This window comes from Oncorhynchus nerka, linkage group LG7 (genome assembly GCF_034236695.1).
Source record: "Oncorhynchus nerka isolate Pitt River linkage group LG7, Oner_Uvic_2.0, whole genome shotgun sequence".
Lineage (NCBI taxonomy): Eukaryota > Metazoa > Chordata > Actinopteri > Salmoniformes > Salmonidae > Oncorhynchus > Oncorhynchus nerka.
In genome coordinates this window covers 93,210,747-93,340,569 of record NC_088402.1, presented here as the reverse complement: position 1 = coordinate 93,340,569, position 129,823 = coordinate 93,210,747, and the positions used below count along the sequence as shown (strand labels likewise).

General features: G+C 45.0%; 3 protein-coding genes and 1 long non-coding RNA gene across 9 annotated transcripts in view; all 4 read left to right on the top strand.

Moving 5' to 3' along the window:
- Nucleotides 1-26,161: 26,161 nt before the first annotated feature.
- On the top strand, nt 26,162-28,005 carry LOC135572365 (uncharacterized). Its single transcript, XR_010464246.1, has 2 exons — nt 26,162-26,231; nt 27,235-28,005. It is a non-coding gene; the product is annotated as an uncharacterized LOC135572365 (long non-coding RNA).
- Nucleotides 28,006-31,679: 3,674 nt separating this feature from the next.
- On the top strand, nt 31,680-113,279 carry hcfc1b (host cell factor C1b). The gene is made up of 28 exons (XM_065020991.1): nt 31,680-32,478; nt 34,268-34,416; nt 34,693-34,853; nt 43,065-43,273; nt 49,996-50,080; nt 50,799-50,905; nt 54,269-54,448; nt 54,751-55,065; nt 55,342-55,493; nt 61,547-61,723; nt 62,893-63,117; nt 63,551-63,610; nt 64,497-64,607; nt 66,792-66,993; nt 67,434-67,567; nt 75,688-75,826; nt 76,155-76,285; nt 76,818-77,910; nt 78,807-78,958; nt 79,130-79,315; nt 82,092-82,287; nt 84,311-84,471; nt 86,945-87,406; nt 88,851-88,988; nt 102,423-102,608; nt 105,770-106,079; nt 110,520-110,583; nt 111,186-113,279. Exons 1-28 carry the CDS (start codon nt 32,301-32,303, stop codon nt 111,223-111,225), a joined length of 5,703 nt encoding a protein of 1,900 aa, XP_064877063.1. The 5' UTR covers nt 31,680-32,300; the 3' UTR covers nt 111,226-113,279.
- Nucleotides 111,254-113,279, top strand: LOC135572609 (sporozoite surface protein 2-like). 3 transcript variants are annotated; one of them, XM_065020990.1, is made up of 2 exons: nt 111,254-111,406; nt 111,467-113,279. In XM_065020990.1, the coding sequence occupies exons 1-2, from the start codon at nt 111,254-111,256 to the stop codon at nt 111,875-111,877; spliced, it is 564 nt and encodes a 187-aa protein (XP_064877062.1). In that variant the 3' UTR covers nt 111,878-113,279. The 3 variants fall into 3 exon arrangements, with proteins under 3 accessions (XP_064877062.1, XP_064877060.1, XP_064877061.1); XM_065020988.1 differs by having other exon boundaries at nt 111,443-113,279; XM_065020989.1 differs by having other exon boundaries at nt 111,254-111,634; nt 111,671-113,279.
- Nucleotides 113,280-129,748: 16,469 nt separating this feature from the next.
- Nucleotides 129,749-129,823, top strand: part of cdk20 (cyclin dependent kinase 20) — an 18,751-nt gene continuing 18,676 nt past the window's right edge. For 2 of the 4 annotated variants that reach the window (XM_065020985.1, XM_065020984.1), the window contains exon 1: nt 129,749-129,823. This exon is cut by the window's right edge and continues 219 nt beyond it. The gene's annotated coding sequence lies outside the window, so the exon portion shown is untranslated. The other 2 variants (XM_065020987.1, XM_065020986.1) reach the window with 1 other exon arrangement.

Here is a 129,823-nt window from a genome sequence, read left to right as displayed (position 1 = left end):
TGGAATTCTCTCAACCAGCTTCACCTGGAATGCATTTCACTGTCTTGAAGGAGTTCCCACATTATGATGAGCACTTGCTGGCTGCTTTTCCTTCACTCTGCGGTCTAACTCATCTCAAACCTGATGCAGCACTCCATCACTCTCCTTCTTTGTCAAATAGCCCTCACACAGCCTGGAGGTGTGTTCGGTCATTGTGCTGATGAAAAACAAAATGATAGTCCCACTAAGAGCCAACCAGATGGGATGGCATATCGCTACAGAATGCTGTGGTAGCCATGCTGGTTGTGTGCCTTGAATTCTAAATAAATCACAGACATTGTCACCAGCAAAGCACCATCACACCACCTCCTCCATGCTTCACGGTGGGAAATACACATGTGGGGATCATCTGTTCACTTACTCTGCGTTTCACAAAGACATGGCGGTTGGAACCAAAAATCTCAAATTTGGACTCATTAGAACAAAGGACAGATTTCCACCGGTCTAATGTCCATTGCTCGTGTTTCTTTGCAGCAATTCGACCATGAAGGCCTGATTTACACAGTCTCTTCTGAACAGTTGATGTGATGTGCCTGTTACTTGAACTCTGTGAAGCATTTATTTGGGCTGCAATTTCAGAGTCTAGTAACTCTAATGAACTTATCCTCTGCAGCAGAGGTAACTCTGGGTCTTCCTTTCCTGTGGCGGTCCTCATGAGAGCAAGTTTAATCATAGCGCTTGATGGTTTTTGCGACTGCATTTGAAGAAACTTTCAAAGTTCTTGAAATGTTCCAAATTGACTGACCTTCATGTCTTAAAGTAATGATGGACTGTCGTTTCTCTTGCTTATTTGAGCTGTTCTTGCCATAATATGGACTTTCACCAAATAGGGCTTCTTCTGTATACCACTCCTACCTTGTCACAACACAACTGATTGGCTCAAATGCATTAAGAAGGAAAGGAATTCCACAAGTTTACTTTTGACAAGGCACACCTGTTAATTGAAATGCATTCCAGGTGACTACCTCCATGAAGCTGGTTGAGAGAATGCCACGATTGTGCAAAGCTGTCACTGCAAAGGGTGGCTACTTTGAAGAATCTCAAATATAAAATATGTTTTCATTTGTTTAACACTTTTTTGGTTACTACATGATTCCATATGTGTTATTTCATAGTTTGGATATCTTCACTCTTATTATACAATGTCAAAATTGAGTAGCTGTGTCCAACCTTTTGACTGGTACTGTATGTCCTGAAATCCTCTAATTTGTGATAAGTGTGGACTTGAGGAAAGTGAATGAATCTCTGTCTCCGTAGGAACAACATTGATGGCCTGGGATAGTGCCTTGCTTTGGTGGTGGATTTACATGACATGCATGTACAGTATATTTTGTGGCCTTTGATTAACATAACGATATTTTATCCCAATAAAACTAAACTAAAGGTCAAAGGGAAGCAGTGGATGACTTGGACAATTCACTAGCCTGGTCCCAGATCTGTTTGTCTTGCCAACTTTAACCACCATTGGACTTGGCAACATGGCCCAACCGGATCTGGGACCCGGCTACAATTTCACAACGAGGATCTAGCATTTCCTTAAATCAGTTGAAGTTAATACCAGGTCATAGCATGTGAATAACAGGTCATAACATGTGAATAAAAGGTAATCACACGTTAACAGGTTAAAACATGTGAATAACGTGAATAGCAGGTCATAACATGGTAAAACAGGTCATAACATGTTAATAACATGTTAATAACAGATGGTTATTACACTTTAATCAGATTGTCTGTTTTGACTCCTAAACCTGTAGTTGATTGTGATGTTTGCTTTGTGTCTTGTTCAATGAACTTTTACATCCCAATAATAAATCCCTTCATTTATTTCTATTTAATTTAATGATTTTAATTAAAGAAATATCCATCGATGTAGAATGTAATTTCATGGACACAGCTAGACAGGTGTTTGATGTGTTAGCATGTGGTTAAGAAGAACTAAATAACTATTTCAGTTTTTATATTGATGAAGAGGGGGGGGAGATTGTACCAGCTCACAAGGGACTTTGTGTTTCTTTCAGTGCTGGGAGATGTGTATTTACGTATCTCTGCTCCAGATGTTCGATTGAACTATTTCCGACATGGTAGCTTTGACAATGCTGTTTAAAACTCTCTTGTCTCTTCCACCCAAATCACTGCTTTTTAAAAAGCAATAGCCTAGCGCATTAAGAAAACAGTGAATTTACATTTGACTTCATTATTCAACTTATTAACTGCTTACCATTTCTCCCCACACTTTGAAGGTGTACTAGGTAACATTTGTAAGACTGCATGATGTATAGCATTAAGCTCAACTACACCCAAGTTATTTATTGAATGACAATTCAGGTCAAAAAAAAAACAGACTTTTTCAAAAATTCAAAATCCACTGTTGGAGAAGTTAACTGTCTATTTAACATAGTCTTGTGCCTTGAAGTTGAAGTACTAGAATTTATACTGTGGTCAATGTGTTTTTTATTCCTTATTTTTATTTAAGTCCTGTATGCGCCTCTTGTTACTCTTGTTACTGTTCTGCGCTTTCAGTGTATAGATATATAAAATATTTTATTAGTTTGATAATTTGCCTGCTTTTTTTATTTTTCATTTAAACAAATTGTGTATAGAGGAACTGAGGACTATAACAGGCAATAACGAATATGTCATAAGACCTTGTGACAATTTTTAGAGGTTTTGTTTTTTCGTATGTTGTTTTAGCACTTTTTTTGGGGGGGGGGTTTAACATTTATTTTTATTATTATTATTATTATTATTATTCACAAGTAATTGGTGATCATTAGCCTGCCTTATTCCTTCCAACCATGTCTTTTTATGAAATAATATTTCAATCATGGCCAGTGTATGAAATACAAAAATTTAATATCTGCACTTTATGAAGTATGTTGCCTGAAAGGACACTCATCACCCTTTTCTATGGATTTTTTTTTACCTTTGTCTGAATTAGTCATTTTATTTTTGATATTTTGTCCATTTAGTTTCAACTAGTAAAGGGATGGGTAGTCCTAAACGTTAACAAAACTGTTTTAATGAAGCAATCCCACGTTCATGGTGTCAAGGGTTATACTGCATTATTGTTATGCCTTTTCCAGACCATGTCTCTGCCTTCCTGAAACTGAAAAAGCATAGTTTGTGTCAACTTTTGTAGTAATGTATCTGTTTGTTTGATTTTGCTCCTATGTAACAAACATACTAGTAAACAACATATATCTACGGCGTCTTGTGTGTAAACATTCTTTGTTTGTTCATTCATTTTGGGAGACATTCATTTGAGAACCTCAAAGATTAGAGGCAAAGGTTTGTATCCAAATACCCATACTACATACACATACCTGCATCCTAAATAGCAGGTCGTTTGAGCATGTGAAAAAAAGACACTTTAATATTATGTGTCATTTCGGAAATGGTATATACTTTAAATGGCCGGATGTCATACTCATTTGGGTATTGATACTTTAAATGGCCGGATGTCATACTCATTTGGGTATTGATACTTTAAATGACCGGATGTCATACTCATTTGGGTATTGATACTTTAAATGACCGGATGTCATACTCATTTGGGTATTGATACTTTAAATGACCGGATGTCATACTCATTTGGGTATTGACACTTTAAATGACCGGATGTCATACTCATTTGGGTATTGATACTTTAAATGACCGGATGTCATACTCATTTGGGTTTTGACACTTTAAATGACCGGATGTCATACTCATTTGGGTATTGATACTTTAAATGACCGGATGTCATACTCATTTGGGTATTGACACTTTAAATGACCGGATGTCATACTCATTTGGGTATTGACACTTTAAATGACCGGATGTCATACTCATTTGGGTTTTGACACTTTAAATGACCGGATGTCATACTCATTTGGGTATTGACACTTTAAATGGCCGGATGTCATACTCATTTGGGTATTGACACTTTAAATGGCCGGATGTCATACTCATTTGGGTTTTGACACTTTAAATGACCGGATGTCATACTCATTTGGGTTTTGACACTTTAAATGACCGGATGTCATACTCATTTGGGTATTGATACTTTAAATGGCCGGATGTCATACTCATTTGGGTATTGACACTTTAAATGACCGGATGTCATACTCATTTGGGTATTGACACTTTAAATGGCCGGATGTCATACTCATTTGGGTATTGACACTTTAAATGACCGGATGTCATACTCATTTGGGTATTGACACTTTAAATGACCGGAAGTCATACTCATTTGGGTTTTGACACTTTAAATGACCGGATGTCATACTCATTTGGGTTTTGATACTTTAAATGACCGGATGTCATACTCATTTGGGTTTTGACACTTTAAATGGCCGGATGTCATACTCATTTGGGTATTGACACTTTAAATGACCGGATGTCATACTCATTTGGGTTTTGACACTTTAAATGGCCGGATGTCATACTCATTTGGGTATTGACACTTTAAATGACCGGATGTCATACTCATTTGGGTATTGACACTTTAAATGACCGGATGTCATACTCATTTGGGTATTGACACTTTAAATGACCGGATGTCATACTCATTTGGGTATTGACACTTTAAATGACCGGATGTCATACTCATTTGGGTATTGACACTTTAAATGGCCGGATGTCATACTCATTTGGGTTTTGACACTGACATACTCATTTGGGTATTGACACTTTAAATGACCGGATGTCATACTCATTTGGGTATTGACACTTTAAATGGCCGGATGTCATACTCATTTGGGTATTGACACTTTAAATGGCCGGATGTCATACTCATTTGGGTTTTGACACTTTAAATGACCGGATGTCATACTCATTTGAGTTTTGACACTTTAAATGACCGGATGTCATACTCATTTGGGTATTGATACTTTAAATGGCCGGATGTCATACTCATTTGGGTATTGACACTTTAAATGACCGGATGTCATACTCATTTGGGTATTGACACTTTAAATCATTTGGGTATTGACACTTTAAATGACCGGATGTCATACTCATTTGGGACACTATTGACACTTTAAATGACCGGATGTCATACTCATTTGGGTATTGACACTTTAAATGACCGGATGTCATACTCATTTGGGTATTGACACTTTAAATGACCGGATGTCATACTCATTTGGGTATTGACACTTTAAATGACCGGATGTCATACTCATTTGGGTTTTGACACTTTAAATGACCGGATGTCATACTCATTTGGGTTTTGACACTTTAAATGACCGGATGTCATACTCATTTGGGTTTTGACACTTTAAATGACCGGATGTCATACTCATTTGGGTATTGACACTTTAAATGACCGGATGTCATACTCATTTGGGTTTTGACACTTTAAATGGTCGGATGTCATACTCATTTGGGTATTGACACTTTAAATGACCGGATGTCATACTCATTTGGGTATTGACACTTTAAATGACCGGATGTCATACTCATTTGGGTTTTGACACTTTAAATGACACGGATGTCATACTTTGGGTTTTGACACTTTAAATTGGGTATTGACACTTTAAATGACCGGATGTCATACTCATTTGGGTTTTGACACTTTAAATGACCGGATGTCATACTCATTTGGGTATTGACACTTTAAATGACCGGATGTCATACTCATTTGGGTTTTGACACTTTAAATGACCGGATGTCATACTCATTTGGGTATTGACACTTTAAATGACCGGATGTCATACTCATTTGATTTTGATACTTTAAATGATATGTCATACTCATTTGGGTTTGACACTTTAAATGGCCGGATGTCATACTCATTTGGGTATTGATACTTTAAATGACCGGATGTCATACTCATTTGGGTATTGATACTTTAAATGACCGGATGTCATACTCATTTGGGTTTTGACACTTTAAATGGCCGGATGTCATACTCATTTGGGTTTTGACACTTTAAATGACCGGATGTCATACTCATTTGGGTATTGATACTTTAAATGACCGGATGTCATACTCATTTGGGTATTGATACTTTAAATGACCGGATGTCATACTCATTTGGGTTTTGATGTCACTTTAAAAATGACCGGATGTCATACTCATTTGGGTTTTGATACTTTAAATGACCGGATGTCATACTCATTTGGGTATTGATACTTTAAATGATGTCATACTCATTTGGATGTCATACTGTCATTTGGGTTTTGACACTTTAAATGATGTCATACTCATTTGGATGTCATACTCATTTGGGTATTGACACTTTAAATGACCGGATGTCATACTCATTTGGGTTTTGACACTTTAAATGGCCGGATGTCATACTCATTTGGGTTTTGACACTTTAAATGACCGGATGTCATACTCATTTGGGTATTGACACTTTAAATGACCGGATGTCATAGTCATTTGGATTTTGACAGCAGCTGATCATTAGATAAGGGGAGGACCTACTGAAATCAACGAATACCGGGAAACAGCGCGATCGCGAATGATGCATTCTCGTATGCCAACATTGAATGTTTTATAGTATGTGCATTTTTGTTGTTGATCGAGTAGGATTTAAATGTCAGGATGTTATAGACCTACTCTTGTCGGCATTTCATCTAGTAGAATTCGCTGCACACTTCGGGGATTTCATAGCCAAAATGCATGTATGCATCATTAGAAGAGAGAGGGCTGCTAGTTTTGATAGCTAACGTTAGATATCTTCACGTAAACAACCAAAACAACTTGGAAGATGGCGAATAGCGAAGCTTCTGCGGTGGTGATCAAATATAAGTCGTTTTTTTGTTCTACTTAAAACGATCACTACTATTTCATGGTAACGTTACATCATCCTTTAGCTACTATTTCATGTAACGTTGAAATATGGTGCCTTTTACTAGGTCCTTTGGTAGGACTATGGTTGTAACAGTAACGTTAGCTACATGGTGCCTTTTAGCTAGCTAGGTCCTTTGGTAGGACTAGAAGTTAGAACAGTTGTAACAGTAACGTTAGCTACATGGTGCCTTTTAGCTAGCTAGGTCCTTTGGTAGGACTAGAAGTTAGAACAGTTGTAACAGTAACGTTAGCTACATGGTGCCTTTTAGCTAGCTAGGTCCTTTGGTAGGACTCCTTTAGCTACATGGTGCCTTTTAGGAGGACTAGAAGTTAGAACAGTTGTAACAGTAACGTTAGCTACATGGTGCCTTTTAGCTAGCTAGGTCCTTTGGTAGTACTAGAAGTTAGAACAGTTGTAACAGTAACGTTAGCTACATGGTGACTTGCTTGCTGTTGAGCTATGCCTTTATATTGAACTAGTTAGTTAGCTACTTGTACACAACAGGTATTGGTGTTCAAACTGTTACGCCTCGATCACACCGACAGTGTTATTGCGTTTTGGGTACACCAGAAGTACATTAATTTCCAATGGAACGCTGCGTTTGCGTTGTAGTACGTTCTGTGTGGTGCACACGTTGGATTTGTCAACCTGTATGTGCAGACGGCTTGACAGAAATGGTAGCAGAAGGGGGAATGTTGAACTTTTGTTGCACACGTATCTAGATGATGCCGCGTACCATTACGCGCAATGACAACGCAATGGGTGATCGAGGCGTTATAAGGTCTGATGACCAGGGCCGTGCACAGACCTTAAAATGTTTTATTTTCATAATTCACAGCTCGAAATTCATAACATACAAAATGCCTCTATTTTACACTTTGAGCATAAACACTGGATGGGCAAAGGGGGCATGTGCTCTGTACGGGTAGAGCCCTATTTGTGCAGATGACAGTACCAGGCATTTATGTCAGTGGCGAACAAGGCAGGAGATATGCCACAAGCAAAAGGGTTTGACTAACGTTCATTCAACTGGCCATAGTTGGCCCTCTTGCCTCTGCACTGCCACTAGCCATAGCTAACGTTAGTAACACTGTAGCCTACATTCCTATTTTCCACTGCGCATTTCTCTCCTTCTAGTTCTTCTGATTTGTCACGTCTTGTTTGTTTTATCTGTGTTAAACTGATTTGAATATTCATGCTATGCAACACGAGTTTCTACCTGAATGTTTACAGCCTGAATGGGTCTAGCTAGTTTCATGACACATAGCCTGTTTATGGTGAAAGGACTGGTAAACTGAACTTGTTACTGTTTAACCTTGGCACGCCAATTTGAATAAGTATGTGGCAGTCTAGCTAGCTACAGAATGTTCACACAACTCTACTTTGCTCATGTTTTGGTAAATGTTGTACTTTTTATTGAGTATTTTTCAGGATTTATGAGTGTGAACTGGGTGGGTCAGCATGGGTGAACTGGGTGGGTGAACTGGATGGGTCAGCATGGGTGAACTGGGTGGGTGAACTGGATGGGTCAGCATGGGTGAACTGGGTGGGTGAACTGGATGGGTCAGCATGGGTGAACTGGATGGGTCAGCATGGGTGAACTGGATGGGTCAGCATGGGTGAACTGGGTGGGTCAGCATGGGTGAACTGGGTGGGTCAGCATGGGTGAACTGGATGGGTCAGCATGGGTGAACTGGGTGGGTCAGCATGGGTGAACTGGATGGGTCAGCATGGGTGAACTGGATGGGTCAGCATGGGTGAACTGGATGGGTCAGCATGGGTGAACTGGATGGGTCAGCATGGGTGAACTGGATGGGTCAGCATGGGTGAACTGGGTGGGTCAGCATGGGTGAACTGGATGGGTCAGCATGGGTGAACTGGGTGGGTCAGCATGGGTGAACTGGATGGGTCAGCATGGGTGAACTGGGTGGGTCAGCATGGGTGAACTGGATGGGTCAGCATGGGTGAACTGGATGGGTCAGCATGGGTGAACTGGGTGGGTCAGCATGGGTGAACTGGGTGGGTCAGCATGGGTGAACTGGATGGGTCAGCATGGGTGAACTGGATGGGTCAGCATGGGTGAACTGGGTGGGTGAACTGGATGGGACTGGATGGGTCAGCATGGGTGAACTGGATGGGTCAGCATGGGTGAACTGGATGGGTCAGCATGGGTGAACTGGATGGGTCAGCATGGGTGAACTGGATGGGTCAGCATGGGTGAACTGGATGGGTCAGCATGGGTGAACTGGGTGGGTCAGCATGGGTGAACTGGATGGGTCAGCATGGGTGAACTGGGTGGGTCAGCATGGGTGAACTGGGTGGGTCAGCATGGGTGAACTGGATGGGTCAGCATGGGTGAACTGGATGGGTCAGCATGGGTGAACTGGATGGGTCAGCATGGGTGAACTGGGTGGGTCAGCATGGGTGAACTGTCCTTTTCATTTGATATATTTATTTATTTATTTTTAAACCCAAAGTGGATTTCTGTTTTCTCTTTGGGAAGTGTTTTCTTGTTTTGTAATAAACATTTTAAGTTGATACCGGTACATCTACTGTTGGGGTGTTTTTTTTTTGTTGCTTTCAATATTTCAATATTAAACATCTGAGCTGTCTGGTTACAGGTGTGTGGTAACTATGGTAACTATTAGACACAGCTGTCTGGTTACAGGTGTGTGGTAACTATGGTAACTATTAGACACAGGTGTCTGGTTACAGGTGTGTGGTAACTATGGTAACTATTAGACACAGCTGTCTGGTTACAGGTGTGTGGTAACAATTAGACACAGCTGTCTGGTTACAAGTGTGTGGTAACTATGGTAACAATTAGACACAGCTGTCTGGTTACAGGTGTGTGGTAACAATTAGACAGCTGTCTGGTTACAGGTGTGTGGTAACTATTAGACACAGCTGTCTGGTTACAGGTGTGTGGTAACAATTAGACACAGCTGTCTGGTTACAGGTGTGTGGTAACAATTAGACACAGCTGTCTGGTTACAGGTGTGTGGTAACAATTAGACACAGCTGTCTGGTTACAGGTGTGTGGTAACAATTAGACAGCTGTCTGGTTACAGGTGTGTGGTAACTATTAGACAGCTGTCTGGTTACAGGTGTGTGGTAACTATTAGACACAGCTGTCTGGTTACAGGTGTGTGGTAACAATTAGACAGCTGTCTGGTTACAGGTGTGTGGTAACTATTAGACACAGCTGTCTGGTTACAGGTGTGTGGTAACAATTAGACAGCTGTCTGGTTACAGGTGTGTGGTAACTATTAGACACAGCTGTCTGGTTACAGGTGTGTGGTAACAATTAGACACAGCTGTCTGGTTACAGGTGTGTGGTAACAATTAGACACAGGTGTCTGGTTACAGGTGTGTGGTAACTATTAGACAGCTGTCTGGTTACAGGTGTGTGGTAACTATTAGACACAGCTGTCTGGTTACAGGTGTGTGGTAACTATTAGACACAGCTGTCTGGTTACAGGTGTGTGGTAACTATTAGACACAGCTGTCTGGTTACAGGTGTGTGGTAACTATTAGACAGCTATCTGGTTACAGGTGTGTGGTAACTATTAGACAGCTATCTGGTTACAGGTGTGTGGTAACTATTAGACACAGCTGTCTGGTTACAGGTGTGTGGTAACTATTAGACACAGCTATCTGGTTACAGGTGTGTGGTAACTATTAGACACAGCTGTCTGGTTACAGGTGTGTGGTAACTATTAGACACAGCTGTCTGGTTACAGGTGTGTGGTAACTATTAGACACAGCTGTCTGGTTACAGGTGTGTGGTAACTATTAGACACAGCTGTCTGGTTACAGGTGTGTGGTAACAATTAGACAGCTGTCTGGTTACAGGTGTGTGGTAACTATTAGACACAGCTGTCTGGTTACAGGTGTGTGGTAACTATTAGACACAGCTGTCTGGTTACAGGTGTGTGGTAACAATTAGACAGCTATCTGGTTACAGGTGTGTGGTAACTATTAGACACAGCTGTCTGGTTACAGGTGTGTGGTAACTATGTCTGGACACAGCTGTCTGGTTACAGGTGTGTGGTAACTATTAGACACAGCTGTCTGGTTACAGGTGTGTGGTAACTATTAGACACAGCTGTCTGGTTACAGGTGTGTGGTAACTATTAGACAGCTATCTGGTTACAGGTGTGTGGTAACTATTAGACACAGCTGTCTGGTTACAGGTGTGTGGTAACTATTAGACACAGCTGTCTGGTTACAGGTGTGTGGTAACACAGCTATCTGGTTACAGGTGTGTGGTAACACAGCTATCTGGTTACAGGTGTGTGGTAACTATTAGACACAGCTGTCTGGTTACAGGTGTGTGGTAACTATTAGACACAGCTGTCTGGTTACAGGTGTGTGGTAACTATTAGACAGCTATCTGGTTACAGGTGTGTGGTAACTATTAGACAGCTATCTGGTTACAGGTGTGTGGTAACTATTAGACACAGCTGTCTGGTTACAGGTGTGTGGTAACTATTAGACACAGCTGTCTGGTTACAGGTGTGTGGTAACTATTAGACACAGCTGTCTGGTTACAGGTGTGTGGTAACTATTAGACACAGCTGTCTGGTTACAGGTGTGTGGTAACTATTAGACACAGCTGTCTGGTTACAGGTGTGTGGTAACTATTAGACACAGCTGTCTGGTTACAGGTGTGTGGTAACAATTAGACTGCTATCTGGTTACAGGTGTGTGGTAACTATTAGACACAGCTGTCTGGTTACAGGTGTGTGGTAACAATTAGACACAGCTATCTGGTTACAGGTGTGTGGTAACTTAGACGGAGCTGTCTGGTTACAGGTGTGTGGTAACTATTAGACGGAGGTGTCTGGTTACAGGTGTGTGGTAACTATTAGACACAGCTATCTGGTTACAGGTGTGTGGTAACTATTAGACACAGCTGTCTGGTTACAGGTGTGTGGTAACTATTAGACACAGCTGTCTGGTTACAGGTGTGTGGTAACTATTAGACACAGCTATCTGGTTACAGGTGTGTGGTAACAATTAGACAGCTATCTGGTTACAGGTGTGTGGTAACTATTAGACACAGCTGTCTGGTTACAGGTGTGTGGTAACAGCTGTCTGGTTACAGGTGTGTGGTAACTATTAGACACAGCTGTCTGGTTACAGGTGTGTGGTAACAATTAGACACAGCTGTCTGGTTACAGGTGTGTGGTAACTGACACAGCTGTCTGGTTACAGGTGTGTGGTAACAATTAGACACAGCTGTCTGGTTACAGGTGTGTGGTAACTATTAGACACAGCTGTCTGGTTACAGGTGTGTGGTAACTATTAGACACAGCTGTCTGGTTACAGGTGTAACAGACACAGCTGTCTGGTTACAGGTGTGTGGTAACTATTAGACGGAGGTGTCTGGTTACAGGTGTGTGGTAACTATTAGACGGAGGTGTCTGGTTACAGGTGTGTGGTAACTATTAGACGGAGCTGTCTGGTTACAGGTGTGTGGTAACTATTAGACGGAGGTGTCTGGTTACAGGTGTGTGGTAACTATTAGACGGAGCTGTCTGGTTACAGGTGTGTGGTAACTATTAGACGGAGCTGTCTGGTTACAGGTGAAATAGTCACGCCCTGACCCTCTCACAAAGAAAAGGATGAAAGCATGTGGCAATGCTAAGTACACAAACCACCAAAACGCAGTTCTTGAGGGCTTAGCTGAGACGGTACAACGTTAAATACGTTAAATAAGTTAAGAAAAAAATGTTTTTAGTTGTGAGGTACTATTACAACGGGGCCCATCCACAAAATCTTTTTACACTTTCAGTCAGCTGAAAGCTTAAATGCAGCAGGGTCTCGCAAAAAAATGATAATTGATTGCCTTGGAAAAACATGGTCTGGACTACAGAAATAAATCGGTACACCCGTCATGAGCAGAAAGCATTCTGGGATGTCTGCACGAATTGTGGTTCTTGTCGATGCTGTACAATCCGTGCCAGAGGCAGTTCACCTTTTTTCTTTTGTTGTTGCTCTCCGGCAGAAACTTTATAACTCTGATTTGTGATTTCTGATTTGTACGTTCATCTCAAGTGTCTTGCGGTTCAGAAAAGAGCTGTATCCACCGGGGAACTACGGAGACTTACGGATGGAAGGTGGGCCTGCAGATACATGGCATGCCGTGATCTGAGGGACAGGCTTCCTGCAGTTCTGAGAGTGCTACAGGATACCACACTTAGTGAATAGTGGTGACAGATCAGTGGAGGCAAGTGGCCTTCTTTCTCAGATATATTTACATTTCATAAGGCTTTTGGTTACCTTCTGTAAAGTGCTTGGTGATGCCAAATGTCTTTCTGACATGCTCCAATCAAGCTCTCTTGACCTAGCAAGGGCTGTGGATCTAGTAGGTGCCCTTAGACACATTATAGGAAGGACTTTCTTCTAGTAGGTGCTCTCCGGCAGAAACATTATAGGAAGGACTGTGGATCTAGTAGGTGTCCTTAGAAACTGTATCAGGAAGGGCTGTGGATCTAGTGGAGGTGGGCCTGCAGAGACATGGCATTATCTGAGGAAGGGCTTCCTGGAGTTCTGAGTAGGTGCCCTACAGACACATTACAGAATAGTGGTGTGGATCAGTGGAGGCAAGTGGCCTTCTTTCTCAGACACATTACAGGAAAGGCTTTTGGACCTTCTGTAAAGTGCTTGGTGATGCAAATGTCTTTCTGACATGCATTAATCAGGAAGCAAGGGCTGTGGATCTAGTAGGTGCCCTTAGACACATTACAGGAAGGGCTGTGGATCTAGTAGGTGCCCTTAGACACATTATAGGAAGGACTGTGGATCTAGTAGGTGTCCTTAGACACATTACAGGAAGGGCTGTGGATCTAGTAGGTGCCCTTACAGACACATTACAGGAAGGGCTGTGGATCTAGTAGGTGCCCTTACAGACACATTACAGGAAGGGCTGTGGATCTAGTAGGTGCCCTTACAGACACATTACAGGAAGGGCTGTGGATCTAGTAGGTGCCCTTACAGACACATTACAGGAAGGGCTGTGGATCTAGTAGGTGCCCTTACAGACACATTACAGGAAGGGCTGTGGATCTAGTAGGTGCCCTTAGACACATTACAGGAAGGGCTGTGGATCTAGTAGGTGCCCTTACAGACACATTAGAGGAAGGGCTGTGGATCTAGTAGGTGCCCTTAGACACATTACAGGAAGGGCTGTGGATCTAGTAGGTGCCCTTAGACACATTACAGGAAGGGCTGTGGTTCTAGTAGGTGCCCTTAGACACATTACAGGAAGGGCTGTGGATCTAGTAGGTGCCCTTACAGACACATTACAGGAAGGGCTGTGGATCTAGTAGGTGCCCTTAGACACATTACAGGAAGGGCTGTGGATCTAGTAGGTGCCCTTACAGACACATTACAGGAAGGGCTGTGGATCTAGTAGGTGCCCTTACAGACACATTACAGGAAGGGCTGTGGATCTAGTAGGTGCCCTTACAGACACATTACAGGAAGGGCTGTGGATCTAGTAGGTGCCCTTACAGACACATTACAGGAAGGGCTGTGGATCTAGTAGGTGCCCTTACAGACACATTACAGGAAGGACTGTGGATCTAGTAGGTGCCTTTACAGACACATTACAGTACTACAGAAGTGAGGGTTACTATGGAAAGAGGTTGAAGAGATTTCAGAGCTCTGTGAAATAAGTGTACAAACTGTCTTTAACACACTGTCTAAAACAAGCTTAAGATTTCACGACTCATTTATGATGAGCACCGTAGGACAGAAAGATAGTGCCCAAAGGGATGGCGAGAGCTTCCAAATAGCTTTTATCTTTTATCAGATGCTTGACAGTCTCACAGCTGAGCTGCAGAAGCGTTTTTCAAATAAGAATTGCGAGATAATGCAAAGGGGTCCAGTCTCTCAACCCAAAGAGGACAACAGTCTTGAATGAGGAGCCTCTGTTTGCCTTCGCTCAGACCTTTGAGTCAGATTTAGAGGACCTCAAAAATGAGGTTCATCAAACTCTGGGTCTTCCTTTCCTGTGGTGGTGTCACGTATACTCCCTCTCTGACCTCCAGGTCATCAGGCTGCTGATTATACTCCCTCTCAGGCCTCTAGGTCATCAGGCTGCTGATTATACTCCCTCTCAGGCCTCTAGGTCATCAGGCTGCTGATTATACTCCCTCTCCAGCCTCTAGGTCATCAGGCTGCTGATTATACTCCCTCTCTGGCCTCTAGGTCATCAGGCTGCTGATTATACTCCCTCTCCGGCCTCTAGGTCATCAGGCTGCTGATTATACTCCCTCTCAGGCCTCTAGGTCACCAGGCTGCTGATTATACTCCCTCTCTGGCCTCTAGGTCACCAGGCTGCTGATTATACTTCCTCTCTGGCCTCTAGGTCATCAGGCTGCTGATTATACTCCCTCTCTGACCTCTAGGTCGTCAGGCTGCTGATTATACTCCCTCTCTGACCTCTAGGTCACCAGGCTGTTGATTATACTCCCTCTCTGACCTCTAGGTCACCAGGCTGTTGATTATACTCCCTCTCCTGCCTCTAGGTCACCAGGCTGCTGATTATACTCCCTCTCTGGCCTCTAGGTCACCAGGCTGCTGATTATACTCCCTCTCCGACCTCTAGGTCATCAGTCTGCTGATTATACTCCCTCTCTGGCCTCTAGGTCACCAGGCTGCTGATTATCCCGCACACCTGTCACCATCGTTTTGTGCACCAGCGCCTCATGACACTCACCTGGACTCCATCACCTCCTTGATTATCTTCCCAATATCTGTCACTCACCTGGACTCCATCACCTCCTTGATTATCTTCCCTATATCTGTCACTCACCTGGACTCCATCACCTCCTTGATTATCTTCCCTATATCTGTCACTCACCTGGACTCCATCACCTCCTTGATTATCTTCCCTATATCTGTCACTCACCTGGACTCCATCACTTCCTTGATTATCTTCCCAATATCTGTCACTCACCTGGACTCCATCACTTCCTTGTTTATCTTCCCTATATCTGTCACTCACCTGGACTCCATCACTTCCTTGATTATCTTCCCAATATCTGTCACTCACCTGGACTCCATCACTTCCTTGATTATCTTCCCAATATCTGTCACTCACCTGGACTCCATCACTTCCTTGTTTATCTTCCCTATATCTGTCACTCACCTGGACTCCATCACTTCCTTGATTATCTTCCCAATATCTGTCACTCACCTGGACTCCATCACTTCCTTGTTTATCTTCTCTATATCTGTCACTCACCTGGACTCCATCACCTCCTTGATTATCTTCCCTATATCTGTCACTCACCTGGACTCCATCACCTCCTTGATTATCTTCCCTCTATCTGTCACTCACCTGGACTCCATCACCTCCTTGATTATCTTCCCTCTATCTGTCACTCACCTGGACTCCATCACCTCCTTGATTATCTTCCCTCTATCTGTCACTCACCTGGACTCCATCACCTCCTTGATTATCTTCCCTCTATCTGTCTCTCCCCTTGGCTCTTTCCTCAGGTGTTATTGACTCTGTATTGGGGTCGTTGTGTTGTTTTGTGGTTCATGTTTATTGTTTTGTTTATTTATTAAAACACTCACTCCCTGAACTTGTTTCCTGACTCTCAGCGCACTCGTTACAGGCGGTCCTCACGAGAGACAGTTTCATCATAGCGCTTGATGGTTTTTTGCGACTGCACTTGAAGAAACTTTAAAAGTTCCTGACCTTCAAGTCTTAAAGTAATGATGGACTGTCGTTTCTCTTTGCTTATTTGAGCTCTTCTTGTACAAGGAACTTGACCAAAGGATCCGGAGGACTGTCAATACTGTGTGGACAGAGAACAATTTGAGCAATGTAGCTTAAACAGCCTCTTTCCAAATTAACCCCACAGAAAAATGGTGTCACTGTAGATCAGTGGCGGCTGGTGACTTTAATAATTGAGGAGGATAATACGCGGAATGCACAGAGAAAACAAAGTGTTTTTTTTTTTTAATCGTCAAAGACTAATTACTTTAACCTAAAGCATTTAATAAAGACATTTATAGTACAATAGAATGGGAATGAGAGGGGCTACTTACAGTGTGGGAAAGGGCTCACAGCAGTGACGAGTTGAGGTGTTCAGAGGCTTGACCAGTGCAGGACAGGATATACTGTACTCATTTACATTACATTTACATTTAAGTCATTTAGCAGACGCTCTTATCCAGAGCGACTTACAAATTGGACTCGATACCATCTACTGCATCTTGCCCATGCCGTTCTGTACCATCACTCATTCATATATCTTTATGTACATATTCTTTATCCCTTTACACTTGTGTGTGTATAAGGTAGTAGTTGTGGAATTGTTAGGTTAGATTACTCGTTGGTTATTACTGCATTGTCGGAACTAGAAGCACAAGCATTTCGCTACACTCGCATTAACATCTGCTAACCATGTGTAATGTGACCAATAAAATTAGATTTGATTTAACTGATTAGACAAAAGACAATAAAAACAACACACTTCACAGTGAGACAAAAGAGATCAGAATGAGTTAGTCCAAGCAAGGAGTAAACTCACTGAATGTGTAATAATGTGATTGTGTTTGTGATTGACTCTACATGCAGTAGTGAGAGAACATTGATAGTGGTACTCACAGTGATTGGTAGAGGTAACGTTCAACGTGCAAGCGGATGAGAGGGCACATGAGACATGGTTTCAGTTCATGTCAGGGGATTGAGTTGACAATGGCATTAGAGTGGAGTATTCATCACCTCTTAATCACTGAACAGGTGTGGGGGGACTCAGCTGTAAATACTAACAGCAGAGACATTCCGTGACAGCTGCGCCATCGTAGGTTTGGACAACGAGTTTCTCTACGAAGTTAAACTCAAGACGTCTCAAAATTGTTAAAGTTAAAAACACAGACTGCGCATCTCGCCCACTTGACACATCAAAAGTATCCCAAGAAACGTTCCTGAGTAAAAACACAGATCGTCCCACATACCTGAGGGTGACTGACAACAGCAAGCAGACCGATTGAAACGCTATTTAGCGCGCACCGCTAACTAAGCTAGCCGTTTCACTCACCCCCCCTTTTGACCTCCTCCTTTTCCGCAGCAACCAGTGATCCGGGTCACGGCACCAATGTAACAGTATAACTTTAGACCGTCCCCTCGCGCGAACCAGGGACCCTCTGCACACATCAACAACAGTCACCCACGAAGCATCGTTACCCATCGCTCCACAAAAGCCGCGGCCCTTGCAGAGCAAAGGGGAACCACTACTTCAAGGTCTCAGAGCAAGTGACGTCACCGATTGAAACGCTATTTAGCGCGCACCGCTAACTAAGCTAGCCGTTTCACATCCGTTACACATAGGTCCCAGAGTGGTGGGGCAATATTTACCCCCTGGGGCCTGGAGTTTTTCCTTATATGTTAACCTAACTAGGAAAACTCTGGGCCTTATGTATGACAGTGATTAATCAGTTGTAAAAAGGTTTGATATGGACTATGATGCGACCAGTTTTTCCTAATTAGGTCACATGGTGTAAAAAGAACTCCTGGCCCTGCGAAGATGAAAACCCTGTCAAACTGCAGCTACCTTATATTGGTTCATATAAATTATATTTAGACGAGATGAGGAGGGGGATTTCCTCTACCCAGGACACAGAGACAACAACTGATAGACAATAGAACTCACAGGGCTGAACTTGATTCATGCATGCCTTTGCAACTGTAGGCCTTATATCAAATATACTCATATTATCACTATTATGTTGATTGATTAATTCCAGTTAATCATTTTTGATTCAAAATGTATAGAATTGTAAATCCGGCCTTTTTCTCTTTGTTTGATGACAAAAAATTTGCTGTGCCACCTTCCTGTTCAAGTGAGAACATCACAACAAGGTGAGTCCAAAAACAGCATCTTTTCCAAAAGTAAAAAGTTTAAGAGAATGACATCATCCCGCAAACCGCACTGTAAAATGATTGAATACAATATGTTGTTCTAAATGAAATCAACCTCTTCACCCGCCTCATCATTCATATAGGGCCTCATTTACATGTTATTGTGAAGTAGCGTGCACAATTAATCGCCCATTCATCCATTTGTCATTCAGTGAGAAGAGACACATTATAGCCTGGCTGGGTACCAACGTCCTACACTTAGCGACTTAGTCGCTATATTTAGCGAGTATTCAGACCCCTCCAGCGACACATTTTCAAAAAAGAGACTAGCGACAAATCTAGCGACTTTTTCTAGTGTTATTGGAGACTTTTGTTGACTCTGACGTGAAAGCACATATCGTTCTTACTCTTCTCAACGAGACAGCGGGTGCTGCCGTTGGTCCCCACCACCGTCCCAATGCACTCACAGGCGGCCCAGTCCTCGCACAGCAGTCCCTCCCAGCTGCAGTCAGAGCAGGAGATGTTCACCCCACCGCGTCCAGACTGCAAATGAATCGCAAATGCGGGAAACCGCCACTGGCAGATCCCGCCCTGGCTTACATTCAGGGCGGGATGTAAATGTAAAAAACTAAACTAAAAAACTAAAATCAAAACAAACATATATTTTTTTTAAACTTAGTAACTCCGCCAGAGTGTCTCTTTTGGGTCACTTTTGCCGGTCCCAAGCCAGAGTCAGAACCTTGGGAGGAGGGTTGGAATTGTGACATTTAAAAAAAAAAAGAAAAAAAAGAATCGACAGAAGAAAGTTCATATTTAGGGTGTTTTTTACTCACTTTTTGTCTCTCCCGCCAACGTTATTCCTCTCTCCCACAGCATCCATCACAATTACATGCACATGGCCAATTATGCAAATTGGGCGATGATGTCATTTAGCGACTTTTAGGACAATCAATAGCTACTTTCCTTACTGAGGAGTTGGCAACAGCACATTCATTGTCTTTGCCGGTTAAGTTGTGAATAGGTAAAAGGCTCTAAATACTTTACTGTTTGTGATTTCAAAATTCTGACACATAAACAATGTAAAATACAAACATTTGGGAAAAGTCTGGGAAGGACATTGCTTTTTTGGTGGTAGGAATCGTCTGCTAGGTATTTTTGGAATGGAGGAGGAGAGTGATTAGTTGCAGTATACTTCCGACAAAAAACAAACCATCATAGCGAGCTAGCAAGAGACAGAGAGAGAGGAGAGGGGTATTGAATAGGCAGATCGGCAAACAGGCAGGCAGAGTCAGAACTGTGCACTAGGCCTATTCCTCAGCAATCTAAAGCTGTATCTCACAATGGAATTCTGTATTTTGCAATATCTTGCCTTGAAATGTCTCGGAACTTCAGTAAAGGCTTATCATCAATGAATAGGCTATGATATTCTACAAGCAAAAGAATGACAAAACACACGCTTGCATCATTATTTTTAATTTGTAAAAATAATGCATAGGTAACAAACAAACAGCGAGTAGCAGCAGTGTGGGGGGGGGTCAATGTAAATTGTCCGGTGGCAATTTTTATGAATTGTTCAGCAGTCTAATGGCTTGGGGGGTAGAAGCTGTTAAGTAGCATTTTGGTCCTAGACTTGGCGCTCTGGTACCGCTTGCTGTGCGGTAGCAGAGAAAACAGTCTATAACTTGGGTGACTGGAGTCTCTGACAATTTTATGGGCTTTCCTCTGACACCGCCTATTATATAGGTCCTGGATGGAAGGAAGCTTGGCCCCAGTGATGTATTGGGCCGTTCACACTACCCTTTGTAACGGCTTACGGTCAGATGCCGAGCAGTTGCCGTACCAGGCAGTGATGCAACCGGTCAGGATGCTCTCGATGCTCTCGGTGCAGCTGTAGAACCTTTTGAGGATCTGGGGACCATTGCTAAATCTGTCTCCTGAAAGGGAAATGGTTTTTGTCGTGCCCTCTTCACGACTGACTTGGTATGTTTGGACCAAGATAGTTTGTTTGTGATGTGGACACCAAGGAACTTGAAACTCTCGAACCGCTCCACTACAGCCCTGTTGATGTTAATGGGGGCCTGTTCGGCCCGCCTTCTGTAGTCCACGATCAGCTCCTTTGTCTTGCTCACATTGAGGGAGAGGTTGTTGTCCTGGCACCACACTGCCAGGTCTCTAACCTCCTCCCTATAGGCTGTCTCATTGTTGTCGGTGATTAGGCCTACCACTGTTGTGTCATCAGCAAACTTAATGATGGTATTGGAGTTGTGTTTGGCCACACAGTCGTGGATGAAGAGGGAATACAGGAGGAGACTGAGGGTCACCAGTGTTAAGGATCAGTGTGGCAGACGTGTTGTTGCCTACTCTTACCACCTGGGGACGGCCCGTCAGGAAGTCCAGGATCCAGTTGCAGAGGGGGGTGTTTAGTCCCAGAGTCCTTAGCTCAGTGACGAGCTTCGTGGCCACTATGGTGTTGAATGCTGAGCTGTAGTCGATGAACAGCATTCTCACATAGGTGTTCCTTTTGTCCAGGTGAGAAAAGGCGGTGTGGAGTGCGATTACATCCTGGTAATCCGTCTGGCCCAGCGACTTTGTGAATGTTGACCTGTTTAAAGGTCTTGCTCACATCGGCTACCGAGAGTGTTATCACACAGTCATCCAGAACAGCTGGTGATCTCGTGCATGCTTCAGTGTTGCTTGCCTCGGAGCGAGCATAAAAGGCATTTAGCTCGTCTGGTAGGCTTGCTTCACTGGGCAGCTTGTGTCTAGGTTTCCCTTTGTAGTCTGTAATAGTTTTCAAGCCCTGCCACATCCGACGAGCGTCAGAGCCGGTGTAGTAGGATTCAATCTTAATCCTGTATTGACGCTTTGCTTGTTTGATGGTTTATCTGAGGGTATAGCGGGATTTCTTACAAGCGTTTGGATTAGTCTCCCGCTCCTTGAAAGCGGCAGCTCGATCCTTTAGCTCAATGCAGATGTGTAATCCATGGCTTCTGGTTGGGATATGTACGTACAGTAACTGTAGGGACGACGTCACCAATACACTTATTGATGAAGCCGATGACTGAGGTGGTGTATTCCTCAATGCCATTGGATGAATCCCGGAACATATTCCAGTCTGTGCTGCAAAACAATCCTGTAGTGTAGCATCTGCTTCATCTGACCAATTCCTTATTGAGCGAGTCACTGGTACTTCCTGCTTTAGTTTTTGCTTGTAAGGAGGAATCAGGAGGATAGAATTATGGTCAGATTTGCCAAATGGAGGGTGAGGGAGAGCTTTGTATGCTATCTCTGTGTGTGGAGTAAAGGTGGTCTTGGATTTTTTTTCCCTGGTTGCACATGTGACATGCTGGTAAAAATTTGGTAAAACTGATTTAAGTTTGTCTACATTAAAGTCCCCGGCCACTAGGAGCGCCACTTCTGGATGAGCATTTTCTTGTTTGCTTATGGCCTTATAGAGTTGGTTTGAGAGGTGTCTTTGTGCCAGCTTCGCTCTGTGGTGGTAAATAGACGGCTACGGATAATATAGATAGTGTGGTCTACAGCTTATCATAAGGTACTCTACCTCAGGCGAGCAATACCTCAAGACTTCTTTAATATTAGACATCGCCCACCAGCTGTTATTGACAAAAAGACACACCCCCACCCCTCGTCTTACCAGAGGTAGCGTCTCTGTTCTTCCGGTGCTTGGAAAATCCCGCCAGTTCAATATCTTCGTTCAGTCACGTCTCGGTGAAACAAAAGATGTTACGGTTTTTAATGTCCCGTTGGTAGTATAATCATAATAGTTGGTCATCAATTCTTTATTTCTAACAATTGCACGTTAGCAAGAAGAAATTGAAGGCTCGCCTACGGATTCTCAGAAGGATCCAGCGTTGTTAGGGGTTTTTCATAATGCCAAGATCCCGATTTAATTTTAACATTTTAACATTCACACCTCTCATTGTGATCAATTCCATTCCAATTCCAGTCAATTCAAAAAAGTAAACCAAATTCCAATTGGTATTTCAGTGTACTTCCTAAATTGAAATGGAATTGATCCCAACTCTGGTTTGCATTACATGTCCCACTGTGTCACATCCATGACTCCAAGGTGGTCCAGGTGCTTCAAGACATCCATACCAGTCTGAAAGCCTCATCAACCCTTCCACAAACCTCCTCAATAATCCATAGACTCGTCAAATCAAATGTATTTATATAGCCCTTCGTACATCAGCTGATATCTCAAAGTGCTGTACAGAAACCCAGCCTAAAACCCCAAACAGCAAGCAATGCAGGTGTAGAAGCACGGTGGCTAGGAAAAACTCCCTAGAAAGGCCAAAACCTAGGAAGAAAACTAGAGAGGAACCAGGCTATGTGGGGTGGCCAGTCCTATTCTGGCTGTGCCAGGTGGAGATTATAACAGAACATGGCCAATATGTTCAAATGTTCATAAATGACCAGCATGGTCAAATAATAATAATCACAGGCAGAACAGTTGAAACTGGAGCAGCAGCACGGCCAGGTGGACTGGGGACAGCAAGGAGTCATCATGTCAGGTAGTCCTGAGGCATGGTCCTAGGGCTCAGGTCCTCCGAGAGAGAGAAAGAAAGAGAGAAAGAGAAAATTAGAGAGAGCATACTTAAATTCACACAGGACACCGGATAGGACAGGAGAAGTACTCCAGATATAACAAACTGACCCTAGCCCCCCGACACATAAACTACTGCAGCATAAATACTGGAGGCTGAGACAGGAGGGGTCAGGAGACACTGTGGCCCCATCCGAGGACACCCCCGGACAGGGCCAAACAGGAAGGATATAACCCTACCCACTTTGCCAAAGCACAGCCCCCACACCACTAGAGGGATATCTTCAACCACCAACTTACCATCCTGAGACAAGGCCGTAGACTCCTTATCAGACATTCTGTCAAAGATGTGTCGGCCCACTGTAGGAAACATACATACCACTGCCCTCCTCACCCCTACTCTGTCCTCCTTCCCATCTCCCCCATAGTGACACGAGAGCAGACCCCCAGACCTCCTTTCCATGGGGTGGAGCCTCTGGGACAAGGGGAACAGTTATGGTTGGTCTTAAGACTAGCCAGTTGGCTACGCTTTTAGTTTTACATCTTGGTTCGTACTCATCATCAGATATCTCATAACCCAGGGTCAGGGTTCACAGCTCATCTCCTTGAGGATGATTTTAGTTTTAATTCGTTCAGTGCCCCCAGAGAGGACCAAACATCTTGGTTCGTACTCATCATCAGATATCTCATAACCCAGGGTCAGGGTTCACAGCTCATCTCCATCTTAAGATTTAATTCGTTCAGTGCCCCCAGAGAGGACCAAACATCTTGGTTGTGTTCATTTGCCACAAAAAATAGAAGAAAGTGGACTGAAACAGAGACTGGACACATGTCCAAGAAACACACATTTTACATCAGTTTCAAAACATTTTGTTGTGATGTGCCCTTCAGAGGTAACCCTGCTTTCCCCGGTATAAACCAATCACTGAAAACTAAAAACAACTGAGGTAACCCTGCTTTCCCAGGTATAAACCAATCACTGAAAACTAAAAACAACTGAGGTAACCCTGCTTTCCCAGGTATAAACCAGTCACTGAAAACTAAAAACAACATAACCTGACTGCATTCCTCAAAACCTAAGAGTTGTGTACCTCTCTGCTCTAAATCCAACCGTGTTGCCACTGGTTAACAGATGTCCTACCTTACCAGTTACCAAACATAGTCCCTCTCTCTAGAATAACCCTGCCAGGCTTGTCCTCTCTAGAATAACCCTGCCAGGCTTGTCCTCTCTAGAATAACCCTGCCAGGCTTGCCCTCTCTAGAATAACCCTGCCAGGCTTGCCCTCTCTATGGAATAACCCTGCCAGGCTTGTCCTCTCTAGAATAACCCTGCCAGGCTTGCCCTCTCTAGAATAACCCTGCCAGGCTTGCCCTCTCTAGAATAACCCTGCCAGGCTTGCTCTCTATGGAATAACCCTGCCAGGCTTGCCCTCTATGGAATAACCCTGCCAGGCGTGCCCTCTCTAGAATAACCCTAAAAAAAAATAGTTGTTAATGCATGCAAAGAGCTTTTCCTCCACAAGATGGCGCTCTGTGAGGAAGGCAGAATACAGACCTGCGAGCTGCTTTCCTCTTCAAGATGGCGCTCTGTGAGGAAGGCAGAATACAGACCTGCGAGCTGCTTTCCTCTTCAAGATGGCGCTCTGTGAGGAAGGCAGAATACAGAGCTGCTTTCCTCTTCAAGATGGCGATCTGTGAGGAAGGCAGAATACAGAGCTGCTTTCCTCTTCAAGATGGCGCTCTGTGAGGAAGGCAGAATACAGAGCTGCTTTCCTCTTCAAGATGGCGCTCTGTGAGGAAGGCAGAATACAGACCTGCGAGCTGCTTTCCTCTTCAAGATGGCGCTTTGTGAGGAAGGCAGAATACAGAGCTGCTTTCCTCTTCAAGATGGCGATCTGTGAGGAAGGCAGAATACAGAGCTGCTTTCCTCTTCAAGATGGCGCTCTGTGAGGAAGGCAGAATACAGACCTGCGAGCTGCTTTCCTCTTCAAGATGGCGCTCTGTGAGGAAGGCAGAATACAGAGCTGCTTTCCTCTTCAAGATGGCGATCTGTGAGGAAGGCAGAATACAGAGCTGCTTTCCTCTTCAAGATGGCGCTCTGTGAGGAAGGCAGAATACAGAGCTGCTTTCCTCTTCAAGATGGCGATCTGTGAGGAAGGCAGAATACAGACCTGCGAGCTGCTTTCCTCTTCAAGATGGCGCTCTGTGAGGAAGGCAGAATACAGAGCTGCTTTCCTCTTCAAGATGGCGCTCTGTGAGGAAGGCAGAATACAGAGCTGCTTTCCTCTTCAAGATGGCGCTCTGTGAGGAAGGCAGAATACAGAGCTGCTTTCCTCTTCAAGATGGCGCTCTGTGAGGAAGGCAGAATACAGACCTGCGAGCTGCTTTCCTCTTCAAGATGGCGCTCTGTGAGGAAGGCAGAATACAGACCTGCGAGCTGCTTTCCTCTTCAAGATGGCGATCTGTGAGGAAGGCAGAATACAGACCTGCGAGCTGCTTTCCTCTTCAAGATGGCGCTCTGTGAGGAAGGCAGAATACAGACCTGCGAGCTGCTTTCCTCTTCAAGATGGCGCTCTGTGAGGAAGGCAGAATACAGACCTGTGAGCTGCTTTCCTCTTCAAGATGGCGATCTGTGAGGAAGGCAGAATACAGACCTGCGAGCTGCTTTCCTCTTCAAGATGGCGAACTGTGAGGAAGGCAGAATACAGACCTGCGAGCTGCTTTCCTCTTCAAGATGGCGCTCTGTGAGGAAGGCAGAATACAGACCTGCGAGCTGCTTTCCTCTTCAAGATGGCGCTCTGTGAGGAAGGCAGAATACAGACCTGCGAGCTGCTTTCCTCTTCAAGATGGCTTCAGGAAGGCAGAATACAGCGCTTTCTGATGAGAGGAAGGCAGAATACAGACCTGCGAGCTGCTTTCCTCTTCAAGATGGCGCTCTGTGAGGAAGGCAGGTAATAACGGTATTATTGTTTAATGGCATGATGACATTTTTTTTTTTTAAATATGCATTTACAGTGCCTTCGTAAAGTATTAAGACCCCTTGACTTTTTCCACATTTTGTTGCGTTACAGCCTTATTCTAAAATTGATCAAATATTTTTTTTCCCTCATCAATCTACACACCATGCCCCATAATGAGAAGCAAAAACATTTTTAGCAAATTTAGCAAAAAAAGTTAACAGAAATACCTTATTTACATAAGTATTCAGAAATTGAGCTCAGGTGCATCCTGTTTCCATGGATCATCCATGAAACGTTTCTCCAACTTGATTGGAGTCCACCTGTGGTAAATTCAACTGATTGTACATGATTTGGAAAGGCACACACCTGTCTATATAAGGTCTCACAGTTCAAAGTGCATGTCAGAGCAAAAACCAAGCCATGAAGTAAAAGGAATTGTCCGTAGAGCTCCGAGACAGGATTGTGTCGAGGCGCAGATTTGGGGAAGGGTACCAAAAAATGTCTGCAGCATTGAAGGTCCCCAAGAACACAGTGGCCTCCATCATTCTTGAATGGAAGAAGATTGGAACTCTAGAGCTGGCCACCCGACCAAACTGAGCAATCGGTTATTATATAATAAGGCTCTAGAACATAACAAAATGTATTTAATCCATTATAGAATAAGGCTCTAGAACACAACAAAATGTATTTAATCCATTATAGAATAAGGCTCTAGAACATAACAAAATATATTGAATCCATTATATAATAAGGCATTATTGAGAATAAGGCTCTAGAACATAACAAAATGTATTGAATCCATTATAGAATAAGGCTCTAGAACATAACAAAATGTATTTAATCCATTATAGAATAAGGCTCTAGAACATAACAAAATGTATTGAATCCATTATAGAATAAGGCTCTAGAACACAACAAAATGTGGAAAAAGAAGGGATCTGAATACTTTCTGAAGGCACTTGTAAGTAGTTTTTGGTTTTCATTGATCTTTCAGATGCTGAGATGAAACCACCAAGTGGAGGACTACCTCCAGGAGAGGCCATATAGTCAAGCCAACACATCCAGACCAACCTAAACCCACAGCTAACATCCTAGCCTTCGGGGATTTGACAGAAATCATAATAATAATTGTTCTATTGTTTTATGTGTTGAAATTGTCACAAAAAAAGTATAATAATTTAAAAATAAAACTAGCTTACCGGCCCAGAACACAGAACACACAGAGTTGTCTGTGTGTCATACACTGGCCGACATTTGGGCTTTTATCTAAGTCAGTTCTGGAAGAGCAAAGCAAATGTTTAGTAGCAAACAGTATAGGAGTGTTTTCCATTAAATTAAAAAATACTGAAGCACACAGTTGGGAATCAGTGAAACTACACTCATCGTCAAGCTTTAATTACTTGAATCAGCTGTGTAGTTCTAGGAACAAAAAACCCCCAAATGGTTTGGTAAACCCTGCCCTAGGCCACAACACATCACTAGTTCTCAACACCAAATCATTGTTCGCAATTTGTATAAAATCCTTTTTTATAGTATTCACAATGTATCTTTTAGATAATAAAAAAAAAATGTATGATTTGTATTTGTACGATGTATGTCAAGGTTTTCATGAAATATGCCAGTTACAAATAGCCTAAGAGTTTGATTTTTTTTTTTAACTATAATATATGAATAGAAAGTCTACTGTATTTCAAAAAAAAAGTATTTATATACTTATTTTCCACCATAATTTGCAAATAAATTCATTAAAAATCCTACAATGTGATTTTCTGGATTTGTTTTCCTCATTTTGTCTGTCATAGTTGAAGTGTACCTATGATGATAATTACAGGCCTCTCTCATCTTTTTAAGTGGGAGAACTTGCACAGTTGGTGGCTGACTAAATGCTTTTTGCCCCACTGTATTTATGAGCAGTTGGAGGCCAAGGAAGGAGAGTTGTATGGCATGGAAGCTCATCTAGAGGGTTGTTAACACAGTGTCCAAAGAAGGGTCAGAAGTATACAGAATGGTGTCGTCTGCGTAGAGGTGGATCAGAGACTCATCAGCAGCAAGAGTGACATCATTGATGTATACAGAGAAGAGAGTCGGCCCAAGATTGAACCCTGTGGTACCCCCATAAAGACTGCCAGAGGCTCGGACAACAGGCCCTCCGATTTGACACACTGAACTCTATCAGAGAAGTAGTCGGTGAACCAGGCGAGGCAATCATTTGAGAAAACAAAGCTATCGAGTCTTCGATGAGGATGTGGTGATTGACAGAGTTGAAAGCCTTGGCCAGGTCAATGAATACGGCTGCACAGTATTGTTTCTTATCGATGGCGGTTATGATATCGTTTAGGACCTTGAGCGTGGCTGAGGTGCACCCCATGACCAGCTCTGAAACCAGATTGCAAAGCGAGAAGGTGCGATGGGATTTGAAATGGTCGGTAATCTGTTTGTTGACTTTGCTTTCGAAGACCTTACAAAGGCAGGGTAGGATAGATTTAGGTCTGTAGCAGTTTGGGTCTAGAGTGTCCCCCCCTTTGAAGAGGGGGATGACCGCAGCTGCTTTTCAATTTTTGGGAAAAAAGAGAGGTTGAACAGGCTAGTAATAGGGGTTGCAACAATTTTGGCAGATAGTTTAAGACAGGGTCCAGATTGTCTAGCCCGGCTGATTTGTAGGGGTCCAGATTTTGCAGCTCTTTCAGAACATCAGCTGACTGGATTTGGGAGAAATGGTGAAGGCTTGGGCGAGTTGCTGTGGGGTGCAGTGCTGTTGACTGGGGTAGGGGTGGCCAGGTGGAAAGCATGGCCAGCCGTAGAAAAATGCTTATTGAAATGGTCAATTATAGTGGATTTATCGGTGGTGACAGAGTTTCCTATCCTCAGTGCAGCTGGGAGGAGGTGTTCTTATTCTCCATGGATTTTACAGTGTCCCAGAACTTTTTTGAGTTTGTGTTGCAGGAAGCAAATTTCTGCTTGAAAAAGCTAGCCTTGGCTTTTCTAACTGCCTGTGTATAACGGTTTCTAGCTTCCCTGAACAGCTGCATATCACGGGGGCTGTTCGATGCTAATGCAGAACGCCATAGGATGTTTTTGTGTTGATTAAGGGCAGTCAGGTCTGGGGAGAACCAAGGGCTATATCTGTTCCTGGTTCTACATTTCTTGAATGGGGCATGCTTATTTAAGATGGTGAGGAAGACACCTTCAGACATCCTCTACTGACGGGATGAGGTCAATATCCTTCCAGGATACCCGGGCCAGGTCGATTAGAAAGGCCTGCTCGCTGATGTGTTTCAGGGAGTGTTTGACAGTGATGAGGGGAGGTCGTTTGACCGCTGACCCATTACGGATGCAGGCAAGGAGGCAGTGATCGCTGAGATCTTGGTTGAAGACAGCAGAGGTGTATTTAGAGGGCAAGTTGGTTAGGATGATACCTATGAGGGTGCCCGTGTTTACGGCTTTGGGGAGGTACCTGGTAGGTTCATTGATCATTTGTGTGAGATTGAGGGCATCAAGCTTAGATTGTAGGATGGCTGGGGTGTTAAGCATGTTTCAGTTTAGTTCACCTAGCAGCACGAGCTCTGAAGATAGATGGGGGCCAATCAGTTCACATATGGTGTCCAGAGCACAGCTGGGGGCAGAGGGTGGTCTATAGCAGGTGGCAACGGTGAGAGATTTGTTTTTAGAGAGGTGGATTTTTAAAAGTATAAGTTCAAATTGTTTGGGTACAGACCTGGATAGTAGGACAGAACTCTGCAGACTATCTTTGCAGTAGATTGCAACTCACTGCTCGAATTAACAAAGTAGAGTTATTTAGCTATTAATGTGAATTATTTGTCTGATGTCATGATTTTGTTATCAAGAGTAATTGTTATACTTTATTTTAAAACATGGCCCACAATGTACTTGATCATGTTTGGGGAACAGGCCTTCAACTGTCCTAGGGCACATTTATTTTTACTATCAAACTAGGGCAGTAGTCACCTAATGATATAAGTCTTGAGTGACACTTGGCTCATGCAATGTAGTGTCCTGTCAACCTTTGCCACCTGTTGTCGTGGGAGCCAGCTGTATTAATATTTTCCCTCAATTTGCTGCATTGGTGTCAGCAGTGGGATGATGGCTGTGTCACAGTTGCATTGTATTTTTTTTCTTCACACAATAATATGGCTACATAGCCTACTCTACAGTAGCATGCAGTTTGCCAGAATGACAATCGTTTCTCCAGGTTCAGTGGTCTTATCAAACTTGACTTTGAATGAGCAATATATATGATTTTTAAATTTAGATGTTGACCACCAACCATTCTGTAGCAGGTAATCAGTGAGAATTTGTGACAGTGGCCACACCGTGCTCGACATCTCTCCACTGTCGGTTTATGGAAAGTGGTGTTTGAGGCGGATGAGAAAATGGCGGCTTCCTGGGCGGCATGAGAACATGTAGCTTTTTCTCATTTTTATATAGAATTATCCCGGGTTCAAATTATTAAATTGAGTCCCGCTCTCGAGACTTTTTTTTGGATTAAAGTTACAATTTACGAGTAAGTATAATGTGCTAACGATAACGCGACTAACTTTTTTTTCGCGTTTTATTGTGACGGCTAACGTTATCTCCGCCATTTTTCTTGAGGGAAGCTAGCTAGCTTGCTAGCAAGGCTAATACAAAAAAATAACTTATTGCTATGAATGCATCAATGAAAGAGACGTTTAATAAAGAAGTAAAACTTAATTTCGTTAAATGATTCTATCATGTTAGGATTTATTAAGGTTGTTCTTCATTTTATAACCAACTTCTGTTTTTAATTGGTCAAGAAGGATATTAGCAAGCTAGCGTTAGCTGTAGCCTCCAAGCTGAAAGTTAACATTTTAGCAAGCTAAGAAATTAGCTGTTAGCTTATTTGCTATTTAGCTTAGCAATTTAGCTATCTGGTTTGTATTGGAATGTCTTGTATAATCGGTCAGTAACGTTATTTTTAATGTTCATTTGCAGCATCCGCTAACGTTAGCTAGCTCACTAGCAAAGATGCTTCACCAAGCTACTAGTGTAGCTTTTTCACTGCTGTAGCTTTTTAATTATGTCAAAATGGCGACACCCAGAACAGAAAGGCATGACTTTTTTTTTTGTTGGTCTGGAAAGCTAGCTTGTTACCATCACAGTGCAACAAAACTAAACACCAATAAACATTGGCTGTAAAATTACAATTACACTTGAAGTTTTACAGATTGAAACAAGTTGAGAAATAATTTCTGCTCATGAAGAAGCATGAAAATTCAACTGCATTAGTATTTCTCCCGGGATAATAATGTTCAATCATAATGTGTCTTGCACATATATTACTCTAAATGTATCTGAAACGATTAAACTAGCAAACCAGGTTCAGGAGCCAGCTGAATTAATATTTGTATTATTAGTCAGGCTGTTTTCTGGATGGTTTGTTTAGTTTTGTTAGCTACAAGATGGCGGCACCCATCGAATCGCACCGCTTTGCTTCCTTGGAAATATAACTCCACAACACAGAAAATTAAAGCGTACATTTTTGAAGAGATAAGCACAACAATAAAAAATAATAATAATTTTGTGCCAAGAGTTCCACAATTTTGATGGCTGTACATTTTCATGTTGTTTCCGGATCTACGTTTCATAATTTTCTTCTCGGCGTCTTGTTTGCTAAAATGGCGGCTCCCATAGATGGTTTTTTTGTGCTTCTTCTTGGCTAAATAAACTTGCGAGCTAGCAACCACAACCTGGACATATTTATATTCTCTACAATTATATACCAGTGGTCTTGAACTGGGAACAACGTATACAAAATCTCGATACTATATTTTGTGTTTGAGTGCAGTATTTTAGTAGGACGCGAGGTTTTAAAAATCCTGTTTAACGTTTAAACGTTACCGTAGCCAGCTACTGTTAGCTTGTTGTCAGTTAACGTTAGCTGGCTAGTCCTAACGGATGCTAGCTAACTCGTTAGCTTAGCATTATTATACATTTAGACATTTTAGCTATATTGGAAAGCTTTTCAAGTTGGACATTTTTTTCTAACTTCCTTCTCAAAGAGAAACTGAATCTACCGGCACCATGACATCTGGGACCTCTGGCTCAGTTCTGCAGCCACGGTGGAAGCGGGTGTTGGGTTGGTCCGGCCCTGTCCCTCGGCCCCGACACGGACATCGTGCAGTTGCAATTAAAGAATTGATGGTCGTTTTCGGGGGTGGCAATGAAGGAATTGTAGATGAACTGCATGTGTATAACACAGGTAAGATGATGCTTTGTGTATACATTCGGTATGGTTCGTAAATTATTTGCTATGCTACCTAGCTAACATTTTTCTTTTTAGCAATTGGATACGAACTTGCCCATCGGATAATTTGTGCTAGTTAGCCATTTCATGGGCTGTAGCGCTAACTAGCACAAATATTTTCAACAAGTAGTTATTGCTTTTATCCTCTTAGGCAATGGTCGTTCAACATAGTCAATTACCAATGACCCTCTGTGGTTGTGACAGTGAATAAGTAGGTGGTTTAAAGTGTTTGACTCCTGTTTTGCTCATATATTGTTGCAAGGCAATCATGCGCCAGTGTTCACGTGCCGTGAAATTTAATGGGACCAGAAGCTAGCTAGCTAGTTATATGGCTAATGGTACCCAGTTGAGCTGCGAAGCCTTTGGCAAAACCGAAGTCGCCCAGTGGAGATTGGAGGGAAACTGCAAAGAGAAATGGCGGGTTAAATTAAAACAAACACGTCATATCATCAACAAAACCTCTGTAACTGCACAATAGATTAAATCGTCAGTTTATATTTTATATTTATGTTCTGCATTTTAAATAAGCATGCATTTGTGAAAATCCACAGTAATGGGCATTTCAACAGGTGTACACTACAACAAAAAATGTAAACAACGCATCCCTTTCACTGGCATCAATTTATTTCTATGGTCTGCCAGTGGTGCAGTATCAGGAATTACTTTCCATATTGGCATATTTGATAGAATTCCAGTCATTTCAATGAATGAAATAGACTAACAGGCTGTGGCTTTTGACAGTCGTTAGTTAAGCAGGTTATTGTCAGTGATCGACATGGACTGAAATAGGTGCTGTGCTGGTACTATTTATATTTAGGTGCAAGAACACTTTTGAGCTAATATTCTATAAAGTACAGTACTCAAGAAGTAGAATAGTGTTGTCACGATACCAACATTTTTACTAATAAGATACTGGACCAAGTATCAGGTTACCACAGTGAAAATTCAGTGGCCTAGCGTCCTGTTCGACCCGTCCCTGATTCCTGTTTTCTAAACATTATGCGCATGCGTTACACAACCTGTCACTGATATTCACACTTGCTCATCCAGTATTGGAAAGGCCTACCAGTGTTTTGGATGGAGGAATGAATAAACATGCATAATGATGCAGAGGGAGAGAAGCAGGTGAGTGATGGCTGTAGGGGATGCACTAGCATATTTACAGCTGTCACATGAGCATGAAAGTGAAGTTGACATTATTGGACCAGCACATACAAGAGACCAGCGACCGTTGCTTAGATTCAACAGAATTGGTCAAAATGGCCGACTTTAATAAACATTTTATAACAAGAGCCAGCGGGTTCTTTAGATCAGTAGGACTGAACAATTTGGTAGTATCATATGAAACGGTACTGTGGTATTCTAAAATGTTGGTATCATGACATTTTTGGTACCGTGGTACTACTGTGGTACCTGTGTTTTATTTATTTTTATTTGACCTTTATTTAACCAGGCAAGTCAGTTAAGAACAAATTCTTATTTTCAATGACGGCCTAGGAACAGTGGGTTAACTGCCTGTTCAGGGGGCAGAACGACAGATTTGTACCTTGTCAGCTCGGGGGATTTGAACTTGCAACCTTCCGGTTACTAGTCCAAAAGCTCTAACCACTAGGCTACCCTGCCGCCCGATACCGTGCAACACTATGTAGATTTGATTAGCCGGCCTGCCCAAGTCAAGCACTGGTTATTACTACAGTAACTTCAGTTACATGGTTTTATAATCCATAAATTCAATGTGTTTCAGCCACCAATCAGTGGTTCATTCCTGCTGTCCGTGGCGACATCCCGCCTGGCTGTGCTGCGTATGGGTTCGTGTGCGACGGCACCAGGCTGCTGGTGTTCGGAGGGATGGTGGAATATGGCAAATACAGCAATGATCTGTATGAACTGCAGGTACGTGTTCAGCCCACAGAATTAAGCTCTGACAGTTATTTAGTGGGATTTGGGGTGTAAACTAAACACTAAATAGTTTGCATAAATTCCTGTATACTAATTTCCATCCTCCATTTTAAACCATAGTTAACACACATTCCTTGTAATTTCTATGTTTTGCGTAAGATGTGCTTGAATGGGTATAGCCTAATTAGAGATCTTAGCTCTGTAGGCACAACTGAGCTTGTTAGTGAGTCACTGCATTCATGTTGTTGTTTACTGCGGATCTCTCCTCAGGCCAGTCGCTGGGAGTGGAAGCGTCTGAAGCCCAAGTCTCCTAAGAACGGCCCTCCTCCCTGTCCCCGCCTGGGACACAGCTTCTCCCTGGTAGGGAACAAATGCTTCCTGTTCGGAGGACTGGCTAACGACAGTGAGGACCCCAAGAACAACATCCCCAGGTATATATTATCCACCAGGAACCCCCCCCAAGTATGTGTGTACTGTGTAGCCCACAGTGCATTTGGAGAGTGTTCAGGCCCCTCAACTTTTTCCACATTTTGTTACTGAAGAGCCCTTTTTCTAAAATGTATTAAATTGTTTCCCCCCCCTCTCTTCAATCTACACTCAATACTCCAAAATGACAAAGTAAAAACAGGGTTTTTTAGAAATGTTTGAGTATTCACACCCTTTACTCAGTACTTTGTTGAAGCACCTTCGGTAGCGATTACAGCCTCGGGCCTTCTTGGGTATGACACTACAAGCTTGGCACACCTGTATTTGTGTCGTTTCTCCCATTCAAGGACATTAAGCTTTTCCTGAAGCCACTCCTGCATTGTCTTGGCTGTGTGCTTAGGGTCATTGTCCTGTTGGAAGGTGAACCTTTGCCCCAGTCTGATGTCCTGAGTGCTCTGGAGCAGGTTTTCATCAAGGATCTCGCTGTACTTTGCTCCGTTCAATATTTGCCTTGATCCTGACTAGTCTCCCAGTCCCTGCCTCTGAAAAACATCCCCACAGCATGATGATGCTGCCACCACCACCATGCTTCACCACCGTAGGGATGGTGCCAGGTTTCCTCCAGATGTGATGCTTGGCATTCAGGCCAAAGAGTTCTATCTTGGTTTCATCAGATCAGAGAATCTTGTTAATCATGGTCTGAGAGTCCTTTAGGTTCCTTTTGGCAAACTGAGTGGTGGTGGCTTCCGTCTGTTAACTGTACCATAAAGGCCTGCTTGTTTGAGTGCTGCAGAGATGGATGTCTTTCTGGAAGGTTCTCCCATCTCCACAGAGGAACTCTAGAGCTCTGTCAATGTGACCATTGGGTTCTTGGTCACCTCCCTGCCCTTCTCCACTGATTGCTCAGTTTGGAATCTTGGTGGTTCCAAACTTTTTCCACTTAAGATTAGTGGAGGTCGCTGTGTTCTTGGGGACCTTCAATGCTGCAGAAATGTTTTGGTATCCTTGCCCAGATCTACGGACAATTCCTTCAACCTCGTGACTTGGTTTTTCTCTGACATGCACTGTTAACCGTGGGGCCTTTATATAGACAGGTGTGTGCCTTTCCAAATCATGTCCAATCAATTCAATTTACCACAGGTGAACTCCGTTCAAATTGTAAAAACAAGGACGATCAATGGAAACAGGTTGCACCCGAGTTTAATTTTGAGTCTCATAGCAAAAGATCTGAGTACTTACCGGTACAGTACCAATCAAACGTTTGGACACCTATTCTTTCAAGATTTTTTCTTTATTTTTACTGTTTTCTACATTGTAGAATAATAGTGAAGACATCAAAACTATGAATTAACACATGGAATCGTGTAGTAACCTAAAGTGTTTAAAAAATAATCTATTTTTAGATTCTTCAAAGTAGCCACCCTTTGCCCTGATGACAGTTTTGCACACGCTTGGCATTCTCTCAACCAGCTTTTCCAACATTCTTGAGAGTTTCCACATATACTGAGCACTTGTGTGCTGCTTTTCCTTCACTCTGTGGTTCAACACATCCCAAACCGTTTCAATTGGGTTGAGGTCAGGTGATTATGGAGGCCAGGTCATCTGATGCTCTCCTTCTTGGTCAAATAGTCCTTACACAGCCTGGAGGTGTGTTGGGTCATTGTCCTGTTGAAAAACAATTAATAGTCCCACTAAGATTCAAACCAAATGGGATGGTGCGGTAGCCATGCTGGTTAAGTGTGCCTTAAATTCTAAATCAATCGGTGTCATCAGCAAAGCACCATCACACCTCCTCCTCCATGCTTCACGGTGGGAACCACACATGCGAAGATCATCTGTTCACCTACTCTGCGTCTCACAAAGACTTTTGCGGTTGGAACCAAAACTCAAATTTGGACTCATCAGACCAAAGGACAGATCTCCACTGGTCTAATGTCCATTGCTCATGTTTCTTGGCCCAAGCAAGTCTCTTCTTATTATTGGTGTCCTTTAGTAGTGGCGGTCCTCATGAGAGTTTAATCATATTGCTTGATGGGTTTTTGCAACTGCACTTGAAGAAACCTTAAATTCTTTACATTGACCTTCATGTCTTAAAGTAATGACGGACTGTCATTTCTCTTTTGCTCATTTTAACAAGGCACACCTGTCAATTGAAAGGCATTCCAGGTGACTACCTCATGAAGCTGGTTGAGAGAATTTCCAAGAGTGATTTTTGATCCGTTTAACACATTTTTGGTTACCACATGATGCAATATGTGTTATTTCACCATTTTCATGTTTCTGTCTCTTATGACCGAAAAATAGCTTCTGGACATCAGAAGAGTGATTACTCACCTCGGATTGGATGAAGATTTTATTTATTAATTCAATCGGAGACGAAAGATGTACGGCCCCTCCCTGTCCTCTCCTAAATCGCCATCATTCGCATGAAAAGGATACTCCGATACAAGGGCTGCAGAACCGGGTGTTTGGTGAGAGTTCGTCAGTGAGTGGATAATCTGCATGTCCTGCTGGCAAAACATGCAATTACTGGAGAATAAACTGGATGAGCTCCGTTCGAGACTATCCTACCAACGGGACATTTAAAAATTGTAATCGCTTATCTTTCACCGAGTCGTGGCTGAACAAGGACATGGATAACATATAGTTGGCTGGGTTATCTGTGCATCAGCAAGACAACCGCAATCTCTGATAAGACGAAGGGATGGGTGATCTGTGTCTCTTTGTCAACAACAGCTGGTGTGCCATCTCTAATATTAAGGGAGTCTCTTTAAGGTTTGCTCACCTGAGGAGTAACTCATAACCTGTACACTATTTATTTACCAAGAGTTTTCATCAAAACATTTTTTTCATAGCTGTCTATTTACCACCACAAACCGACGCAGGATCGCAGACCGCACTCAACAAGCAGTATAAGGACATAAGCAAACAAGAGGATGCTCACCCGGAAGTGTCTGGGGACTTTAATGCAGGAAAACTCAAATGTGTTTTTCCCCATTTCTACAAGCATGTTGCATGTGTAATCAAAGGGAGAGAAAAGAAGAAGAAAAAGAGATGCATACAAAGCTCTACCTCACCCTTCATTTGGAAAGTCTGACCATAATTCTATCCTCCTGATTCTGGCTTACAAGCAAATACTCAAGCTGGAAGTATTTGGGAGGCAGGGTAGCCTAGTGGTTAGAGTGTAGAGGCGGCAGGGTAGCCTAGTGGTTAGAGTGTAGAGGCGGCAGGGTAGCCTAGTGGTTAGAGTGTAGAGGCGGCAGGGTAGCCTAGTGGTTAGAGTGTAGAGGCGGCAGGGTAGCCTAGTGGTTAGAGTGTAGAGGCGGCAGGGTAGCCTAGTGGTTAGAGTGTAGAGGCGGCAGGGTAGCCTAGTGGTTAGAGTGTAGAGGCGGCAGGGTAGCCTAGTGGTTAGAGTGTAGAGGCGGCAGGGTAGCCTAGTGGTTAGAGTGTAGAGGCGGCAGGGTAGCCTAGTGGTTAGAGTGTAGAGGCGGCAGGGTAGCCTAGTGGTTAGAGTGTAGAGGCGGCAGGGTAGCCTAGTGGTTAGAGTGTAGAGGCGGCAGGGTAGCCTAGTGGTTAGAGTGTAGAGGCGGCAGGGTAGCCTAGTGGTTAGAGTGTAGAGGCGGCAGGGTAGCCTAGTGGTTAGAGTGTAGAGGCGGCAGGGTAGCCTAGTGGTTAGAGTGTATGGGAGGCAGGGTAGCCTAGTGGTTAGAGTATTGGACTAGTAACCGGAAGGTTGCAAGTTCGAACCCCCTAGCTGACAAGGTACAAATCTGTCGTTCTGCCCCTGAACAGGCAGTTAAACCCACTGTTCCTAGGCAGTCATTGAAAATAATAATTTGTTCATAACTGACTTGCCTGGTTAAATAAAGGTAAAATATAAATATACATACATACACAACTATATAAATATATACATAAAGGTCAAATAAAATCCCAGCGACTCGCTAAATGCCAAAGTGGTCTGATGCGCTACAAGACTGTTTTGTTAGCACAGACTGGAATATATTCCCGGGGTTCATCCCATGGCATTGAGGAATATACCACACTAGTCACCGGCTTCATCAATATCGCCTATGTTGTCCCCACATTTGGCCCCCAAACCAGGGGCCAAAAGTCAGTTCTTAATTACAGACAATTTGGTTGAACATTTTAAACGTGTATTTTTCCATATACACCCACCTTACGCGTTTTTAATAAAAATCAACTATATGCATTGATCTTGTCTGATGCTTTATGCGGTTTGATTAAATAAGACCCAAATGACTCGAGTGAGCCCAAGATCTAGATATCCAGAGAGAGAAGAAAAGAAAAAAAACGTAATCTGACCCTCTCCTTCCTGCTGGCTTTCACAGATTCTGGCATTACTCTCCAGAAGTTGCCTGTAATGGGCTATATAAAGAGTAGTAGTGCAGTCTGGGACAGTAGTGGTGCAGTCTGGGACAGTAGTAGTGCAGTCTGGGACAGTAGTGGTGCAGTCTGGGACAGTAGTAGTGCAGTCTGGGACAGTAGTAGTGCAGTCTGGGACAGTAGTGGTGCAGTCTGGGACAGTAGTGGTGCAGTCTGGGACAGTAGTGGTGCAGTCTGGGACAGTAGTGGTGCAGTCTGGGACAGTAGTGGTGCAGACAGTAGTGGTGCAGACAGTAGTGGTGCAGACAGTAGTGGTGCAGTCTGGGACAGTAGTGGTGCAGTCTGGGACAGTAGTGGTGCAGTCTGGGACAGTAATGGTGCAAAGAGTATAAAGGGCTGGCAACCTTTCTGATGTTTAATGCCAATTTCTTACAATTACGACCGATCTGTTTTTGTCAGTTATGGATTTCATATGTGGAACGGTTTCATTTCATTTATAATAATGTCTTAAACTCATTGTCACGTGGTTAAAGCAAAAGTCTTATCGAAATGGAAATGATACACACCTAAAAATGTGTGGGCAAAATTCTATTGCCAACTATGTAAAAAATCGCCTACATAAAGCCAACAAATATAAACATTGTAGCCTGCAGGTAGAAAATACACGGATCAAAGTAAATATCCTATAAATGACATGGCCTGTCTGTAACGAACTTGAAACGGTTAAACTATTTCTCTTGGGTCCGGCCTGATGCACCTAAATATAAACCGTACCAGCACCTATTTCAGTCCAAGTCTAGCACCGATAAGAATTAATCGGGCCTATTTTTATCATGTTTTCCACTAGATCAGTGCGTGACATTTTTTTCCTTTTCACGTCGCCGAGTGGTTATCGCAAAGGGAGAGAGCTGGGAAGATTTTTTACAAATATATTAAGGAATAGTCACTTTGTTTTTTTTTGCTGTTTTGAGGTGAAGAAAATATGAAGCTCCACAGATTTAAAATTTTTTATTTGACCTTTTATTTAACTAGGCAAGTCAGTTAAGAACAAATTGTTATTTCCCAATGACTGCCTAGGAACAGTGGGTAAACTGCCTTGTTCAGGGGCAGAACGACAGATTTGTACCTTGTCATCTCGGGGATTTGAACTTGCAACCTTCCGGTTACTAGTCCAACGCTCTAACCACTAGGCTACCCTGCCGCCCCAGATCATTAGTTGTGGTGCGTTCAACCAATCATAAATACAATCGGAGCCACAAATGCAGCATTATTATGCCTACATTTGTGCGCAGGGCAGGAAGCCCTATAGGCCTACTTCTGAGCGTAATCAGCGTCCTCAATCAACATTGACAGGAGCCCAAACAGGAGCCCAAACAAATGACAATGACTAAATTACATTTAAAAACCTCGGAAATGAAATTAGACACAACTCGTTTCTCTCACGTGTGTTGCGTAAATGTTGTGCTCTCTGCAAAACAACGTGTCCATTCTGACTCTTGACATTGACAACGGTAAAATGTAATAATCATATATTGAAATGACTGTAACCAAACAAACATCATAGATTAGAAATTATAGGAGTTAATGCTAAATATACTACTGGTGATTATATGTAGTGGGGAATTCATGCCACAGTGGCGTTATGAAACAATGAATGTGCACAAATATTGGCAGGAGAGCGGAGAGCACATTCTTATAGAGAGGAGTGCGTTATGCATCTGGGCGCTGCATGTTCTATTCGACGTCTGCCATGCAGAAGTCGTAATACACAGCAGTGTAGAGCTGTTGTCAAGGGAGTGAGTTTGTTTATACAGAATGTATCACCCCCCACCACCTGCCATCAAAGCCAATCAAAGCTATACAGAGGGAGGCGCATGACGATGGGGTAATGAGCTTCATTTGACCTCTCTCTGCATGCCTCCGAAGGCGCCACACATTTTAATTTTTAATTTTATTTTTAATTTCACCTTTATTTAACCAGGTAGGCTAGTTGAGAACAAGTTCTCATTTACAACTGCGACCTGGCCAAGATAAAGCATAGCGGTGTGAACAGACAACACAGAGTTACACATGGAGTAAACAATAAACAAGTCAATAACACAGTAGAAAAAAGAAAAAAAAATGTCTATATATATTGTGTGCAAAAGGCATGAGGAGGTAGGCGAATAATCACAATTTAGCAGATTAACACTGGAGTGATAAATGATCAGATGGTCATGTGCAGGTAGAGATATTGGTGTGCAAAAGAGCAGAAAAGTAAATAAATATAAACAGTATGGGGATGAGATGGGTGAAATGGGTGGGCTATTTACCGATGGACTATGTACAGCTGCAGCGATCGGTTAGCTGCACAGATAGCAGATGTTTAAAGTTGGTGAGGGAGATAAAAGTCTCCATATGGAGCCACCGAGGTCATTGGGGCCAGCCCTAATTGCAGACAACATCCGCACTGAGCTAAAGGCTAGAGCTGCAGCTTTCAAGGAGCGGGACACTAATCTGGATGCTTTTGAAACATCTCGCTAGGCCCTCAGATGAACCATCAAACAGTCAATACCGGACGAAGGTTGAATCATACTACACCGGCTCTAACGCTCATTGGATGTGACAGGGTTTGAAAACTATTACAGATTACGAAGGGAAACCCAGCTGCGAGCGTTCCAGACGAACTGAATGCATTCTATGCTTTCTTTGAGGCAACAACACTGAACCATGCATGAGACCACCTGCTCTTCCGGACGACTGTGATCACGCTCTACGTAGCCGATGTGAGTAAGACCTTTAAACAGGTCAACATTCACAAGGCCGCAGGGCAAGACGGATTACCAGGACACATAGTCAGAGCATGCGCTGACCAGCTGACAAGTCTCTTCACTGACCTCTCCCTGACCCAGTCTGTAATACCTACATGTTTCAAACAGTCCACCATAGTCCCTGTGCCCAAGAACGCCAAGGTAACTTGTCTAAATGACTACCGACCCGTAGCACTCATGTCTGTAACCATGAAGGGCTTTGAAAGGCTGGTCATAGTTCACATCAACACCATCATCCCAGAAACTCTAGACCCACTACAATTCGCATACCGCCCCAACAAATCCACAGATGAGGGAAATCTCTATTTCACTCCACGCTGCCCTTTCCCACCTGGACAAAAGGAATACCTATGTGGGAATGCTTTTCGTTGACCACAGCTCAGCGTTCAACACCGTAGTGATCCCCGAGCTCATCACTGAAACCCTCCCTTTGCAACTAGATCCTGGACTTCCTGACGGGCCGCCCTCAAGTTGTGAGGGTAGGCAACAACACATCGGCCTCACTGATCCTCAACACGGGGGCCCATCAGGGGTGCGTGCTTAGTCCCCTCCCTGTGCTCCCTGTTCACCCATGACTGCGTGTCTACGCACGACTCCAACACCATTAACTTTGCCGACGGCACCTTAACAGCTTCTACCTCCGAACCATAAGACTGCAAAACAGTTAATGAAATGGCTACCCGGACAATTTACCTTGAACCCCCCCCTGCTGCTACTTGCTGTTCGTTATCAATGCATAGTCACTTTACCCCTATCATGTACATATTACCTCAATTAACCTGTACCCCCACACATTGACTTGGTACTGGTACCCCATGTATATAGCCTTGTTATTTTGCTGTTTTTTCTTTCTTAATTTGGTTAGTTATTTTGTTAATTTACATTTTTTTTTTGTGTGCAATTTTCTTGCTTTAAAAAAATAATAATTCTGCATGGTTGATAAAGGGATTGTAAGTAAAGCATTTTCACAGTTAGGTTGAGCTCTCCTCCTGTTGTATTCCGCACAATATAAGGCACAGATGAAGACCTAAACGTTATGTTTCCCCTCCTCCACCCCAGATACCTGAACGATCTGTATACGCTGGAGCTGCGTGCCGGCTCCAGTGTGGTGGGCTGGGACATCCCCATCACCTACGGGGTGTTGCCCCCGCCCAGAGAGAGCCACACCGCCGTCGTCTACACAGAGAAGACCTCTAGCAAGTCCCGTCTGGTCATCTATGGGGGTATGAGCGGCTGTCGACTGGGGGATTTGTGGACACTAGATATAGGTGAGTGATTGGTCAAATTCCTGACGATTTATTTTTTTTGTTGGGGAAATCAAATCAAGTTCATTTTTCATATGCACAGGATACACGTGGTGTACACGGTGCAATAACATGCATTGTTAATGAATTAAACTTGCAGGCCGCATTCTGGGTTTTTTCCTGTATCAAAGGGGAGCTCAGGTGGCAGAGGGTGTGGCAATGGGGCACAGCTGGGTTTTAGATGCCCCCATCTTGTCGGTGTAGAGAACGTTTTGAATATTCAAGCTAATTTCCTGCAATTATACATATTTCTCCATTGAGCTGAGAGAGTGTTTCTGTTTTAAATGTAATTTCCTGCCATTTAAAAAAAAAAAACATTTTAATGTAATTTTTTTTTTACAGTGCCTTCAGAAATTATTCATACCCCTTGATTTATTCCACATTTTGTTGTTAACTTCTGAATTCAAAATGAGTTAAATTGACATTTTTCTCACCCATACACACAGAATACCCCATAGTGACATCACAATACATCACAATACATCACAATACCCCATAATGACATCACAATACCCCATAATGACAAAGTGAAAACAACATGTTTTTAGACATGTTTGCTAATAATAATAAAAAAAATGATAGAAAATGAAATACAGAAACATTACATTTACATAAAGTATTGAGTAATGGGTGTGAATACGTGTAGATGCACCTTTTGGCGGCGATTACAGCTTTGATTGTCTTGTCTGCATCTGGATTTGGGGAAATTCTTCCAGATTGATGAAGTGCTCCAGAGACTGTTCTGGAAGGTTCTGTCTGGCCACTCTCCCATAAAGCCCAGATTGATGAAGTGCTCTAGAGACTGTTCTGGAACGTTCTGTCTGGCCACTCTCTCACAAAGCCCAGATTGATGAAGTGCTCCAGAGACTGTTCTGGAAGGTTCTGTCTGGCCACTCTCACAAAGCCCAGATTGATGAAGTGCTCTAGAGACTGTTCTGTCTGGCCACTCTCCCATAACACCCAGATTGATGAAGTGCTCTGGAAGGTTCTGTCTGGCCACTCACCCATAAAGCCCAGATTGATGAAGTGCTCTAGAGACTGCTCAGGAAGGTTCTGTCTGGCCACTCTCCCATAAAGCCCAGATTGATGAAGTGCTCTAGAGACTGCTCAGGAAGGTTCTGTCTGGCCACTCTCCCATAAAGCCCAGATTGATGAAGTGCTCTAGGGACTGTTCTGTCTGGCCACTCTCCCATAACACCCAGATTGATGAAGTGCTCTGGAAGGTTCTGTCTGGCCACTCTCACAAAGCCCAGATTGATGAAGTGCTCTAGAGACTGTTCTGTCTGGCCACTCTCCCATAAAGCCCAGATTGATGAAGTGCTCTAGGGACTGTTCTGGAAGGTTCTCCCATCTCAGCCAAGGAACTCTGTAGTTCAGTCAGTGGTCATTTTGGTTCTTGGTAGTGATGTGACAAATGGACATTTATTTTATTTTATTGGTTTTCTGTTAAAACGATAAGAAAAAGAGAAATTCCACAGCAATTAACAAAGTAGAATTAATAGTCTTATTACGCATGTATGACCACTAGGGCGATAAAGGTATCTACTGAAACCCTCTACAGACTCGGAACTCAGTTATACTGTATCTACTGAAACCCTCTACAGACTCGGAACTCAGTTATACTGTATCTACTGAAACCCTCTACAGACTCGGAACTCAGTTATACTGTATCTACTGAAACCCTCTACAGACTCGGAACTCAGTTATACTGTATCTACTGAAACCCTCTACAGACTCGGAACTCAGTTATACTGTATCTACTAAAACCCTTTAGATGTTGATTCTTCAAAGTAGCCACCCTTTAGCCTTGATGACATCTTTGCACACTCTTGGCATTCTCTCAACCAGCTTCACCTGGAATGCTTTTCCGAGTCTTCAAGGAGTTCCCGCATGTGCTGAGCACTTGTTGGATGCCTTTCGTTCTTGTGATGCAGCACTCCCATCACTCTCCTCCTTGTTCAAATAGGCCTTACACATACACATACAGCCTGGAGGTGTGTTGGGTCATTGTTCTGTTGAAAAAAAAAGCAAATGAGCGCAAACCAGATGGGATGGCGTATTTGCTGCAGAATGCTGTGGTGTAGTCATGCTGGTTAAGTGTGCCTTGAATTCTAAATAAATCACTGACAGTGTCACCAGCAAAGCATCCCCACACCATAACACCTCCTCCTCCATGCTTCACGGTGGGAACCACACATGCAGAGATCATCCGTTCATCCACTATGCGTCCCATAAAGACACAGTGGTTGGAACCAAAACCCACCAAAAATGTGGACTCATCAGACCAAAGGACAGTTTTCCACCGGTCTAATGTCCATTGCTTGTGTTTCTTGGTCCAAGAAAGTCTCTTATTATTGGTGTATTTTAGTAGTGGTTTCTTTGCAGCAATTCGACCATGAAGGCCTGATTCACACAGTCTCCACTGAACACAAGCATTTCGCTACACTCGCATTAACATCAGCTAACCATGTGTATGTGACCAATAAAATTAGATTTTATTAGTTGATGTTGAGATGTGTCTGTTACTTGAACTCTGAAGCATTTATTTGGGCTGCAATCTGAGGCTGGTAACTCTAATGAACTTATCCTCTGCAGCAGAGGTAACTCTGGGTCTTCCATTCCTCTGGCGGTCCTCATGAGAGACAATTTCATCATAGCGCTTGATGGGTTTTTGCGACCGCACTTCAAGAAACGTTCAAAGTTCTTTACATTTTCCGGATTGACTGACCTTCATGTCTTAAAGGAATGATGGACTGGCATTTCTCTTGGTTTATTTATTATTATTATTATTTCAGCCGTTCTTGCTGTAGTATGGGCTTTGTCTTTTACCAAATAGGGCTATCTTCTGTATACTGCCCCTAACATGCGCATTAAGAAGGAAAGAAATTCCACAACTTTTTTTTACCAAGGCACAATTGTTAATCGAAATGCATTCCAGGTGACTACCTCATGAAGCTGGTTGAGAGAATGCCTAGAGTGTGCAAAGCTGTCATCAAGGCAAAGTGTGGCTACTTTGAAGAATCTGAAATCTAAAATATATTTTGATTTGTTAAACAGTTTTTTGGTTACTACATGATTCCATATGTGTTCATTTCATAGTTTTGATGTCTTGTAGAAAATTGTAGCCATCGATGAGCTTGCCCTCAGAAGCAAATTGCTCTTATTCTTCAGTGTTTGTTGGGTGCCCTCAACCAATTGATGTTTTCAGTTGTCATTATAGGTTATGGGATGAGATTGAGATCTGGACTTCTCATTGGCTACTCCAGAACAGTCCAATGTTTAAATGATTATTTTGAACCATTCCAGGGTGCTTTTTATGTGTGTTTTGGGGTTTGTTGTCCTACTGGAAGACCCACAACCTTCAACAGACAGTTTTTGGACACTGGGTTGAACATTGCACTCCAAAACACCTTGATTTTTTAAAAAACTATATTTTTTCCCCACCTTTTATTTGACCAGGTAGGTCAGTTGAGATCAAGTTCTCATTTACAACTGCGACCTGGTCAAGATAAAGCAAAGCAGTGCGACACAAACAACAACACAGAGTTACACATGGAATAAACAAGCGTACAGTCAACAACACAATAGAAAAAAAAGAAAGTCTATATACAGTGTGTGCAAATGGTGTGTAAGTAGTGATACTGGTGTGCAAAAGAGCAGCAAAGTAAATAAAAACACTATGGGGATGAGGTAGGTAGATTGGGTGGGCTATTTACAGATGGACTATGTACAGCTGCAGCGATCGGTTAGCTGCTCAGATAGCTGATGCTTAAAGTTAGAGAGGGAGATATAAGTCTCCAGCTTCAGCAATTTTTGCAATTCGTTCCAGTCATTGGCTGCAGAGAACTGGAAGGAAAGGTGGCCAAGGAGGTGTTTGCTTTGGGGATGACCAGTGAAATATACCTGCTGGAGTGCGTGCTATGGGTGGGTGTTGATATCGTGACCAGTGAGCTGAGGACTTTACCTAGCATCGACTAAAAGATGACCTGGAGCCAGTGAGTCTGGTGACGACTATGTAGTGAGGTCCAGCCGACTAGAGCATACAGGTCGCAGTGGTGGGTCGTATAAGGTGATTTGGTAACAAAATGGATGGCACTGTGATAGACTACATCCAGTTTGCTGAGTAGTGGTTGGAGGCTATTTTGTAAATGACATTGTCGAGGATCGGTAGGATAGTCAGTTTTACGAGGGTATGTTTGGCGGCGTGAGTGAAGCAGGCTTTGTTTGCGAAACAGGAAGCCGATTCTAGATTTAATTCGGGATTGGAGATGTTTTAATATGAGTCTGGAAGGAGAGTTTACAGTCTAACCAGACACCCAGGTATTTGTAGTTGTCCACATATTCTAAGTCAGAGTAGTGATGCTAGACGGGCGGTCGGGTGTGGGCAGGGAACGGTTAAAAGGCATGTAATTTTTGTTTTTACTAGCGTTTTAAGAGCAGCTGGAGGCCACGGACGGAGAGTTGTAATGGCATTGATAATCTGATTTCATGATGTCTTGCACTCATAAAAGGCCCATGGTACCAGAGGCAGCCACACATTATTATTCAACTTCCCAATAAACCCACCTAAATCCTGGGGGGGAAACAAACCCACCTAAATCCTGGGGGGGAAACAAACCCACCTAAATCCTGGGGGAAACAAACCCAAATCCTAAATCCTGGGGGAAACAAACCCACCTAAATCCTGGGGGAAACAAACCCACCTAAATCCTGGGGGGGAAACAAACCCACCTAAATCCTGGGGGGAAACAAACCCACCTAAATCCTGGGGGGGAAACAAACCCACCTAAATCCTGGGGGGGAAACAAACCCACCTAAATCCTGGGGGAAACATTCTGTGGACCAAATGAAACAAAATTAGAGCTCTTTGGCAATACATGTCAGCGCTGTGTTCACTGACGACCAGATGAAGCAATCCATGGAAAAGAGCACTCTCAAAGATGGGGGGAGGTTCGGTCAAGCTGTGGGGTTGCGTTTATACTTTTGGGTGGGGGGGGCTTTGAACAAGGCATCATAAAATCAGCAGATTATCAGGTGTTTTTTGCAGTCCGATGTTCTTCCCAGTTTACAAAAAAACTGGGTCTCCAATTCAAGGTTGTGGGTCTTCCAGCTGGACAACGACACCAAACACACACACACAAAAAAAGCACACAGGAATGGTTAAGAAGAGATGCTGGACTGTTCTGGAATGGCCAGCAAGAAGTCCAGCTTTGAATCCCATCCAATGGTGAGATCTGAAAACAAGTTGGAGGGCACCTTTCGAAATATTGAAGAATGCGATCAGTTTGCTGCTGAACAGTATAGTGAATATATATATACTAGTATGTGTGTGTGTGTGTGTGTATATATATATATATATATATATATATATACTATTCACTATACTGAATAGTGAGACAAATTGCCAGTAGAAAGGTGAGCAGCTTTTGGGGGTTTTAGGCCGGGTTTCTGTGAAAGCCTTTTGACATCTACTGATGTAAAAGGGGGGGGGGGGGGGGGGGGGCTTTTGTAAAAAAAAAAGATTGCAAAAGTCCCAAGATGCATTTGTCTGCCGTTATCTTCGCCAAAGGCAGTGCAACCATGTACTAGCTCTGGGGTGCCAATCATTTGGTCCGTGCCAAAATAAAAAAAAATCCAATGTGTGGTGATCAAAATTGGTCAAATTTCTATTTATTTTAGAAGAAATCAGTACTTTTTTTTTTTTTTAATGCGAAAAGTGCAAGAGAGACATGGCACGGACAAAGATATGGGCACCCCAGAGCTAGTTCATGGTTGCACAGCCTTTGGCCAAGTTAACTGCAGACAAATGCTTCTTGGGGCTTACGCAAACATTTAAAAGAAAATAAAATGATTAAGCCCTTTTTGCATCAGCAGATGTATGTGAGGGACATTACATTACATTTAAGTCATTTAGCAGACGCTCTTAGGGACTGTATGTGCCAGTTCATTCTGGCTGCATCCTCTCTCCTTCTCACTGGCTTGCCTGCTCTTTTTGTTTTCAGGTCTGTTGCGTGTAGAATATCATAGCCTATCTCATTGAATAGGCCCTGCTTTACTGCTTTACTGATGTTGCGGGACATTTCAAGCCAAGAAATTGCGAGATAGACGGGCCTAGCGCGCGGTCCTGACCGGCCTATACTGCCCCACTGTTCTCTGAAGTACGGCTACTAATTAGTCCCCTCCATTACAAAAAAAACAAACAATTAATCTTAGCAGTTGGCAGACTCGACACTAAAATGGCAGTCGATATGCATGCAAGGAGTTGACGAAATCGATTATTTCGGAGTCGTCTCTACCGCTAAGAAAGACCATTGTCCGTAAGTTGGAACAGAGAAAGGCAAGTGACAGCGGTGAAGTCCTGTATGGCAATAATTTGAGGAAGGAAATGCGATCTTTGTGAGGTGGAGAGTCAATGTAATGGTGGTGCTGGTGCAATTCTAAAGGGACACGCTGCGCCGTAAAACCCAAAATGGTTCCCGGTAGCAGCACAGCTGCAATGTGAATTCATCATGGATTTTAAATGGATTTTCGTAAAAAAAAATATATATAGTTTTAACCGACCCAATTAAAAATAAATATAAAAATAAATATTTTTCCCCCCTCCCTCTATTTGTCACATCTCTACTACTTGGTAGCGCGGCCGTTTTAACGCAGGAACTTGATAAGTCCTTGTCTTTCCTCTGCAGACACCCTGACATGGAATAAGCCGTCCATCAACGGGACAGCTCCTCTTCCCCGCAGTCTCCACTCTGCCACAACCATCACCAACAAGTGAGTTAACAAATTTGTCTTTTCAGGGAGAGGGACTTTATTTTTTATTTTTCTGTCGGCAAGTAACTGGATGTGTGTACATTTTTACTTCTGAGCTGGTCTGGTGTATGGTTGGTCTATCAGGAGCTCACCCGTCTCCCTCCTCACCCGGTCTCCCTCCTCACCCGGTCTCCCTCCTCACCCCGTCTCCCTCCTCACCCCGTCTCCCTCCTCACCCCGTCTCCCTCCTCACCCGGTCTCCCTCCTCACCGGTCTCCCTCCTCACCGGTCTCCCTCCTCACCCTGTCTCCCTCCTCACCTGTCTCCCTCCTCACCGGTCTCCCTCCTCACCCTGTCTCCCTCCTCACCCGGTCTCCCTCCTCACCCCGTCTCCCTCCTCTGTCTCCCTCCTCACCCCGTCTCCCTCCTCACCCCGTCTCCCTCCTCTGTCTCCCTCCTCACCCCGTCTCCCTCCTCTGTCTCCCTCCTCACCCGCCTCCCTCCTCACCCGTCTTCCTCCTCACCCTCCTCACCCTGTCTCCCTCCTCACCCGCCTCCCTCCTCACCCCGTCTCCCTCCTCACCCGTCTCCCTCCTCACCCTCCTCTGTCTCCCGTCTCACCCGCCTCCCTCCTCACCCCGTCTCCCTCCTCACCCGTCTCCCTCCTCACCCTCCTCTGTCTCCCTCCTCTGTCTCCCGTCTCACCCGCCTCCCTCCTCACCCGTCTGTTCTGTTACAGGATGTTCGTGTTCGGAGGCTGGGTTCCCCTGGTGATGGATGACGTCAAAGTAGCGACACACGAGAAGGAGTGGAAGTGCACCAACACACTGGCCTGTCTCAACCTAGGTATGTCAGACTGGCCTGTCTCAACCTAGGTATGTCAGGCTGGCCTGTCTCAACCTAGGTATGTCAGGCTGGCCTGTCTCAACCTAGGTATGTCAGGCTGGCCTGTCTCAACCTAGGTATGTCAGGCTGGCCTGTCTCAACCTAGGTATGTCAGGCTGGCCTGTCTCAACCTAGGTATGTCAGGCTGGCCTGTCTCAACCTAGGTATGTCAGGCTGGCCTGTCTCAACCTAGGTATGTCAGGCTGGCCTGTCTCAACCTAGGTATGTCAGGCTGACTAACCTACCAACCATTCTCTTAAGGGCCTACCCATTCTGTGTCGCTTTCTGTGTAGTTTTACATTTGTGCCATTTGAATACTTTTGAAACGGCTTGTATACAACACTGCATAGTGTGTTGAGCCCTTTAGCTAAAATGGCCTAAAAAATTACAGTATTTTGTGCTCGATGTTTAATCAAATGTTGACCACAAAAAAAACGAATTTCTATACAAAAAAACCTAAACTGTAATGACAGACAGAAACCAGTCTCTGCTACAATTGACCTCTCAACTTAATAATGTGAAAGGCTGTCTCCCCTCTGTCCAGTTTCTATGGACAATAACATTGTATTGGCCTTGGTATGTCTGACCATCAATCAACTGTTTGGAAGGTTATCGATCATAGGGAAAGAGACTCTTGTTTTGCTAGCTATTGGCTTATTTCTCCATGGTTAGAAAATCATATAAAACCTTTATTTAAATTCGGCGTGTAGTTACCGGGCACATTTCTGTTAAAACAAAAAACAAAACACACACAAATAAAACCATTAAAGTTGTGTAATGTAAAATGTTGTCCCGGGCACTAGGCTTGGCCAGTATCCAGCTTGTCATACCTTCATACGACCATGTGCCGTACCAGGGTATTCTGTAATACCCGGAACTGAACAAGGGCCGCTGTTTTCAATCTCCATTCGCAATGCTAACAAGTACATGTAAAATCCCATAGAGAATGCTGACGAGCGCATGTAAAATCCCATAGAGAATGCTAACGAGTGCATGTAAAATCCCATAGAGAATGCTAACGAGTGCATGTAAAATCCCATAGAGAATGCTAACGAGCGCATGTAAAATCCCATAGAGAATGCTAACGAGCGCATGTAACATCCCATAGAGAATGCTAACGAGCGCATGTAACATCCCATAGAGAATGCTAACGAGCGCATGTAAAATCCCATAGAGAATGCTGACGAGCGCATGTAAAATCCCATAGAGAATGCTGACGAGCGCATGTAACATCCCATAGAGAATGCTAACGAGCACATGTAAAATCCCATAGAGAATGCTAACGAGCGCATGTAAAATCACATAGAGAATGCTAACGAGCGCATGTAAAATCCCATAGAGAATGCTGACGAGCACATTGCGTACATTTTTGTACAGTTTCTGACCTAAACTATATAATGCTAGACCGCTGCACGCACAAAACATTAGCATTAGGAAGGCTCTTTATCCAGGAGGGGATTCTCTGCTGTTACCAAGCCAATGCTTGATTATGGAAGAAGCTAACCACTTAGCAAGATAGCTAACGTGCTGCTACATTGGCAAAATAACTGCCAAAGCATTTAGCACATTTTAGACAGTTAACTTATAATAGTTGTATGGTATCTAGCTGGCTGACATTTTAGTAGTGAATTCCACACTGTAACTAGATCAACTGGCTCATTATGCACAACAGTGAGTGACTCATAAGGCTCCGGCTTCTCGTTGCTTGTACATAAACACATGACTAAGGAATACCACAAGCATTATCATAGTGTGACAGGCGAAATTGAGAACGCAGTGTTCTTTTTATCACCTATCACGTATTGCACAAGTTGACTGCAGGTACAAATATTATATTTGGTACTTCAATTGAAGTGGTTAAGCAGGTATTGAAAACCATCCTGAGGCTTTGCCCAGACCCCCCGGTATACGGCGTACCGCCCAGACCCCCTGGTATACGGCGTACCGCCCAGACCCCCCGGTATACGGCGTACCGCCCAGACCCCCCGGTATACGGCGTACCGCCCAGACCCCCCGGTATACGGCGTACCGCCCAGACCCCCCGGTATACGGCGTACCGCCCAGACCCCCCGGTATACGGCGTACCGCCCAGATCCCCGGTATACGCCCCAGATCCCCCGGTATACGGAGTACCGCCCAGATCCCCCCGGGTACCGCCCAGATCCCCGGTATACGGGGTACCGCCCAGATCCCCCGGTATACGGGGTACCGCCCAGATCCCCCCCAGTATACGGAGTACCGCCCAGATCCCCCGGTATAGCGAGTACCGCCCAGATCCCCCCCGGTATACGGGGTACCGCCCAGATCCCCCGGTATACGGGTAGATCCCCGCCCAGATCCCCCGGTATACGGGGTACCGCCCAGATCCCCCCGGTATACGGGGTACCGCCCAGATCCCCCGGTATACGGGTACCGCCTGTCCCCCGGTACCGCCCAGATCCCCCGGTATACGGGTACCGCCCAGATCCCCCGGTAGATCCCCCGGGGTACCGCCCAGATCCCCCGGTATACGGGGTACCGCCCAGATCCCCCGGTATACGGGGTACCGCCCAGATCCCCCGGTATCCCCGGTGTCGGGTACGTCCCCGGTATACCGCCCAGATCCCCCGGTATACGGCGTACCGCCCAGATCCCCGGTGCGGGTACGGATCCCCGGTACCGCCCAGATCCCCCCCCGTATACGGCGTACCGCCCAGATCCCCGCCCAGATCCCCCGGTGTACGGCGTACCCCAGCCCAGATCCCCCGGTCCCCGTAGATCCCCGGGGCCCAGATCCCCGGTACCGCCCAGATCCCCCGGTATACGGGGTACCGCCCAGATCCCCCGGTATACGGGTACCCGCCCAGATCCCCCGGTATACGGGGTACCGCCCAGATCCCCCGGTATACGGAGTACCGCCCAGATCTCCCGGTATACGGGGTACCGCCCAGATCCCCGGTATACGGAGTACCGCCCAGATCCCCGGTATACGGAGTACCGCCCAGATCCCCCGGTATACCGAGTACCGCCCAGATCCCCCGGTATACGGCGTACCGCCCAGATCCCCCGGTATACGGCGTACCGCCCAGATCCCCCCGGTATACGGCGTACCGCCCAGATCCCCGGTACGGAGTACGCCCAAACCCCCGTATACGGCGTACCGCCCAGATCCCCCCGGTATACGGCGTACCGCCCAGATCCCACCGGTATACGGCGTACCGCCCAGATCCCACCGGTATACGGCGTACCGCCCAAGCCTAACGGGGACATGATGACTCGATCCAAAAAGTCAAATGTTTAGTGACTTGACTACACCACTCATGTTTCACTTCTGTCCTCTCCTAGACTCGATGGCGTGGGAGTCGGTGCTGATGGATTCTCTAGAAGATAACATCCCCAGGGCCAGGGCCGGTCACTGCTCCGTGGCCATCAACTCACGCCTCTACGCCTGGAGCGGACGGGACGGATACCGCAAGGCCTGGAACAACCAGGTGTGCTGCAAGGACCTCTGGTACCTGGAGACAGGTGAGTTCTTTAGTTCACTTAATCGGTCTGTAATGACACTTGTTCAGAAACATGCGTGTTGCTTATTTGTGTGTGTGTGTGTGTGTTAATTGAAAGTATCGATGATACATTTTGATGTAGAACTCTTTTTAATAAAAAAAAATAGAGTGAATCTCAAGGTGATAATCTGTGAAATACTTGTGTGTTGGGAATTTAACCGTACAAATAAGTTAGGTGGGAATCCTTAAGTTATTCAGGTAGTTATTTTGATTGGTTAATTATTAACACCAACCGCTGCTCTGTTTTTATTCGTCTCCCCACAGAGAAGCCCCGCCCCCCGTCACGGGTGCAGCTGGTGAGAGCCAACACCAGTAGCCTGGAGGTGAGCTGGGGGGCGGTACCAACTGCTGACACCTACCTGTTACAGCTGCAGAAGTACGATATCCCCCCCGCCCCGGCCGCCACCACGCCCGGCGTCAGCCCCGCGACGTCACTACCGGTCAACTCCCCCAAGAGCCCTGTCACAGCCTCTGCAGCGTCCCCCCAGGGCCTGCCTCTCCAGGGCATAACGCTGGTCCCCTCCCCCACCACCACAATGCCTGGGAGTCCACTGGCTGCTGCGAATGCACGTGGGCCAGGTAACGACTACTGAATAACACATTTTTATTTAACTTTATTTCTGTAATATTTTAAATGCTCTTTTACATTTTTTTATTTTTATTGTTTGGCTTAACTTCTCAAAACTGTTTTAATTATATTTGTGTCCAAACATAATCAAAGGGGTTTCTTTCCAGATCAGCCTCTTAAACGTTGGTTTAAACATCGTTTTTGTTTTTAACATAATTTTTGTTTTAAAACATCGTTTTTGTTTTTAACATCGTTTTTGTTTTTAACATTGTTTTTGTTTTTCCCAGCTATCCTGAAGGTGTCGGCTCCCCATTCCACCACAGGCACCTCCATCGTCACGGTGAGGCAGGCCAACCAGGGCGGGAAATCTCCCGTAACGGTGACATCACTTCCTGCCGGGGTCCGCATGGTCGTGCCGGCCCAGGGTGCACAGGGAACGGTAAAGGAAGTACTTATTGGTTCTCATGTACCAAATGCTACTCTTATTTCCTATAGAGTACACTACTTTTGACCGGGGCACATAGGGGAATTCACACTACTAACTTATCACCCTCGTGCACTTAAGGAAATCAAGGATGTATTGGAATTAGTGGATATATGGAGGCTTAAATATCGTGACTTACTGAGATATACATGGAGGTTTAATATCCTGACCTAGTGAGATATACATGGAGGAGGTTTAATATCCTGACCTAGTGAGATATACATGGAGGAGGTTTAATATCCTGACCTAGTGAGAGATACATGGAGGAGGTTTAATATCCTGACCTAGTGAGATATACATGGAGGAGGTTTAATATCCTGACCTAGTGAGATATACATGGAGGAGGTTTAATACCCTGACCTAGTGAGATATACATGGAGGAGGTTTAATATCCTGACCTAGTGAGATATACATGGAGGAGGTTTAATATCCTGACCTAGTGAGATATACATGGAGGAGGTTTAATATCCTGACCTAGTGAGATATACATGGAGGTTTAATATCCTGACCTAGTGAGATATACATGGAGGAGGTTTAATACCCTGACCTAGTGAGATATACATGGAGGAGGTTTAATACCCTGACCTAGTGAGATATACATGGAGGAGGTTTAATATCCTGACCTAGTGAGATATACATGGAGGAGGTTTAATATCCTGACCTAGTGAGATATACATGGAGGAACAGGTTTTTGTTTAATATCCTGACCTAGTGAGATATACATGGAGGAGGTTTAATACCCTGACCTAGTGAGATATACATGGAGGAGGTTTAATATCCTGACCTAGTGAGATATACATGGAGGAGGTTTAATATCCTGACCTAGTGAGATATACATGGAGGAGGTTTAATATCCTGACCTAGTGAGATATACGAGGAGGTTTAATACCCTGACCTAGTGAGATATACATGGAGGAGGTTTAATATCCTGACCTAGTGAGATATACATGGAGGAGGTTTAATATCCTGACCTAGTGAGATATACATGGAGGAGGTTTAATATCCTGACCTAGTGAGATACACATGGAGGATGTTTAATATCCTGACCTAGTGAGATACACATGGAGGAGGTTTAATATCCTGACCTAGTGAGATATACATGGAGGAGGTTTAATACCCTGACCTAGTGAGATATACATGGAGGAGGTTTAATATCCTGACCTAGTGAGATATATATGGAGGTTTTAATATCCTGACCTAGTGAGATATATATGGAGGTTTAATATCCTGACCTAGTGAGATATACATGGAGGTTTAATACCCTGACCTAGTGAGATATACATGGAGGAGGTTTAATACCCTGACCTAGTGAGATATACATGGAGGAGGTTTAATATCCTGACCTAGTGAGATATACATGGAGGTTTAATACCCTGACCTAGTGAGATATACATGGAGGTTTAATACCCTGACCTAGTGAGATATACATGGAGGAGGTTTAATATCCTGACCTAGTGAGATATACATGGAGGAGGTTTAATATCCTGACCTAGTGAGATATACATGGAGGAAGTTTAATATCCTGACCTAGTGAGATACACATGGAGGTTTAATATCCTGACCTAGTGAGATATACATGGAGGAGGTTTAATATCCTGACCTAGTGAGATATACATGGAGGAGGTTTAATATCCTGACCTAGTGAGATATACATGGAGGAGGTTTAATACCCTGACCTAGTGAGATATACATGGAGGAGGTTTAATATCCTGACCTAGTGAGATATACATGGAGGAGGTTTAATACCCTGACCTAGTGAGATATACATGGAGGAGGTTTAATATCCTGACCTAGTGAGATATACATGGAGGAGGTTTAATACCCTGACCTAGTGAGATATACATGGAGGAGGTTTAATATCCTGACCTAGTGAGATATACATGGAGGAGGTTTAATATCCTGACCTAGTGAGATATACATGGAGGTTTAATATCCTGACCTAGTGAGATATAAATGGAGGAGGTTTAATATCCTGACCTAGTGAGATACACATGGAGGAGGTTTAATATCCTGACCTAGTGAGATATACATGGAGGAGGTTTAATATCCTGACCTAGTGAGATATACATGGAGGAGGTTTAATATCCTGACCTAGTGAGATATACATGGAGGAGGTTTAATATCCTGACCTAGTGAGATATACATGGAGGAGGTTTAATATCCTGACCTAGTGAGATATACATGGAGGAGGTTTAATATCCCGACCTAGTGAGATACATGGCAGAGGCTCAATCACGCTAGTCGTCTTGACTAACCCATGTCATTTTTGCTGGCCTGCAAAAGTTAGTGTTGATTGACAGCATTCTGTCCTCTTAACTATCAAATCGTGGGTATACACAATACTCATAGAGAATTTATGATGTTGGAAATGTAATCAAAGCCTACTGGATGACAAATTGTTTTTAAGCTAGACAGAAGAATTTAAGGGACTTTTTTTCCCTACGTAAAATAGATACAACAGATCCCCCTATTTTATTTGGATAAAATGTATATTTCCAGAGCGTCCTGGCCAAGATGGGCAGCACCAAGTCATTACAAAAATTACAGACAAACATGGAAAAACTACAAGTCATCTAGTAAAAACCATTGAATTCACAAGAGTATAACAAAATCAAAAACAGCAAATTTAAAAACATTGACAGGTCAGGGAATCAAGATCCTTCATCAGTGATTTAAAAACACCAATCGGGACAAGTTCTTCCAGCTTAAATGTATTTTGTAAGGCGTTCCAAGACGATGGCGCAGAGGACATAAAAGACCTTTTTACCAAATTCAGTTCGGACATTTGGAACAGTTAGCAGGATAAAGTCCTGAGAAACGAAGAGAGTACCCACCACATTTCTGAACAATAAAAATGCCCAAATAAAAAGGTAGTAAACCCAACATGGCTTTGTAAATGATTGTATTGGACACTTAAAATGTACCCTAAGATGCCATGCAATTCAATACTCCTCTTTTTAAAACAACAAATATTTAGGTAAAAAGAGTTCATCTCAAACAGAGGAACTAAAAGATAGCAATAAAAACTGTACCGTAAAGGCTCAGAATAAGTTGGAGGAAAAACAAAAAGAAATGAAGGAACGTAATTAAAAAATAAAGTGAACTGGATGGAATGTGGGGGAAAATGCACAGAATTCTAAAAAATAAAGTGAACTGGATGGAATGTGGGGGAAAATGCACAGAATTCTAAAAAATAAAGTGAACTGGATGGAATGTGGGGGAAAATGCACAGAATTCTAAAAAATAAAGTGAACTGGATGGAATGTGGGGGAAAATGCACAGAATTCTAAAAAATAAAGTGAACTGGATGGAATGTGGGGGAAAATGCACAGAATTCTAAAAAATAAAGTGAACTGGATGGAATGTGGGGGAAAATGCACAGAATTCTAAAAAATAAAAATAAATCTTCAAGATAGAAATGCTCCCAAAAAATATTTACTTGTTACAAATGGAGTCACCCAGGATTCACCAAACAATATTTTAAAAGAGGAAGCAAAGTACATATGTTCTCATTTCATTCTCCTCCATCTCCACTAACTAAAGTTAATGGTAAGGGTATTTTTTTCTAATAATAGTATAAAATTAACAGCTATACAGAAACTCAAGTGAAGGCCTAATTACAAAGGAGGAACTTCTTGATGCAGTTGAAAGCCTTTAAGTCTGGGGAAACTCCAGGTCTGGATGGCAAGGCCAGGGAAAACTCCAGGGCTGGATGACATACCTGTGGAAGTAAACCAAACTCCAGGCTGGATGACATACCAGTGGAAGTAAACCAAACTCCAGGGCTGGATGACATACCAGTAAACCAAACTCCAGGCTGGATGACATACCAGTAAACCAAACTCCAGGCTGGATGACATACCAGTGGAGGTATACCAAACTCCAGGGCTGGATGGCATACCAGTGGAGGTATACCAAACTCCAGGCTGGATGACATACCAGTGGAGGTACACCGAACTCCAGGGCTGGATGACATACCAGTGGAGGTATACCAAACTCCGAACTCGTAATAAACATTGATAAAAGATAAGACTTCTCCTTAATGCAACCGCTGTGTCAGATAAATCATTTAAAAAAACTTTACGGAAAAAGCATAATCTGAGAACGGCGCTCAGAACCCAAAACAGCCAGAGGAACATCTGCCATTTTGGAGTCAACAAAGTTAGAAACAACACCATAAATATTCACTTACCTTTGATCTTCATCAGAAGGCACTCCCAGGAATCCCAGTTCGACAATAAATTTATTTGTTCCATAAAGTCCATAATTTATGTCCAAATAGCCACTTGTTGTTAGCGTGTTCAGCCCAGTAATCCATTTTCATGAGGCGCAGGCACTTCGTCCAGACAAAAACTCGAAAAGTTCCGTTTACAGTCCTTTAGAAACATGTCAAACGATGTATGGAATCAACCTTTAGGATGTTTTTAAACATGCAACATCAATGATGTTCCAACCTTTTAGCTCCAGCAGGTATATCTCTCTAGTCACCCCCAAAACCAATTCTTTCTTTGGCCGCCTCTCCTTCCAGTTCTCTGCTGCCAATGACTGGAACGAACTACAAAAATCTCTTAAATTGGAAACACTTATCTCCCTCACTAGCTTTAAGCACCAACTGTCAGAGCATCTTACAGATTACTGCACCTGTACATAGCCCACCTATAATTTAGCCCAAACAACTACCTCTTTCCCAACTGTATTTAATTCATTTATTTATTTTGCTCCTTTGCACCCCATTATTTTTATTTCTACTTTGCACATTCTTCCATTGCAAAACTACCATTCCAGTGTTTTACTTGCTATATTGTATTTACTTTGCCACCATGGCCTTTTTTGCCTTTACCTCCCTTCTCACCTAATTTGCTCACATTGTATATAGACTTGTTTTTTTTTACTGTATTATTGACTGTATGTTTGTTTTACTCCATGTGTAACTCTGTGTCGTTGTATGTGTCGAACTGCTTTGCTTTATCTTGGCCAGGTCGCAATTGTAAATGAGAACTTGTTCTCAACTGGCCTCCCTGGTTAAATAAAGGTGAAAAAAAAAAAAAATCCTTTGTCTTCAGAAAAGCACTGGAACGAACAAATGCACTTATTTACTCTGTAAATAACACTGCCTGGGTGCTTTTGATCACGATATTATTGATCGATTTGACTATGACATATCTTAGCAATGGTGTTCATCTACAAACTGTAGAAGCTATATGAATAAGAAACATTCAGAACCTTAGTGAAACGGCACAGTGGGAAAAAAACATGGCAGCTAGATATCAACACTGGATGGTCTTCGGAGACACTGAACACAAATATAAACGCATCAGGCAACAAGTTCTAACATTTTACTGAGTTAAAAGTTCATATAAGGAAATCAGTCATTTGGAAATAAATTCATTGGGCCCTAATCTATGTATTTTCACATGACTGGGCCTTGAAGGGCATAGGCCCGCCCTCTGGGGAGGCAGGCCCGCCCACTGGGGAGGCAGGCCCGCCCACTGGGGAGCCAGGCCCGCCCACTGGGGAGCCAGGCCCGCCCACTGGGGAGCCAGGCCCGCCCACTGGGGAGCCAGGCCCGCCCACTGGGGAGCCAGGCCCAGCCACTGGGGAGCCAGGCCCAGCCAATCAGAATGAGTGTTTCCCTACGAAAGTGCTTTTATTACAGACAGAAATACTTCAAATTTCACGGGAAGTATATTTTACTTATTTATGTAGTGTGTGTGTGTATAACCAGGAAATAGAAGCCTCAGTGTTGTCTATTGGTTTACTCTAATTAGGGGAGGGGTGGTAGGGTTAGGGGGAAATTATAAAGGAAATATATTTTCAAAAGTCCTAGTTAAAACTATAGTTATCCCAGGGCTGATTCATGCACAACCAGTTTAGTTCCTTCTATTCCATATTCTCTAGTCCTATGAATAACCAAACTTTATGCACTTTGAGATTAATTATTGTAAAACAGTGATTTATAAATGTTTATAATTGTAATTATTTTGTACTTGTCTGCTCTCCCCCCTCAGCCAATGGGCAGCAGCCCTCAGATGAGTGGCATGGCTGCGTTGGCTGCAGCGGCTGCTGCCACACAGAAGATCCCGCCCTCCACGGCCACCATGCAGCTTCCAGCTGGTGCTACTATGGTCAAGACCGTGGCCATGAGCCCCGGTTCACAGACTGTCAAAGTAGCCTCGCCTGTTATGGTAAGAGATCCCTGGACGAATAGTAACACACATACACACCATGTAAACCTCTGCTGTCAATTATGAACTCTTCAGGTGCACTAAGCTGTGCTCCAATATCCACATTACCTACTGTACCACGTGGAGTGAAGCAATGTCTTGGCCGTGCCTTCTCAATGCTATAGGAGATGTCTTGGCCGTGCCTTCCCAATGCTATAGGAGATGTCTTGGCCGTGCCTTCTCAATGCTATAGGAGATGTCTTGGCCGTGCCTTCTCAATGCTATAGGGGCTGTCTTGACTGTGCCTTCTCAATGCTATAGGGGCTGTCTTGGCCGTGCCTTCTCAATGCTATAGGGGATGTCTTGGCCGTGCCTTCTCAATGCTATAGGGGATTTCTTGGCCGTGCCTTCTCAATGCTATAGGAGATGTCTTGGCCATGCCTTCCCAATGCTATAGGGGCTGTCTTGGCCGTGCCTTCTCAATGCTATAGGGGCTGTCTTGGTCGTGCCTTCTCAATGCTATAGGGGCTGTCTTGGCCGTGCCTTCTCAATGCTATAGGGGCTGTCTTGGCCGTGCCTTCTCAATGCTATAGGAGATGTCTTGGCCGTGCCTTCTCAATGCTATAGGGGATGTCTTGGCCGTGCCTTCTCAATGCTATAGGAGATGTCTTGGCCATGCCTTCCCAATGCTATAGGGGCTGTCTTGGCCGTGCCTTCTCAATGCTATAGGGGCTGTCTTGGTCGAGCCTTCTCAATGCTATAGGGGCTGTCTTGGCCGTGCCTTCTCAATGCTATAGGGGCTGTCTTGGTCGAGCCTTCTCAATGCTATAGGGGCTGTCTTGGCCGTGCCTTCTCAATGCTATAGGGGCTGTCTTGGCCGTGCCTTCTCAATGCTATAGGAGATGTCTTGGCCGTGCAGGGTAGCCTAGTGGTTAGAGCGTTGGACTAGTAACCGAAAGGTTGCAAGTTCGAATCCCCGAGCTGACAAGGTACAAATCTGTCCTTCTGCCCTGAACAGGCAGTTAACCCACTGTTCCTAGGCCGTCATTGTAAAATAAGAATTTATTCTTAACTGACTTGCCTAGTAAAATAAAAAATAATGCTATAGGGGCTGTCTTGGCCGTGCCTTCTAACTACTTTCTCTCCTGTCTCTCTGTCTGTGTGTCTCTCACCCGGTGTTGTCCTCCTAGGTTAGTAACCCAGCAACCCGCATGCTGAAGACTGCTGCGGCTCAGGTGGGCACGTCAGGTGTTGTCACACCCGGAACGCCTTCTCGCCCTATCATCACCGTGCACAAGTCTGGCACGGTGACGGTTGCCCAGCAACACCAGGTGGTTACCACGGTAGTGGGAGGAGTCACCAAGACGATCACCCTTGTCAAGAGTCCCCTTACTATGGGGGGAGGTGGAACACTGGTAAGATGTTGTTGCCTTAGCAGGATCCATAAATTGGCCAGCTAACTTTGAGAAACATTCAGAAGGAAATAGATTTGGGGGGGGTTGTTGTTGTTGTTGTTTTCAATCAATTTAATTAAACCATTTAATAACAATATTAATGATAATAATGAAATAACTTTTATCATTCAGAAATAACTTTTAGTTTTTCTGGCGTGTTTTTCTGCTTATGCCAAAGCTAAACTTGGAATATGGGTTGTAAAAATGGTTGGTTTGAATTAATCCCAATTCCCATTTTCATGCATCCTTCCTATACAATATGTTGTAAACAAATCTGAATATTGAAGCTAAGCAAGTTAGCTGTCTCTCTCATTGACCCCAGTTTTGTGACATGCCCCCACACCCCTGGTTTAGCAGGGACTCACTGCGTCTGTTTTGTGCCCCCCGTTCTAAGCTGACCGCGGCCAACCAGGGTCAAAACAAAGTGATGTCTGGGAAGGACGTGCAGCATTGGGTTAGTTAGGATGTCTTCTGTTGTCTTTTACATGAACAGTCCATTCCCCCCCTCACATATTAAACATGTACAGTGGAACAGTCCGTTCTCCCCATGGGGGGTCACATAAACATGTACAGTGGAACAGTCCATTCCCTCCATGGGGGGGGGTCACATATTAAACATGTACAGTAGAACAGTCCATTCCCATGGAGGGGGGTCACATATTAAACATGTACAGTAGAACAGTCCATTCCCTCCATAGGGGGGTCACATATTAAACATGTACAGTAGAACAGCACATTCTCCCCATAGGGGGGTCACATATTAAACATGTACAGTAGAACAGTCCATTATCCCCATGGGGGGGTCACATATTAAACATGTACAGTAGAACAGTCCATTATCCCCATAGGGGGGTCACATATTAAACATGTACAGTAGAACAGTCCATTATCCCCATGGGGGTCACATATTAAACATGTACAGTAGAACAGTCCATTCCCTCCATGGGGGGTCACATATTAAACATGTACAGTAGAACAGTCCATTCCCTCCATGGGGGGGGTCACATATTAAACATGTACAGTATGGAAGTTGCTTTAAATAAAAACATCTAATTTCCATTAATTAATTAATTTCATTAGTGACAAATGTAAAATGCATAGTTTCCTCAGCCATGTAAGTACAACCACACCCACCTATGTACGATATTATCTAAATAAAGGTGAAATAAATCTGACATTTAAATTTGCCTATCTTGATAAAAGTCGCGTGAAAGCGTCTGCCAAGTGGAATATATTATATTAGGTTTTTGATGGGTCTATCTTGATAAGGTAAGACGTGTTGTTTTGACCAGTCTCTCTCTCCTACTTCCTGTCGGTCTCTCCTACTTCCTGTCCTCTAGCTGTCTAACCTGTCCAACCTGGGGAAGGTGATGTCCGTGGTCCAGACCAAGCCTGGTCAGACAGGAACGGTGACGGGACAGGCTGGCTCCAGCCTCCAGCACATCATACAGGTCAGTAGTCAGGTAGCTTAGTGGTTAGAGCGTTGGGCCAGTAACCCGAAAGGTTGCTGGTTCGAATCCCCGAGCTGACAACGTTTTTTTTTAAATAAAAAAAAATCTGTCGTTCTGCCCCCCCGAGCAAGGCAGTTTAACCCACTGTTCCCCAGGCGCCGAAGACGTGGATGTCGATTAAGGCAGCCCCCTTCCAGCACCTCTCTGTTTCAGAGGGGTTGGGTTAAACGTGGAAGACACACCTCTCTGTTTCAGAGGGGTTGGGTTAAACGTGGAAGACACACCTCTCTGATTCAGAGGGGTTGGGTTAAATGCGGAAGACACACCTCTCTGATTCAGAGGGGTTGGGTTAAATGTGGAAGACACACCTCTCTGATTCAGAGGGGTTGGGTTAAATGCGGAAGACACATTTCGGTTGAATGCATTCAGTTGTGCAAGTGACTAGTTATCCCCTTTCCCTTAGTTTTGGGGCGGCAGGGTAGCCTAGTGGTCAGAGTGTTGCTGGATCAAATCCCCGAGCTGACATGGTAAACATCTGTCGTTCTGCTCCTGAACAAGGCACTTAACCCCACTGTTCCTAGGCCGTCATTGAAAATAAGAATTTGTTCTTAACTGACTAACCTTAAGTAAAGGTTAAAAAGTATAATCTGGGTCATTTAGTTCGGTCATCGAGGGCCTGATTGGTGTCTCACTTTGTCCCCATCCCTAGCAAATTTAAACAAATTACATTTGAAACCGAAGACCTTGATTAGTGTATTTGCAGGCACTGGGGCAAAATTGTGCCACCAATCAGGCCCACGAGGACCGGAGAGTTGCCCATCCCCGATTTTAGGGTTTGTCTCCACGACTAGTCGTGGAGACTATCGGCCTTAATCTGGTGGGAAAATCTCTTGACAGCCAGTACGGGATCGGCCTAGTCCAGTACGGGATCGGCCTAGTCCAGTACGGGATCGGCCTAGTCCAGTACGGGATCGGCCTAGTCCAGTACGGGATCGGCCTAGTCCAGTACGGGATCGGCCTAGTCCAGTACGGGATCGGCCTAGTCCAGTACGGGATCGGCCTAGTCCAGTACGGGATCGGCCTAGTCCAGTACGCGATCGGCCTAGTCCAGTACGGGATCGGCCTAGTCCAGTACGGGATCGGCCTAGTCCAGTACGGGATCGGCCTAGTCCAGTACGGGATCGGCCTAGTCCAGTACGGGATCGGCCTAGTCCAGTACGGGATCGGCCTAGTCCAGTACGGGATCGGCCTAGTCCAGTACGCGATCGGCCTAGTCCAGTACGCGATCGGCCTAGTCCAGTACGGGATCGGCCTAGTCCAGTACGGGATCAGTACAGGATTCTGATGTACGGGATCAGCCTAGTCCAGTACGGGATCGGCCTAGTCCAGTACGGGATCGGCCTAGTCCAGTACGGGATCGGCCTAGTCCAGTACGGGATCGGCCTAGTCCAGTACGGGATCGGCCTAGTCCAGTACGGGATCGGCCTAGTCCAGTACGGGATCGGCCTAGTCCAGTACGGGATCGGCCTAGTCCAGTACGGGATCGGCCTAGTCCAGTACGGGATCAGTACAGGATTCTGATGTACGGGATCAGCCTAGTCCAGTACGGGATCAGTATAGTCCAGTACGCGATCGGCCTAGTCCAGTACGCGATCGGCCTAGTCCAGTACGCGATCGGCCTAGTCCAGTACGGGATCGGCCTAGTCCAGTACGGGATCGGCCTAGTCCAGTACGGGATCGGCCTAGTCCAGTACGGGATCGGCCTAGTCCAGTACGGGATCGGCCTAGTCCAGTACGGGATCAGTACAGGATTCTGATGTACGGGATCAGCCTAGTCCAGTACGGGATCAGTATAGTCCAGTACGCGATCAGCCTAGTCCAGTACGCGATCAGCCTAGTCCAGTACGGGATCAGCCTAGTCCAGTATGCGATCAGCCTAGTCCAGTACGCGATCAGTATAGTCCAGTACGCGATCAGCCTAGTCCAGTACGGGATCAGTACAGGATTCTGATGCACGGGATCAGTCAAACAACCTGAGATATCCGTCTCGAATGACCATGTTTCTTGTTGTATGTCAGCTTCCACCTCTATCTTGACATCCGACCCCTAACCCTGAACCCCTTCTATCTTGACCTCCGACCCCTAAACCCTGAAACCCCTCTTATCGCCTTCCTTTCAAACCAGACGAAAGGTCCCCTCCCGGCGGGCACCATCCTGAAGCTGGTGACCTCAGCGGACGGCAAGCCCACCACCATCATCACGACGTCCCAGGCCGGGGCCGCGGGGGGCAAGCCCACCATCCTATCCTACAGCGGCATGCCCACCACCACCAAGCCTGGCACGCACATCATCAAGACCATACCCATGTCTGCCATCGGACAAGCAGGTTAGTCCTGTCTGCTTCCCGAAACATCAACCAAATTCATCAATCAATTAAAAGGCCATTTTGTGATTTAAAATATTGTTGAAGAGGGCTTTACAAATGTTGAGTTTTTTTTTTTTTTTTTGGATCGTTTGATTCATCGTCGGCACAACATTTTGGGATTTTGTAGAGCGTTTTCACAGTGGCCCATTGATGCAGCCACATGGCTCATGTTTAAATGTGTCTCCATATGACAATAACCACATGGCTCATGTTTAAATGTGTCTCCATATGACAATAACCACATGGCTCATGTTTAAATGTGTCTCCATATGACAATAACCACATGGCTCATGTTTAAATGTGTCTCCATATGACAATAACCACATGGCTCATGTTTAAATGTGTCTCCATATGCCAATAACTTCCTGTTACTAAATGTATTTAATCTGTTGTCTGGTCAGGAGTGACAGGAAGTGGTATGAAGTCCCCCATTACCATTATCACCACTAAGATGATGACACCAGGCACCGGGACACCAGGCAAGATCATCAGCGCAATGCCCAGAGCTGGGGCTGGTCAGCAGGGACTCACACAGGTACCCCAACCCCTCTCTAACCTTTAATCCTGGTACAATAACATCAGGCAAGACCATCAGCGCAATGCCCAGAGCTGGGGCTGGTCAGCAGGGACTCACACAGGTACCCCAACCCCTCTCTAACCTTTAATCCTGGTACAATAACATCAGGCAAGACCATCAGCACTATGCCCAGAGCTGGGGCTGGTCAGCAGGGACTCACACAGGTACCCCAACCCCTCTCTAACCTTTAATCCTGGTACAATAACATCAGGCAAGACCATCAGCACTATGCCCAGAGCTGGGGCTGGTCAGCAGGGACTCACACAGGTACCCCAACCCCTCTCTAACCTTTAACCCTGGTACAATAACATCAGGCAAGACCATCAGCGCAATGCCCAGAGCTGTACTCATAATATACATGAGAACTATCGCCTTATGGTGAGGATAGCTGGATAGCGTCTGACGCAATCGTTAGGCATGGGTAATTTCAGTGTAGGAAACCCTAACCCCTTTCAGTGTAGGTAACCCTAACCCCTTTTCAACCCCTTTCAGTGTAGGAAACCCTAACCCCTTTCAGTGTAGGAAACCCTAACCCCTTTCAGTGTAGGAAACCCTAACCCCTTTCAGTGTAGGAAACCCTAACCCCTTTCAGTGTAGGAAAAGATGAAACAGCGTCTGTGCCATCGGTAGCACAGATGCTGTTCCATCCTCAGTCGGTGTCGCTCATTCAGCCGACACTATTTCAACTGTTCTCTCCATGAAGCAACGAGTCAAGAGGCCGAGACTGCTCAGGTCTCTCCTCCGCGTGCCACCGAAGCCTCCTACCATTTTAGCTCTGACAAATTTTTAAAAAAAATAGTCATTGGCGACTCCATAACCTGCAATATTAGACTTAAAAATAATAATCTAGCGATCATACATGGTTTACCAGGGGGCAGAGCTACCGACATAAAAGCTGATCTGAAGAGGGTGCTGGCTGAGACTGAGTGTAGAGAGTATAGAGATATTGTTATCCACGTCGGCACCAACGATGTTAATTTGAAACAGAGATCACCAAGCGCAACACAGGTTAATTGTGTACAGTGTACAGTGTCTTCCCGAAAGTGTTCACCACCCCTGATATTTTATCCTATTTTGTTGTCTTAGAACCTGGAGCTAAAATAGATTTGTTTTTTGGGGGGGGGGCTGGTATCATTTGATTTACACAACATGCCTAACACTTTGGAGGTGCAAAATATTTTTTTGTGAGACAAACATGAAATAAGACACACAAAAAAGATTATTTGAGCTTGCATAACTATTCATCCCCCAAAGTCAATACTATGTAGAGCCACCTTTTGCAGCAATTGCAGCAGCAAGTCTCTTGGGGTATGTCTCTATAAGCTTGGCTCATCTAGCCACTGGGATTTTTGCCCATTCTTCAAGGAAAAACTGCTCCAGCTCCTTCAAGTTGGATGGGTTCCGCTGGTGTACAGCAATCTTTGTCATACCACAGATCCTCAATTAGATTGAGGTCTGGGCTTTGACTAGGCCATTCCAAGACATTTAAATGTTTCCTCTTAACCTCTTCAGTCGACCCTCTACTTTTTTGAACATTCTGTTAAAAATCGCGCAACATTTCAGCGCCCTGCTACTCATGCCAGGAATATAGTATATGCATTTGCTTAGTCTGTGTGGATAGAAAACACTCAGACGTTTAAAAAACTGGTTAAATCACTGCTGTGGCTTTACCAGAACGGCATTTACATCGAAAAGCACAGGAAAAACTGATCACTGAAAATGGGAAAATATATCCATGCGCTACTTGATCCCATTGATAAAGGTGAACCACAATTAATTGACTGAGGTTGCAGTACCTACAGCTTCCACACGGTGTCTAGAGTCTTGTCATTTCCCTTCGAGTTTTTTCTTGGTCAAACACATACAGGACACCGTATCTAATCCGGTCTAGGACCGGATATTTTCGTTGAGTTTCTAGCCGGACATTTTTCCAGACGGACAGCTAATGATCTTTACATCGCCTCCTGATGAATTTTATCGCTTATTAACGTTTACTAATACCTAAAGTTGCATTACAAACGTATTTCGAAGTGTTTTGTGAAAGTTTATCGTCGACTTTTTGAATTTTAAAAAATGACGTTACGTTTTGAAACAATGTTTTTTTCGTTTATCACACAGTCTACATATAACGATATCTAGGCTTTATATGGACCGATTTAATCGAAATAAAGACCCAAATAGTGTTTATGGGACATCTAGGAGTGCCAACAAAGAAGATGGTGAAAGGTAATGAATGTTTTCTATTTTATTGTGCGGTTTGTGTAACGCCGAAATGCTAATTATTTTGTTTACGTCCCCTGTGGGTCTTTTGGGGTGTTGCATGCTATCAGATAATAGCTTCTCATGCTTTCGCCGAAAAGCATTTTAAAAATCTGACTTGTTGCCTGGATTCACAACGAGTGTAGCTTTAATTCGATACCCTGCATGTGTATTTTAATGAACTTTTGAGTTTTAACTAATACTATTAGCATTTAGCGTAGCGCATTTGCATTTCCAGAGCTCTAGTTGGGACGCAAGCGTCCCGAGTAGAAGCAACAGGTTAAACCACTCGAGTGTTGCTTTAGCAGTATGCTTAGGGTCATTGTCCTGCTGGAAGGTGAACCTCTGTCCCAGTCAAAAATCTGGAAGACAAACTGGTTTCCCTCAAGAATTTCCCTGTATTTAGAAAGATTCATCATTTATTCAATTCTGACCAGTTTTCCCTGCCGATGGAAAAATATGGTGTTCTCGGGGTGATGAAGGTGTTCTCGGGGTGATGAAGGTGTTCTCGGGGTGATGAAGGTGTTCTCGGGGTGATGAGAGGTGTTCTCGGGGTGATGAAGGTGTTCTCGGGGTGATGAAGGTGTTCTCGGGGTGATGAGAGGTGTTCTCGGGGTGATGAAGGTGTTCTCGGGGTGATGAAGGTGTTCTCGGGGTGATGAGAGGTGTTCTCGGGGTGATGAGAGGTGTTCTCGGGGTGATGAAGGTGTTCTCGGGGTGATGAAGGTGTTCTCGGGGTGATGAAGGTGTTCTCGGGGTGATGAGAGGTGTTCTCGGGGTGATGAGAGGTGTTCTCGGGGTGATGATGAGAGGTGTTCTCGGGGTGATGAGAGGTGTTCTCGGGGTGATGAAGGTGTTCTCGGGGTGATGAGAGGTGTTCTCGGGGTGATGATGAGGTGTTCTCGGGGTGATGATGAGAGGTGTTCTCGGGGTGATGATGAGAGGTGTTCTCGGGGTGATGATGAGAGGTGTTCTCGGGGTGATGAGAGGTGTTCTCGGGGTGATGAAGGTGTTCTCGGGGTGATGAAGGTGTTCTCGGGGTGATGAGAGGTGTTCTCGGGGTGATGAGAGGTGTTCTCGGGGTGATGAAGGTGTTCTCGGGGTGATGAAGGTGTTCTCGGGGTGATGAAGGTGTTCTCGGGGTGATGAAGGTGTTCTCGGGGTGATGAGAGGTGTTCTCGGGGTGATGAAGGTGTTCTCGGGGTGATGAGAGGTGTTCTCGGGGTGATGAGAGGTGTTCTCGGGGTGATGAGAGGTGTTCTCGGGGTAATGAGAGGTGTTCTCGGGGTAATGAGAGGTGTTCTCGGGGTAATGAGAGGTGTTGGGTTTGTGCCAGACAGAGTTTTCCTTGATGTCTCATCTGACCAGAGTACCTTCTTCCATATGTTTGGGGAGTCTCCCACATGCCTTTTGGCGAACACTAAACGCGTTTGCTTATTTTTTTCTTTAAGCAATGGCTTTTTTCTGTCCACTCTTCTGTAAAGCCCAGCTCTGTGGAGTGTATGGCTTATAGTGGTCCTATGGACAGATACTCTAATCTCCGCTGTGGAGCTTTGCAGCTCCTTCAGGGTTATCTTTGGTCTCTTTGTTGCCTCTCTGATTAATTCCTTCCTTGCCTGGTCAGTGAGTTTTGGTGGGCGGCCATCTCTTGGCAGGTTTGTTGTGGTGCCATTATTCTTTCCATTTTTTAATAATTGATTTAATGGTGCTCAGTGGGATGTTCAAAGTTTGGGATATTTTTTTATAACCCAACCCTGATCTGTACTTCTCCACAACTTTGTCCCGGACCTGTTTGGAGAGCTCCTTGTTCTTCATGGTGCCGCTTGCTTGGTGGTGCCCCTTGCTTGGTGGTGTTGCAGACTCTGGTGCCTTTCAGAACAGGTGTATATACACTGAGATCATGTGACACTTAGATTGCACACAGGTGGACTTTATTTAATTAATTATGTGACTTCTGAAGATAATTGGTTGCACCAAATCTTATTTAGGGGCTTCATAGCAAAGGGGGTGAATACATATGCACCACTTTTCCATTTTTTAATTAATTTTTTTTAAACAAGTTATTTTTTTATAATTTCACTTCAACAATTTGGACTATTTTGTTTATGTCTATTACATGAAATCCAAATAAAAATCCATTTAAATTCCAGGTTGTAATGCAAGAAAATAGGAAAAACGCCAAGGGAGGTGAATACTTTAGCAAGGCACTGTAAATGAACTAGAAAGATGTCGGCATCGAGTAATTGTCTCTGGCCCGCTCCCAGTTAGAGGGGGAGTGATGACCTCTACAGCAGAGTCTCACAACTCAATCGCTGGTTGAAAACCGTTTTAAATGTAGTAATTGGCCCTCTTTCTGAGACTCCCCCACAAACGGGACCAAGCTTGGCCTGCTGAGGAGTGACTGAGTGATGGGCAGCACTTTGAATACATTGTTATTTGATATGACAACAGATGAATAAGCCAGGGAGGAGTTAATGACGGGTAGGAACTAAAGTGTTGGGTCAGTGTTTCCAGGAGACCCTAATTAAGCGTTACATTACCTCACGTAGCTAGCTAACATTTTCACGCTTCGCCCGTTCCTTTCTGATTTCGAAGATACCGTTGCACAAACAACATGCTGATCTAGGCGTACAACAGCACTGGTACTCGGCTGTATGAACTAGCTACGTTTGCGCGGACTCTTAGTGCATTTAGCAAGCTAGCTAATGTTAGCCAGGTGATTAGCATTAGCAGCTAAAAACAATTTATTTTAGCCACAACTTTCTGAGAAAAGACAAACCAGCAAGACCGTAAGATGCACAAACTAATAGTGTAATTATTATACACCGCTCTTTGGAAAGCAGCATTGTTTTCACCAACATCTTGTTGCATCCATCGGACCAAGAGCAAAAGTGCTCTTCACTCTGTGGTCGAGCAACTGCGTCCCCTTGGGAACGACCTGTAAGCAATTTCACTGCTAGTCTACACCTGTTGTTTTACGAAGCATGTGACCAAGTAAAATGTGATTTGATTTGACGAGAGGGGGGGCTTGGTAAGTGCCATGCAACAGCAGTAAAGGGAGAAAGATGACTTGTAGGAAAAACTACATTACCCGCACCAGAGTTACGTATCACATTTTTAACAAAAACCAAACATTGAAATGCTGTTCTAGAAGGTCAAGTAAAAAAAAAAACTGGACCGTTGCATCAATACCTGCAGACCGCTGCTCCCGAGTGGCTCAGCGGTCTGAGGCACTGCATCTCGGTGTTATAGAGGCATCACTACAGAAACCCTGGTTCAAAATCCAGTCTGTATAACAACCGGCCGTGATTGGGAGTCCCATAGGGGCGGCTCACAATTGGCCCAGCGTCGTCCGGGTTTGGCCGGTGTAGGCCGTCATTGTAAATAAGAATTTGTTCATTATGGACTTGCCAAGTTAAATAAAGGTTAAAATAAAAAAGTATACTGCCCAGCTATTAGTTAAATATCAAACTAGGCTAATTTAGTACATGCGTATATTTGCTATCTTGCTCATGCATACTTTACCTGTGTGATTCTACCAGGTTATTGTTGTTGTTATGATTCTACCAGGTTGTTGTTGTTGTTGTTATGATTCTACCAGGTTATTGTTGTTGTTATGATTCTACCAGGTTGTTGTTATGATTCTACCAGGTTGTTGTTATGATTCTACCAGGTTGTTGTTATTATGAATCTACCAGGTTGTTGTTATGATTCTACCAGGTTGTTGTTATTATGAATCTACCAGGTTGTTGTTATGATTCTACCAGGTTGTTGTTATTATGAATCTACCAGGTTGTTGTTATGATTCTACCAGGTTGTTGTTATTATGATTCTACCAGGTTGTTATGATTCTACCAGGTTGTTATGATTCTACCAGGTTGTTGTTGTTGTTATGATTCTACCAGGTTGTTGTTGTTATGATTCTACCAGGTTGTTATGATTCTACCAGGTTGTTGTTGTTATGATTCTACCAGGTTGGGGTTGTTGTTGTTGTTATGATTCTACCAGGTTATTGTTGTTGTTATGATTCTACCAGGTTGGGGTTGTTGTTGTTGTTATGATTCTACCAGGTGGGGTTGTTGTTATGATTCTACCAGGTTATTGTTGTTGTTATGATTCTACCAGGTGGGGTTGTTGTTATGATTCTACCAGGTTATTGTTGTTGTTATGATTCTACCAGGTGGGGTTGTTGTTATGATTCTACCAGGTTATTGTTGTTGTTATGATTCTACCAGGTTGTTGTTGTTATTATGATTCTACCAGGTTATTGTTGTTATGATTCTACCAGGTTGTTGTTGTTATGATTCTACCAGGTTGTTATGATTCTACCAGGTTGTTGTTATGATTCATCTACCAGGTTGTTGTTATGATTCTACCAGGTTGTTGTTATGATTCTACCAGGTTGTTATGATTCTACCAGGTTGTTGTTGTTGTTATGATTCTACCAGGTTGTTATGATTCTACCAGGTTGTTATGATTCTACCAGGTTGTTGTTGTTATGATTCTACCAGGTTGTTGTTGTTGTTGTTATGATTCTACCAGGTTATTATGATTCTACCAGGTGGTTGTTGTTGTTGTTATGATTCTACCAGGTTGTTGTTGTTGTTATGATTCTACCAGGTTGTTGTTGTTGTTATGATTCTACCAGGTTGTTGTTGTTGTAATGATTCTACCAGGTTGTTATGATTCTACCAGGTTGTTATGATTCTACCAGGTTGTTATGATTCTACCAGGTTGTTGTTATGATTCTACCAGGTTGTTATGATTCTACCAGGTTGTTGTTATGATTCTACCAGGTTGTTATGATTCTACCAGGTTGTTATGATTCTACTAGGTGGTTGTTGTTGTTGTTATGATTCTACCAGGTGGTTGTTGTTGTTGTGATTCTACCAGGTGGTTGTTGTTGTGATTCTACCAGGTTATTATGATTCTACCAGGTTGTTGTTGTTGTTGTGATTCTACCAGGTTGTTATGATTCTACCAGGTTGTTATGATTCTACCAGGTGGTTGTTGTTGTTATGATTCTACCAGGTTGTTATGATTCTACCAGGTGGTTGTTGTTGTTGTTATGATTCTACCAGGTTGTTGTTATGATTCTACCAGGTGGTTGTTATGATTCTACCAGGTTGGGGTTGTTGTTGTTGTTATGATTCTACCAGGTGGTGGTTGTTGTTGTTATGATTCTACCAGGTTGGGGTTGTTGTTGTTATGATTCTACCAGGTTATTGTTGTTGTTATGATTCTACCAGGTGGTTGTTGTTGTTATGATTCTACCAGGTTGTTGTTGTTGTTATGATTCTACCAGGTGGTTGTTGTTGTTATGATTCTACCAGGTGGTTGTTGTTGTTATGATTCTACCAGGTGGTTGTTGTTGTTATGATTCTACCAGGTGGTTGTTGTTGTTATGATTCTACCAGGTGGTTGTTGTTGTTATGATTCTACCAGGTGGTTGTTGTTGTTATGATTCTACCAGGTGGTTGTTGTTGTTATGATTCTACCAGGTTATTGTTGTTGTTATGATTCTACCAGGTTATTGTTGTTGTTATGATTCTACCAGGTTATTGTTGTTGTTATGATTCTACCATGTTGTTGATATGATTCTACCAGGTTGTTGTTGTTATGATTCTACCAGGTTGTTATGATTCTACCAGGTTATTGTTGTTGTTATGATTCTACCAGGTTATTGTTGTTGTTATGATTCTACCAGGTTATTGTTGTTGTTATGATTCTACCAGGTTGTTGTTGTTGTTATGATTCTACCAGGTTATTGTTGTTGTTATGATTCTACCAGGTTGTTATTAATATTATGTTTCTACCAGGTGGTGCTGAAGGGTGCCCCTGGACAGCCCGGGACTATTTTACGGACCGTCCCCATGGGAGGAGTACGTCTCGTCTCCCCGGTTACTGTTTCCGGTGTCAAACCTAACGTCACCACCCTTGTTGTCAAGGGAACCACAGGTAAGGATGTTCAGTGAACCTCCGACAGATAGCTCTTTGCTAGTCGCCGCGCTTAGCTTCATCCTTGACTAGTTTGTGTTCCTAAAGATGAGTTTAGTTTTAGTGTTTCTTTAAGCGTTGAATCATCCACAGTTGAACAATCATGCTTTAGTTTGTACTGTTTTGAAGCATCTGTCCCAATAGATTAGCCTGGGTACCAGTCTGTTAGTGCTAACGTTCCACTCCTTAACACACCTGGTGGAATGTTAAAACAAAAACCGGGTCTGGATTTCAGGCTACCAATATACACAATCAACGATCGATTTTAACGTTGTCCCTTCCCCTTAAGGTGTGACAACGTTTGGTACGGTGACTGGTACAGTGTCTTCGAGCCTGGCGGCCGGAAGTGTTGCCACGGCTACCACCACCTTGGGCACCATGACCACTCTGCCTGGACAGGTCACCGTCTCCGCAGCTCAGGTACAGTTCATGTGGAACAACGGGGAGGCTGCGTTTACACAGGCGGTCAAAATAATTGATCGGTCAAAAATAACGGATCAGAATCTGCCTTTCGTAAAAGCAGTGTCGTCGGGTGCCTTAGGTGTTCGTGTTTGGTGCAGATGCATCCGTCCTGTCATGAATACTTGCAATGGGTTGACTCCCTTTTATGTATTTATTTGTTATTGTTTATTTGTTATTGTTTATTTGTTAGTATTTGGCTGCTATGCTTGTCCTGCTGGCACATGCAGTGATACGCCTGGGAAGACGGGGGCTGTCTGTAAAAAGCAGTGCTTCTCGTATGAACAGCAGCTCTTCTTTCTGTAGAAAACCTCATACTTGGAATGGTTTAATTGTCATTTAAATATGTGTTATCATTGGCAAGATTGATTTGTATTGGAACGTTGGTTTATAGACCTCTTCTGCGTGTTGGAAAATTAATGCTTACACGTCTTTAAAACAGTTTCTATTGACTTCCTGATTGACCCCCCCCCCTGTACTCTATGTCCTCCAGGCGGGAGCTCCGCCCACTCAGGTGACCCTGATCACGACCCCCAGTGGTGTGGATGCTCAGCCTGTCCACGACCTCCCGGTCTCCATCCTGTCCTCCCCCACCTCCGCCGACCCCTCGTCCACCCAGCCCGAGGCAGGCGACCCAGGAACGGTAACCCTGGTCTGCTCAAACCCCCCCTGCGAGACCCATGAGACCGGCACCACCAATACAGCTACCACGGCCTCCGCTAACATGACTGGTAATGGTGGGGTGGAGAGGGTCTGCTCAAACCCCCCCTGCGAGACCCACGAGACCGGCACCACCAACACTCAAACGACCGCGTCCTCCAACATGGGCCAGGTACAGCAGGTGTGCACCAACCCCCCGTCCGAGACCCACGATACAGGTACCACCAACACCCAGACCACCGCCAGCTGTAACATGGGATCCAACCAGCAACAACAAGGCTCCAGCGTAACCAACAACACCAGCGGGTCTGATCCCCCGTCCTCTCCGCCCCCCTCCTCCTCCGGAGACCTCTCCCCCTCGTCTGTTTCTGGTACCAGCTCTGTGCCCGGGGTGCTACGACCCGAGACTCTGAGAACAGGGACCACCTACACCTCGACCACCGCACGCTCGAACATGGGCTCTGACCAGATGGGCATGACGCTCAGCTCTTCGTCCTCAGATAACCAGAGCAAGTCATCCAGTGGAGGAGGAGGAGGAGGATCCCCCCTCACCTCTCCTGTCTGCTCCAATCCACCTTGTGAAACGCACGAGACTGGCACTACCACTACGTCGACGCAGGCCAACTCTAGTATGGGCATCGGGCAGACTACAGGCACGGTCCAGAGAGTGTGTTCCAATCCTCCGTGTGAAACGCACGAAACGGGAACCACCAACACCCCTTCTCAGACTACGTCCAACCTGACAGGGACGGGCACGGTCCAGAGGGTGTGTTCCAATCCTCCGTGTGAAACGCACGAAACGGGAACCACCAACACCCCTTCTCAGACTACGTCCAACCTGACAGGGACGGGCACGGTCCAGAGGGTGTGTTCCAATCCTCCGTGTGAGACACACGAGACGGGCACCACCAACACAGCTACTACAGGTGGGAGCTACTGCTATCTATCTATCTGTCTGTCTATCTGTGTCTATCTGTCTGTCTATCTGTCTGTCTGTCTGTCTGTCTATCTATCTGTCTGTCTGTCTGTCTATCTATCTATCTGTCTGTCTGTCTGTATCTATCTGTATCTATCTGTCTGTCTGTGTCTGTCTATCTGTCTATCTGTCTGTCTATCTGTCTGTCTATCTGTCTGTCTATCTGTCTGTCTGTGTCTGTCTATCTGTCTGTCTGTCTGTCTGTCTGTCTGTCTGTCTGTCTGTCTGTCTGTCTATCTAAGCATGACTGTCTTTTAACCCATTTTGTTCTCATAGGCGTTTTAGGGAGGATTTGTTTTCAGACACAGATTAATTCAGGTCTGAGAGACACAAAAAAATTTACTCAAAGGAGAATCTCCAGAAGGATTAGATTAGGCTTAATCTAGGTCTGGGGGAAATGGTCCCGTAGGCTCCTTTTACACAGGCCTACGTATTCTGATATTTTGCCCAATTATTGGGAAAAAGGTTGATCTGATTGGTCCAAAGATCAGAATTGGTCTGCCTGTATAAACACAGCCTTAGTGTTTTAAAACAGAAGATTAAGAGTTAAGATGTTTCCTACCAACATACAGGATGTTCTGGTCTCCGTGTTGGGATGTTTTGGTCTCCGTTTTGGTCTCCGTGTTGGGATGTTTTGGTCTCCGTGTAGGGATGTTCTGGCCTCCGTGTCGGGATGTTTTGGTCTCCGTGTTGGGATGTTCTGGTCTCCGTGTTGGGATGTTTTGGTCTCCGTGTTGGGATGTTCTGGTCTCCGTGTTGGGATGTTCTGGTGTCCGTGTTGGGATGTTTTGGACTCTGCGTTGGGATGTTTTGGTGTTAATTGTGTGACGTCCCTCCTCCCTCCAGCCCAGCCTGGTGACTCGACACAGGGAGACAGCGGAACTACAGAGGCTCCCTCGTCGTCCTCGGTAACCACAGAGTCCAGCGCCGTGGTGGCGGCTGGCCGAGCAGTTACCACGGTTACCCAGTCCACACCCACACCTGGACCCTCCGTACCTGTAAGGGCCCCACACACACACACGGCTGTTATAGTGTTTACTCTCAAAGTTGTGGTTAGCCGGTTTAGACACTCACTGCACTAACAGACTGTTAGAGGTGTTTATTTGGGGATCATTTTACTTTTGACTGTTCAAGCCTTCCTGTCCCCGACCCTTCCTTCCTTCCACCAGGAGATCTCGTCGATGTCTGGGTCGTCTGAGGCGATGGTGGCGGCATGTATAGAGGGAGAGGAGGCCATGCAGACGGACTGTCTCCCAGAGGGCACAGTGAGGGTCGTGACCCTGGAAGAGGCTGCTGCAGCTGGGATACAGGTCCATGTGGAGGGCATGGAGGAACAGAACCAGGGGGAGCAGGAGGTACAGTACAATACATACTGGATGTGTATATATTACCTGTCAAACGTTTGGACACACATGCTCATTCCAGGGTTTTTCTTTATTTTTACCTTGTTCTACATTGTAGAATCATAGTGAAGACATCCAAACTATGAAATAACACATATGGAATCATGTCGTAACCAAAAAAAAGTGTTAAACAAATCAAAATATATTTTATATTTGAGATTTTTCAAAGTAGCCACCCTCTGCCTTGATGACAGCTTTGCACACTCTTGGCATTCTCTCAACCAGCTTCATGAGGTAGTCACCTGGAATGCATTTCAATTAACAGGTGTACCTTGGTAAAAGTTGTGGAATTTCTTCCTTCTTAATGTGTTTGAGCCAATCAGTTGTGTTGTGATAAGGTAGGGGTGGTATACAGAAGATAGCCCTATTTGGTAAAAGACCAAGTCCATATTATGGCAAGAACAGCTCAAATAAGCAAAGAAAAACAACAGTCCATCATTACTTTAAAACATGAAAGTCAGTCAATACGGAAGATTTCATGAAGCGCAGTCGCAAAAACCATCAAGCGCTATGATGAAACTGGCTCTCATGAGGACCGCCACAGGAAAGGAAGACCCAGAGTTACCTCTGCTGCAGAGGATAAGTTCATTAGAGTTAACTGGCTCTCATGAGGACCGCCACAGGAAAGGAAGACCCAGAGTTACCTCTGCTGCAGTGGATGCTTCACAGAGTTCAAGTAACAGACTCATCTAAACATCAACTGTTCAGAAGAGACTGTGTAAATCAGGCCTTCATGGTTGATTGCGGCAAAGAAACCAATACTAAAGGACACCTAGAAGAAGAGACTTGCTTGGGCCAAGAAACATGAGCAATGGACATTAGACCGGTGGAAATATGTCCTTTGGTCTGCTGAGTCCACATTTTGGGGGTTTTGGTTCCAACTGCCGTGTCTTTGTGGCACGCATAGTATGTCAACGGATGATCTCCGCATGTGTGGTTCCCATTGTGAAGCATGGAGGAGGAGGAGGAGGTGTGGGGATGCTTTGCTGGTGACACAGTCAGTGATTTATTTACTACAGCATTCTGCAGCGATACGCCATCCCATCTGGTTTGGGTTTAGTGGGACACTTTTTTTTTGTTTTTCAACAGGACAATGACCCAACACCTCCAGGCTGTGTAAGGGCTGTTTGACTAAGAAGGAGAGTGATGGAGTGCTGCATCAGATGACCTGGCCTCCACAATCGTCTGACCTCAACCAAATTGAAATGGTTTGGGCTGAGTCGGACCGCAGAGTGAAGGAAAAGCAGCCAACAAGTGTTCAGCATATGTGGGAACTCCTTCAAGTCTGTTGGAAAAGCATTCCAGGTGAAGCTGGTTGAGAGAATGCCAAGAGTGTGCAAAGCTGTCCTCAAGGCACAGGGTGGCTACTTTGAAGAATCTCAAATTATAAAATATATTTAGATTTTGTTTAACTTCTCTGGGATATGTGGGACGCCAACAGCCAGTGAAATTGCACGGCGCCAAATTCAAAACAACAGAAATCTCATAATTAAAATTCCTCAAACATAGAAGTATTATACACCATTATAAAGATAAAGTTCTCGTGAATTCAGCCACAGTGTCCGATTTCAAAAGGCTTTACGGCGAAAGCACACCTTGAGATTATGTTAGGTCAGCGCCTAGTCACAGAAAACCACACAGCCATTTTCCGACCAAGGAGAGGTGTCACAAAACTCAGAAATAACGTTATAAATATTAATGTACCTTTGATGATCTTCGGAATGCACTCCCAGGAATCCCAGTCCCATAAATGTTTTTGTTCGATGAAGTCAATCATTTATGTCCAATTACCTCTTTTTTGTTTGCGCGTTTAGCCCAGTAATTCAAATGCACAATGCGCGAGCAATTAGTTCAGACGAAAAGTCAGTTATATTACATTCGTAGAAACATGTCAAACGATGTATAGAATCAATCTTTAGGATGTTTTTATCATAAATCTTCAATAATGTTTCAACCGGACAATTCCTTTGTCTTTAGAAATGAAAAGGAACTCAGCTCGTTCTCACGGCCGCGCGCTTGACTTAGCTCATGGCACTCTGCCAGACCTCTTCGTCAAACAGCTCTTATTCGCTCCCCCTTCATAGTAGAAGCCTGAAACAAGGTTGTAAAGACTGTTGACATCTAGTGGAAGCCTTAGGAACTGCAATGACTTGAAAAACTACAAACCTCAGATTTTCCCACTTCCTTTTTCTCAGGTTTTCGTCTGCCATATGAGTTCTGTTATACTGACAGACATCATGCAAACAGTTTTTTTTTTAAACTTCAGAGTGTTTTCTATCCAAATCTACTAATTATATACATTATTCTATCTTTTGGGCCTGAGTAGCAGGCAGTTTACTCTGGGCACCTCATTCATCCAAGCTACTCAATACTGCCCCCCCCCAGTCCCAAAGAAGTCGACGCTTTCTCTGGTAACTACATAACCATATGTGTTAATTTATAGTTTTGATGTCTTCACTATTATTCTACAATGTAGAAGCTTTTACGAATAAAGAAAAACCTTTTGAATGAGTAGCTGTGTATCTATACATGCAACACACACGGAAGGAAACCACCATCCACAGGTCCTCTGTCATGTCTTGGAAAAGACCACAGAATGAAACGCTGTTTCCTCCCAGCAGCACACACGAGCGACTAAATTGTGTGCCGACAAAACATTTTTAGTAACATTGGAAAAAAAGTTCAATTGTCCAGATTTAAAATATTTAAAAAAATCTTTGCCTCCTAGGGCCTGCCTGCGGAGCTGATGTCTGAAGGTGACGCAGGGGGCCAGCAGACCCTGATGGTGACGGGTTTAACCCCCGAGGAGCTGGCTGTTACCGCTGCAGCCGAGGAGGCGGCACAACATGCTGCTGCTGAGGAGGCGAACGCCCAGGCCATGGCCATACAGGCTGTCCTGCAGGCCGCACAGCACGCTGTCATGAGTGAGTAGACACACACACACACAGCCCAGGCCATGGCCATACAGGCTGTCCTGCAGGCCGCACAGCACACTGTCATGAGTGAGTAGACACACACCCACACAGCCCAGGCCATGGCCATACAGGCTGTCCTGCAGGCCGCACAGCACACTGTCATGAGTGAGTAGACACACCACACACACAGCCCAGGCCATGGCCATACAGGCTATCCTGCAGGCCGCACAGCACGCTGTCATGAGTGAGTAGACACACACACACAGCCCAGGCCATGGCCATACAGGCTGTCCTGCAGGCCGCACAGCACGCTGTCATGAGTGAGTAGACACACACACAGCCCAGGCCATGGCCATACAGGCTGTCCTGCAGGCCGCACAGCACGCTGTCATGAGTGAGTAGACACACACACACACACACACAGCCCAGGCTATGGCCATACAGGCTGTGCTACAGACAGCCCTGGTCATACTGTAGATCAGGTATTCCCAAATTGGGGTACGGGTAGCCACAATGCCGCCGCGGGTACGCCAAAGAAAAATGCGAAGAATTTCTGCACAAACTGTCAAACCGTCTCAGGGAAATTCCGTGCTGGTCGTCCTCGCCAGACTGCTGGTCGTCCTCGCCAGACTGCAGGTCGTCCTCGCCAGACTGCAGGTCGTCCTCGCCAGACTGCAGGTCGTCCTCGCCAGACTGCAGTTCGTCCTCGCCGGGGTCTTGACCAGACTGCAGTTCGTCCTCGCCGGGGTCTTGACCAGACTGCAGTTCGTCCTCGCCGGGGTCTTGACCAGACTGCAGTTCATCCTCGCCGGGGTCTTGACCAGACTGCAGTTCGATGTCGCCGGGGTCTTGACCAGACTGCAGTTCGATGTCGCCGGGGTCTTGACCAGACTGCAGTTCGATGTCGCCGGGGTCTTGACCAGACTGCAGTTCGATGTCGCTGGGTCTTGACCAGACTGCAGTTCGATGTCGCCGGGGTCTTGACCAGACTGCAGTTCGATGTCGCCGGGGTCTTGACCAGACTGCAGTTCGATGTCGCCGGGGTCTTGACCAGACTGCAGTTCGATGTCGCCGGGGTCTTGACCAGACTGCAGTTCGATGTCGCCGGGGTCTTGACCAGACTGCAGTTCGATGTCGTAACAGACGTCAGGGGCAAATGATTTGATGACCACTGACAGGCTGGAGAAGTGTTCTCTAACCGCATGATGAATCCACGTTTCAACAATCAATTATTTATCAAACTAGTTGAACCTGCTTTGCAAAAATCACTGATCTGCCTTTCAAATCTATGAAATGCCTTCTTTTTTAAATTTGTATTTTTTTAAACCAATTTAACCATAATCATGCATAATACACACTCACTAATAGACAACCTTATTGTAGCAGGTGTTATAGAAAATCAACACAGGTCTTAGAAACAATATCTCAAATACGATTTTGAAATCAAGTGACTCAAAATAGTCTACAAACGCTGACTCGGCGGCCGGTGTAATGGTATTTGGTTTAAATGCCGCTGTCGTTACGTGGTACTGTAATGTCGCGCGCAACAAACTGATTTTCCAGATTCAAATGTTCATTTATAATCCCGTTTTTTAGTAGTGTCTGCTCTGCGTGCAATTCCACGAATCGAAACATAAAATGGCAGTTGAACATCTCTTTTTACAGTAAAATAATGTCTTGATGCATTTCAGTTCCATATGACTTGATTTCTGTTGGACCAAACCTCAAATGCAAATGGTTGGAACCACTTGTCAGAGGAGTGGTTGTGTGTGTGTGTGTGTGTGTGTGTGTGTGTGTGTGTGTGTGTGTGTGTTGGAAGGTACAGCCTATAGTCATTGCACAGAAGGAGCGAAGGAGATGATACCAAAAAGATGAAAATGAGAACAAGACTTCTTAAAATAAAATAAAATATTCCTGCAGTACTGGCGTTTGTAATATCGTGCAAAAACATACATTCAAAATTAATAGATATATCACCCAGCCCTAGTTAGCAGTTTGGTAGATTGTAACGAGTCTCACCCCCCCCCTCCAGATGAAGGAGACGGTGGCCAGGAGGGCCAGCACCACACCACCACCATCCCCATTGTGTTGACTCAGGCTGAGCTGGCAGCCCTGGTACATCAACAACAACAGCTGCAGGAAGCCCAGGCTCTGGCCCAGGCAGCGGCGGCGGCAGCAGCACAGCACAACCAGGTCAGTCCACCGTTGTTTTGCTTTCGTCATCAGTCTTGTCTGTTCGTTTCATTTTCAAGATGATGCGATTCTAGATATGTCGACCTCTTGAACCATAAGTTTGAATTTGAAACGATTCTAGATATGTCGACCTCTTAAACCATACGTTTTAATTTGAAACTATTCTAGATATGTCGACCTCTTGAACCATACGTTTTAATTTGAAACTATTCTAGATATGTAGTCCTCTTGAACCATACGTTTTACTTTGAAACGGCGCGATGTGATTCGATTCACTAAAGTTTGTTGCATAAACACATTCATTTTCAATTCTAATATATATCACAGCTATGGATGTCACCCCTCATAATGGACTTGAATGAGCTTCTCATCTTAGTCTTTTTTTAGCATGGGGCTCTTATCTAGAGACATAATTACTGCGTTCGTCGTAAGAATAGCTAGGTGAGACGACGCATCACAATCGTATCAAGTGCATTTTCTCTGAAAGTATTACTCAGCAACGTTGGTGCTGGGCGGGAGGTGGTGCTGGGCGGGAGGTGGTGCTGGGCGGGAGGTGGTGCTGGGCGGGAGGTGGTGCTGCTGGGCCTGCTGGGGAGGTAGAACTGCTGGGTTGCTGGGTTGCTGGGGGTAGAACTGCTGGGTTGCTGGGGGTGTAGAACTGCTGGGTTGCTGGGGGTGTAGTGCTGGGCTGGTGGGGGGTGTAGTGCTGGGCTGCTGGGGGGTAGTGGTGGGGGTGTAGTGCTGGGTTGCTGGGGGTGTAGTGCTGGGCTGCTGGGGTAGTGGTGGGGGTGTAGTGCTGGGTTGCTGGGGGGTAGTGCTGGGTTGCTGGGGGGTAGTGCTGGGCTTGGTGGGGAGGTAGAACTGCTGGGGAGGGAGAGCTGCTGAGCTAGTGGGGTGATATGTGATCATATGACAGAGCTGAGTGACTTGGTGTATAGAGAGGAGAGGTCCATCCTCATAGCAGTGATAGGAGAGACTCATGTGAGGAGAAATCCATCCTCATAGCAGTGATAGGAGAGACCCATGTGAGGATATGACAGAGCTGAGTGACTTGGTGTATAGAGAGGAGAGGTCCATCCTCATAGCAGTGATAGGAGAGACTCATGTGAGGAGAAATCCATCCTCATAGCAGTGATAGGAGAGACTCATGTGAGGAGAAATCCATCCTCATAGCAGTGATAGGAGAGACCCATGTGAGGATATGACAGAGCTGAGTGACTTGGTGTATAGAGAGGAGAGGTCCATCCTCATAGCAGTGATAGGAGAGACTCATGTGAGGAGAAATCCATCCTCATAGCAGTGATAGGAGAGACCCGTGTGAGGATATGACAGAGCTGAGTGACTTGGTGTATAGAGAGGAGAGGGCTTAGAACTTAGCCCTGGGGGACACCAGTAATGAGAGTACTGGTGCAGACAGAGATCCTCTCCACGTCACCTGGTAGGAGAGACCTGCCAGGTGTGATGTAATCCAGGAGTGTGCAGAGCCTGAGACACCCAGCCCTGACAGGGTGGAGAGGAGGCAGAGCCTGAGGCGCCCAAACCTCTTCAACCATGCAGGGAAGGGTAGCAAACGTGATTTGCTTTCTTCGTTATAAAATGATCAACTTTACCCTGTATATCTTAAATACATTTTTTTTTTAAATACCATTTTAATTACTGATTGCTTCAAGCAAAACTACCACAACTATTGCTGATGGTAAGGTAATATAAACACAGCAGTGATATTGCAAGCTCCCAGTTAAGTAGAAACCAGTTTAAGAAGGGCTGTAGCAAGCTCCCAGTTAAGTAGAAACCAGTTTAAGAAGGGCTGTAGCAAGCTCCCAGTTAAGTAGAAACCAGTTTAAGAAGGGCTGTAGCAAGCTCCCAGTTAAGTAGAAACCAGTTTAAGAAGGGCTGTAGCAAGCTCCCAGTTAAGTAGAAACCAGTTTAAGAAGGGCTGTAGCAAGCTCCCAGTTAAGTAGAAACCAGTTTAAGAAGGGCTGTAGCAAGCTCCCAGTTAAGTAGAAACCAGTTTAAGAAGGGCTGTAGCAAGCTCCCAGTTAAGTAGAAACCAGTTTAAGAAGGGCTGTAGCAAGCTCCCAGTTAAGTAGAAACCAGTTTAAGAAGGGCTGTAGCAAGCTCCCAGTTGCATGTTTAGATTGACACTGTAGGGGAAGGACACCGTTGTCAGAAAATGTCGTTTTTTGGGGGGGTGGTAGAAAGAAAGTCATTTCAGATGGGGAAAAAAAATATGAACCAGCGATTCGTAACGTTTTAATTGATTTTGAGACCGACGCGTGTAACTTTCGGGTCGGTTTGGGGTCCCGCGGACCAATGCACTCACGTTAAACATTTGATCCGGGGACAGACGCGTGTCGGTGAAGCGCTGCGTATTAAATCTATAAATCGATTGTTTTGCTTTTTTTTCTGTTTAACACTTTGAACAGATGTGTTTTTGTAAATAAATGTGTAAATGAAGTTTGATCTGACCCAGCCCACCGAGGGCCTGGCCCCAGCAGACAGCCTGAACGACCCGGCGTCAGAGAGTAACGGCCAGGAGCTGGCTGCAGCAGTGACCCAGGCGGTGGCCCGGCTAGCCCCAACCTGCACCATGGTGGTGACAAACCCGGCTAAGACTCAGCCCATGATGGTGGCCACCCCGGCTAAGACTCAGCCCATGATGGTGGCTAGCCTGGCTAAGACTCAGCCCATGATGGTGGCAACCCCGGCTAAGACTCAGCCCATGATGGTGGCCACCCCGGCTAAGACTCAGCCCATGATGGTGGCCACCCCGGCTAAGACTCAGCCCATGATGGTGGCCAGCCTGGCTAAAACTCAGCCCATGATGGTGGCCACCCCGGCTAAGACTCAGCCCATGATGGTGGCCAGTCCGGCTAAGATGCAGGCAGCTGCGACCCTGGCAGAGGTGGCTAACGGCATAGAGTCTGCTGCAGGGGTGAGTGGACTGAACCTTGTCGGAATTTTTGTCATCTGTTGATTGATTGTTAGATGTCTCGGATTTATGTTCACCTCTTGATACTGAAAAATGATTAGTTTTCTTGAGATTTCCTGTCTAAGTAAAATATTTTCCTCCAGATGATTGTCTTCTATTACTCCAGATTATTACCTTCTAATCCTCCAGATTATTACCTTCTAATCCTCCAGATTATTACCTTCTAATCCTCCAGATTATTACCTTCTAATCCTCCAGATTATTACCTTCTATTACTCCAGATTATTACCTTCTAATACTCCAGATTATTACCTTCTATTACTCCAGATTATTACCTTCTATTACTCCAGATTATTACCTTCTATTACTCCAGATTATTACCTTCTAATCCTCCAGATTATTACCTTCTAATCCTCCAGATTATTACCTTCTAATCCTCCAGATTATTACCTTCTATTACTCCAGATTATTACCTTCTAATCCTCCAGATTATTACCTTCTAATACTCCAGATTATTACCTTGTCTTCTAATACTCCAGATTATTACCTTGTCTTCTAATACTCCAGATTATTACCTTCTAATCCTCCAGATTATTACCTTCTAATCCTCCAGATTATTACCTTCTAATACTCCAGATTATTACCTTCTATTACTCCAGATTATTACCTTCTATTACTCCAGATTATTACCTTCTAATACTCCAGATTATTACCTTCTAATACTCCAGATTATTACCTTCTAATACTCCAGATTATTACCTTCTATTACTCCAGATTATTACCTTCTATTACTCCAGATTATTACCTTCTAATCCTCCAGATTATTACCTTCTAATCCTCCAGATTATTACCTTCTATTACTCCAGATTATTACCTTCTATTACTCCAGATTATTACCTTCTATTACTCCAGATTATTACCTTCTAATACTCCAGATTATTACCTTCTAATACTCCAGATTATTACCTTCTATTACTCCAGATTATTACCTTCTATTACTCCAGATTATTACCTTCTAATCCTCCAGATTATTACCTTCTAATCCTCCAGATTATTACCTTCTAATCCTCCAGATTATTACCTTCTAATACTCCAGATTATTACCTTCTAATACTCCAGATTATTACCTTGTCTTCTAATCCTCCAGATTATTACCTTCTAATCCTCCAGATTATTACCTTGTCTTCTAATACTCCAGATTATTACCTTGTCTTCTAATCCTCCAGATTATTACCTTTTAATCCTCCAGATTATTACCTTCTAATACTCCAGATTATTACCTTCTAATACTCCAGATTATTACCTTCTATTACTCCAGATTATTACCTTCTAATACTCCAGATTATTACCTTCTAATCCTCCAGATTATTACCTTCTATTACTCCAGATTATTACCTTCTAATCCTCCAGATTATTACCTTCTAATCCTCCCATGTTGTTTATTTAGAGACAAGGAGCTCCTCCTGCGGTGGCCAAAGCCCCGGTGAAGAAAGACAACCAGTGGTTTGATGTTGGCATCGTCAAGGTGACCAACACCGTGGTCACACACTACTACCTGCCCGCTGACGACCAAGCCACTGTCGATGTAAGACTTTCCCACACCACACACACACACACACTACCCGCTGAGGACCAGGCTTCAGTTCGGCTGGTGCCTGTGCTCACATAATCCCTTATTAAAAGGACCTTGGCTTGAATTATATATATTTTTTTTAAAGCGCTGATAGTACTTTTTGTCCATTTTGAGATGCCGTAGCCTGTTTACACTTCCTCAAAATAAGTCTGAATTAATCTAAGATAACTCATGTCATTCATGTTGATGTTTTTGCAGAGGAGATCTTTGTCGTGATTTTACGTCTTAACATATTTAGTGCAGTATTTCTCAATGACAAAAATTTACATGAACGAGTCGTCTCTGGTTGAGTGACAACGACTTTATTGAAGAATCCCTACTGTTGACCAATCACTGACACTGTTGACCAATCACTGACACTGTTGACCAATCACTGACACTGTTGACCAATCACTGACACTGTTGACCAATCACTGACACTGTTGACCAATCACTGACACTGTTGACCAATCACTGACACTGTTGACCAATCACTGACAAATGGGGCATGGACTTCGGCTCCGAACTTCGGCTTGTCACTCAGAAAAAAAAATTGTGTGCCCGAACAGTCGGGAGAAAATGAAAAATGGAAGAAAAAAAACTCACCGAAGTCCCAAACAAACAAACTTCACAAAATGTTGTCATAATATATGCAGTAACTCTTCCAAAGGGTTTCATAACAAGGCTGTTGTTCTGAAGTCACTAAAATGCCACCATGGAATCTATGATGATTACATTGGGTTTATATAGCGCTTCTCTAGGGCTCTTTCACATCCTCACTCATCCTCTCCTTCTCTAGGGCTCTTCTTTCACGTGCTCACTCATCCTCTCCTTCTCTAGGGCTCTTTCACGTGCTCACTCATCCTCTCCTTCTCTAGGGCTCTTCTTTCACGTGCTCACTCATCCTCTCCTTATCTAGGGCTCTTCTTTCACGTGCTCACTCATCCTCTCCTTCTCTAGTGCTCTTCTTTCACGTGCTCACTCATCCTCTCCTTCTCTAGGGCTCTTTCACGTGCTCACTCATCCTCTCCTTCTCTAGGGCTCTTTCACATGCTCACTCATCCTCTCCTTCTCTAGGGCTCTTTCACATGCTCACTCATCCTCTCCTTCTCTAGGGCTCTTTCACATGCTCACTCATCCTCTCCTTCTCTAGGGCTCTTCTTTCACGTGCTCACTCATCCTCTCCTTCTCTAGGGCTCTTCTTTCACGTGCTCACTCATCCTCTCCTTCTCTAGGGCTCTTCTTTCACGTGCTCACTCATCCTCTCCTTCTCTAGGGCTCTTCTTTCACGTGCTCACTCATCCTCTCCTTCTCTAGGGCTCTTCTTTCACGTGCTCACTCATCCTCTCCTTCTCTAGGGCTCTTCTTTCACGTGCTCACTCATCCTCTCCTTCTCTAGGGCTCTTCTTTCACGTGCTCACTCATCCTCTCCTTCTCTAGGGCTCTTCTTTCACGTGCTCACTCATCCTCTCCTTCTCTAGGGCTCTTCTTTCACGTGCTCACTCATCCTCTCCTTCTCTAGGGCTCTTTCACGTGCTCACTCATCCTCTCCTTCTCTAGGGCTCTTTCACGTGCTCACTCATCCTCTCCTTCTCTAGGGCTCTTTTTCACGTGCTCACTCATCCTCTCCTTCTCTAGGGCTCTTCTTTCACGTGCTCACTCATCCTCTCCTTCTCTAGGGCTCTTCTTTCACGTGCTCACTCATCCTCTCCTTCTCTAGGGCTCTTCTTTCACGTGCTCACTCATCCTCTCCTTCTCTAGGGCTCTTCTTTCACGTGCTCACTCATCCTCTCCTTCTCTAGGGCTCTTCTTTCACGTGCTCACTCATCCTCTCCTTCTCTAGGGCTCTTCTTTCACGTGCTCACTCATCCTCTCCTTCTCTAGGGCTCTTCTTTCACGTGCTCACTCATCCTCTCCTTCTCTAGGGCTCTTCTTTCACGTGCTCACTCATCCTCTCCTTCTCTAGGGCTCTTCTTTCACGTGCTCACTCATCCTCTCCTTCTCTAGGGCTCTTCTTTCACGTGCTCACTCATCCTCTCCTTCTCTAGGGCTCTTCTTTCACGTGCTCACTCATCCTCTCCTTCTCTAGGGCTCTTCTTTCACGTGCTCACTCATCCTCTCCTTCTCTAGGGCTCTTCTTTCACGTGCTCACTCATCCTCTCCTTCTCTAGGGCTCTTCTTTCACGTGCTCACTCATCCTCTCCTTCTCTAGGGCTCTTCTTTCACGTGCTCACTCATCCTCTCCTTCTCTAGGGCTCTTCTTTCACGTGCTCACTCATCCTCTCCTTCTCTAGGGCTCTTCTTTCACGTGCTCACTCATCCTCTCCTTCTCTAGGGCTCTTCTTTCACGTGCTCACTCATCCTCTCCTTCTCTAGGGCTCTTCTTTCACGTGCTCACTCATCCTCTCCTTCTCTAGGGCTCTTCTTTCACGTGCTCACTCATCCTCTCCTTCTCTAGGGCTCTTCTTTCACGTGCTCACTCATCCTCTCCTTCTCTAGGGCTCTTCTTTCACGTGCTCACTCATCCTCTCCTTCTCTAGGGCTCTTTCACGTGCTCACTCATCCTCTCCTTCTCTAGGGCTCTTCTTTCACGTGCTCACTCATCCTCTCCTTCTCTAGTAGACCACTACTCTACAATACATTTAGTGTTCCCTCAGACCACTACTCTACAATACATTAAGTGTGTTCCCTCAGACCACTACTCTACAATACATTAAGTGTTACCTCAGACCACTACTCTACAATACATTAAGTGTTACCTCAGACCACTACTCTACAATACATTAAGTGTTCCCTCAGACCACTACTCTACAATACATTAAGTGTTCCCTCAGACCACTACTCTACAATACATTAAGTGTTCCCTCAGACCACTACTCTACAATACATTAAGTGTGTTCCCTCAGACCACTACTCTACAATACATTTAGTGTTCCCTCAGACCACTACTCTACAATACATTAAGTGTGTTACCTCAGACCACTACTCTACAATACATTAAGTGTATTCCCTCAGACCACTACTCTACAATACATTTAGTGTTCCCTCAGACCACTACTCTACTACCACATATCTACAATACATTAAGTGTGTTCCCTCAGACCACTACTCTACAATACATTAAGTGTTACCTCAGACCACTACTCTACAATACATTAAGTGTGTTCCCTCAGACCACTACTCTACAATACATTAAGTGTGTTTCCTCAGACCACTACTCTACAATACATTAAGTGTTCCCTCAGACCACTACTCTACAATACATTAAGTGTGTTCCCTCAGACCACTACTCTACAATACATTTAGTGTTCCCTCAGACCACTACTCTACTACCACATATCTACAATACATTAAGTGTGTTCCCTCAGACCACTACTCTACAATACATTAAGTGTTACCTCAGACCACTACTCTACAATACATTAAGTGTGTTCCCTCAGACCACTACTCTACAATACATTAAGTGTGTTTCCTCAGACCACTACTCTACAATACATTAAGTGTTCCCTCAGACCACTACTCTACAATACATTAAGTGTGTTCCCTCAGACCACTACTCTACAATACATTAAGTGTGTTCCCTCAGACCACTACTCTACAATACATTAAGTGTTCCCTCAGACCACTACTCTACAATACATTAAGTGTGTTCCCTCAGACCACTACTCTACAATACATTAAGTGTGTTTCCTCAGACCACTACTCTACAATACATTAAGTGTTCCCTCAGACCACTACTCTACAATACATTAAGTGTGTTCCCTCAGACCACTACTCTACAATACATTAAGTGTGTTCCCTCAGACCACTACTCTACAATACATTAAGTGTTCCCTCAGACCACTACTCTACAATACATTAAGTGTGTTCCCTCAGACCACTACTCTACAATACATTTAGTGTTCCCTCAGACCACTACTCTACTACCACATATCTACAATACATTAAGTGTTCCCTCAGACCACTACTCTACAATACATTAAGTGTGTTCCCTCAGACCACTACTCTACAATACATTAAGTGTTCCCTCAGACCACTACTCTACAATACATTAAGTGTATTCCCTCAGACCACTACTCTACAATACATTAAGTGTGTTTCCTCAGACCACTACTCTACAATACATTAAGTGTATTCCCTCAGACCACTACTCTACAATACATTAAGTGTGTTCCCTCAGACCACTACTCTACAATACATTAAGTGTTCCCTCAGACCACTACTCTACAATACATTAAGTGTTCCCTCAGACCACTACTCTACAATACATTAAGTGTTACCTCAGACCACTACTCTACAATACATTAAGTGTATTCCCTCAGACCACTACTCTACAATACATTAAGTGTTACCTCAGACCACTACTCTACAATACATTAAGTGTATTCCTCAGACCACTACTCTACAATACATTAAGTGTTACCTCAGACCACTACTCTACAATACATTAAGTGTATTCCCTCAGACCACTACTCTACAATACATTAAGTGTTCCCTCAGACCACTACTCTACAATACATTAAGTGTATTCCCTCAGACCACTACTCTACAATACATTAAGTGTATTCCCTCAGACCACTACTCTACAATACATTAAGTGTATTCCCTCAGACCACTACTCTACAATACATTAAGTGTGTTCCCTCAGACCACTACTCTACAATACATTAAGTGTTCCCTCAGACCACTACTCTACAATACATTAAGTGTGTTCCCTCAGACCACTACTCTACAATACATTAAGTGTTCCCTCAGACCACTACTCTACAATACATTAAGTGTATTCCTCAGACCACTACTCTACAATACATTAAGTGTATTCCCTCAGACCACTACTCTACAATACATTAAGTGTATTCCCTCAGACCACTACTCTACAATACATTAAGTGTGTTCCCTCAGACCACTACTCTACAATACATTAAGTGTTACCTCAGACCACTACTCTACAATACATTAAGTGTTCCCTCAGACCACTACTCTTACAATACATTAAGTGTTCCCTCAGACCACTACTCTACTACCACTACTCTACAATACATTTAGTGTTCCCTCAGACCACTACTCTACAATACATTAAGTGTGTTCCCTCAGACCACTACTCTACAATACATTAAGTGTTCCCTCAGACCACTACTCTACAATACATTTAGTGTTCCCTCAGACCACTACTCTACAATACATTAAGTGTTCCCTCAGACCACTACTCTACAATACATTAAGTGTTCCCTCAGACCACTACTCTACAATACATTTAGTGTGTTCCCTCAGACCACTACTCTACAATACATTTAGTGTTCCCTCAGACCACTACTCTACAATACATTAAGTGTATTCCCTCAGACCACTACTCTACAATACATTTAGTGTTCCCTCAGACCACTACTCTACTACCACATATCTACAATACATTAAGTGTTCCCTCAGACCACATATCTACAATACATTAAGTGTATTCCCTCAGACCACTACTCTACAATACATTAAGTGTGTTCCCTCAGACCACTACTCTACTACCACATATCTACAATACATTAAGTGTATTCCCTCAGACCACTACTCTACAATACATTAAGTGTGTTCCCTCAGACCACTACTCTACAATACATTAAGTGTTACCTCAGACCACTACTCTACAATACATTAAGTGTGTTCCCTCAGACCACTACTCTACAATACATTAAGTGTGTTTCCTCAGACCACTACTCTACAATACATTAAGTGTTCCCTCAGACCACTACTCTACAATACATTAAGTGTGTTCCCTCAGACCACTACTCTACAATACATTAAGTGTGTTCCCTCAGACCACTACTCTACAATACATTAAGTGTTCCCTCAGACCACTACTCTACAATACATTAAGTGTTCCCTCAGACCACTACTCTACAATACATTAAGTGTGTTCCCTCAGACCACTACTCTACAATACATTTAGTGTTCCCTCAGACCACTACTCTACTACCACATATCTACAATACATTAAGTGTTCCCTCAGACCACTACTCTACAATACATTAAGTGTGTTCCCTCAGACCACTACTCTACAATACATTAAGTGTTCCCTCAGACCACTACTCTACAATACATTAAGTGTATTCCCTCAGACCACTACTCTACAATACATTAAGTGTGTTTCCTCAGACCACTACTCTACAATACATTAAGTGTATTCCCTCAGACCACTACTCTACAATACATTTAGTGTTCCCTCAGACCACTACTCTACTACCACATATCTACAATACATTAAGTGTTCCCTCAGACCACTACTCTACAATACATTTAGTGTTCCCTCAGACCACTACTCTACAATACATTAAGTGTGTTCCCTCAGACCACTACTCTACAATACATTAAGTGTTCCCTCAGACCACTACTCTACAATACATTAAGTGTTCCCTCAGACCACTACTCTACAATACATTAAGTGTTACCTCAGACCACTACTCTACAATACATTAAGTGTATTCCCTCAGACCACTACTCTACAATACATTAAGTGTGTTCCCTCAGACCACTACTCTACAATACATTAAGTGTGTTCCCTCAGACCACTACTCTACAATACATTAAGTGTTACCTCAGACCACTACTCTACAATACATTAAGTGTTCCCTCAGACCACTACTCTACAATACATTAAGTGTTCCCTCAGACCACTACTCTACAATACATTTAGTGTTCCCTCAGACCACTACTCTACAATACATTAAGTGTGTTCCCTCAGACCACTACTCTACAATACATTAAGTGTTCCCTCAGACCACTACTCTACAATACATTAAGTGTTCCCTCAGACCACTACTCTACAATACATTAAGTGTTCCCTCAGACCACTACTCTACAATACATTTAGTGTTCCCTCAGACCACTACTCTACAATACATTAAGTGTATTCCCTCAGACCACTACTCTACAATACATTTAGTGTTCCCTCAGACCACTACTCTACTACCACATATCTACAATACATTAAGTGTTCCCTCAGACCACATATCTACAATACATTAAGTGTATTCCCTCAGACCACTACTCTACAATACATTAAGTGTTCCCTCAGACCACTACTCTACAATACATTAAGTGTATTCCTCAGACCACTACTCTACAATACATTAAGTGTTCCCTCAGACCACTACTCTACAATACATTAAGTGTATTCCTCAGACCACTACTCTACAATACATTAAGTGTATTCCCTCAGACCACTACTCTACAATACATTAAGTGTGTTTCAAGTAATTACTCAGACCACTACTCTACAATACATTTAGTGTTCCCTCAGACCACTACTCTACAATACATTTAGTGTTCCCTCAGACCACTACTCTACAATACATTTAGTGTTCCCTCAGACCACTACTCTACAATACATTAAGTGTGTTCCCTCAGACCACTACTCCAATACATTAAGTGTTCCCTCAGACCACTACTCTACAATACATTTAGTGTTCCCTCAGACCACTACTCTACAATACATTAAGTGTGTTCCCTCAGACCACTACTCTACAATACATTTAGTGTTCCCTCAGACCACTACTCTACAATACATTAAGTGTATTCCCTCAGACCACTACTCTACAATACATTAAGTGTTCCCTCAGACCACTACTCTACAATACATTAAGTGTGTTCCCTCAGACCACTACTCTACAATACATTAAGTGTTCCCTCAGACCACTACTCTACAATACATTTAGTGTTCCCTCAGACCACTACTCTACAATACATTAAGTGTATTCCCTCAGACCACTACTCTACAATACATTAAGTGTGTTCCCTCAGACCACTACTCTACAATACATTTAGTGTTCCCTCAGACCACTACTCTACAATACATTTAGTGTTCCCTCAGACCACTACTCTACAATACATTTAGTGTTCCCTCAGACCACTACTCTACAATACATTTAGTGTTCCCTCAGACCACTACTCTACAATACATTTAGTGTTCCCTCAGACCACTACTCTACAATACATTAAGTGTATTCCCTCAGACCACTACTCTACAATACATTAAGTGTGTTCCCTCAGACCACTACTCTACAATACATTTAGTGTTCCCTCAGACCACTACTCTACAATACATTAAGTGTATTCCCTCAGACCACTACTCTACAATACATTAAGTGTGTTCCCTCAGACCACTACTCTACAATACATTAAGTGTGTTTCCTCAGACCACTACTCTACAATACATTAAGTGTTCCCTCAGACCACTACTCTACAATACATTAAGTGTGTTCCCTCAGACCACTACTCTACAATACATTAAGTGTGTTCCCTCAGACCACTACTCTACAATACATTAAGTGTTCCCTCAGACCACTACTCTACAATACATTAAGTGTGTTCCCTCAGACCACTACTCTACAATACATTAAGTGTGTTTCCTCAGACCACTACTCTACAATACATTAAGTGTTCCCTCAGACCACTACTCTACAATACATTAAGTGTGTTCCCTCAGACCACTACTCTACAATACATTAAGTGTGTTCCCTCAGACCACTACTCTACAATACATTAAGTGTTCCCTCAGACCACTACTCTACAATACATTAAGTGTGTTCCCTCAGACCACTACTCTACAATACATTTAGTGTTCCCTCAGACCACTACTCTACTACCACATATCTACAATACATTAAGTGTTCCCTCAGACCACTACTCTACAATACATTAAGTGTGTTCCCTCAGACCACTACTCTACAATACATTAAGTGTTCCCTCAGACCACTACTCTACAATACATTAAGTGTATTCCCTCAGACCACTACTCTACAATACATTAAGTGTGTTTCCTCAGACCACTACTCTACAATACATTAAGTGTATTCCCTCAGACCACTACTCTACAATACATTAAGTGTGTTCCCTCAGACCACTACTCTACAATACATTAAGTGTTCCCTCAGACCACTACTCTACAATACATTAAGTGTTCCCTCAGACCACTACTCTACAATACATTAAGTGTTCCCTCAGACCACTACTCTACAATACATTAAGTGTTACCTCAGACCACTACTCTACAATACATTAAGTGTATTCCCTCAGACCACTACTCTACAATACATTAAGTGTTACCTCAGACCACTACTCTACAATACATTAAGTGTATTCCCTCAGACCACTACTCTACAATACATTAAGTGTTACCTCAGACCACTACTCTACAATACATTAAGTGTATTCCCTCAGACCACTACTCTACAATACATTAAGTGTTCCCTCAGACCACTACTCTACAATACATTAAGTGTATTCCCTCAGACCACTACTCTACAATACATTAAGTGTATTCCCTCAGACCACTACTCTACAATACATTAAGTGTATTCCCTCAGACCACTACTCTACAATACATTAAGTGTGTTCCCTCAGACCACTACTCTACAATACATTAAGTGTTCCCTCAGACCACTACTCTACAATACATTAAGTGTGTTCCCTCAGACCACTACTCTACAATACATTAAGTGTTCCCTCAGACCACTACTCTACAATACATTAAGTGTATTCCCTCAGACCACTACTCTACAATACATTAAGTGTATTCCCTCAGACCACTACTCTACAATACATTAAGTGTATTCCCTCAGACCACTACTCTACAATACATTAAGTGTGTTCCCTCAGACCACTACTCTACAATACATTAAGTGTTACCTCAGACCACTACTCTACAATACATTAAGTGTTCCCTCAGACCACTACTCTACAATACATTAAGTGTTCCCTCAGACCACTACTCTACTACCACTACTCTACAATACATTTAGTGTTCCCTCAGACCACTACTCTACAATACATTAAGTGTGTTCCCTCAGACCACTACTCTACAATACATTAAGTGTTCCCTCAGACCACTACTCTACAATACATTTAGTGTTCCCTCAGACCACTACTCTACAATACATTAAGTGTTCCCTCAGACCACTACTCTACAATACATTAAGTGTTCCCTCAGACCACTACTCTACAATACATTTAGTGTGTTCCCTCAGACCACTACTCTACAATACATTTAGTGTTCCCTCAGACCACTACTCTACAATACATTAAGTGTATTCCCTCAGACCACTACTCTACAATACATTTAGTGTTCCCTCAGACCACTACTCTACTACCACATATCTACAATACATTAAGTGTTCCCTCAGACCACATATCTACAATACATTAAGTGTATTCCCTCAGACCACTACTCTACAATACATTAAGTGTGTTCCCTCAGACCACTACTCTACTACCACATATCTACAATACATTAAGTGTATTCCCTCAGACCACTACTCTACAATACATTAAGTGTGTTCCCTCAGACCACTACTCTACAATACATTAAGTGTTACCTCAGACCACTACTCTACAATACATTAAGTGTGTTCCCTCAGACCACTACTCTACAATACATTAAGTGTGTTTCCTCAGACCACTACTCTACAATACATTAAGTGTTCCCTCAGACCACTACTCTACAATACATTAAGTGTGTTCCCTCAGACCACTACTCTACAATACATTAAGTGTGTTCCCTCAGACCACTACTCTACAATACATTAAGTGTTCCCTCAGACCACTACTCTACAATACATTAAGTGTTCCCTCAGACCACTACTCTACAATACATTAAGTGTGTTCCCTCAGACCACTACTCTACAATACATTTAGTGTTCCCTCAGACCACTACTCTACTACCACATATCTACAATACATTAAGTGTTCCCTCAGACCACTACTCTACAATACATTAAGTGTGTTCCCTCAGACCACTACTCTACAATACATTAAGTGTTCCCTCAGACCACTACTCTACAATACATTAAGTGTATTCCCTCAGACCACTACTCTACAATACATTAAGTGTGTTTCCTCAGACCACTACTCTACAATACATTAAGTGTATTCCCTCAGACCACTACTCTACAATACATTTAGTGTTCCCTCAGACCACTACTCTACTACCACATATCTACAATACATTAAGTGTTCCCTCAGACCACTACTCTACAATACATTTAGTGTTCCCTCAGACCACTACTCTACAATACATTAAGTGTGTTCCCTCAGACCACTACTCTACAATACATTAAGTGTTCCCTCAGACCACTACTCTACAATACATTAAGTGTTCCCTCAGACCACTACTCTACAATACATTAAGTGTTACCTCAGACCACTACTCTACAATACATTAAGTGTATTCCCTCAGACCACTACTCTACAATACATTAAGTGTGTTCCTCAGACCACTACTCTACAATACATTAAGTGTGTTCCCTCAGACCACTACTCTACAATACATTAAGTGTTACCTCAGACCACTACTCTACAATACATTAAGTGTTCCCTCAGACCACTACTCTACAATACATTAAGTGTTCCCTCAGACCACTACTCTACAATACATTTAGTGTTCCCTCAGACCACTACTCTACAATACATTAAGTGTGTTCCCTCAGACCACTACTCTACAATACATTAAGTGTTCCCTCAGACCACTACTCTACAATACATTAAGTGTTCCCTCAGACCACTACTCTACAATACATTAAGTGTTCCCTCAGACCACTACTCTACAATACATTTAGTGTTCCCTCAGACCACTACTCTACAATACATTAAGTGTATTCCCTCAGACCACTACTCTACAATACATTTAGTGTTCCCTCAGACCACTACTCTACTACCACATATCTACAATACATTAAGTGTTCCCTCAGACCACATATCTACAATACATTAAGTGTATTCCCTCAGACCACTACTCTACAATACATTAAGTGTTCCCTCAGACCACTACTCTACAATACATTAAGTGTATTCCCTCAGACCACTACTCTACAATACATTAAGTGTTCCCTCAGACCACTACTCTACAATACATTAAGTGTATTCCCTCAGACCACTACTCTACAATACATTAAGTGTATTCCCTCAGACCACTACTCTACAATACATTAAGTGTGTTCCCTCAGACCACTACTCTACAATACATTTAGTGTTCCCTCAGACCACTACTCTACAATACATTTAGTGTTCCCTCAGACCACTACTCTACAATACATTTAGTGTTCCCTCAGACCACTACTCTACAATACATTAAGTGTGTTCCCTCAGACCACTACTCTACAATACATTAAGTGTTCCCTCAGACCACTACTCTACAATACATTTAGTGTTCCCTCAGACCACTACTCTACAATACATTAAGTGTGTTCCCTCAGACCACTACTCTACAATACATTTAGTGTTCCCTCAGACCACTACTCTACAATACATTAAGTGTATTCCCTCAGACCACTACTCTACAATACATTAAGTGTTCCCTCAGACCACTACTCTACAATACATTAAGTGTGTTCCCTCAGACCACTACTCTACAATACATTAAGTGTTCCCTCAGACCACTACTCTACAATACATTTAGTGTTCCCTCAGACCACTACTCTACAATACATTAAGTGTATTCCCTCAGACCACTACTCTACAATACATTAAGTGTGTTCCCTCAGACCACTACTCTACAATACATTTAGTGTTCCCTCAGACCACTACTCTACAATACATTTAGTGTTCCCTCAGACCACTACTCTACAATACATTTAGTGTTCCCTCAGACCACTACTCTACAATACATTTAGTGTTCCCTCAGACCACTACTCTACAATACATTTAGTGTTCCCTCAGACCACTTCTACAATACATTAAGTGTTTCCCTCAGACCACTACTCTACAATACATTAAGTGTATTCCCTCAGACCACTACTCTACAATACATTAAGTGTGTTCCCTCAGACCACTACTCTACAATACATTTAGTGTTCCCTCAGACCACTACTCTACAATACATTAAGTGTATTCCCTCAGACCACTACTCTACAATACATTTAGTGTTTCCTCAGACCACTACTCTACAATACATTAAGTGTATTCCCTCAGACCATTACTCTACAATACATTAAGTGTTCCCTCAGACCACTACTCTACAATACATTAAGTGTTCCCTCAGACCACTACTCTACAATACATTTAGTGTTCCCTCAGACCACTACTCTACAATACATTTAGTGTTCCCTCAGACCACTACTCTACTACCACTACTCTACAATACATTAAGTGTATTCCCTCAGACCACTACTACCACATATCTCTTCTCCCAAGATAATTTTCTTCGGTCATCTTCACTGCTTGTTCTGGTATTAGTTTCTTACTTTTATGATTATGTGTGTATTTTTTTGTATTGCTAGGTATTACTACTGCACTGTTGGAGTTAAAGAAACAGCTTAGATAACATCTGCAGATCTGTGTACGCTACCAATTAACTTGAATTGAATTCAATCACGTCGTGTGTGTGTGTGTAACTGAACCTGTCTTGTTCTATTCTTGTTCTTGTAGGATGACTCTGGGGCGATCCCGGACTACAGTCAGATGAAGAAGATGGATCTCCAGCCAGGGACGGCCTATAAATTCAGAGTGGCCGGGATCAACACCTGTGGTCGAGGGAACTTCTCAGAGGTCTCGGCCTTCAAGACGTGTCTACCGGGCTTCCCCGGAGCTCCCTGTGCGATCAAGATCAGCAAGGTAACACATTTAGCATTTTTACACAACTAATATGAAGGCAACATGTACCGTGTTGGTCTCGTGCTTCATGAGCTGAAATAAAAGATCCCAGAAATGTTCCATATGTACAAAAAGCTTATTTCTCTCAAATGTTGTCCACAAATTTGTTTACATCCCTGTCAGTGAGTATTTATCCTTTTGCCAAGATCATCCACCCACTTGACAGGTGTGACATATCATGATCATTACACAAGTGCACCTTGTGCTGGGAACAATAAAAGACCACTCTAAAATGTAATGTGCAGGTTTGTCACACATCACAATGCCACAGATGTCTCAAGTTTTAAGGGAGCGTGCAATTGGCATGCTCACCAGAGTTGTTGCCATTTTAATTTCTCTGCAATAAGCCGCCTCCAACATCGTTTTAGAGAATTTGCCAGTACGTCCATCGGCCTCATGTGTAACCACGGCCAGCCCAGGACCTCCACTTCCGGCTTCTTCACCTGTGGGATCGTCTGAGACCAGCCACCTGGACAGCTGATGAAACTGGGGTTTTTTGCAAAACTGAAGAATTTCTGCACAAACTGTCAGAAACCGTCTCAGGGAAGCTCATCTGCGTGCTCGTACGTCCTCACCAGGGCAAATGCTCACCTTCGATGGCCACTGGCACTCTGACGAAGTCTGCTCTTCACAGATGAATCCCTGTTTCACCTGTTCCAGGAAGTGAGTGCGAGCGGTTTGTTGATGTCAACGTTGTGAACAGCGTTCCCCATGGTGGGCTTATGGTATAGGCGGGCATAAGCTACAGACAATGAACACAATTGTATTTTTTTCAATGGCAACTTGTAACATCACAGTGACACCGTGATGAGATCCTGAGGTCCATTTTCGTGCCATTCATCCGCCGCCATCACCTCACGTTTCATGATAATGCACAGCCCCATGTTGCAAAGATCTGTACACAATTCCGGGAAGCTGAAAATGTCCCAGTTCTTCCATGGCCTGCATGCTCACCAGACATGTGACCCATTGAGCATGTTTGGGATGCTCTGGATTGACGTGTACAACAGCATGTTCTAGTTCCCGCCATATCCAGCAACTTCACACAACCATTGAAGAGGAGTGGGACAGCATTCCACAGGCCACAATCACCAGCCTGATCAACTCTATGTGAAGGAGATGTGTCGCGCTGCATGAGGCTAAATGGTGGTCACACCAGATACAGACTGGTTTTCTAATCCACACCAGATACTGACTGGGTCTCTGATCCACACCAGATGCTGACTGGGTCTCTGAGCCGCACCAGATACTGACTGGGTCTCTGATCCAGACCAGATACTGACTGGGTCTCTGATCCACACCAGATACTGACTGGGTCTCTGATCCACACCAGATGCTGACTGGGTCTCTGATCCACACCAGATACTGACTGGGTCTCTGATCCACACCAGATACTGACTGGGTCTCTGATCCACACCAGATACTGACTGGTTCTCTGATCCACACCAGATGCTGACTGGGTCTCTGATCCACACCAGATACTGACTGGGTCTCTGAGCCACACCAGATACTGACTGGGTCTCTGATCCACACCAGATACTGACTGGGTCTCTGATCCACACCAGATACTGACTGGGTCTCTGAGCCACACCAGATACTGACTGGGTCTCTGAGCCACACCAGATACTGACTGGTTTTCTGATCCACACCAGATACTGACTGGGTCTCTGAGCCGCACCAGATACTGACTGGGTCTCTGAGCCGCACCAGATACTGACTGGGTCTCTGAGCCGCACCAGATACTGACTGGGTCTCTGATCCACACCAGATACTGACTGGGTCTCTGATCCACACCAGATGCTGACTGGGTCTCTGATTCACACCAGATGCTGACTGGGTCTCTGATCCACACCAGATGCTGACCGGGTCTCTGATCCACACCAGATACTGACCGGTTTTCTGATCCACACCAGATACTGACCGGGTCTCTGAGCCGCACCAGATACTGACCGGGTCTCTGAGCCACACCAGATACTGACTGGGTCTCTGATCCACACCAGATACTGACTGGGTCTCTGATCCACACCAGATACTGACTGGGTCTCTGATCCACACCAGATACTGACTGGGTCTCTGAGCCACACCAGATACTGACTGGGTCTCTGAGCCACACCAGATACTGACTGGGTTTCTGAGCCACACCAGATACTGACTGGGTCTCTGAGCCACACCAGATACTGACTGGGTCTCTGAGCCACACCAGATACTGACTGGGTCTCTGAGCCACACCAGATACTGACTGGGTCTCTGAGCCACACCAGATACTGACTGGGTCTCTGATCCACACCAGATGCTGACCGGGTCTCTGATCCACTCCCTTGACCTTTGAGGTATCTGTGACCAGATTCATATCTGTATTCCCAGTCATGTGAAATCCATAGATTAGGGCCCAATAAATATATTTCAATTGACTGATTTCCTTATGAACTGTAACTCAGAAGTTGTTGCATGGTGTTTTATATTTTTGTTCAGTGTAATTTATTTAACCACGAAAGTTGTTTTTAAAAAAAAAACGTGTTTTTGAACGTCCTTTGCCCAGGGAGCGTTATTTAAAGTTAATGTTTTGTTTTGTTTCTTTGAATGTGTGTTCAAAACTCAAAACACGCCATGTCCGAGGTCAGTAATGCTACATTTGTCTCCCTTCCCCTCCTCTCTCTCTCCCCTCTTCCCCCTCTCTCTCCCCTCTTCCCCCTCTCTCTCCCCTCCTCCCCCTCTCTCTCTCCACTCCTCCCCTCTCTCTCTCCCTCCTCCCCCTCTCTCTCTCCCCTCCTCCCCCTCTCTCTCTCCCCTCCTCCCTCCTCTCTCTCTCTCCCTCCTCCTCTCTCTCTCTCCCCCTCTCTCTCTCTCCCCTCCTCCCTCTCTCTCTTCCATCTCTCGCTTCCCTCTCTCTCTCTCTCTCTCCCCTCTTCCCCCTCTCTCTCCCCTCTTCCCCCTCTCTCTCCCCTCTTCCCCCTCTCTCTCCCCTCCTCCCCCTCTCTCTCCCCTCCTCCCTCTCTCTCTCTCCCCTCCTCCCTCTCTCTCTCTCCCCCTCCTCCCTCTCTCTCCCCTCCTCCCTCTCTCTCTTCCATCTCTCTCTTCCCTCTTCCCTCTCTCTCTCCCCACTCCTCCCTCTCTCCCCTCAGAGCCCAGATGGAGCCCACCTGACCTGGGAGCCTCCATCGGTCACATCTGGTAAGATCATTGAGTACTCGGTGTACCTGGCCATCCAGAGCGCCCAGAGCGGGGAGCAGGCCAAGCCCACCACCACCACCACCCCAGCCCAGCTGGCTTTCATGCGAGTGTTCTGTGGGCCGAACCCTTCCTGCCTGGTGCAGTCGTCCAGCCTCTCCAACGCACACATAGACTACACCACCAAGCCTGCCATCATCTTCCGCATCGCAGCCCGCAACGAGAAAGGTTACGGCCCTGCCACGCAGGTCAGGTGGCTCCAAGGTACGGAACGCTAAGCTAGCCTCCTCTGTCTCTCTAGAGTGTTCGAATTGTGTCACTAATTCCACATTGTGTGTTTTGTATTTTGTGCTGCTCTTAAGTGAAACAGAGCTCCCATTGATTACATTTACATTTAAGTCATTTAGCAGACGCTCTTATCCAGAGCGACTTACAAATTGGTGCATTCACCTTATGACATCCAGTGGAACAGTAGTGCATCTAAATCTTTTAAGGGGGGTGAGAGGGATTACTTCATCCTATCCTAGGTATTCCTTAAAGAGGTGGGGTTTCAGGTGTCTCCGGAAGGTGGTGATTGACTCCGCTGTCCTGGCGTCGTGAGGGAGTTTGTTCCACCATTGGGGGGCCAGAGCAGCGAACAGTTTTGACTGGGCTGAGCGGGAACTGTACTTCCTCAGTGGTAGGGAGGCGAGCAGGCCAGAGGTGGATGAACGCAGTGCCCTTGTTTGGGTGTAGGGCCTGATCAGAGCCTGGAGGTACTGAGGTGCCGTTCCCCTCACAGCTCCGTAGGCAAGCACCATGGTCTTGTAGCGGATGCGAGCTTCAACTGGAAGCCAGTGGAGAGAGCGGAGGAGCGGGGTGACGTGAGAGAACTTGGGAAGGTTGAACACCAGACGGGCTGCGGCGTTCTGGATGAGTTGTAGGGGTTTAATGGCACAGGCAGGGAGCCCAGCCAACAGCGAGTTGCAGTAATCCAGACGGGAGATGACAAGTGCCTGGATTAGGACCTGCGCCGCTTCCTGTGTGAGGCAGGGTCGTACTCTGCGGATGTTGTAGAGCATGAACCTACAGGAACGGGCCACCGCCTTGATGTTATTTGAGAACGACAGGGTGTTGTCCAGGATCACGCCAAGGTTCTTAGCGCTCTGGGAGGAGGACACAATGGAGTTGTCAACCGTGATGGCGAGATCATGGAACGGGCAGTCCTTCCCGGGAGGAAGAGCAGCTCCGTCTTGCCGAGGTTCAGCTTGAGGTGGTGATCCGTCATCCACACTGATATGTCTGCCAGACATGCAGAGATGCGATTCGCCACCTGGTCATCAGAAGGGGGAAAGGAGAAGATTAATTGTGTGTCGTCTGCATAGCAATGATAGGAGAGACCATGTGAGGTTATGACTGAGCCAAGTGACTTGGTGTATAGCGAGAATAGGAGAGGGCCTAGAACAGAGCCCTGGGGACACCAGTGGTGAGAGCACGTGGTGTGGAGATGGATTCTCGCCACGCCACCTGGTAGGAGCGACCTGTCAGGTAGGACGCAATCCAAGCGTGGGCCGCGCCGGAGATGCCCAACTCGGAGAGGGTGGAGAGGAGGATCTGATGGTTCACAGTATCGAAGGCAGCCGATAGGTCTAGAAGGATGAGAGCAGAGGAGAGAGAGTTAGCTTTAGCAGTGCGGAGCGCCTCCGTGATACAGAGAAGAGCAGTCTCAGTTGAATGACTAGTCTTGAAACCTGACTGATTTGGATCAAGAAGGTCATTCTGAGAGAGATAGCGGGAGAGCTGGCCAAGGACGGCACGTTCAAGAGTTTTGGAGAGAAAAGAAAGAAGGGATACTGGTCTGTAGTTGTTGACATCGGAGGGATCGAGTGTAGGTTTTTTCAGAAGGGGGTGCAACTCTCGCTCTCTTGAAGACGGAAGGGACGTAGCCAGCGGTCAGGGATGAGTTGATGAGCGAGGTGAGGTAAGGGAGAAGGTCTCCGGAAATGGTCTGGAGAAGAGAGGAGGGGATAGGGTCAAGCGGGCAGGTTGTTGGGCGGCCGGCCGTCACAAGACGCGAGATTTCATCTGGAGAGAGAGGGGAGAAAGAGGTCAGAGCACAGGGTAGGGCAGTGTGAGCAGAACCAGCGGTGTCGTTTGACTTAGCAAACGAGGATCGGATGTCGTCGACCTTCTTTTCAAAATGGTTGACGAAGTCATCTGCAGAGAGGGGGGGGAGGATTCAGGAGGGAGGAGAAGGTTGCAAAGAGCTTCCTAGGGTTAGAGGCAGATGCTTGGAATTTAGAGTGGTAGAAGGTGGCTTTAGCAGCAGAGAGAGAAGAGGAAAATGTAGAGAGGAGGGAGTGAAAGGATGTCAGGTCCGCAGGGAGGCGAGTTTTCCTCCATTTCCGCTCAGCTGCCCGGAGCCCTGTTCTGTGAGCTCGCAATGAGTCGTCGAGCCACGGAGCGGGAGGGGAGGACCGAGCCGGCCTGGAGGATAGGGGACATAGAGAGTCAAAGGATGCAGAAAGGGAGGAGAGGAGGGTTGAGGAGGCAGAATCAGGAGATAGGTTGGAGAAGGTTTGAGCAGAGGGAAGAGATGATAGGATGGAAGAGGAGAGAGTAGCGGGGGAGAGAGAGCGAAGGTTGGGACGGCGCGATACCATCCGAATAGGGGCAGTGTGGGAAGTGTTGGATGAGAGCGAGAGGGAAAAGGATACAAGGTAGTGGTCGGAGACTTGGAGGAGTTGCAATGAGGTTAGTGGAAGAACAGCATCTAGTAAAGATGAGGTCGAGCGTATTTCCTGCCTTGTGAGTAGGGGGAAGGTGAGAGGGTGAGGTCAAAAGAGGAGAGGAGTGGAAAGAAGGAGGCAGAGAGGAATGAGTCAAAGGTAGACGTGGGGAGGTTAAAGTCGCCCAGAACTGTGAGAGGTGAGCCGTCCTCAGGAAAGGAGCTTATCAAGGCATCAAGCTCATTGATGAACTCTCCGAGGGAACCTGGAGGGCGATAAATGATAAGGATGTTAAGCTTGAAAGGGCTGGTAACTGTGACAGCATGGAATTCAAAGGAGGCGATAGACAGATGGGTAAGGGGAGAAAGAGAGAATGACCACTTGGGAGAGATGAGGATCCCGGTGCCACCACCCCGCTGACCAGAAGCTCTCGGGGTGTGCGAGAACACGTGGGCAGACGAAGAGAGAGCAGTAGGAGTAGCAGTGTTATCTGTGGTGATCCATGTTTCCGTCAGTGCCAAGAAGTCGAGGGACTGGAGGGAGGCATAGGCTGAGATGAACACTGCCTTGTTGGCCGCAGATCGGCAGTTCCAGAGGCTACCGGAGACCTGGAACTCCACGTGGGTCGTGCGCGCTGGGACCACCAGATTAGGGTGGCCGCGGCCACGCGGTGTGGAGCGTTTGTATGGTCTGTGCAGAGAGGAGAGAACAGGGATGGACAGACACATAGTTGACAGGCTACAGAAGAGGCTACGCTAATGCAAAGGAGATTGGAATGACAAGTGGACTACACGTCTCGAATGTTCAGAAAGTTAAGCTTACGTAGCAAGAATCTTATTGACTAAAATGATTAAAATGATACAGTACTGCTGAAGTAGGCAAGCTGGCATTGGCTGCGTTGTTGACTTTGTAGGCTAGCTGGCAGTGGCTGCGTTGTTGACACTACACTAATCAAGTCGTTCCGTTGAGTGTAATGGTTTCTACAGTGCTGCTATTCGGGGGCTAGCTGGTTAGCTAGCAGTGTTGATTACGTTACGTTGCGTTAAAAGAACGACAATAGCTGGCTAGCTAACCTAGAAAATCGCTCTAGACTACACAATTATCTTTGATACAAAGACGGCTATGTAGCTAGCTATGATCAAACAAATCAAGCCATTGTACTGTAATGAAATGAAATGAAAAATGTGATACTACCTGTGAAGCGAAATGCGACCGGGTTGTTGAGTGAGGAAGTTCAATTCGGTTGCAGTGTCTCCTACGTTAAGGACGACAAATAGCTGGCTAGCTAACCTCGGTAAATTAAGATAATCACTCTAGAACTACACACTCTAAACTACCCAATTATCTTGGATACGAAGACAGCAAAGACAACTATGTAGCTAGCTAACACTACACTAATCAAGTCGTTCAGTTGAGTGTAATAGTTGTGCTGCTAATCGGTAGACGGTGGACTAGCTAACGGTGGACGTTAGCTAGCTGGCTAGCTGCGGGGCAGTGTAGACTGCGTTAGGACGACGAAATACGATAATTACGCAATTATCTATGATACAAAGACGGCTATGTAGCTAGCTAAGAAGAAATTGCTAAGATTAGACAAATCAAACCGTTGTACTATAATGAAATGTAATGAAATGTAATACTACCTGCGGACCGAGTGCAGATGCGACCGCTCGCTCCAACCCGGAAGGGAATTAATTCCCTGTATAAATACATATGAACGAAGGTTGATATTTTATTATAACCAGAGGACTCTGGTTATTTACAATGGAACAAATCCGAACTTGACTTGTGTTGACCTTGATATATTGAAATGAAGATTGATGGTCCCCATAGCAACAACTTCAAGATGCTCTTTCCTTTAAAAAATAAAATAAAAGCTACCGTGTTTGCCACCTTTACTCCTTGACAAGTTTTTAAAGCCTCTTTGAGATTTTTGTTTTAATGAAAAGTGCTATAATAAAATATATTATTACAATCCTATGTCCTCTCCCTGTAGAGGTAGGTAAAGATGGTGTTGCAGCTAAACCAACTGCTAAGAGACCAGGCTCCTCGCCTGACATGTGAGTACCATTCATCCCCCGCTCTCTCTCTCTCTGTCTCTCTCTCTGTCTCTCTCTCTGTCTGTCTCTCTCTCTCTCTCATATATCCACATGAAATAATAGGTTATTTAACTATACATTCCTAAAAATAAAAAAATGCTATGAATTTATTTGAACAAAGTACTTGAGTAGTCAGTTGTGACCCCTCTGTCATAATTCTTAACTTTACGCTCCACTACGATATTTTGGTATTTTGTTGAATTAGTCCGCTGTTGATACAGTCCCGAAACGCTTTGCATGTCAGCAATGAACTTTTTCAAGATATCAAACAAAACCATCAAGCCGGTACGATGTGTTTTACCTCACGGCCTTTTGCCTCATACCGGCTGTATTTCTGCCTGTTTCTGATGAAGATCTTAGATCAACATGAAATGACTCGATACAACATCACTTCAGAGATGCACACAAACAAAATATATATATTACATTCAACACGGGTGAACCTTAAACTCTCAACTTTTATTCTGGTCTTGACTCTCAGCTCCACTTCTCGTGACTCTTTTAACAGCCCCTCGTCTATGTTCATCTGTTGAATCGTGAACTGTGTTGTTTCTCTCCTTTAGGAAAGCTGCCGGTCCGAAGAAGGCCAGATCAGACCAGTAAAGGGAGTTTCCTTCTCCCCTTGTTGTCCATGATGACTATTACTGAACTGAATACAACACCCCTCAACCAGCCCCCACCAAGATCCCTCACCAACTATCTACAATATCCTTGCCTCAACCTCAGCCCCACAAACCTGGACCCAGACCGGCCCACAAACCTGGACCCAGACCGGCCCACAAACCTGGACCCAGACCGGTCCACAAACCTGGACCCAGACTGGCCCACAAACCTGGACCCAGACCGGCCCACAAACCTGGACCCAGACCGGCCCACAAACCTGGACCCAGACCGGCCCACAAACCGGCCCACAAACCTGGACCCAGACCGGCCCACAAACCTGGACCCAGACCGGCCCACAAACCTGGACCCAGACCGGCCCACAAACCTGGACCCAGACCGGCCCACAAACCTGGACCCAGACCGGTCCACAAACCTGGACCCAGACCGGCCCACAAACCTGGACCCAGACCGGCCCACAAACCTGGACCCAGACCGGTCCCCCAACCACCCATCATTCACAAAATGGCTACCTAAAAAAACCCAGATGAAAATAATCCCAGAGCCCTGCCCTCATCACTCGAGGTTGTGGTGCCACGGACACCTCGTTTCCAACCTCGTGTTCTTTATTGGTTTATTACTGATCTTCTGTTAAAACGGTTGAAAGCACACAATTACATTTTTCTTGGCTTTTTTTTTTTATTTTTAAATGATTTTCGGTGAAATCAACAACAACAACAACAACAACAACAAAAAATAGAAAAAAACACTGTGGAGTTTTAACTGTAGTTGCTAGCTAGTGATTTTCCTCTCTCTGTCCCATGCTTTTCTCCATCCCGGTTTATCAACACAAGTAATTACACAGCACAAATAGCTGTGTATCGCCGATGTCACTTGCGCGTCGGTCGATTGGTCACATGTATAGAAGGATCAGATGGTTGCTATGGAAAACGGTTGAAACGGAAGAACACAGCATCGTCACGTTGTCATGGGGACAAAAACACACCGATGGGGAAAACAGACAGCACTTGGGGGGAGGACAAGAGTGTTTTCTCCATTGAAGGGGAGTCCATCGTCATCATCAACCGATTTAAGACTTCACATTTTTGTCCTGGCTTTCGTCTTGCTTTGTGACATCACCGTGTTCACAGGGAGTTAAAAAAAAAAAAGGAACGAGAGTTTAACTCAAGTCAAGAAAATGAAGTGTTTTTGGTGTAGGTTTAGGAGACTACTTTAATTCTCTAGTCTGTTTCCTTTCGTTGGGAGGGTGTGTGGACACTGGCTGACTGCCAACCAGGGTGAAAAAGTACAATGTTTTTTTGTTTTACAGCCTTTATTCGACAGGTCATTTGACACTTATTTCAGAATTGGTGGTCTAATGAACCGTTAAATAATGACTTTTTGTTACTTGCTCTGCTGCGGAAGATGAAAGAGCAGAAACGAAAGACTGAAAGAAAAGAGGCGAGTGGATGTTTTTTGTTTTGTTTATACTTCCAGTTTAAAAAAAAAAAAAATGAATGAAAGGAATTGATTTGCAGAGAGAAAAAGCTTACTTTTCACCTGTCCTCCTTGTCGTCTCAACCTGTCGATAGTCCATGGAATGCATTTTGTTGACATCTAATGGAATTTAGAAGGTTCTTTTTGTTCCAAACCTTGTTTTTTAGAGTTCTGAGAATTAACTGGGATATTTTCTGCCCCCCCTCCCCTCTCCCCCCTTCCCCAAAATGCGGACAAACTGTTGATATTGATAACCATTCACATTACTTTTGGTGTATTGTTGTTATTATTATTATTATTATTATTTGCTTTACATATGTTTAGGTATGCAAGTGTGTGTGTGTAATGTGACAAATGTTTTCCATGTAGTTGGCATGTATTTTTGAAACAGAGCATTTTATTTACCGAGAGGTGGGAAAATGCTTTGTTATGAAGAATGATTGAATGGTGCAAACAGCAAACAGGGTTTGAGCTCAGTTGTAAATTAGTTCCTTCCTTCACGTAGCAAGTAAAGTTCAAAAAAAAAAAATAAAATAAAAAATAAACTCTTTTTTATATAATTATCTGTAACAAAAATGTTTTTACATGTTTGTCATCTTGGTTGCTTTATGTCTTGATATATATATATAAAAAAAAAAAAAACTTTAAAAAAACCTGGAAATGTCTTGTCTCTCTGCTCAGTAATGTCTTGTCACCAACGGTGTAAAAAGTACCCAATTCTCATACTTGAGTAAAAGTAAGGATACCTTAGTAGAAAATGACTCGAGTGAAAGTTACCCAATAAAATACTACTTGAGTAAAGGTTTAAAAAGTATTTGGGTTTTAAATATACTTAAGTATTAAAAGTAAATGTATAAATCATTTAAAATTCCTTATTAAGAAAACCAGACGGCACAATGTTCTTGTTTGTTTAATTTATGGATAGCCAGGGGAACACTCCAACAGGGGAACACTCCAACATCATTTACAATAGCCAGGGGAACACTCCAACATCATTTACAGATAGCCAGGGGAACACTCCAACAACATCATTTTACAAATAGCCAGGGAACACTCCAACCACTCCAACATCATTTACAGATAGCCAGGGGAACACTCCAACAGGGGAACACTCCAACATCATTTACAGATAGCCAGGGGAACACTCCAACAGGGGAACACTCCAACATCATTTACAGATAGCCAGGGGAACACTCCAACATCATTTACAGATAGCCAGGGGAACACTCCAACAGGGGAACACTCCAACATCATTTACAGATAGCCAGGGGAACATTCCAACAGGGGAACACTCCAACATCATTTACAGATAGCCAGGGGAACACTCCAACATCATTTACAGATAGCCAGGGGAACACTCCAACATCATTTACAAATAGCCAGGGGAACACTCCAACATCATTTACAAATAGCCAAACATCAACACTTCATCTACAGATAGCCAGGGGAACACTCCAACATCATTTACAGATAGCCAGGGGAACACTCCAACATCATTTACAAATAGCCAGGGGAACACTCCAACATCATTTACAAATAGCCAGGGGAACACTCCAACATCATTTACAAATAGCCAGGGGAACACTCCAACATCATTTACAGATAGCCAGGGGAACACTCCAACACTCAGACATCATCTACAGATAGCCAGGGGAACACTCCAACATCATTTACAAATAGCCAGGGGAACACTCCAACATCATTTACAAATAGCCAGGGGAACACCCCAACATCATTTACAAATAGCCAGGGGAACACTCCAACACTCAGACATCATCTACAGATAGCCAGGGGAACACTCCAACATTTACAAATAGCCAGGGGAACACTCCAACACTCAGACATCATTTACAAATAGCCAGGGGAACACTCCAACACTCAGACATCATTTACAGATAGCCAGGGGAACACTCCAACATCATTTACAAATAGCCAGGGGAACACTCCAACATCATTTACAAATAGCCAGGGGAACACTCCAACATCATTTACAAATAGCCAGGGGAACACTCCAACACTCAGACATCATCTACAGATAGCCAGGGGAACACTCCAACATCATTTACAAATAGCCAGGGGAACACTCCAACATCATTTACAAATAGCCAGGGGAACACTCCAACACTCAGACATCATTTACAGATAGCCAGGGGAACACTCCAACAGGGGAACACTCCAACACTCAGACATCATCTACAGATAGCCAGGGGAACACTCCAACACTCAGACATCATTTACAGATAGCCAGGGGAACACTCCAACACTCAGACATCATTTCCAGACAGCCAGGGGAACACTCCAATACAGACATCATTTACAGATAGCCAGGGGAACACTCCATCACTCAGACATCATTTACAGATAGCCAGGGGAACACTCCAACATCATTTACAAATAGCCAGGGGAACACTCCAACACTCAGACATCATCTACAGATAGCCAGGGGAACACTCCAACATCATTTACAAATAGCCAGGGGAACACTCCAACACTCAGACATCATTTACAGATAGCCAGGGGAACACTCAGACATCATTTACAAATAGCCAGGGGAACACTCCAACACTCCGACATAATTTACAGACAGCCAGGGGGAACACTCCAACACTCAGACATCATTTACAGATAGCCAGGGGAACACTCCAATACAGACATAATTTACAGATAGCCAGGGGAACACTCCAATACAGACATAATTTACAGATAGCCAGGGGAACACTCCAATACTCAGACATAATTTACAGATAGCCAGGGGAACACTCCAATACTCAGACATAATTTACAGATAGCCAGGGGGAACACTCCAACACTCAGACATAATTTACAGATAGCCAGGGGAACACTCCAATACTCAGACATCATTTACAGATAGCCAGGGGAACACTCCAATACTCAGACATAATTTACAGATAGCCAGGGGAACACTCCAACACTCAGACATCATTTACAGATAGCCAGGGGAACACTCCAATACAGACATAATTTACAGATAACCAGGGGAACACTCAGACATTTACAGATAGCCAGGGGAACACTCCAACACTCAGACATCATTTACAGATAGCCAGGGGAACACTCCAACACTCCGACATCATTTACAAATAAAGCATTTGTGTTTAGTGAGTCCACCAGATCAGAGGCAGTAGGGATGACCAGGGATGTTCTCTGTTTAGTGAGTCCTAGTTTACATACACTTAGGTTGGAGTCATTAAAACTAGTTTACATACACTTAGGTTGGAGTCATTAAAACTAGTTTATATACACTTAGGTTGGAGTCATTAAAACTAGTTTACATACACTTAGGTTGGAGTCATTAAAACTAGTTTACATACACTTAGGTTGGAGTCATTAAAACTCGTTTTTCAACCACTCCACAAATGTCTTGTTAACAAACTATAGTTTTGGCATGTCGGTTAGGACATCTACTTTGTGCATGACACAAATAATTTTTCCAACAATTCTTTGCAGACCGATTATTTCACTTATAATTCACTGTATTACAATTCCAGTGGGTCAGAAGTTTACATACACTAAGTTGACTGTGCCTTTAAACAGCTTGGAAAATTCCAGAAAATGATGTCATGGCTTTAGAAGCTTCCGATAGGCTAATTGAGCTCATTTGAATCAATTGGAGGTGTACCTGTGGATGTATTTCAAGGCCTACCTTCTAACTCAGTGCCTCTTTGCTTGACATCATGGAAAAATCCAAAGATATCAGCCCTTAGAAACGTTCTAAACCATTTGAGGCCGTCTGTGTTGAGGTTTTCAAGTTGTTTAAAGAGAATTCAGCCACCATTTAAAGTTATAGAGGACCGTCTGTGTTGAGGTATTGTCATGACTCCAACCGAAGGTGGTTCCCCTTCCTGTTCGGGTGGCGTCGTCACCAGCCTACAAGCTGCCACTGATCCCCTTTTCCCCCCTTTTCTGTTTATTGGTTTCACCTGTGTTTAGTTTAGGCTGATTGGTTGGGTTTTGATTACCCGCCTGCTGGTTGTGCGGGATTATTTAGATGTTCCTGTGTACACGGCTGTATGTCACGGCTGTATGTCACGGCTGTATGTCACGGCTGTATGTCACGGGGGTCCGTTACGGCTGTATGTCACGGGGGTCCGTCACGGCTGTATGTCACGGCTGTATGTCACGGGGGTCCGTTACGGCTGTATGTCACGGCTGTATGTCACGGCTGTATGTCACGGCTGTATGTCACGGGGGTCCGTTACGGCTGTATGTCACGGGGGTCCGTTACGGCTGTATGTCACGGCTGTATGTCACGGCTGTATGTCACGGCTGTATGTCACGGCTGTATGTCACGGGGGTCCGTCACGGCTGTATGTCACGGCTGTATGTCACGGCTGTATGTCACGGCTGTATGTCACGGGGGTCCGTTACGGCTGTATGTCACGGGGGTCCGTTACGGCTGTATGTCACGGCTGTATGTCACTATGTCACGGCTGTATGTCACGGCTGTATGTCACGGCTGTATGTCACGGGGGTCCGTTACGGCTGTATGTCACGGCTGTATGTCACGGCTGTATGTCACGGGGGTCCGTTACGGCTGTATGTCACGGCTGTATGTCACGGCTGTATGTCACGGGGGTCCGTTACGGCTGTATGTCACGGCTGTATGTCACGGCTGTATGTCACGGCTGTATGTCACGGCTGTATGTCACGGGGGTCCGTTACGGCTGTATGTCACGGGGGTCCGTTACGGCTGTATGTCACGGGGGTTTGTGTGTTTGGGTTTTTGCTGGACTGTTTAAGTCTCCCGTGTTTGGGGCATTTGTTTTGGTTGGCGTCTGTTCACCGTTTTGGTACATTAAAAGTGAGCGCAACCCTGAACTCTCTGCTTCCCGCGCCTGACTTCTTCCCCCACTACACCCTGAACTGTCTGCTTCCCGCGCCTGACTTCTTCCCCACTACAACCTGAACTCTCTGCTTCCCGCGCCTGCCTTCTTCCCCACTACACCCTGAACTCTCTGCTTCCCGCGCCTGACTTCTTCCCCACTACAACCTGAACTCTCTGCTTCCCGCGCCTGACTTCTTCCCCACTACACCCTGAACTCTCTGCTTCCCGCGCCTGACTTCTTCCCCACTACACCCTGAAATCTCTGCTTCCCGCGCCTGACTTCTTCCCCACTACACCCTGAACTCTCTGCTTCCCGCGCCTGACTTCTTCCCCACTACACCCTGAACTCTCTGCTTCCCGCGCCTGACTTCTTCCCCACTACACCCTGAACTCTCTGCTTCCCGCGCCTGACTTCTTCCCCACTACACCCTGAACTCTCTGCTTCCCGCCTGACTTCTTCCTCCACTACAACCTGAACTCTCTGCTTCCCGCGCCTGACTTCTTCCCCACTACACCCTGAACTCTCTGCTTCCCGCGCCTGACTTCTTCCTCCACTACACCCTGAACTCTCTGCTTCCCGCGCCTGACTTCTTCCCCACTACACCCTGAACTCTCTGCTTCCCGCGCCTGACTTCTTCCTCCACTACACCCTGAACTCTCTGCTTCCCGCGCCTGACTTCTTTCCCCACTTCTTCCCCACACTCTGAACTCTCTGCTTCCCGCGCCTGACTTCTTCCTCCACTACACCCTGAACTCTCTGCTTCCCGCGCCTGACTTCTTCCTCCACTACACCCTGAACTCTCTGCTTCCCGCGCCTGACTTCTTCCCCACTACACCCTGAACTCTCTGCTTCCCGCGCCTGACTTCTTCCTCCACTACACCCTGAACTCTCTGCTTCCCGCGCCTGCCTTCTTCCCCACTCACCCTGAACTCTCTGCTTCCCTGACGCCTGACTTCTTCCCCACTACACCCTGAACTCTCTGCTTCCCGCGCCTGACTTCTTCCTCCACTACACCCTGAACTCTCTGCTTTGACTTCTTCCCCACTACACCCTGAACTCTCTGCTTCCCGCGCCTGACTTCTTCCCCACTACACCCTGAACTCTCTGCTTCCCGCGCCTGACTTCTTCCCCACTACACCCTGAACTCTCTGCTTCCCGCCCTGAACTCTCTCTGCTTCCCGCCTGACTTCTTCCCCACTACACCCTGAACTCTCTGCTTCCCGCGCCTGACTTCTTCCTCCACTACACCTGAACTCTCTGCTTCCCGCGCCTGACTTCTTCCCCACTACACCCTGAACTTCTGCTTCCCGCGCCTGACTTCTTCCCCACTACACCCTGAACTCTCTGCTTCCCGCGCCTGACTTCTTCCACTACACCCTGAACTCTCTGCTTCCCGCGCTACACCCCCTGAACTCTCTGCTTCCCGCGCCTGCCTTCTTCCCCACTACACCCTGAACTCTCTGCTTCCCGCGCCTGACTTCTTCCTCCACTACACCCTGAACTCTCTGCTTCCCGCGCCTGCCTTCTTCCCCACTACACCCTGAACTCTCTGCTTCCCGCGCCTGACTTCTTCCTCCACTACACCCTGAACTCTCTGCTTCCCGCGCCTGCCTTCTTCCCCACTACACCCTGAACTCTCTGCTTCCCGCCTGACTTCTTCCTCCACTACACCCTGAACTCTCTGCTTCCCGCGCCTGCCTTCTTCCTCCACTACACCCTGAACTCTCTGCTTCCCGCGCCTGCCTTCTTCCTCCACTTGAACTCTCCCCGCCTGACTTCTTCCTCCACTACACCCTGAACTCTCTGCTTCCCGCGCCTGACTTCTTCCCCACTACACCCTGAACTCTCTGCTTCCCGCGACCTGAACTCTCTGCTTCCCCACTACACCCTGAACTCTCTGCTTCCCGCGCCTGACTTCTTCCTCCACTACACCCTGAACTCTCTGCTTCCCGCGCCTGAACTCTCTGCTTCCCCACTTCTTCCTCCACTACACCCTGAACTCTCTGCTTCCCGCGCCTGCCTTCTTCCCCACTACACCCTGAACTCTCTGCTTCCCGCGCCTGACTTCTTCCTCCACTACACCCTGAACTCTCTGCTTCCCGCGCCTGCCTTCTTCCTCCACTACCCCTGAACTCTCTGCTTCCCGCGCCTGCCTTCTTCCCCACTACACCCTGAACTCTCTGCTTCTGACTTCTTCCCCACTACACCCTGAACTCTCTGCTTCCCGCCTGCCTTCTTCCCCACTACACCCTGAACTCTCTGCTTCCCGCCTGCCTTCTTCCCCACTACACCCCCGCCTGAACTCTCTGCTTCCCGCCTGCTTCTTCCTGAACTTCTTCTCTCTGCTTCACTTCTTCCTCCACTACACCCTGAACTCTCTGCTTCCCGCGCCTGACTTCTTCCCCACTACACCCTGAACTCTCTGCTTCCCGCCTGACTTCTTCCTCCACTACACCCTGAACTCTCTGCTTCCCGCGCCTGACTTCTTCTCCTTCTTCCTCCACTACACCCTGAACTCTCTGCTTCCCGCGCCTGACTTCTCCACTACACCCTGAACTCTCTGCTTCCCGCGCCTGACTTCTTCTTGAACCCCACTTCTTCCTCCACACACCTGAACTCTCTCTGCTTCCCTCCACTACACCCTGAACTCTCTGCTTCTTCCCTCCACTACACCCTGAACTCTCTGCTTCCCGCGCCTGACTTCTTCCTCCACTACACCCTGAACTCTCTGCTTCCCGCGCCTGACTTCTTCCTCCACTACACCCTGAACTCTCTGCTTCCCGCGCCTGACTTCTTCCCCACTACACCCTGAACTCTCTGCTTCCCTCCACCTGACTTCTTCCCTCCACTAAACCCTGAACTCTCTGCTTCCCGCCTTCTTCCTCCACTACACCCTGAACTCTCTGCTTCCCGCGCCTGCCTTCTTCCCCACTACACCCTGAACTCTCTGCTTCCCGCGCCTGACTTCTTCCTCCACTACACCCTGAACTCTCTGCTTCCCGCGCCTGACTTCTTCCTCCACTACACCCTGAACTCTCTGCTTCCCGCCTGACTTCTTCCTCCACTACACCCTGAACTCTCTGCTTCCCGCCTGACTTCTTCCCCACTACACCCTGAACTCTCTGCTTCCCGCGCCTGACTTCTTCCTCCACTACACCCTGAACTCTCTGCTTCCCCGCCTGACTTCTTCCTCCACTACACCCTGAACTCTCTGCTTCCCGCGCCTGACTTCTTCCTCCACTACACCCTGAACTCTCTGACTACACCCTGAACTCTCTGCTTCCCGCGCCTGACTTCTTCCTCCACTACACCCTGAACTCTCTGCTTCCCGCGCCTGACTTCTTCCTCCACTACACCCTGAACTCTCTGCTTCCCGCCTGACTTCTTCCTCCACTACACCCTGAACTCTCTGCTTCCCCGCGCCTGAACTACACCCTCTCTCTGCTTCCCGCCTGACTTCTTCCTCCACTACACCCTGAACTCTCTGCTTCCCGCCTGACTTCTTCCTCCACTACACCCTGAACTCTCTGCTTCCCGCGCCTGACTTCTTCCTCCACTACACCCTGAACTCTCTGCTTCTGACTTCTTCCCCACTACACCCTGAACTCTCTGCTGCTTCCCGCCTGACTTCTTCCCCACTACACCCTGAACTCTCTTCCCTTCTTCCCCACTACACCCTGAACTCTCTGCTTCCCGCGCCTGACTTCTTCCCCCACCTCCACACCCCTGAACTCTCTGCTTCCCGCCTGACTTCTTCCTCCACTACACCCTGAACTCTCTGCTTCCCGCCTGACTTCTTCCTCCACTACACCCTGAACTCTCTGCTTCCCGCGCCTGACTTCTTCCTCCACTACACCCTGAACTCTCTGCTTCCCGCGCCTGACTTCTTCCTCCACTACACCCTGAACTCTCTGCTTCCCGCCTGACTTCTTCCTCCACTACACCCTGAACTCTCTGCTTCCCGCCTGACTTCTTCCTCCACTACACCCTGAACTCTCTGCTTCCCGCCTGACTTCTTCCTCCACTACACCCTGAACTCTCTGCTTCCCGCCTGACTTCTTCCCCACTACACCCTGAACTCTCTGCTTCCCGCCCTGACCTTCCTCCACTACACCCTGAACTCTCTGCTTCCCGCCTGACTTCTTCCTCCACTACACCCTGAACTCTCTGCTTCCCGCGCCTGACTTCTTCCCCACTACACCCTGAACTCTCTGCTTCCCGCCTGACTTCTTCCTCCACTACACCCTGAACTCTCTGCTTCCCGCCTGACTTCTTCCTCCACTACACCCTGAACTCTCTGCTTCCCGCGCCTGCCTTCTTCCCCACTACACCCTGAACTCTCTGCTTCCCGCCTGACTTCTTCCTCCACTACACCCTGAACTCTCTGCTTCCCGCCTGACTTCTTCCCCACTACACCCTGAACTCTCTGCTTCCCGCGCCTGACTTCTTCCTCCACTACACCCTGAACTCTCTGCTTCCCGCCTGACCTCCACCCCTGAACTCTCTGCTTCCCGCGCCTGACTTCTTCCTCCACTACACCCTGAACTCTCTGCTTCCCGCCTGACTTCTTCCTCCACTACCCCTGACTTCTTCCCCCTGACTACACCCTGAACTCTCTGCTTCTTCCTCCACTACACCCTGAACTCTCTGCTTCCGCCTGACTTCTTCCTCCACTACACCCTGCCTGCTTCTTCCCTCCACTACACCCTGAACTCTCTGCTTCCCGCCTGACTTCTTCCTCCACTACACCCTGAACTCTCTGCTTCCCGCCTGACTTCTTCCTCCACTACACCCTGAACTCTCTGCTTCCCGCCTGACTTCTTCCTCCACTACACCCTGAACTCTCTGCTTCCCGCGCCTGACTTCTTCCTCCACTACACCCTGAACTCTCTTTCCTCCACTACACCCTGAACTCTCTGCTTCCCGCCTGACTGAACTTGACTTCCTCCACTACACCCTGACTCCTCCTTCCTCCACTACACCTCTGCTGAACTACACCCTGAACTCTCTGCTTCCCGCCTGACTTCTTCCTCCACTTCTTCCTGCCCCGCCTGACTTCTTCCTCCACACCCTGAACTCTCTGCTTCCCGCCTGACTTCTTCCTCCACTACACCCTGAACTCTCTGCTTCCTGACTTCTTCCCCACTACACCCTGAACTCTCTGCTTCCCGCCTGACTTCTTCCACTACCACTACACCTTCCTCCACTGAACTCTCTGCTTCCCGCGCCTGACTTCTTCCTCCACTACACCCTGAACTCTCTGCTTCCCGCCTGACTTCTTCCTCCACTACACCCTGAACTCTCTGCTTCCCGCCTGACTTCTTCCTCCACTACTACAGGTATTCAAATTGTTTAAAGAGAATTCAGCCACCATTTAAAGTTTGTCATGAAGAAAACACTTAAATCCAAGAAAAATCTGTTATTTAATACTGAACAAAAATATAAACACATATGTTAAGTTAAATCAAATATCCTTGAAATGTTCCACACACACACACACACACACTCTCTCAAATTGTGTGTACAAATTTGTTTACATCCCTTTCAGTGAGCATTTCTCCTTTGCCAATATAATCCATCCACCTGACAGGTGTGGCATATCAAAAAGCTGATTAAACGGCATGATCATTACAGAGGTGCACCTTGTGCTGGGGACAATAAGGCCATTCTAAAATGTGCAGTTTTGACACACAACACATTGCCACAGATGTCTCAAGTTTTGAAGGAGCGTGCAATTGGCATGCTGACTGCAGGAATGTCCACCAGAGCGGTTGCCAGAGAATTGAATGTTCACTTCTCTACCATAAGCCGCCACCAATGTTGTTTTAGAGAATTTGGCAGTGCGTCCAACCGACCACTTTTTTTAAAAATTACCTTTATTTAACTAGGCAAGTCGGTTAAGAACAAATTCTTATTTTCAATGACGGCCTAGGAACAGTGGGTTAACTGCCTTGTTCAGAGGCAGAATGACAGATTTTTACCTTGTCAGCTCAGGGATTCGATCTAGCAACCTTTCGGTTACTGGCCCAACGCTCTCATCACTAGGCTACCTGCCCCCCCTACACTCTAACCACTACGCTACCTGCCACCCCTACACTCTAACCACTAGGCTACCTGCCCCCCCTACACTCTAACCACTAGGCTACCTGCCCCCCCTACACTCTAACTACTAGGCTACCTGCCCCCTACACTCTAACCACTAGGCTACCTGCCCCCTACACTCTAACCACTAGGCTACCTGCCACCCCTACACTCTAACTACTAGGCTACCTGCCCCCTACACTCTAACCACTAGGCTACCTGCCCCCTACACTCTAACCACTAGGCTACCTGCCCCCTACACTCTAACCACTAGGCTACCTGCCGCCCCTACACACTAACCACTAGGCTACCTGCCGCCCCTACACTCTAACCACTAGGCTACCTACCCCCTCTACACTCTAACCACTAGGCTACCTACCCCCTACACTCTAACCACTAGGCTACCTACCCCCTCTACACTCTAACCACTAGGCTACCTACCCCCTACACTCTAACCACTAGGCTACCTAACCCCTCTACACTCTAACCACTAGGCTACGTACCCCCTACACTCTAACCACTAGGCTACCTACCCCCTACACTCTAACCACTAGGCTACCTACCCCCTACACTCTAACCACTAGGCTACCTACCCCCTCTACACTCTAACCACTAGGCTACCTACCCCCTACACTCTAACCACTAGGCTACATACCCCCTACACTCTGACCACTAGGCTACCTACCCCCCGACACTCTAACCACTAGGCTACCTACCCCTCTACACTCTGACCACTAGGCTACCTACCCCCTCTACACTCTAACCACTAGGCTACCTACCCCCCTACACTCTAACCACTAGGCTACCTACCCCCTCTACACTCTAACCACTAGGCTACCTACCCCCTACACTCTGACCACTAGGCTACCTACCCCCTCTACACTCTAACCACAGCTAGGGCTGGATACCAGTATCGCAAATTAAGTTTTTAACTGCACTGCCCCTTTAACATTTGCCAGACTGACTGACTGACTGACTGAGCTTCCACAATACCCATGGCCTATCCAGAAACAACCCCTAGCCCCTACTGCCCAGAAACAACCCCTAGCCCCTACTGTCCAGAAACAACCCCTAGCCCCTACTGTCCAGAAACAACCCCAGCCCCTACTGCCCAGAAACAAGCCCCAGCCCCTACTGTCCAGAAACAACCCCCAGCCCCTACTGTCCAGAAACAACCCCCAGCCCCTACTGTCCAGAAACACCCCCCTAGCCCCTACTGTCCAGAAACAACCCCTAGCCCCTACTGTCCAGAAACAACCCCCAGCCCCTACTGTCCAGAAACAACCCCCAGCCCCTACTGCCCAGAAACAAGCCCCAGCTCCTACTGTCCAGAAACAACCCCAGCCCCTACTGTCCAGAAACAACCCCCAGCCCCTACTGTCCAGAAACACCCCCTAGCCCCTACTGTCCAGAAACAACCCCTAGCCCCTACTGTCCAGAAACACCCCCTAGCCCCTACTGTCCAGAAACAACCCCTAGCCCCTACTGTCCAGAAACAACCCCCAGCCCCTACTGTCCAGAAACAACCCCAGGCCCTACTGCCCAGAAACAAGCCCCAGCCCCTACTGTCCAGAAACAACCCCTAGCCCCTACTGTCCAGAAACAACCCCAGCCCCTACTGCCCAGAAACAAGCCCCAGCCCCTACTGTCCAGAAACAACCCCCAGCCCCTACTGCCCAGAAACAACCCCTAGCCCCTACTGTCCAGAAACAACCCCTAGCCCCTACTGTCCAGAAACAACCCCAGCCCCTACTGCCCAGAAACAAGCCCCAGCCCCTACTGTCCAGAAACAACCCCCAGCCCCTACTGTCCAGAAACAACCCCAGCCCCTACTGTCCAGAAACACCCCTAGCCCCTACTGTCCAGAAACAACCCCCAGCCCCTACTGTCCAGAAACAACCCCAGGCCCTACTGTCCAGAAACAACCCCTAGCCCCTACTGCCCAGAAACAACCCCTAGCCCCTACTGCCCAGAAACAACCCCTAGCCCCTACTGCCCAGAAACAACCCCTAGCCCCTACTGTCCAGAAACAACCCCTAGCCCCTACTGCCCAGAAACAACCCCTAGCCCCTACTGCCCAGAAACAACCCTAGCCCCTACTGTCCAGAAACAACCCCTAGCCACTACTGCCCAGAAACAACCCCTAGCCCCTACTGCCCAGAAACAACCCCTAGCCCCTACTGTCCAGAAACAACCCCTAGCCCCTACTGCCCAGAAACAACCCCAGCCCCTACTGTCCAGAAACAACCCCTAGCCCCTACTGCCCAGAAACAACCCCCAGCCCCTACTGTCCAGAAACAACCCCCAGCCCCTACTGTCCAGAAACAACCCACAGCCCCTACTGTCCAGAAACAACCCCTAGCCCCTACTGTCCAGAAACAACCCCTAGCCCCTACTGTCCAGAAACAACCCCTAGCCCCTACTGCCCAGAGTCTAGACACTGGAGATCTGAGAGGGATTGATGGGTGGTGACATGGTGAGAGCTCCACCTCACCCTCTGATAGGCTTGGTGGAATTTTACTGTACACCTGTCCAACTCTGAGATCTAAGGGGTAAGTTAACAGGGGTTGCTTCTGGACAGGATCCCACAACTCTCTAGGTGTGGGGTTGACTTTACAACACATCTTCATTCCAGCTAGTTAGATGTGTAACCACTGACTAACTATGTCTAGGACATATATCTAACCTAACAATAGATACTGTTGTTTTGGCTGTGTGGCACCATTAAATAAGATAACCAATGGTTAGCTAGATGGCTAAGCTATATCAGTCGGCTAACCATTTACAGTAACAGCAGTTCATTAATAAGTCAATACACACTAAATCGTATGCAGAAATGTTACTTTATCTGGGCACGGTGGCACAGTGGTTGTTAATTGCAGCTGTTAATTGTTTCATTAATTGATAATTGATTAATTGAATGGAGTTAGAAGGGTGAACTCCAACTTCGAAAGGACAGGAAGTGTTGATTGTGCACTTAACCAATGACAGGCATTCCACATTTAACTCCACCCACGTGGAAATCTAAATATGGGGGGGGTTATATGAAAAAAATTGGAAAACAACCAATGTTTTTTCTTCTTCTATTTCTATTCAAAAACTAATTTTAAAAAAACGTTCCCGATTTTGCTCCACTTTAACTCTGAAAACAAACGACCAAAAGACGTACACGGGCCGTAATCTTACCTCGGTTATCTTGACATATTGTCGTCCATCTTGATCGCCATGACAACATAGGCCCCAAAATGTTCTGTCAATTGTCCAGATCAACATAAATTATCTTTGGCGGTTGTTCAATCATGTGCAGTATCACACACACACTTTGCCACTTGACTGTCATTCACAACATCCTGAATCAGCTGATGTTGACAAATATTTTTCCCCAAGTAACTAAACAGCTAGACATCAAATTCGCATCCAACAGCTATTATGCATAATTATTGAAGAACCCTGTTACCTGAGGTTACGGTGCATTTCTGAGATTTACATACAAAAAAGAAAAAGGTGGAATGCTTCATTGGGGTCTATTTTTCTCCACTTCCTGTCTGACTGATGTGCCCAAAGTAAACTGCCTGTTACTCAGGCCCAGAAGCCAGGATATGCATGTAATTGGTACCATTGGATAGAAAACACTTTGAAGTTTGTTGAAATGTTAAAATAATGTATGAGACTATAACGCAATTGATATGGTAGGAGAACATCCGAAGAAAAACCAACCGGAAAAAAAATTCATTTTGAGAGCCCAAACAATGGAAAGCTTTGGGTCATATGCAATTCCAGCTCCCAGATTGCAATTCCTATGTCTTCCACTAGATGTCAACAGTCTTCGTTCAAGAGTTTTAATACTGGGAGTCACAGTTGGAAATCAGTCTGTGGGCGCGTGACGAAGAGGAAGCGCACTTACTAATTTTACTTTTCTATTGAACATTCTTCTTTCCATATGAAATATTATAGTTTATTTACATTTTAGGGTACCTGGGGATTAGATAGAAATGTAGTTTGACTTGTTTTAACAAAGTTTAGCGGTAGCTTTTTGGGTTCCTTTCTCTGCAGGTTGAACGAGTGGATTACTCAAATCGATGGCGCCCAACTAAACAGACCTTTTGGGATATAAAGAAGGATTTTATCTAACAAAACGACCATTCATGTTGTAGCTGGGACCCTTTGGATTAAAAATCAGAGGAACATTTTAAAAATGTAAGTGAATATATAATCGCTATTTGTGATTTTATGAAGGCTGTGCTGGGTGAAAAATATTTTGATGTGGGGCGCCGTCCTCAAACAATCGCATGCCATGCTTTCGCTGTAAAGCCCATTGTAAATCGGACAGTGCAGTTAGATTAACAAGACTTTAATCTTTTAACCGATATGTCACTTGTATGTTTCTAAATGTTTAATATCCATCATTTGTTAAGATTATTTGAATTGCGCGCCCTCCAATTTCACCGGAGGTTGTCGACAGGTGTCCCGCTGACAAGACGCCTAGCACTAAGTTAAGGGGTCCTTGTTACAGTGTAATTACTCTAATAATAATAACAGGTAGTTACACTGTAATAACAACATGTAACTGGTGGTAATTGCTGTACGTAATTACAGAGGTGTGACAACAAATGCTAATCTTATCCCCTTACACTGTGCATAAGACAGTAGTTTTGGAATTGTTAGTTAGATTACTTGTTGGTTATTACTGCATTGTCGGAACTAGAAGCACAAGCATTTCGCTACACTCGCATTAACATCTGCTAACCATGTGTATGTGACAAATCAATTTGATTTGGTTTGATTTGAAATGCTTGTTTCCGTGCTTGTTACAAGTGTCCACTACATTCACCAATTTAGTGTTTAGTTACTTCTGCACTGTATCCGATTCAGTAATAACTGTCACAAGGTTGCAATCTCTTGTGGACAGATGCGCTGGGTGTTTGAGATGACAAAGATTTAGAGGAGGCTCTAATTACCTACTCATGAATGCGTACTCGTTAAAATCTCCATTCAATGGTGTTGCTCGCACTGGCCTCCAACTGGGTTACCTTGGTTTATAGAAACAGACCTCACTGACTGGGGGTCTACCATACGGGTGTCATCTCAGATTATAATAATAATTTTAAAAATACTTATAATAAATATGTACTTGATCAATTATGACAACCTGAACCTCCTTGCCATCCAAATGAAAGGATACATCCATAAGTACACCACAGAGTACAATGTAATTACTAGGTTAAGCTAGTTAAAATGAAGTGTATCTTGAGGGGTACTTAGTTGTAATTAATGTGTACTTATACAGTACATTACCCATCCTGACAACCTGGCGCTAATTTAGAAGCTTCTGGAAGCACCATCCGAGCAAGAAAATAAACACATGTAAATGTGAGTATAAGTACAATGTAATTAATAGGCGTTACACAGAATTTAGTTTAGTTAAAATGATCGTATTTCTATGTAATGTATTTCTATGTTATTACTTATTACTCATTACCAAGTGAAAATACCTACAAAAAAAGATGAACTTGTACTTTAGTCAACTTTATTGCCACATGTAAAAAATACCTTATATTTCTCACAAAATAATATTTTTTATTCTTAATTAACTGATTTATTAATTATATTAAACAAAGATATAGGCCTAGTTAATAACATGAATCTGTAGCCTACAGCTTTGGTGAGTAACTCGGAATGATCGGCTATGAGAAGCCAACTGACATTTACTCCTGAGGTGTTGACCTGTTGCACCCTCGACAACCACTGCGATTATTAGAATCTGACCTATGAACTTTTGAACATCATGGCCATGTACTGCTGAGGGGAGAACGGCTCATAATAATGGCCAAAAAGGAAGCAAATGGACAAGCATCGAACACCTGTAATCCCATGTGTTTAATATATTTGATACCATTCCACTGAGTCCACTCACTCCAGTCATTACCACGAGCCCCGTCCTCCCTAATTAAGGTGCCACCAACCTCCTGTGCTGTACGCACAATGAAATCAGTTCAAGCAAATATGTTTTCCCATCAGGTAGAAGCTAGAAGACTGATGCCGATACAACAGCGCCCCCTGTCTTCTGCAGCAGACCATTGCAGGCTGCCATTATGGTCACGTGATAACAACACTGTCGTCAATGTAAAAACCGTCACCTAGCATTTATTACTAGGGAGATAAAAACTATTCTCTAC

Excerpts from the sequence above, each read along its gene's own strand:
- hcfc1b (XM_065020991.1), top strand. The coding sequence starts at position 32,301 with ATGACATCTGGGACCTCTGGCTCAGTTCTGCAGCCACGGTGGAAGCGG. Across the intron at positions 50,081-50,798 it reads GCCACAACCATCACCAACAA|GATGTTCGTGTTCGGAGGCT; the intron begins GTGAGTTAACAA and ends GTTCTGTTACAG. Across the intron at positions 79,316-82,091 it reads AGAACCAGGGGGAGCAGGAG|GGCCTGCCTGCGGAGCTGAT; the intron begins GTACAGTACAAT and ends TTTGCCTCCTAG.
- LOC135572609 (XM_065020988.1), top strand. The coding sequence starts at position 111,254 with ATGATGACTATTACTGAACTGAATACAACACCCCTCAACCAGCCCCCA. Across the intron at positions 111,407-111,442 it reads ACCCAGACCGGCCCACAAAC|TGGCCCACAAACCTGGACCC; the intron begins CTGGACCCAGAC and ends CTGGACCCAGAC.